The sequence below is a fragment of the Copadichromis virginalis genome, linkage group LG13 (genome assembly GCF_057382275.1).
Source record: "Copadichromis virginalis isolate Kocher_CV1m ecotype Utaka linkage group LG13, C_Virginalis_male_GT1.1, whole genome shotgun sequence".
NCBI classification, from domain to species: domain Eukaryota; kingdom Metazoa; phylum Chordata; class Actinopteri; order Cichliformes; family Cichlidae; genus Copadichromis; species Copadichromis virginalis.
In genome coordinates, this window is record NC_140630.1 from 13,703,650 (window position 1) to 13,832,115 (window position 128,466).

At 40.6% G+C, this 128,466-nt stretch overlaps 7 protein-coding genes and 1 long non-coding RNA gene across 13 annotated transcripts; 4 read left to right on the forward strand and 4 right to left on the reverse strand.

Moving 5' to 3' along the window:
- Positions 1–9,026: 9,026 nt before the first annotated feature.
- On the reverse strand, positions 9,027–18,273 carry ubac2 (UBA domain containing 2). Of its 2 annotated transcripts, none has more exons than XM_085477412.1 (10): positions 17,993–18,273; positions 17,479–17,603; positions 16,344–16,463; positions 15,478–15,584; positions 15,071–15,194; positions 14,931–14,978; positions 12,274–12,382; positions 11,381–11,523; positions 10,761–10,907; positions 9,027–10,681 (listed from the first exon to the last, which is right to left on the reverse strand). In XM_085477412.1, exons 1-10 carry the CDS (start codon positions 18,021–18,023, stop codon positions 10,574–10,576), a joined length of 1,062 nt encoding a protein of 353 aa, XP_085333538.1. In that variant the 5' UTR covers positions 18,024–18,273; the 3' UTR covers positions 9,027–10,573. The 2 variants fall into 2 exon arrangements, with proteins under 2 accessions (XP_085333538.1, XP_085333539.1); XM_085477413.1 differs by lacking the exon at positions 17,993–18,273 and adding an exon at positions 17,693–17,982.
- Positions 18,274–21,687: 3,414 nt separating this feature from the next.
- Positions 21,688–43,701, reverse strand: dachc (dachshund c). Of its 3 annotated transcripts, none has more exons than XM_085477415.1 (11): positions 42,919–43,701; positions 35,876–35,985; positions 32,776–32,886; positions 29,525–29,703; positions 28,745–28,865; positions 28,457–28,591; positions 25,170–25,366; positions 24,522–24,669; positions 23,635–23,763; positions 23,371–23,481; positions 21,688–22,274 (listed from the first exon to the last, which is right to left on the reverse strand). In XM_085477415.1, the coding sequence occupies exons 1-11, from the start codon at positions 43,500–43,502 to the stop codon at positions 22,237–22,239; spliced, it is 1,863 nt and encodes a 620-aa protein (XP_085333541.1). In that variant the 5' UTR covers positions 43,503–43,701; the 3' UTR covers positions 21,688–22,236. The 3 variants fall into 3 exon arrangements, with proteins under 3 accessions (XP_085333541.1, XP_085333542.1, XP_085333540.1); XM_085477416.1 differs by having other exon boundaries at positions 23,371–23,442; positions 24,522–24,672; XM_085477414.1 differs by having other exon boundaries at positions 24,522–24,672.
- LOC146695334 (uncharacterized) lies at positions 28,562–29,950 on the forward strand. Its single transcript, XR_014923568.1, has 2 exons — positions 28,562–28,619; positions 29,456–29,950. It is a non-coding gene; the product is annotated as an uncharacterized LOC146695334 (long non-coding RNA).
- A 7,284-nt stretch (positions 43,702–50,985) lies between the features above and the next one.
- Positions 50,986–56,236, reverse strand: mzt1 (mitotic spindle organizing protein 1). Its single transcript, XM_085477423.1, has 3 exons — positions 55,965–56,236; positions 55,674–55,819; positions 50,986–51,443 (listed from the first exon to the last, which is right to left on the reverse strand). The coding sequence occupies exons 1-3, from the start codon at positions 56,014–56,016 to the stop codon at positions 51,420–51,422; spliced, it is 222 nt and encodes a 73-aa protein (XP_085333549.1). The 5' UTR covers positions 56,017–56,236; the 3' UTR covers positions 50,986–51,419.
- Positions 56,237–56,277: 41 nt separating this feature from the next.
- On the forward strand, positions 56,278–60,671 carry bora (bora aurora kinase A activator). 3 transcript variants are annotated; one of them, XM_085477421.1, is made up of 13 exons: positions 56,278–56,393; positions 56,665–56,819; positions 56,916–57,022; positions 57,176–57,221; positions 57,320–57,398; positions 57,527–57,571; positions 57,670–57,726; positions 57,827–58,095; positions 58,407–58,569; positions 59,017–59,454; positions 59,545–59,579; positions 59,676–59,807; positions 60,117–60,671. In XM_085477421.1, the coding sequence occupies exons 2-13, from the start codon at positions 56,670–56,672 to the stop codon at positions 60,135–60,137; spliced, it is 1,542 nt and encodes a 513-aa protein (XP_085333547.1). In that variant the 5' UTR covers positions 56,278–56,393; positions 56,665–56,669; the 3' UTR covers positions 60,138–60,671. The 3 variants fall into 3 exon arrangements, with proteins under 3 accessions (XP_085333547.1, XP_085333545.1, XP_085333546.1); XM_085477419.1 differs by having other exon boundaries at positions 56,279–56,393; positions 59,017–59,579; XM_085477420.1 differs by lacking the exon at positions 56,278–56,393 and adding an exon at positions 56,410–56,565 and having other exon boundaries at positions 59,017–59,579.
- Positions 60,672–60,925: 254 nt separating this feature from the next.
- dis3 (DIS3 exosome endoribonuclease and 3'-5' exoribonuclease) lies at positions 60,926–68,514 on the reverse strand. Its single transcript, XM_085477417.1, has 21 exons — positions 67,985–68,514; positions 67,009–67,166; positions 66,606–66,802; positions 66,409–66,482; positions 66,108–66,275; positions 65,796–65,957; positions 65,499–65,612; positions 65,209–65,346; positions 64,884–65,030; positions 64,633–64,749; positions 64,442–64,543; positions 63,584–63,648; positions 63,393–63,477; positions 63,108–63,235; positions 62,923–63,009; positions 62,633–62,789; positions 62,148–62,362; positions 61,835–62,003; positions 61,601–61,759; positions 61,380–61,502; positions 60,926–61,238 (listed from the first exon to the last, which is right to left on the reverse strand). Exons 1-21 carry the CDS (start codon positions 68,201–68,203, stop codon positions 61,170–61,172), a joined length of 2,853 nt encoding a protein of 950 aa, XP_085333543.1. The 5' UTR covers positions 68,204–68,514; the 3' UTR covers positions 60,926–61,169.
- A 170-nt stretch (positions 68,515–68,684) lies between these two features.
- On the forward strand, positions 68,685–88,608 carry pibf1 (progesterone immunomodulatory binding factor 1). Its single transcript, XM_085477418.1, has 18 exons — positions 68,685–69,164; positions 69,316–69,416; positions 70,138–70,336; positions 70,432–70,551; positions 71,848–71,981; positions 72,593–72,701; positions 72,810–72,929; positions 73,020–73,081; positions 73,328–73,453; positions 74,155–74,253; positions 77,930–78,095; positions 81,619–81,769; positions 82,096–82,186; positions 82,721–82,823; positions 85,134–85,264; positions 86,180–86,264; positions 87,980–88,162; positions 88,431–88,608. Exons 1-18 carry the CDS (start codon positions 68,898–68,900, stop codon positions 88,482–88,484), a joined length of 2,301 nt encoding a protein of 766 aa, XP_085333544.1. The 5' UTR covers positions 68,685–68,897; the 3' UTR covers positions 88,485–88,608.
- Positions 88,609–90,521: 1,913 nt separating this feature from the next.
- On the forward strand, positions 90,522–98,626 carry klf5a (Kruppel like factor 5a). Its single transcript, XM_085477424.1, has 4 exons — positions 90,522–90,941; positions 92,023–93,148; positions 94,333–94,392; positions 97,029–98,626. The coding sequence occupies exons 1-4, from the start codon at positions 90,777–90,779 to the stop codon at positions 97,205–97,207; spliced, it is 1,530 nt and encodes a 509-aa protein (XP_085333550.1). The 5' UTR covers positions 90,522–90,776; the 3' UTR covers positions 97,208–98,626.
- Positions 98,627–128,466: the final 29,840 nt, after the last annotated feature.

The window sequence follows — 128,466 nt, forward strand, 5'->3', positions numbered from 1 at the left end:
CATGTTTTGCTTGAAAATTTTACTTCTATCATCTGATTTCCTGTAACATAGGTCAACAATATTTTTATGCCCTGAAGGTAGAGCTGCTGCAGGCTGCACTGACTTAAGCATGATGGTGGCAGCATGAATTTCCAATTAGCACTACTTAGAAAGACTGATGGAGCACAAACACAGGTAGGTTTAAGTAATGAGTAGGCAGAAAACACATGAGAGAGTAGAAGGAGAGAGGTTTGCTGAGATGGCCTCACTGATTGCTGTTCAGTCAAGAGAACATCTTCCTGCTGTTTATTAGTTGTGCAGAAAGAAACCAGGATCAGCTCTAAGCTTCCATGATAAATGAACTGACAGCTGAACGTTTCCACAGTCAGGACAATGTTGGAACTGTTTAGTGAAGTTGGTTTTAGACCGGATGTAATGGATCTGCTGTGTTTGTGTATGAGTTTACTGAGAGAAGCAGCGGAAAAGAAAGCTTTCATCAGCTTAACACCTTCACCTTAACTACAAGCATGAATGGGAACTTTGTGTTCATCATATTTATAGACACACACGCACACGTACACACAAGCATGCACTCATGCACAGATGCATAAAAATAAATGCACTCACGCAGGAAGCATGCCTTCATGCCATACCTTGTGTGTGTACAATTACAGAGGAAGTGAACCTAACTAAAGGTCAGAGGACACCAAGAGATTCCTGGGAGTGTATTCAGTGCTGTGCAGGGGCACTGAAAGAGCAAGGTATAGTTTATAAATTAGCAAGAGAGTACCACACAGTGTTTCCATGCTGGTCAACATCCAGCAAATGTTAGATTTATTGAGCGTGTCTGTGGTGTATTAGAAATTCATTGTGGGTAAAATTAGAGCTGGGCGATATGAGATTTTTTCATATCACGATATGTTTTTTTCATTTCAGGCGATAACGATATCTATCACGATATAAGCCAAATAACTATATTTGTAAGATTTAAATGTGCCGTTGCTCACAAGTAAAATGTGAAATAATCAGCAGCTTGTTTTTATTTAAATATTTATTCCCCATAATAAGTTCAACAGGGTAGATGTACTTAAGGAACATGAGACTTTTTCAGATAAATAAAGGCAAATATTGCAAACTACACAAAAGGCAGCCGCTAAAGCGTTTAAGTTTCAAAATAGAACAAACGAAACAGACTAAATTGTCAATTCCACTTAGAAACAAAATATTAATTCTAAAAATAAATCTTAGTTTGTTTTACAGAAGAACAGACAAAACTGACTAACTTTTGTCAATATCAAATAAACTGAGAACTAAAAGGAAATTCTCAATCTCTCCTTGTTGTATAGCTTAGCTTTTCAAACAGTTTTAACAGTTACTTTAGTCTGACAAAAGCCGAATGACGAATTAGCGCTTCCAGTCAGAGACTGAGGCTACGTACACGGGTATTTTTGAAAACGGAGATTTTCCGTTTTCGTTTTAAAAAATAATCCCGTCCACACATAAAGGCAGAAATGAAGGAAAACGCTGCTATGAACATGCCAAAGCAGCAGGTGGCGCTAGATTCCTAACCGTGCCGAAATGCTGGCCAATCAGAAGTCTAGAAGCCTCGGTGGGAAAAAGTAAACAAAGCTGGGGCATAGAAGCAGAACAGAGTCGTATGTGTGGAGGGACAGTAACTGTGTGTATATGTAAGCATTTAAACACTGCAGAGAGTAGAATTAACAGTAACAGTATTGTAGAAATTCATTTCACCGAAACAATAACGTGGCGCACAGTGTGACGCATGCACCAGTTTATTGTATTTCCAGACTTGCTTTCGGCACAATTTACAGTGCACGCTACTCTGTTTTTTGTCAGACTTGAAATAGCCGAAATACCTTCACACTACGGAACTTCTTTGGCTCTTCCGTTCAACAATCTCTCCGGCATTGGAACCATCATCTGTTTTCTCTTCGGTCACGCTCGGTTGATTTTTCTAGTCGGCACACTCATTTCCTCCATTACGCGCTGGCTCCATTACCCGCTGGCTGCTTCCCAAACAAACACACGTGCGGCTTGGCACTTGTGCTATACGGTAACAAGTCACGCGACGTGACGCTGCGGCTGTGATTGGTTCGGCTCTGCGCTACTTAATTTGGATTGGCTGACCTTTTTTTTTTTTTTTTTTTTTTTTTGAGGACAAGAGCGGCGAGGTCTATCGCGATAGCTTAATTTCTCTATCGAGTAAAAGTTATATCGCGATACATATCGTTATCGTTCTATCGCCCAGCTCTAGGTAAAATATAGTGAAAAGAAATAACAGAAAAAGCTCCGAATTTTTAGACGACACTGTGTAGGACAGTTGCATTTTCAGGTGGTGGGGGGAAAAAAACCTAAAAGCTAATTCTGATGCATCCATTTATTCTCGTAGCCACTCATCCAATTTATTGTAATGGGGAGTGAATCCCAGCAATCACTGGATGAGAGATGGTTTACACCTTGCATAGGCTGCCAGTCTATCATAGGGCCAACATAAAGACAGACAACCACTTATATTCACAGCTATGGCCAATATACAATCACCACTTAACCAAATGGTGGTGTAATCAAGGTTTGCATGTTCTCCCTGTGCCTGCATGTATTTTTCTCCACCAGTTTAAAAACACGCATGGTTGTAATATGAATTTTCCTGCACATGTTTATCTAGGTGTCACCTCAAATTAATCTCCTCCCTGTCACACTATAAAAAGGGGAGATGATCATGCCTTCAGCGAAACACAAATGCTGTTCATCTGCCCCAGAGGAAGGACGAAACTTGTAGACATGAATAAGAATAAGCTCGATTCAGTGAAAGCTGCTAGTCACATGTGACTGAAGACAGAGTAAATGGTGTAAATGGTGTTTTTTACTGGTTTTTTGTATCCCATGGTTGCAAATTACTGGATTTTGTGGGGTTTCTTATAATTGGGCTTGGTCAGGTCCAGGTGCAGCTGTACTGAGCGATGTCAACAAACCAAAGCAAAAGAAAAAAGGGGGGGAAAAAAGTTGCACAACAACAAGCTGTCATCATGGCTAGAAGATGAAAAACAGGTCGAACAAAACCACAGATTCCAATGTGAACCTAGCCGAGCCCTAATGATTAAAGAAGATTGCTTTTCTTTTGACGTAACCAAAACAAGCACAGACTAAACAGACCATAAGTGGCACACAGGACCAAGCACACAATGAAAGTGAAATGCCAAACCTCTGAATAGCCTGCAGGCAGGTACACAGTTGTGCCCCATTAACTATGAAGTTTCCAAAAAAAAAAAAAAAGACTAGAGCAGAACATCAGTGGCCTTTGCCGCTCACTCTCTGCCCTAGGAATGAGATGAGAACAATCTCACATGTGGTGCGCGGAGCACTCAAGTGCGTACATGCAGGCAGACATACACGAGTACGTGCAGTACTGCTGCAAAGACACATCAAGCAGCAAGTGCACAAGACATGGTCAGTGTTTTTTGTTAGAGGGAAACAAGCAAATAAATGATGTCATTATCTCAAAGCGCATAAGCTTGAATATTATTACCATATTAGTGGGAGACATTTGGCATTCTTGCCTTCCATAATGATGGACTGGCAAGTGGGAAAGAAAAAGAGACAGCATTGTTCTGTATAACATTACACTCATACAGCTGATATTTCATATTTTAGTTATGAGACATGCAAAGTCACAGTGAGACACTTCCATCCCCCCAACCTCCCTTTTTTTTTTTAGCTTCATCTTAAACAACGTCAGGGATACCTGGGCGTGTTTCTGCAGAAGGCGCTCCCTCAGGGCACTTCCCTGTGCATGTCTGTTAAAGCATTAGCCTACAGGAGGCATACAAATGATCGTGCAGAAACATGAAGAGAGCAGGCAGCGGGCTGTAATACGGGGTCCCCATGGCAACCACACAAAACGGCATGCACTCACCATGGCAACAGAACGGAGACATCGGTAGAGCTGGTGATGGCCTCTGGGTGTTTGAAGTGATACACGCGGGCCATCAGCAACCAATTCAGTCACGCCGAAACATAAACGCTAACACATTACGTTAGTGGGTAAACAATGCCCTTTCTCCCCATAAATAAATTAATTTGAACTGGATGAATCCAGTAATTAAAAAAATGGGTCAGGTTGCTCTCCTACACAGCTTTATTGCGTGTGTGTGTGTGTGTGTGTGTGTTTTATATTAATTTTTCACTTCTACAAGGTGACGTTAGCTATTTTCCTGCAGAAGCCTGGTCACTGTTTGTTTGTTGTTGTTTTTATTTTTTAACAAAAATAGGATTTATTAGGTCTAAAACTAGGCATTACTTTTACATTACTGTCAAACCCATTTTAGGTCATGGATCACATATAACATAACCTGATCTCCAGTGGGGCTGACCTGTGAAACTGCTGGATTATTAAGTAGCTCTGAATTGTTCATTGTTCAAGTGTGAATGAGAACAAGTGTATTCTGAATTAATTTAGACAACGTGACAAAATGCCTGAGGTGTCTTGAGGAAAAAGAAATAGTAAAGTATGTCTCAGTTTCAGTTTTACACATTCAATCTGTCTGTCATTACAGAACTATGCTGCTGTCCTAAATCAAAGAAACACATCAGCACAGCTTTGCCGAAGCAACCTGCTTCAGTGTGGTATGGCAGGCTTTGGGTAATGTCTTTGTCATGAAGACCCTAAATTGAATTGAATTATATTATCAGTTCGAACAACCATTTATATCTCTTGTAACCACATAATGCTTTCTGATGTAAAAATGTAGAAAAAAATAGACCCTCTATCTTTGCTTTTTACAGTTTCCAAAGCTATGTAGTGACACAAATTGGATCACTCTTCTTTCAATGACTCCCTTTAGGAGTCACCACACCAGATCTGCTGCCTCCATCTCACCCCATCCCTAGTGTCCTCCTCTCTCTCCTCATTCACTACCAGAGATGGGCAGTAACGCGTTACTTGTAACACGTTACTGTAATCTGATTACTTTTTCCAAGTAACGAGTAAAGTAAGGGATTACTATTGCAAAAACGGTAATTAGATTACCGTTACTTCCCGTAGGAACGCTGCGTTACTGCGTTACTAAAACCATGATTTTTTTGTAAGAACGTCTCACGACAGTGACGTAAGCGAGTGCGCCGTTAGTGACAACAGCTGTGTGCAGATCAACAATGGATCACATATCGATTGTGGGAGAGAGTATGAGCGTGCAGCGTTTAAAGCATGGAAGTACTGACCTTACTTTGAGTTTGATTCCATAAAAAGTGACAAAAACATTAGTGTCCGCTGTGCGTGGGAAGAAAACTTCTTTTTACAGCGAAAAAAACCCCCTAAACTTCCAAGCAAGCACCGAGTGCGCAACGACGTAATGCGCAACTGACCGCGGCACACCTGCACCAAGGTAAACCTCCGCCTACCGCAGTCCTGCTTTACAGGTGAAAATAGAGCAAAAGGACCGCTTAGTCTTTGACTTTATTTATTTTCTGCTGTGTTTTACTTGCATCTATTTGAAAGAGTGAGTGTAAACACAAAAAATATTTTATTTTATGTGCTGGAATGTGTAGAAAATAGGTTTAAATGTTAAACTAATTTATTCAAGTCAGAGAATGTTGCATATAATTAAATTTTTGCTTGATGCATAAAGTTAAAAGATTAAAACTGATAAAACAAGTTTTAAAAAGAGACTTTTCCATTTGATTACATTTTGTATGATGGATTATGCAGAAAAAGTAGAATTGGGCTGAAAGCTCTATCGCTTTATCACCTCTTCAGGTTGTAAATCGTGTTTTTAAAAAGTAACTAAGTAACTAAGTAATTAATTACTTTTGAAAATAAGTAATCAGTAAAGTAACGGGATTACTTTTTTGGGGGAAGTAATCAGTAATTAGTTACTGATTACTTTTTTCAAGTAACTTGACCAATACTGTTCACTACACCCATGAATATTGTCTGTGGTCTTCCTCTTCCTGTCTGGCAGCTCCATAGTCAAAATCCTTTCCCCAGTATATCTACTATCCTTCCTCTGCAAAACAAACAATCTTACTAACTTCATTTTTGAACAACTTAACCTGGCCATCCCTCTATACTTATTTCTAATCCCGTCCATTCTGGTTGATCACACTGAAAATCAACTCTGCCACCTCCAGCATGGCCTCCTGTTTCTTTGTTAATGCCATCGTCTCCAAATCATACATCCTAGCAGGTCTCACTACCATCTTGTGAACCTTTGCTTTAATTCTTGCTGCCATCCTTCTGTCACAAATCACCCCTGGCACTCATCTCCACCCACTCCACCCTGCCTTTCACCTCTCTCTAACACTGTCCATTGCTTTAAATGGTTTGCCCCCGGTATTTAAACTCATCTAACTTCACTACCTCTACCCCTTGCAGTTTCAATGATACACCTTTCTCCCTGTGTCGGACGATCGTGGCTCAAGAGTTGGGAGTTCGCCTTGTAATCGGAAGGTTGCTGGTTCGAGCCCCGGCTTGGACAGTCTCGGTCGTTGTGTCCTTGGGCAAGACACTTCACCCGTTGCCTACTGGTGGTGGTCAGAGGGCCCGGTGGCGCCAGTGTCCGGCAGCCTCGCCTCTGTCAGTGCGCCCCAGGGTGGCTGTGGCTACAATGTAGCTTGCTATCGCCTGTGTGTGAATGGGTGGATGACTGGATATGTAAAGCGCTTTGGGGTCCTTAGGGACTAGTAAGGCGCTATATAAATACAGGCCATTTACCATTTTACCATTCCCTCTCATTCACACATAAAACTGTATTCTGTTTTGCTTCAACAGACTTTCATTCCTTTTCTCTCCAGAGCATACCTCCACATTTCCAGGGTCTCTTCCACCTGCTCCATACTCTCATTTTAAGTCACAATGTCATCTTCAAACATCATTGTTTTTATTTACTCAGTGGAGGTGGCAGCACTTTCAGTCTTTCTTTGTTTTAGCTACTAAACCAACAGAGTAAAGAGTGGTATCAATGTTCTCATTCAACTCTAACAAGGCAATCAATGCATTTAACTCTATGTCTGTATCCCAATGCTTATTGCAATTTACCTGAAAAGCTAATCTGCACCAATAACCAACTAAAACTTGCAGCTGCAGTTGCAGTAACACAAGGACACAGCTGACTCTGCTCCTATTACAGCCTATCATAAAGTTAAAGTATATCATGATGTACAATAGAGTAGGCATTGTTTAACAGAGTCACAGGCAGCTTAACTGAAATGACAAATATCCCCACACAACTGCTGATGCTTCAAGGTCACAGTCAGCTGTACTATAAATGGTAGTGGTTTTCCTGCCAGACAAGGAGAAACCCCCTGAATGTAGCTATGATCTACGTCATCTTTCTGTTACTATTGCTGCTGATCTTCCTGGCTAAAAGCGGGGTTTTTAATATAAACATATGAGATCAAAGCAAAAAAAAATAATAATCTCCCAAAACTCCAGATTATAAACAATGCGTGATTAATGTTGTGCATTAAATGGGCATTTCACAAAAGGATCTCCATAATGAGGCTGGTTGTCCGTGAAGTTTTGTTTCTTATTAATCATTGTCTTTAATTAAACCTCAGTAGCACAAAGAGATCTCAATCACTGAGGTTTAAGCAGCTTTTCAATTCAGGAGCCATTAAAAGTCGCACCGCTTGACTGGTTTATATATCAGCTGAGGCTGAATAAAACTGTGTCACTGTGAGCTCAGGAGGTCTTTCGGGTTTTTTGTTTTGTTTTGTGGTTTTTTTAAATGGCATCTCTACAATATTTCTGATGGGATTTCAAGTCCAATAAACGTGTGGTGAGAAATTTAGGTGGCCCAAAGTATAATCTGTCCTTTATTTTTATTTATTTATTTTAGTTATTAGTTGATGAACTGTGTGATTTTAAAACTCTTTGGTGTGAAGACGTGCATATTTTCTCTGCATTGATATTCAGTCACCCTGGAGCGAGCCTGTCTGCTGGAGCTGTCTACTTAATGGGAGCGGGTGGGTGTGGCAGAGAACTAACTGGCAATAACAACACCACGGGTCTGACTCGATGTCTCCATCTAGTGATCAAATGAAGCTTATCATGGGGAGGTACATTAAAAAAAATCAATAACAGCAATTATGACCACCTTTAAAAAAGAATAAACGTTTTTGAATCGCGTATTGTTAGATTGCAGTTGAATGATTTTAAGTAATATCTGCTGCAGTCACTTTGGGGGTTTCCTATTGAGCATCTAGCTAAGTGATATATATTGATCTTCATTAAAAAAAAATAAAAGCTATGTACAGTTACAGCACAGTTGCTCTAATATGCACAAAAGGATAGAAATCTTAACCCTGAATTTTGATCTTTATAAATCACATTATTTCTGCTTTAGCTTGTAATGTATAATGGCTTATATTTTGCAAACCACTCATGCATGCCTCCCTTAATTCTCTTTTGTTCCTTTTGCTTTTTGTGCTACTAAAAAAAAGAAACTGATACCTCAAGAGGAAGTGAAATTACAAACTCAAAACAGTGAAAATAAATACGAGGTTTTGTTTTTTTTTAGCAGATAACTGAGCCCATGTATCATCTTGGCAAAAGGCTGCCATCATGTGTTAAAAAGTAGCATTATTACCTAATAGCAATCCACTGTTAAGCCCACAATAAATGCATAATGTATGCTTTCTGGCCACTTTGTCCACCTGTTCAGCTACTCATTGATGGAAATATGTAATCGGCCTTTTAGGGACATAGACATGTTCAGAAAAGCCTGATGAATGTGGCATACAGTTTCAGTTTCAATTTCACTCTATTTTAGAAACAACTGAGCCACTGGGATCATTCCACACAATCATGTCTAGGGATTACAGAGAATGGTGCGACAATTGTTACATAGATTAAATTGTTATAATGTGGGTTATATGGGTTAAAAATGGTTTAATGACTCCAACAAACCAAACTAAACACTTAAATGTCATTTTAGGATTAATGTTTCGTCAACTTATGACTCGTTTTAAACACAGGCTTGTTTTATTTTTATTTTTTAAAGGTAAATACTCATCACCATAACACATAATTCCATCATCAAGTTGATTTATTTGACAGACCAAACATGATTCATTACAGTCCATCAAAAAGTTGACCATGCAACAATTCTGTCATCACATCCATATATTTTTAAATCACTCTCCAAAAATACAAACACAAATGACTCTTCTCAGTGGTCATATATTATCAATATTATTATGCACAAAATATAAAACTAGCATCCATCTTTGAAATCGATATACTGCTGATGCAGTATTACTTCTCTTGCATGTATATTTATATACACAAAATTAGTGACTATGCAACACATAGTCGCCTTAAACCTCTCGCCATGATATTGCATAATAAATATGAACCGACTTCTAAGACTTAGTTTGAATTAGACAGATGTGCTGGCAGCGAGAAAAAAAAAGAAGACTCAGTTAAGACACAATAAATAACCCTTCAATGTGTTTGTGCATACAAGAGCATGAAATAAAGAAACAAAAATGGTCAAGGGCATGAAACATGACCTCCTTGAAGGCCTTCTGTGTGTCTGTGTAGGTGCACTCGCATGTGATTGAGATTATGTCATTAACAGAAAAGTCTCCTCAGGGACCCTGAGATAGCCCATGTAGCCAGCAAACAGCCCGTCTGTCCACAACACTGTACAGTACTTGTAGAGTTAAAATGGGCGAAACCAGCCAACCCCACAAGAGTTTGGCTCTTTAAGTATCTCTCAGTCAGGCTAACTGCTTTGTTAAAACATCTCAAGCAGGAAAGGGTTGCAATCTGTTACTTCCATGAAACACTGCCAAAGTAAAAAAGTAAAACCTGTGTAGTTAAATCATTGTTTAGTAGGTTATATTGTTCATGTAGTTTTTTCTCCAGAGTCCCCACTAATTTATTTTAATTTTGCCAGCATGAAAATAAAATAAAATGACAGCAGCACAGCTGATCATTTAGTGCACAAAAATCTTGCACTTTTTTCCCTTTTCACTTCTAACCAATTATCAACATCTAGAACTCTGGATACACCGGACAAAACATTGGGATACAAACTGTATTTTACATAGCTACTGTATATGTTGGCCTGTGAGATGGCAGCTGATTTGTCAACTCTGTTTGAAAGAAGTAGTCTACCTTTTATTTCCACCAATGGACTGGAGAATGTTATTTTTAAGATGTACTCTTAGAAAAGCTCTTGACTTGTTTGATTTTTGTGTTTTGTTTAGTTTTTTTTTCAGGCATCTTGTTAAGTTAGAGGCCTGACTCACCTTCCTTGAGCAATGACGTCTGTTTCACACTACAACAGCCATCAGAAAGCGATGACGCAAATGACATCCACTCTGTGCTTCACACTTCATTCATCAGCCTGCTATCAGGCTCAGCTCCTGTTGGGGCAGCCTAACACTGCTTCAGGGGAGCAGTGACACTGCCTTCATATAATCTGTACAAATTTTCTTTGTCGTCTCCTTTCCTTTATTTATTCTCTTCGACTCTGAATTATTTGCTTTCTGCTTAGCTTTTCGCTCGTCTGCTTTGGTTCCTGCTTTCTCTTTCTGTCACCTCTTTCCCCTCACTGAGCTGCTTCCCTCAGTGTTGCAAGAGGAAGTTTGTTGCCATATTAATGTCATTATTTGAAGCTCTGAGCGCCTCGAGGGCATCGATCCTGGAAAAGCCCATTTCCACTAAACGTGCAACCTGTAGGACACAAGATAAAACCAGCTCAAACTTAAGCACAGAAACACACACATACAGGAACACTGAAGTAAACGTCTACCTGTTCTTCTGCTACAGGGGAGTTGTCCAGAAAAGGTGGCTGTGTGGATTGGTGGGCTTGAGGCTGAGGACGGGGCTGCACCGGGACGCGGTTCTGTCCTCTGTGTCTCAGTGAAGGGAATAACCTTGTCCACTGTAGCAACCCGCTCTGCACAAATACACAGACAAAAGCAGTATCTAATACTTTGTAATACTAATCACTTCCATCTAGACAAGAACCAATTGAATACCAATATCAGATATCTGTCAGATACTCTGATAGCTCAGTGATTGTATAGCATACATCCTTAATGACTTAAAAAATGTTCCTCTTCTCATGTTTTCTGACTCTTTTTCACTAGCTCTGCATTTGGCTAAGTTCAGTGTCACTACTGGTAGCATGAGTTGATATCTGGACCCTACAGACGCTACACAGGAACTTTAATAACTTCAAATTTGTGCAACTACCTACCTAAATGATCATGGTTAAATGTCTGACTACAACCGTAACTGTAAGCATGCTTCCCTCTTTCTTTCATTGCTGTATCGCATACTGTCATGTGGCCTTAGAAGCAAAATCAATATCTGAGAAACTGGGTGGTCTATGCATAGGTTCAGTTTTAAGTCTTTGTGTGCATCTACCTGTGGCTGTTGTCTGGCATTCGTCCTGGCCTCGTTGTACTCGGCCAGTAGCAGCTGTTGGTCGAGCAGCTCCATCCTCTGCTGCCTCTGAACGTCAAGAGTGGCACCCATCCCCAGAGGTGTCTCGCTGGTAGGTTGGGAGCCTTGACAAACACAGATATAAACAACAGATTCGTCTTAAAAATATCATAACATATCTGTACACGAGTGGATAAGTGCTATGAAGGATCATTTAGCACAAATTCAGTTTTTCTAAGAGGTTTCAGGACCTCATATCCTATATAGTGGTGAACAAACTAGATTACTATTATCATGTTTCACTTCAGTCAGGGAACAATAGTTCAGTTAGGGAATTTGACATTGTTAAGCACTGACTATTTTGAGGCTGATAAGCACTCTAAAAGGCTTAAAAATCAGTGAGCGGGACATTAGGGATTAGAGAGGAAGAGCTACTTAAAACAGAACATTAAAAAGGTAAGTAATCTATCGAGGAAATGTTTTAAGAGGTAAAAGTAATCTGCACATTAACATAAAAAGCTCATTTTTGGTTTAACTCCATCTGTTCACACATTATTTAATAAAACTTAATCTATGAGTTCATAGATTGGTGAGCTGACGACAATATCCCATCAGCCTTTTATAGCTGAGAGGTAAAAATCTTTTTAACCAGCAGTTAAAAAGATTAGCCAACAGTGACAGCGGTACATCTTATCATTTTAAGTCACTCTGTGTCACAGCACTAGTCAAATGCCTAAAAGGTATGTATATTATTATTATCATTAAGTCAGGCAGAAAGAGACAACAACCCCACGTCAGGCTCTGCAACTCTCGTCCTTGTAAAAGGGATTTAGACAGGATTTGTGTTTGTTGTTATTACGAAAGGATGGACTCACTTGAAAAGACTGGCTCCAGAATATATTGTCCAATACGAGACACCCAGATGGGGACAAACAGGATCTTCTGTAACCGTAGGACACTGGAGTGGTATAGTCCACCTGAGATCTGAAAGGCATATTTATAAAAGCACATGTGGACATAATACAGAAATAGCAATCTTTACTGAATAAAGATTAAATTACACAGTAGAAAGTAAGGAACAATATTAAGTGCTTCCACAGATATAAACTAGTATAGGGCAGTAAGTAAAGCTCGAGTTAAAAATAAAAAAATAAAAAAAATGTGCCTCTCCAATAAATCCTTTGTTTATTTTCCTCAGTTGCTTTAGTGATAAGATGTCAAAGTCTATGATCATGTCTTCAAAAGCTTTGCTTGGTCTAATCAGCTTTCCAAATCTTAAAACCCTGTAATGTGAAAAAGACAGTCACCTCCCCTTTTTTTATTCCAAGGATTTAGGCATAAAGAAAATCATAATAATACAGCCTGAGATGAAGAACGTGTGTCATATTACACCTAATCATTATTTATTTAACAAAACTTAAGCCAAAATGGAGAACCAGTGTCTGAAAAAAAAAATCCCATATCATGATTCAATAGCTCAGGCTCTCACTTCCTTGCAGAGGATTTCTGGGAAGCTCTTCTTTACAATGATTCTTCAGTCCATCGAGGTTTGTGAGTATTCTCTCCAAGATCCTGCCACAGCATTTCAATTAAGTTGAGGTCTGGATTTTAACTGGACCATTGCGACCCCTTGATTTTTTTCTTTTTCAGCCAATTTGTTGGTGATTGCTGTACTTTGGGAACACGCTCTTGTTGCCTGACACAGTTAGCTAAGCTAAGTTTTAGCAGTTGGACAGATAGCTTCACACTTGACTCTAGAATACTTTGGTATACAGAAGACTTGATGGTCAACAAAACAAATCATCACCCCTCTACCACTGTATTTGAGAGTTGGAATGAGACGTGTATGCTGTGTTTGATACTTGCTTAATGTGGAACTGTGCATTATGGCCAAACATCTCCACTTTGCTCTTGTCTGTCCACAGAACATTGCTCCAGCAGTCTTTGTTTTAGATGCAACTTTGCAAACACAAGCTCTGCTAACATGTCTTTTTTTTTTTTTTATTCAAATCAGGCAACAAAGTATATATCTCATTTACATTGACATAGTTTTTTTTTCTTTTTTTCTATTTTCCCCTTTTCCCTTCCCCTCCCCTCTTTTCCCCCTTCCCTTCCTTCCTCTCCCCATCCTTTTTACATAAAATATAACTACCATTATATAAACAATCATATCTATGTCTATACACACACATTTATTATCCTAAATAAGTATATTCAAAGGAGGGAGAGAGGGGAAAAAAAAAAAAAAAAACCCAAAACAAACGACCCCCCCCCAAAAAAAAAAAAGAAAAAAAACAACACCTGCGTAGACCCATATATATAATCTTGGAGCAGATATGGGAGGAGGCCATACCTCCCAGTTTTACTTATTAAAGTAATCTATAAAGGGTTGCCAAATTAGGTAGAACTATTTAACATTATCTCTTAATGAAAATTTAATTTTTCCAACTGTAAATGATACATTGTGTCTCTTAATAAAGCAGAATGAGTTGGGGGGGGCTTTATTTTTCCAATTTAGAAGTATAAGGCGTCTTGCAAGCAATGTTATAAAACTCAGAGCACGAATTTGTTTATTATTTAAGTTTTTAACTGTAGCTACACCAAATAGTGCCATTACTGGGTCTGGGGGGAGTTGTTTTTAAAAAATATCAGACAGAGTTTTAAATATTTTAGACCAGTAGGTAGCGATATTAGGACATGTCCAAAACATATGTGACAATGAGGCAGAATTCTGGCCACATCGATCACATCTTGAGTCAGCCCCTGGAAACATCCTTGAAACCTTCAATTTAGACAGATGGAGCCTATGCAGGACCTTAAATTGTAGTAGTCCGTGCCTTTTTTTTTAAAGATGTGTTAGCAAACTCTTCCAAAGAAGCCATATTTTCTGAGTTTTTTAAACTGTACAGTTATAAACTTTAACATTTAATATGGTTATTAAGCCCTGAGATCTAGCTCTCGGGTGTTTTGTCATTTTTCTGAGCATTGTATCATGTGACCTTGGGTGAATTTGTTGTATGAAATTTTTTCCACTTGTGAATAATCTTTCATTAGAGAATGATGGACTTCAAATCGTTTTGCATTTGCCTTCCCATATTGATGTGCAGCAACATTCTCTATTCTAAGATCATTGCTGATGTCATTCTTCCATGGCATTGTATTAACAGACACCTGAATGCTCCACTGACAAACCTTCTGCCTTTATAGAGGTGCTCACACTTAGATTAGCATCTGTTACTACTTATAAATTATAGACTTACATTAAAACCTTGGAACTGAATGTAGGCAGACTTTTTTTCTCACACGACTATATATATTTTTTAATCAATCAATCAATCAATCAATCAACTGTTTGATTAATACTGAAATGCTTATATCCTTTGATTTTGATTTCCTTGATTCATACTGCACACAGAGTCCTTGATGATCACCATTATTTATCCCTCCTGGTCATGAATAGCTTATTATGTTTTAAATGCTGGTACACATGCTAGATATACATTCAAAAGACAAGAAGAATTTATTTACTCACCAATCCACTGAGTGCAAGGAGCCACATAAAAGGGCTGGAAGTCAGCAGCTGTATCACAAAGAACAGGATGATAAAACAGAGATTAGTAAGAATTCAAACTTAAAAGTGAAACAGACTTCCACGTGTCCATAGGGATTTACCTGTAAGCCTACTATGTAGACCAGGGACTTGTTGGTGATGTGGATGCGACCCAGTACCTGTGTGACTGGCATCCTGGGGATCGACAGGTAGAAAGGCACAAACAGAGAGAAGACTGGTGCAAGCCTGTGGGAGGCGAGAGGGAAAAATCAAGAGGATTGAGGTTTGGGCTCCCTTGTGAACTTATATTGATTTTTATGCATTTTGATCTTTTATGTTAAGTTTACATGTATGTAAATAAAACTGCCATTGTCTCTTTTGTGGAGGTGGATTGTAAACTGATTATCTAATACATCATGAATGATGAAACAAAATATGTCATGAAAACTGTTGTCGCAGGCCATAAAACTGAAAAAGTCTACTTTTATTTTAGTGATGCTGCACGTGCGTTATAATAAAGTCTACTTACAGTCCCGAAGGCAGTTCTTCCACCTCATAGTAAAACAGAAACTGGAAAGCCTCTGCCAGCAAGAAATCCATCAATGCAGAAAGACACCAAGTACCAAAAAGAAACGACTGGTAAAGGGAGAAAAGAGCACCATATAAGATTATCAGAGCAGTACATACCTATAAAAAAAAAGAAGAAGAAAAAAAACCCCTTCACACTGTATTACATAAGATGAGTTAAAAGTGACTGAGACCATAAACCTGGTCTCTATCTAAAGTCACAGCTGGGGAGTTTCACTTTTCCACAGACTTCTACAATCAGGCTTCTTTTTATTGGTGGCCATTACAAAGACTAGAGGTTTAAGGCACTTCTAATTTATCTTTACTGTTCATACAGAGATGTTAAATCACTCTTTTATATGCAGCCCATGAGTCTAAAAACATTTGCACAAACACAAAGCCACCTAAATGAGGAAGTTATGCATTTTCTTCCCTAAAAGGTGAATTCAAAACTGAGATGAAACTCATACTGATTCTGACTGATGATCACACCTATGAAATAATTCTAATTTGGAGAGTCAAAGGAGCTTGCAAAGAAAAGCGTCTGGACTTCTTTAAGTTGCTTGAAGACGTTTCACCTCTCATCCGAGAAGCTTCTTCAGTTCTAAGGTCAAATGGTGGAGAGTCCCAGATTTAAACCTAGTGGGCGTATCCCCCCACAGAGGGACAAAAGGACCCCCTGATAATCCTCTAATCGCCTGAGCCAATTTGGGGAATAATTTTTAATCGCTTTATACAGCACCATCCACTCTTCACTCTGGTTCAGCTAAATCTCTGGTTACACTCCTTCCTTAAATGTTTTTATCTATCAATAGTTTTTATACTTACAGCAAACTTCCTGGTGCCAAACCTCCTTTCAAAGATTCTAAAGTTGTAAATGAGCAAACTGCTGCAGAATGAGTCCTTGATATCGAGACACACCAGCCTGGCACACAATAATCTCCACACCTAAAACAGAAGGGACGGAAGAGTCATACACAGACACTTGCATCCAAAACATACGAAGAACAAATAAACCCCTGTATAATAATGCCTTTTATGTATATATTACACATATTATACATATGTGTCCCAAATTTGGCATACTATCTCACATTTCTGAACCAAATACTAGTACATTTTACCATAAATTCCAACAAAGGTTTTATTAAAAACAAAAAACAAACTCAAAATCCATTTAGCAACTTCTCTTAGCACAAATAACATCTCCCCAAGCTCAGACTCAGATGTAATCATGTGACCTAAATGGGGAATTTTAGTTTCGTGATAACAGGTCATTACATATGACGATAAGATAATTCCTGTCACACCACACACTTCTGCATGGTTGATGGTGTACTACTGAGCAACATAACCAGGGTTTGTGTAAGCAGGCTTGACAACAGTGTATATCACCTTTCTTTGTCAACCCATGCTTTCTGCTTCGGGATCTTACATGCTACTCAGTATATTCAGGTTTAACACTGTCCCACCCCCTGAAGCAGGAAGCATGGACATCTCTTTGTTAACTTTCAGTTAAGAAAGTAAAAGTAAGAAAGTAACTTTGTTGACTGATTATTCTTTGTGATAAATAACCTACAAACTTAATCTGTTTTAACCTGTGTTCTATTAGCTGTGTAAAACAAATATGGTGACAAATTAGGACAAGCATAAACAACATTTATGTATTTTCTGCATCGCCAGGATACATGCAAATTCTTGGAACAGGAAATTTACTCCACACGCTTTATTCTGCAGTTCAACAGGCAAAATGGATTTCTTCAGCAGACAGTCTATAAGCAAAACTTCAGAAAGACCAACAAAGCTGGTGTCTGTCCTCCGAGACAAGGTGTGTTTGTTCAGGGTCTTTAGTCCTGGATCCTTATTGTTTCACTGGTGTAAACTATCAGATAGCACTAGGTGTTGGTTTTAGCGTTCCCTCTATGTTTCACCCTCAAACACACTTGTAGATGCCGGGCCGTACCTGATGCTCCTGTGTGATAGCCTGGAGGTGGTAAACAAACAGGTCTTGGTACTGTGGCAGCAGGGTGAGCATCACAGTTAGCCCATTTAGAACCAGAAGAAGGCTTTTCGACAGAGGAGCCTTGTCTGTCAAAGACACACACACACAGTATAATTAACAGCAATGTACAGGGTCGCTTTGTTCATCGATTTATCTAATATTCTTTAAATATTACCAAGAGTCGTGAAGATGGAAGGGCTTATTTGTATACAGAGGCGGGGCACACATAGACACACAGCCACCTCAGTACTACGAAGTTAGCATAATATTCACTTTATTTGAACTTTGAGGCCTTAGCTGAACAAACTGAATACTTGGAAACGTGTAACATAAGGTTCTAATTAACAAACCGAAGCGTTAACTGATAGATACCGTTCAGAGTAAATGAATGACAGCGCAATGCTAACGTCAGGTAGCTAAGCTAGTAGTCCGTTGAGACTCGCTGTGGTTTTAACGGCAAATTCACGATACTTACAAAGGCCACGAGAACCGGTGGTTGTGAACATAACGTCCAGGTATGTTACGGTGTCCAGGCGACGGCTGTCGATCCAAATATAGCGCCAAAGTGACACTAAAACACCGAAATAAAGTTGGAGACAGGATCCATGCTGTAACCGTGGAAGGAAAGGCAGGGCAAAGGACTCCGCTACGGAAGCCCGACAACAGCTAAAAGGTTTCTCTCGCAGAAGCCCCAAATGTTAAAAGAAATTCGTCCTGTGGGGGTCGCTGTTGTTCTGTGTTGAGCCCGGGAGAAGTCTCGCTGCTCAGACATTTTTATGGATGAACTTCAGATTCAGGTTCAGCTTCAGGTTACTTTATTTGTACCCACAGGCAGGTTTGGTCTGTTGTAGTGAGTCATTCATCCTTACGTGTGCATTTTCAATACATACACAGATCACAGATAAATGGTAAATGGCCTGTATTTATATAGCGCTTTACTAGTCCCTAAGGACCCCAAAGCGCTTTACATATCCAGTCATCCACCCATCCACACACACATTCACACACTGGTGATGGCAAGCTACATTGTAGCCACAGCCACCCTGGGGCGCACTGACAGAGGCGAGGCTGCTGGACACTGGCGCCACCGGGCCCTCTGACCACCACCAGTAGGCAACGGGAGAAGTGTCTTGCCCAAGGACACAACGACCGAGACTGTCCAAGCCGGGGCTCGAACCGGCAACCTTCCGATTACAAGGCGAACTCCCAACTCTTGAGCCACGATCGCCCAGATAAACACATGCTTAGAGAATCCACATAGCATCGTGTAGGAAAGCTACAATATGTCTATCTGACTGATAGCTGATGGAAGAAAGCTGTTTTTAATATTTGATGTTGTGCACTTTGAGACCAAAAGCCTTCAACCAGTAGGAAGAAATTGAAACCTACTATGCAAACGGTGCAAATCATCAAGTAAAATCAAACCAACTGGTGTAACCATCTGGTGTATGCTGGGTTCAGTCTGTCAAACCATTTAACAATTTCATTAAGTGAGTTTGTGTTCTTTACATATATATATATCAATTACTATGAGACCAAGGAAAGGGATAAAACAGATTCAGTAAAAGCACAGTAAAATAATACCATCATGGTTTTATCAATCTGGAAACAGGAAAACCTTCTCATGCACGGCAGTCGCTGATGCCCTTTTTATAAGTGCAGCTTCACACTCATTCGTTTCTGTGAGCGTTTTCTGATTCGTTTTGCCATCAGTTCCTGAAGACATGCCACAGCTCACTGTTTTCTGTTGCTTCAAGTGCTTCGTAGATTAAAAAGTTTTAAATTAAATTTTATTTGCATCTACTATGATAAGAAAATGCTGTATGTTGCTCAAAAGAGCAATTTTATTTTAAGGCACTCATATACTATATTGATACTCAAATACCCATATCACACCATCTCTGAGAGCCGGGTCACCTCCATCAGCCAGCGACAACTATTAGGTCTGTATCCTCAGGTTAAAAGCTACTCCAATAACAACTGGGTTTTTGTATCCATGATGAAATATCAGGCATTTCAACAGTACAGATGCTGCAGCTGGATGACCCTCAGAAAGGCAGTATTTTCTACACAGTGCCCCCTTGCTGTTATCTTATAAACTAATCCAAGGGGATTATCAAGGCCTGAAGTCTGATCTTTAACCTTGTCACCTAGGTATGTAATAAGCATTTATGCAGCACAGCAGATGTTTATAACTTCAGCTTTCTCAAAGAGTGCTACCCATGTAAATTCTTCTGTGGCCTTTGAGCAGGATGTAACTACACAAGTCTAGCTTAATGACTTTTTCTTATGGTCATCTGGCGTCATGCACACAGTGTCATATCTTGTCAAGGTCCAGACTTCCTTTGCAGAGGCCCTGCTTTGTCTTATTGTCAAATTGCTGCCAGTTTTAGTGACATCAAAATGTATGTATTGCTTCTTGCCTGGGTGTGATAGCTCCAGAACCAGTCGATCCAAAGCGTAGTGCATTTGAAAAGATATGGCGAACAGCTGTCTAATAGTGTTGCACTTTCCCCATCATCAACAGATGCAGTTGTGTTAGTTCCCATTGGTTAGTTCCCACCCATTAGGTCTATTTGGCTGCCTGTGGTCAGATGTGACTGCAAAGCAGAGCTCAGTAACAGCTTGCTAATTGTGTTTCAGACCTTCTCTGTCACTGATGTAGGAGTGAGGTCTAAAAAGGTTGCTTTGCCCCTGTTCTCAATCAAAGATAATCAGATTAAACAGCACAGAGATGTGTGTATGTATATGTTTGTGTGTGCTTACCAATAAAGAGACTCCAGATTTGGAGACAGCCTTGACTCCTGCTGTTTGCTTTGTTCATTAAGAGGAGATGAGCAGATGGTTTGCTGGTCTGTTGTGCAGTGCACACATGCAGGCACACATACACACACACACACACACACACGCACATGCAAATACACATATACACATGCATGCTCGGTCCTGTCACCTTAGCTTTATCCTCCATTTATCTTTTCCATTACACATCTCTTGGCAGGACAATGCCACTCGGTGAATTGTGAGGGATGTGTGTGTGTGTGTCAGAGAGACAGAGAGAGATACAAGGGAGTGTGAAAGAGTAGTGCGCTGCTGAATGAAGTCACAAACCTTTTTAGTCAAGACAGCCTCTGAGGTGGTCATCTGAAAAGCTGATGACTCATTCATACATTCATTTATGTGAATCATTGCTATTCACTTGTCAGCCATTCTGTATTCAGGAAGAATTGCTTATAACAGAGGTATTGTTTTCGTCCTGCATCACAGCTTATCTGCCTGTGTCCAGGAAATGGCACACTGCACATTTAGACAAGGTTACATGAGCAAAGCCTGGCTGAGTGCAAAGATTCCTTTTCTTTTTGGCACAACAAATGGTTTCAGAGCAATGAGAAATGTATTGTTTGGGATTTTAGAAAACTTAATATTCCTCCTGAGCCGAGTTCCTGAGTATGTCTTCAAGGCAACTGCTTCTAAAGTCTCTAAACTGCCAGCACTTTTGATCTGTAATGCCTCTTAATATATTATATATCCATGCTTTTAACATCTGCATCAGTAAAACAACACTTCTTAAACCACACACACACACTTTGGTTTCACTGCTCTGACCTCATTTTATAAGCCAAATATATCTTATACCTGTAAGTAGGCACACACTTTTTTTGAAAGCTACACTGGATTTATCTTATAAGACTTTACAGGAGTTCAATTAAAAAAAATCCTTTTGATTAGTTTGATTTTGCAGGGTTCTGTCTCCTGCATAAATACTAAGACCATAAATAGCCACAAGTGTACTATTTTCTTCCACAAGTTGTTGTCAAGTTCTTAACAAAAAAAAGGTGCCAACTACTAATTGTTGACTCAAAATGATCCATTCTTAATGAGAACTATTGTGTCTTTTCAACATGTGTCATTAATCAGCCTGTCAGTTATGACCCTGCTCTTTGCCATCAATACTTGCGTGGAAGGTTTTAAGGATGGAGCAAGAATCAATGCCACGTCCCTCTCCATACCCTCACAATGCATAATACACATGGACCATCTCTTCCTCCACTCAGGCAACTTTTTACAAAAAGTTTAATATAAATCCATAAATTAGAAATGAAGACAAACAAAATGAAAAATGTCATCAGAGACTACACTAGTAAAATAAAGAAAGAAACAGTGACACAATTTAATAAAAAGGATTTGTATTGTTTGTATTGTCAAACTGCACTACTGCATAACATACACAATACAAGTCATTTCCTGACTGTACAACATGCCATTATGAGTTTTTTTTTTCTTCCTGATAGCGATAACAAAAATGATGACTATATATATGTACACAACTCTGTTACAAGTTATATCGATCACTTGTGTCGAGATAAACAGCACTGACAAAAAAACAACTATGGTCATTTTCGTCTAGGATCTAAAAACCTTGATTGAAAGAAACACAGTCAAACACAACATCAGTACTTTTCCCACTAGAATTTGGTGATAAATGCAATAAATTAAACAAGAGAACAATGAGAAAGTTCAAATGTCACTCTTGAAAATGTAGGAAGGGGTCCTCTTGGGGATGTGGAGATGCCACTGCGCGACTGAGCATGCCTGTCGATTGTATTTCCCATGAATGAAGAAATTTCATTACTCTGTCCATCCATCCATCCGTCCGTCCATCCATCCATCCATCCATCCATCCATCCATCCATCCATCCATCCATCCATCCATCCTCTTCAGTACATCCCAGTGGTTTGCAGAAACACTCTCCCCTCTGAAACAATAAAAACGATAATGAATAAAATTTCAGCACAATAACATTTGTCAATTTCAGGGGAGACAAGCATTATTCTAACAGTAAAAGGCACGGTGCTGGATCCAATTCATTCACTAATTTCAATATCGAGAAGGTCCTATAGAGCCACAAGCAAAGATCATTAACAAAAGAACATTATTAAGGCTCAGTTGAAAGTGTTTTTCTGCCGCTGATCTCCATTTTTGGCGATAAAACTTCCTGGCACAAAGGAAGCACATCCTGCCCTGCTGTCTGACAGACAATTCCCCTTTAAATGATTTATTACTGGGTGTTAATTATGCAAATGATGTCCAAACAAACTCGTCATGAGGACAATTAAGACAGCCATTAATTAGTGGCCAGTTCTCTTCTTGCTTCACTGACATTCAATTAAAAATTGCTTTTGAACAAGCACGCTGTTTGGTATGGCGGTCTTGGCACAGCGCGGAGCAGAGGTGGGCTGAAACCATGCACTCTTTTGATGAGGCCGAGCTAGAGATCATGGCCATTTCTTTTTCTGTCTGTTTAAGATGTTACATGTGGGATTTTCTCATTAATCTATGAAGACAATAAAGGTGGCAAAATAAATATATTAAATGCCTGTCTCCATTAAACCGGCAACCTCAGAAAACTGTCTCATGCTTCATTTCATTTTGTTCAATTTCTCAGGAGTGGTCTCCCTGTGAAATCTTTGAAAACTCTTCCAGTAGACCGGTCAGTTAAGCATCAAAAGCAGTGAGTAGGTGAAATAAAGAAATCTCCTTCCCCAGCTTGGTCGATAGCTGCTAAATAAATTCCTGCCACTACGTATATGTATTTTTTGGGAACATTACGTCAGTTTTTAGCCATTAATATTAAATCAATTAGTCCCCACTTGTTTAAAGTTTTAAGTTTAGTGCATTTCTGTTTGCATTTCCTGTATTAATCACATTTAAGTTGTCTTTTGGTGGCAGAACATTACAGCAGTGACAGCTTTTGTGCAGGATTTTTTCCACAATTTTTTTAATCACAATGTGACGCCTGTTTTCACCTCTACATACTGAGAAAGCTGCCTTCGTTATCTGGACACTTGTACCTTGTACTGTTGCCTTAGTGTCCACCCTGCTGTCATCGTGGTTGTTCCCATCCGAGTCCTGGGTCACAGGCTCTGTGTGGGGAGGGGCTGCTGATGATTGATGGCCTGTAGCTTGGCCATTAATTAATAAGGACACTTAATTAGAGGCTAATGAACAGTCAAGGCTACACTGTAGTGAAGGCTTGGGCAATATTAGATATGAAAAGAAGAATTACGAAGGATTTAGTCACTTAAATAAATTCTGAGTCAAAACCATTTCTGTACCTGTGTGTGTGTTGGCAGTGTGCAGGAGACTGTGCTCTGCCTGATCACGGAGTTTCACCTCCTCCTCCAGGGCCTCCTGTAGTCTCCTTTTACTCCTCTTTTCCTTCTTCAGGCGCTTCTGGATAAGAACTTAAAAAAGAAGAGGAAGAAAGGAACAAGCAGACGGCCAAGAGTGTGAAAGGATGTCAGAAAAGTTCAAACTTTGCAATCAAAATATTTAGGTGCTTTTTTTAATGCTTGACTTGCATGCAGTGTTGGATGCTTTCTGACCTTGGTGGATATTTGCAACAAAAGCTCTGATGGCACTTTGACCTTAGTAAGTGAGGTCAACATGCTATTAAAGTATAGCAAACTCTGCATTTGCTCAAAAACCCCTGCAACAGGTAAGCAACATCACGCGGCTCTTTCAGTTTTTGTGTTTTGTGGTCATTTTCCACCACAAGTTGCATGCTTCCCCACCTGGTGTGTCCTCATCAACCAAACTGTCCTTGATTGGAATTTTGTCTGACCGTGCCGTATACGACAGCTTTTGTAAACTTGCCAAACTTGATTTAGTTTGTAGCAGACTGCCAACTTTAGTCTAATTCACCTCTGCAGATGCCTTGAGGGGTAATATACAGTAGGGGTCCTCACTTCCTTATCTGATTTTCCCGATAATGGACGTCCTGTCAGCTTTACAAGTGGATTAGACCACTCTTGTTTAGCTGCACGGCCGATTTTGTCAGTGTTTCGACAGTAAAATCCACACCGTGCCAGAGTTAATAAATTCACGAGGGCCAAATGTAACACTCCAATCAACACTTGCCAACTAGAATAATTTCCAGAGACAAAATCTCGAGTTAGCACTGACATTTGTTTCTAACTCATCTGTATGTGGAGCAGCCTACCTCTGTTTTTCTGTTCCATGCTAAGCTGTCTCTCCAAGGTCTCTCTGAGCTCCCGCTCTCGGACCAGCTCCATCTTCAACTCTGTCCTCTCCAGCTGGTCCTGCTTCTCCTGCGCCCTGGCATTCTCTATGGCAACTCTCAGTAGACCCTGCTTGGAGACACACAGACACACAGCAACAGGTTACACCAACATTAAAAAAGTAAACCCTTTACCAGCTGAACCTTACTAATACAAATTGAAAAAGACGGTGTTTCTGAACATTTCATGTTAACATAAAAAGTCTCCTAATTGTAAAAGTATAACAATCACAATTAATCTTTTTTAGGGGCAAATCTTTGTCTGTCATCACATTCGGTTAGGATTACCGAGTGGGGAAAAAATGCTGGTCTTTTAACTGCCATCACTTCAGGGTCAGATGGGTTATTTATTTTCTCCCTGTGAAAACCCAACCAGAGAGGGCTTTCATTGTGACTATACTATAACAAAGATGTATAATCTGAGAAGCAGGTCAGCACACGCCCATCTGAATTACTGCATATCCTAAATGTCTACTATTTACCATTTCAGGAAATCCCAAAGAGTGGCTCATCTCTCTTCCTATTCATCTTGGGATATAATAATAACAATAAAGCCCGGCAGAGCCTCACCTGGATGTTCGTGAGCAGGGTCTCTATGGAGGACAAGCCTTCCGGGAAGATGAAGGGAGTGTGGTGAAGACCTGCTGGGAGCTTCTGTCCTGCCGGGTAAGAAACCCTCTCACAGCCCTCCCTGCTTGATGGGGGTTTCTGGTAGACTTGTCTATCACAGCTCTCCCTGGTCGTCTCAGCGGCCAAGGAGGTGTTATCTGGAGGCAAGAGAGACAGTTTGATGTCTAGTCTGTAAGGCTGATGCACATCTGACTGAATCAGTTTACCACAGTGAGCCCATGGCTTTCACCTTCACGCAGACTCTTAAGGAATCACACACAGGGGTGCCATCACTTCATTATGTGAAGTAAGGATCAATAACAAAATTATTAGAGCAAGAAAAGTAAATTACTGACCGTGGTAAATACCACTTTGAGAAAACAAAGATAAGGCTATAAGTGTATGAGACTTTCAATTTACACATTTATATTTATCATGATAACTGGTACGTCATTTACTCTAATATATTCTTCATCCACTAAGAGACAATAGAGAGCTCTGGAAAAAGCTAGAAAGTGGATCTTGATAGTTGATAATTTTAAATACAAGTTGACAAAGCGTATTTCATATAGATTATAAAAGCAAAACACTTCAGCTGAAAGCCTCCTGCAAAGAAGGAGTGATTTAAATAATGTACACGTATAAAAATCGATTCGATTTTCTTGAGCTTCCAAATGTATTTTGTGGTCTAGGCACTGTTTGTTTTTTTGTTTTTTTAACATCTATTCTCCTTCCAAAAGTGCAAACCTTTGAAAAGTGGTATGCATATTTGACAATACTTACTGTGTTAGTAATTTGTCTTACAACTGTCTCTTTTATCAAGTGTGTGCTTCAATCCTATTAGTATAGTATATCTTGGTTAATGTTTGTTTAAAATCAGCAAAAAAGATCTTCATTCTTGCGACAATATGTAATCAAAGCACAGAAATTTCTAGCTTACTAATATAATTTACTTAATTTCTTGTAAACACATCAAGCCCAACAGCAAATAGGTGTTTACACTAATTACTGCGTGCAAGTTCGTGCACACATGCACAAACGTCCTGGTTTGGGGTTTTAAAAATGTGGTTACCCTTTATTAGATGGCAGTCTGCCTATTGATAATGCACCACAGCTTGATATCTCCCATAAAACCAGCTAAGAACCTGCATTATGGATGACCATCTGTTTGTAAACCTGAGAACTGCGTGTACCCTATTCGTGACAGAGAGGGAGATGAAGATTAGCCATTTCCTGCATGTTTTTTTTCCCCCTTGCATCAGGCAGTTGCTCAGTTTATGCGTCTACTGTCTTCAGAGCCGCCGAGGACGAAGACGTCCTGGGAGTTCGGCAGTTATTGGAGCAGAGACGAGTGTGAACGTGCGATGTGATATCTGGCAGTTTTCTCTGTCTGTGACAAATGACAGTGTTTTCTCCACTTAGCTGACCACAGCATCTTCTGCTCCAAATCCACCCACCTTCCCCACACTGCCTCGGCCTCACGTCTTGGCAACTGTCACATTCAAGGTGTTTCACAGATGAGAAGCAATACCCCCCCCCCCCCCTCCCCTTTCTCCCTCTTTCTTGCTAAAAGCATTGCTCTGTAGAGAAAGGTAATTAGCAGGTGCTGGCGAGCTCAGCGGAGGGCATCCAACTACACTCCTGTGGCTCTCATACAGACGCACACACACACATATTCGAAGCTGCTGAAGTGCGCAGTCAGCAGCGTGGGCTCCCCAGGCTCCTTGGATGTGACTGATCCTTTATTGAGTTACAGTTTTACGCCTACTTTACCTCACACTCGCACACAGGTCTGGCATACACATACACACAGACACAGCTGCCAGCTTGTTTGATCATTTACCCATCTCTCTAACCAAGGTCACTGTCTGTTTTTCTCTTTTCTCCCAACTTCTTCCCCCCACCCCACCCTGTCTCTCTTACTCTTCTCCCACCCGTCCCCAGGGCTAATGAACTTCACCACGTGAAGACTGCCAGTCAGCGGAAGAGGGAAAAAAGGGGGAGTGGGGGGAGCGAAAGAGAGAGACAGTGAGAGAATAAAATTTTGCTGATGTTTGGTTAATGGGAGTGAGGTGTCAGGGATGGCCTCTGATCTTTGCTGCATGGATACGTTGTTCAAAGACCAGTAAAACAGCACACACAGCCAAAAACGGACTCGCATACACACACTCGCAGATTATCATACAATGGATTGACAGAATGACAGCGCTGAAGTGCTCTTTGAAACTCTGCTCAATCCACGATAAAGCCTATCCTGTGATGTTCTAGGTCAAGCACAAAAGTTTGCAATCCAGTAAATGCACATGCGTTTCATTTGCATGCAGGAAAATCAATTGAAAATCAATCACATAAATGCAACGTGTGATGCATGGCGCTCACGTTGTTGGTGCCCTCGCTGCTTTGTCAATACTGTCAGACACCTGACAGCATCAGAAACCGTACCTGGGAGGCCTTTGTGATTTTTAGATTCAATTACTGAATAATGCGATTCCGTATTAGAATACATTTACATGCACGCACACACGTACAAACTCGCATACAAACAGTCTCTCTCTCTTTTTCTCTCGCAGTAGATTTCTGCTGACTGTTTGTCCTTGAGCAGTCCTCATTAAGCTAATGCAAACCTCCCTGACAGAGAGAACCAAACAACTGACGTTGCAGCGCCGTGGCAACGCAGGCCCTAACGACAGGGAGGCAGTCGTTATGCAGATGAGGTCCAGCTGAGAGCGCGGGAGGCCGCCTGGCTCGTTAGACCGCGGCCTAGCAAATGGCTCGCTAATGTAACACCGCTTCCTGGTCTAATGGAGTCCTGTTTTGCAGAATTATTTGTCTTTGCTCCCCGCAGGGAGCCTGGGGGCCACTGACAGCAAGAAGGAGAGAAAGTGGAGAGAATGCTCATTGACCTGTTACTGATATACTGATTTCTTTCTTGTTGAACCCTCTTTCTTTAAAAATAAATAATTAATGAGAAACTCTCAGATAGGTGACGGAGGTGTTTAAATTGCCTTTAAATAACAATGTGCTGTGGATGAAGGTGAACTGCAAGGAAACTGAATGCTTGCTGTTCTGCATTGACAGACCTGTTTCAAAGGCAATTCATCTGTCTGAGAAATAATCAGTAAGCATTATTAAATGACTAATGACTAACTATACAATATATTCTCAGAAAGCAGTTATAAATTGACCTTTGCAGTGAGGTCAACACACACTCTTTAAGATTTTGGAACTTCAAGCGCTGACTGTCTTACCTCTGTCAGAGTGGCTCCTCTTGTTCTCCTTGTTGTATTCCACTGAAGTCCCATCTGTATCTCTGCCCCCCTGCACCAAACCAGGAGAATGACCCAACACACTGTGACTTGACGACAGGCCGTCATGGAGCGGATCTGGAGAGAAAACATACAACGCAAAAAGGTTATTAACGGACTTATAGCTCCTGTTATAGCTAAGAAAATAAAATATAAATAATATATATATGTATGTATTTTTGAACAGATTGAACCTGCCACAATACTATGCGTACACAAGTGAGTACATACGTGTAGTTTCTGCAGTGCGTTCTGTGTGAGATGGTGAACTTGACACACTGCTGCTGTGATTGGACGACAGCTGAGCTTCCTCCAGTGAGGGAGACGGGGAGGGGCTGTCACGCATTCGCTCCTAAGAAGCACCAAAGTGGCACACAATTTCAACTGAAATTATGGATAATAAAAAGACACACAAAGCTCACAAAAATCAAACTTTACAAAAACGAGAATCCAGAAATCTACTTTCAGGTCTTTTAAGCCATCCTAACCAATCATCAAAACCATACTTAATAACATTATGAGATGAGACACTGGGAAAACTGAGTGATTTGTTAATTTGATGTGTTTTATGTGTCTCTTCAAACTAATTTATTTTAACAGGTTCAATTTCTTTAATTATACATAGCGGTTTATTTTTAAGCAAAGTCATCAACTTGGCGAAGAGGATTGCATTTTCTGTTGGTATGCAGCACATCTGAAAAATGCATAAATAGATATTGGATTGACCTGAAGCCAAGAAACGACTAATTATATTCTGGTAGCGATCCATAACTTGATTCCTAATTTTGCACGTAAAGGATAGAGAGATTGAATCATTTAGAAGATGTAGAGATGAGAACTAGTTCTTTGGATGTTAAACGTTGGGAGAAATTTGTTTTAGCAAATGTTTTGTTTTGAAACAACATTTCGATGTAAATCTTAAACTCTGATTTCTTCCCTGAGCATCACGCGGACTCAGGCGATTACTGGCTCGTGGTCAGATCCACCGGGCTGATGGGCCTCTGAGTTCACCTTAATGACGGAGGTGGGAGCCCTGGCAGGGGGGTTGGCGTGGAGATGCGCCACGTTGGCCATGCTGGCCAGCATGCTCTGTCGGTTCATCTGGCCCATCGCCATGGAAACGGAGGCTGGCGCCAGGCTGGCAGGGATCAGAGGATGTGACATCATCATGAAGGGCAACTGCTCAAGAACTGGAGTAGAAAAGAATAAAAAAAGAAGGAGAACAAGATGGAGTAAGACAGTCAGTTGGTTTTCATAAGTCAGACCAGGCTGGCTCGTCATAAATGTGGGGCTTCTTTCGTTTTACCTTCAGCTGTGTTTGTTTTATTTTTTTTACCCATCACATCTTAAAAGGCTTTCCTCTGTTCGGCCCAATGTCATTTACTGAACTGAAAATGCACAGCATCTCTCATGACAAGAAATAAATCTGAAAACCAGCGTCATTCCTCTTTGTTGTATTACCTGGATGACTGCTCTGCTTCTAAATCACAACTTGAAAATGTGCGTGAAAAAAATGTCGAAAGGAAGAAAAGGCAACAGAGTAGAGGAAGACACGGCTGTTTCTCAAAGGCTTTGATGGCCTCGAGATTTTTTCTGAGCGCTAAGAAACCTACAAATTCAGCCCTGCTGGAGTCAAGGGAAGAACACATAACTTTTCTGTTAGCACCCCGGTGTTCTTTACCATAAATTAACACGTTTTCAGCAGTTGAAACTAAACTCCTATTATCTCGGCCAATCTGTCGTTCGCGCTCTTCTCTTTAAGACAAGCATCCACTATCTTTAAAGAAAATCCTTCCTCTCCACAGCACCCTAGTGGGTTGTTGCAGTCCTTCTATTCATGAAGCAAACAATCCTGTTGGGGGGGAGGGGTAGAAAATGACATAAATATTTATCATTTAATAAAAGGAAAAACAAAAACAAAAGAAACACAGGGAGGAAGTGGAACAAAAGAAGCTGATGGCAGTCCTGGTGCTGGGCCAGCAATGCACGCTGGGTAATTATAAACACAAAGGAAAAAATCTTGGACTCTATTCCGCACAATTGTCACAAATAATAGAACGAGTGCATGGAAACAAAAAAAAGGCTATCCAAAGAAGAGAGATGAAATAGAACAAATAAAGAGAGAAAAGGGAAGAAAGAAAAAGGGAGAGAATGAAAGAAGGGGAAAAGGCAAACTAAGAAATAAAGGGCGAGGTGTTGACTTTATGAGTTGGGCTCGCTGGACATATGTGCAGTGCTTTGTGCATTTGGCAGATTAGTCTCTCACTTGCCCAAAGCAGAAACCAATCCAAACAAAAGATCTTTCTGAATGGAGCTGAATAACCAGATGCTCCAACAATCAACTATGAGCCAACTCTAAATATTAAGCCTTGGTTTGAAACCAGCGCTCCACTTTTGTCACCCCCCTCAACCCCAACTCCAATCCCACCTGCCTCCATAAATTTCATTTTTCTATCCCTCATCCTAACTCTGTTTTATCCCCCCCTCTCCACTCTCTCTGCCCTCCCATCACTTTCTCTTATGTTTCATTAAAAACATCAAAAGTCAAAGTGCCTCTCTTGTTTATCCAAACAAACCATTACTGTAAACACACAGTTACTGTAAATTTCCCAGAAGATCTTGTTAAATGCAGAAATGGCTGCTCCCTGCTCTTCCCCAGCCCATAAGGTGTCACACTCAGCATTTGTGAGTGTGTGCGTGTGTGTAATCTGAGATTGCCTTTGTAGTGGTTAAAGCTCTGGTAGGGGCCTATCCTTCCCATAAGGCAGTGGGTGGCGGTATGGAAAAAACACATTGTGCTTATGTGTGTATGTATGCCTGTGCTGTTTGTGTGTGTGTGTGTGAGAGAGTGTGTGTGTTTCCACTTGACTCTATCATTAACAGTGATTAAGCTTTACAGGTTTATAATGGCTGGTGGTAACCATGCCATCTAACTGTGCACAGATGCAGGCAGTTGTAAGTGAGTGTATGCAATGGTAAACAATGCTTAATGTTGGGATTGTTTACAGACACAAGCACCGTACACACAAAGCAAAAAAAAAAAGAAAAAGGTAATAATGGGTTTAAACATACAGTGATTTAACTGTAAGGACATTTTTTAGGACATTTCTGTCCTAAAGCCTTGTGCTGTGCTCCACATGTTAAGTGTGTGTGTGTTTGTGTGTCTGGCTGATAGCATATTCCACACAGACCTCCATAAGCCCAGTCATCTGTCTAAACACACTGATGTCGCTTTAACCTGTCGATAACAGTGTGTGAGTGTGTGTGTGTGTGTGGGGGGGGGGGGGGGGTTGTGTGTGTGCGCACACGCGCGTGCTTGTGCCCGTCCCGCCATCGATTGTCCAGCGTTTGTCGTTTGCATTCAGGATAGTGAATTAGAGAGAAGACTATTGATTTGGCTTCAGCCTCTCATCTTATTCATCTCTCTATCATCCCCGTGTGCTTACTACCGTGCACCGATGCTCCAGATCTGCTGGCTGCTCTCCCTCGCTGCAAAGCCAGGGATGGGCACTGTGAAGGGAGCGGGTTTTTCTAACATATGACTAAAATAGGAGAATATCTGAACATGTAATGAGCAGCCAACAGGGATTCGATTAAAAAAAAAATGAGAAGGTGATTCTTTGCTTTCCAGGGGCAAACTGTAAATGAGAGCACACTCCTTTGTCAGCTCTGAAAGGCAAGACTTTTTCCAGAAAAATCCTGATTTAATTTCTCTCCTTATGGCAAACAAGTGTGACTAACAAAGCTGGTCTGAGTCGACACTCTCTCATTGGGATGACTAATAAGTACTAATGACTTGCCGGCAATGTTTTGAGGCCACAGAGCAGATGACCAACTGCGTTTTTCAGGAAATGATTCCTGAATCTTATTGAGTACCACAAATATGCAAACTAATCCAAGCTGGAGAAAATTCAGCCTTATAGTCAATTATTACAAGCTGGGAAAAAACACCACAGAAGCAGTAATTTATATAGATGTGTTTATATATTTGTTTGGATTACCTCACCCAGATATCCTTTTTTGCATTTCATCTCAAGATCTTGCTGCTGTTGTTTGTTTTTCTACTGTCTCTCAAAGGAAACATACAGGCTGCAGAGGTGATGTCACATCCTGGTTTTAATCAGCCTGGTTCATAAACACAGCTGCTCAAGTTGTATTGACTTGGCATCACAGATGTGTTCAACAGTGTTATGCGGGTCGTGATTAACATAACACTCACACACTCACATATGCACGTACCAAAAAAAAAGGATGAGACTCACCCAGTCCGGGGTTGTGGTCGCCGTTTTCTCCGTTTCGCCCGCCATGTTGTTGGTTGCTGTGGTAACCGGCCATCGCCTCCAGTTTGATCTTTTTGGCCAGGGCAGAGAGATCTAAGAGAGAGAGACAGAGACAGATGCAGAGATGAAGAAAAAGAGGGAAAGAAAGAAAGAAAAAGAATCAATAAGAGCCAGATCAATGGCCCCCGGTGGAGGATTAGAGCAGTAGGTAGGCAGGAGGTTGTCATAGGAGGACAGGGGCCAGACATTCATTCTGACTGCACCGCTGCACTGGCCATTTAGTCTGCCAGGGAATCAGCAGTGATAGGAACAAGCCAAGACATTCATCTCTCCCACACAGGGATATCACATCCCACAGCACAGAGCACAGGATAACACTCAGCAGCGGCAGCAGCAGCTCCACCTTTCATCCAGAGAGAACTTCGTTATCGGTACGAATTAGACGCACAAGGCAAAAAGTGAAGATACTTTCTAATGGGGGTTGTGCACTTTTGGATAATGTGTAATAGAGAGTGAGAAAATGCGAGCCATGTTTTAATTTGTGCGTTGAACCCCAGAAGGTAGTTTGACCCTCAGATCACCCTGTAAAATAGAAAATTAAATATGTCTTGTGCTAACACAGTCAAACACGTTGAATTATTAAAGTTCAGACAAACCACACAACTGTGCAAACACGGCAGAGGAAACACAAACAGACCGTAAGTCTTAATTTCCTGGTCTTCAATACGTCTAAACATTTGCAACAAACTGAACTGCTGAGTGGTTTTCTACGCTCCCATCAGACGGCGGGTGTCTGAGGTGAACAGCTGAAGACGTCGACAGCCACAACAAAATCGTTCCTTTTTCTTCTCGTCTCCTCTTCTTCTCTCTCCTGCCCTCTCCCCTTCTCTCCTCCCATCCCCTCTCCTTACGTTACCTTTTCAAATGTCAGCATCACAGCGGGACATAAGCCACTGTGCTGCATGTGTGTGTGCGCGAGTACACGAGGGCGAGAAAAAGAGACTAAGGAGGATCACATCAAAGATTTTCCCCTGCCTTTTACGCTCAAATGTCCTCCCTCTCTCTGTCTCCTTCTCCCCTCTCATGTGGCCAGTTCTAATCAGTAGCACTGACATTGCCGCCGTGCCCTCTCCTTTGGTGGAAAAAGACTCTTTTTTCCCACTGAGAAAGATGCTCTTGAACGCTCGCGCAGACACAACGCACACACACACACGCGCGCAAATACACATACACACTCAAGCACCTTTGAACAGTGAGAGGAAGCGGAGGCTAATAGAAAATGGCTTCTTTTGAGGCGGGGAATGAAAAGATCAGGTTGCAGTGAAGAGCACAAAGCCAAGGGCAACTTTGAGAGCGGTGAGGTGCCAACAATTACTTTTCTCCCTTTCTCTTTGCAACACACACACACACACAAACACACACAGACTACAAAAGGGACTCAAACACAAAACCGTGACTAAAACAAGCAGCGCCATGGCCTTTAGCAGACTGCTCATCGAAAGTCAGAATATAAATGTAACATGCAGCTTCAGATTGTAAAAGTTTAAGTGCCAGATGTGCAAACACTTCAAATTGATCATAAATTCTAACTCATACTGAAAAGCACAAATAACGATTTAAAGTCTCCTTTACACAATAAGAACTTAAAGGTTTACAGTACCAAGCTAAACACATCCTCACTTCAATTATAAAATGAATTTCAAAGAGGTTTCAGAGCTTTTAGAGATTATGATTCTAACCCAGTTCAACAGAGGGCTTAACAGGGAACGCTGTACTTATAATTCAAGAAAAAAAGACCAAGCTTGCAAGTTATGAGTTGTTTCTCATATGTCAGCAGTGCGTATGCTAATTTTATTAATCAACACAGCGGTCACCTCCCCGAACCCCACCTCCTCATACTATTGATGAGGGGTAAAATGTGCCATCACGGGGGTCTGCTTGGAAAAGCGGTGAAACCCGCCCCATTCTGCATAAGCAACCTGTTCTTTTTTTTTTTTTTAAACTGATGGGGTAACTCAGCTGGCTGCCAGATCACTGCTTTCACTCTGAAAGCTGAAGCAAGAACAGTTTTTGAACTTTGCTAACCGCTACTCTTGTCTGAAGCAACAACGTGTCACTAGGAGGGATTTGTCTGGTGAACCCTGACATCAGAAAAAATTGTGTAAAGGGGTGATTACACAGGCTTTCTCCTTTACTTCTTGAATATGGAATACAATCACAGATGTTTCCATTATTAAACTTTAATATTAGTTTTGTTTACTTAAATGTTAATGTCTTTATAAGTAACAGCTATACTAAAGTAATTTTCTCACCATATTAAATAGTTAATCTTGAAATACATGAAACTATGTGAACAAACCTTAAAAAAGCTGATTATAGATATTATTTGCATTAAAATCAAATTAATATATATACATTAAATAAAATATTATTTTGATAAGTGCATTTTCATTTATTCAAATTTTTTCCCCACATTTAAACATTGCACTGCAACTTCATACGTGTCAGTAATTACATTTTTTTTACTTTTTTAAATTAATAAATGTGCCTTCCTTTCTATTTCTGTTCTATTTCTGTTCCTGAAAGACCAGGTGGTTGGACCAACTGTTCATTCGTCTTTATTGACGATTATTTGACTGCACTACATATGTACTCCTCCTCTGATTGTCCTGCTTAAACAAATCATCTTTTTTCTACGTGCAGCAGCTTTTTTACATCAATATGCCGACTAAGGGCACACATCGGGATCGTTTGTGAGTCGCTTACTGTAGACAAAAAATTATTGAGAAAACACAAAATACCAGAACCTGAAAATATTGATTATTAAACTATCACAGCCAGTTAAACAAGGTGAAAGTCAAAATTTAATAAGAAATTTATTGTGATATGTGTAAAACAAAACTTGCTTCTTTCCTATACTCTTTTAAGAACATGCCCTGCACTACACATGATGCCATACTGGTAATTTAAGACACACACTGTCATAATAGTTTACTGTGCTCATGCACTGTTGTGATATTGTTTCTTCAGAAAATATGCTCGATTTATGTGTTTGTGTGTGTGTGTAGGTCTGGGTGGTCACCTGGAGGAGGTATAATCCCAGCATGCATCAGACCACTGTGAGACAGCATGTGGTGAGTCCCGCCCTCTGTCGCACTCTGCAGCCTCTTGGGCGGTCGTCCAGGCCTTGAACTGCAGGCGGAAAACACAAGCATGCATTAATAATTAGGCAGTTTAATACTTTACCCACTTAGTCACTTTTTCATGCCGAGACTGAGATGGGTGGCCCGGTTAAAGAAAGTGTCCTTCAGCCTGTAAACCTCTGATCCTGCTGAAGTGTCAACAAGCAAAACACTGAAACCCGACCGGTTCCAGGAAGGCTGCTGTACAGCAAATCTGACCTCCCTGTGGATACGAGCAAGCAAAAAACGAGTTTCCCTATGGCATCAATAAAGCACCTCATTACTGTTCAGCTTACTCATTCATTTGTTTGCTTATTAAATGTGTTTGCTCGCCTCCTCTTTCCTTCAATCCTTCCTTCATTCAGTCCTCTTTCCCCGCCATGCCACAATTTTTCCTCAATAAACACTGACTACAAGCAGATTCACATGGATTCTTGTCTTGTGTGCGCGGGTGTGCGGTTTGATTGAGCCGGGCATGCTCAATCAATCTTAGAGGAAGTATGTGAAAAGCTGTCAGGCATCACTTTGGCTCTGACTAAACGGTGTGAATGTCCTGACAGGGGAAATGACACGGGCCACATCAGGCTTAATGACAACCAGCGTACCTCATCTCCTTTCATAGCAACCTGACATAACATGAGTCTGTGGGCAAGTGCGAGACAGAGCGAGGGGAACAAGAGGAGATGAAGACGGAGTGACCGAGCGCTGAAGAAACAGAGAGAACAGTTGAAAAGTTGATGCAAGACAAGGAGTGTAAAGCGAGAGGAAAAGGTGAATAAAAGGGAGAGTTTGAAATTGTAAGAAAAGGTGGGAAAGAGTAAAAAAAAAAAAAGGGGGGGGGGGGGGGAGGAGAGAGATAGACTAGCAGCAGCAGCTTCCTAGCGTGGGGTGTCTTTGAGCAGATTTTAATTAGAATCTAATCCAGCCGTCATTAAGGCCCCATAAACGAAGCTGTCAGTCAGGAGATTAATGGCGCCTCATTTGCATATTGCATATAATTCATCAATTACACAGCAGAAAGGACCAATCCCCTGTTGACACACCCACTGGCTGAGAAGGGGGGAGACGGAGAGAGACAAAAAGACAGAGAGAAAGATTGTGTAGTCACTAACTGTGGGAGAAAAACAGGTAGATTGTGAGTGTGTGTGTGGGCGTGCGTGTGCGTGCACATCGGAATGTGAGTGTGTGCATGTGCGGGGTCATGTATGGGTTTGTGTGAGTGCGCGCGCGTGTGTATGAAGTGTTCAAAGGTTAATTTGATGAGCCGATGAGCTCCACAGTTCCTGCCCTCGGTTTTAATGAGTTGTTATTATTGTCTCTTATTATGGGCCCAGACCGACTGGGATGTGACAGCTGACATCAGATATCTCACACTATCTCACACACACACGCAGACAGTGAGACGCACACAAGCATGCAGACACACTCAGGTAGATTCGCATACCCACGCACACGACATGAAAGACATACAGCAGGGATGTGTGAGTGGGATAAAGTTGTAAGTATGTGTTTTGTGTGCGTGTGCGCATGCACGTGTGTTTGTGTGGGAGTATGTGCAGTTTTTGTGAAGGTGGGGGGCGCATTCAAATTACAAACAATATTCTTTTGCAGTCCTTATAGAGCAGCATACTGGGCTTAACAAAAGCAGGAAATGTATTTTTAGGTCTCAGGTTTGAAGGTAAAGTAACAGTTCCACCGCAACTGATGTTGAAACACCTTAAATGAAGACACACACACAAACAGATGCACGCAAACACACACAAACGCAGTAGTGAACATCAGTGGGGGGAAATAAAATACACAGAGACCAAAAGACCGTGGTTGGTTTTTACTGCAGCCGCTTCCCTTTCCCTTACAACTGTTTATTTGCACACACTAATTAATGGCCTCTGCGTGTCTGCGCTGATGGGTGGGTGTGTTTTGTATGTGTGTGTGTGTGTGTGTGTGTGTGCGCCTTTGTATATGTTGCATTTTAGGGGGCATAAAGAACTCAAACCTAATTTTGTGTTTAGTCTGCAAGTGCGTTGATACATCAAAGTGACCCATGGAGGGAGGTCTATGTGTGTGTTGTGCATGCAAGTGTGTTTGTGTGTGTGTACATGGTGTGTGTGTGTGTGTGTGTGTGTGTGTGTGTGTGTGTGTGGTTGGAGAGCACCGGTTCCCTGAGGTAGGATTAATGAAAAAGCCTTTCATGGAAAAGTCATCAAGCTGAGGGGATGGAATGAGAGAGAGGAGGGGGGAGAGAGAAAACAGTTCATTGTGTGTGTGTGTGTGTGTGTGTGTGTGTAAGGTGTGTGTGAGTGTGTGTGTGTGTGCAGAGGAGGGGGTGTATGGCTTATGACCTCTTTGTCTCAAACTTTAATTAAAATCTCACCCAGACGTCCTCCCTCATGCCAACGCTCTGGCCACACATGCACACACACACACACACTCACACACACAGTTTTTTTTAAATAAAGGTGCTCTGTACATTGAGTTCTGCCCTCCAAGCTTAGTGTGTGTGTGTTACCTGAAACATGAAACGCCAAACATGGCAGCTGGAGCTTAGTGCAGGTGGAACAGAAACAAAACACAACAAAGATGACAGATCTCTATCCTTGCTAACACACACACACACACACACACACACACACAGGGGAAAGAGAAAAGTAATGAAAGAAGAGGAAGTGTTACAGTCAAAACAGTGGAACAGTGGAACAGCTACTAGCTTGGAGGGACTGAGGTGGTGATAGGTAGCAGCTGTGTGTGTGTGTGTTTATATGAATGTGTGGGGAGAGAGAGCGAGGGAAAAAAAAAAAGAGAACTTGCTCAAACAAGATTTTGTTTTGAATATATTAGAGGCGCTTTACAGCTCCCATGCTCCCATCCTTTCAATCTGTGTTTATCACATGGGTTTGTATTCGCCGTCACGGTCCGGTTTGATAAATCATAATGTCGCTGCTGTACGCAGGAAGACTTATGTTGGTGGTTACAGAAGGCAGGGAAAGATTGATGTTGTGATCTTCCTCTCAAATCGAGGGCTGAAAAAGCTTTCTGCGCCATTGTTATTAGGAAAGCCTGCGTGATGATGTCATGAAAGAAGCAGGCAGGACAACACACACACACAGACAGACGTGCGCACGCACACACACAGTGGGGCTCGACTTTGAGGACGTTTGATCATGGCAAAAAAATCTGATCTCCTAAACTGATACCGCTTCACATTCCTGTCCCGCATTCCAGGGTCAAAGCTGTGTCAAGACTGAGTGTGTCTGTGCGTTTGAAAAGTATGTGTACTCCATTAAAACCTGTCACAGTGGAAGACATGGAGGCCCTCTCTATCTCATCGTGCTCGTCTCTATAAAACATCAAAAGAGCGATGAGGTTAAAGTTGAGCTAACCGCCCCAGCCTAACACAGACACTCGAACACACATGGGCATACACACAGCCCTCCGCCCCTTCATCCTAACACTGCTGACTTTGACAGTGAGTTATGGCATGGCAGTGGGGCTCAGCTCTGAGAAGTCCACCTTCCCATGCACACACACACACACACACAAAAACACTGGCTCGACACTGCCAAGTCGAGAAACACAAAGAGGGTGCTTTTGTTGTACTCTACATACCACTGTGTCTCATTCATCATTCGTCGTTTGATTTAAGTTCGAGTAACATTAACACCTGCTTCATATATTTGACTCTGCTTTTGTTGACGCCCCTGCTGCATGAGCTGCAAAGAAAAGCGTGTGAATGCCAGCTGAAAATTACCCAAAAAAAGGATTTCTGTTTCCACCCAAATATATTTGTGGTAAATGGAATTTTGCTCACGCTATTAGAAAAAAAAGGGGCCTCTTTCAGCAGTATCTCCCAAGAAAATGTGACCTTGGTACTGTGGTTCATCAAAAATAACACACTATCAGCAGTTTTAATAGGGACAATTTCTTTGGAAGAAATTAGGTCCTCTGAAAACTGCTATCTGTCCAGTTGTTATCTGTAACATGGACTTTTTTCTGGAAAAATTGCCATTAAGTTTCGTTTTTTTTTAAATGTCATTTTCCAATCCTTTGCACAATTACTTTTACCTCATTTTACAGGGTTGGAGGCAAGAATCTTAATGCAAATATGAGGGCAAACAAACCTATCTGCATGGTCCAAATCAGGTGCCAAGTTAAAAAAAATGCATATATAGAAATAATATAAAAATGCATTATAAGTTGCAAACCTTAAATACAATTACTTATAAATATATATCCTGTGTTACTATTCAAGTGTGTTGTTATTAACGTAATCAGTTTGCCATGTTACACTACTTTTATGTAACATTCAGGAGGGTAGGCATATATGGACACTGCATAATGAATACTTATAGGGCATCTGTAAACTATATGCACACACACACTTTGACCTGAGCGAGCTATTTGATGTGTGTTACTAACAGAGAATGAAACTGTTCCTTTGTCAGGGAGAAAGAAAAGGATGGAGGATCAGGTTGCCTCCTACACGCCATGTTCTCACTGTGGAACTAATGTCATTTAGCAGCAAAGCCAGCAAACACACAGGCGTGACCATGTGAGTTCTGTGTGTGCGTGTTAACAGAGAGTGTGTTTGTGTGTCACCTATGCATGAATTATAACTAGGCTTTGAGTGAGGGTGAAGTCGGCCCTTCTTCATGGTTTGATGAGTCAGTGGTCAGTGTGTGTGTGTGTGTGTGTGTGCACAGCAGGAGTTAACAGTGAGACAAAGAGGAGAAGGAAAGACAACGGTAAACAGAGGACACTGCTTCAAAAAACCACTTCATTTTAATCTAAAAAAAAAAGGACCAATGAATAAACAAACGGCCCAAAGAATAACTAGCAGGATGAAAGCCATGTAAAGCATTCTGTTAGTCATGTTAAACTATCAGACAAGGCTGGTATTTTTTTCAAGCCTGTCTCACTGTAGTGAACTGGAAAATAATAAGTGATGGCTGTCTTAATCAGTAACAGGAACCTCAGTCAGCCTTGACGTGGTCGGAAAGCTGCATCATCAAAATCTCTGAGATGTTCTTGAAACTTTTCGCTTTGGTCAGAAATCTTTAAACAAAAGCCATCGTGAGTTTCACTTTTTACCTGCTATTGTATGTCGATCCGTCCACGCTGGGGATTACTTAGAAACTTCTAATGCAGGTGGAGCTGATACTAATGGCTACCGCAGCACACTTGAAGCCTTCAGACAAAGAATCACAGAAGTCGTTTGAAGATTTCAGACGAGTGATGTTTTAAGATCTCATTAAGTAAAGGCTGTTTGAGTGTTGTGTGGATAATTAGAGACGGCAGAGGATGTGTATTTTTCGGGGGTTGTATAACATCGTTCCCATTAACACCAGACATAGAAGAAATCCCCAAGCAGCCAGAAGATGCATCTGGATTTTGTCTTGGTTGGAGGGCCGCAAATGCTTAAGTGCAGGTGTTAATCCACGCATGTAAAGCTGGAAGCTGATTCTCACAATAGTATGTTTCTTTTTGGAGTTTTTTTTCTGGGCTTGCTCAACAAGTCAAAGCTTGTCTTAAATCCCACACTTTGACTTAAAAACCAAAAACGGCTTAAAGATGAAATAAAATGAGGGCATATCAAAACACTGGAATGATCTTACCTACAAACAGTAAATCTAAAGAACTGGGGGGAAAAAAGTAATTTAAACATTGCAGAATCGGTATTTTGGCATTTATCAGCGCACATCTAGATGCATTCTCCATCTCCATTTAATGGCAGGTGTAAATTGGATCATTCATGCTCCAAGGAGCTAGGATTAACCATCAAACAATATAAATTCCCCAAACTAAGACTAATCCACACTGCTCTGGATTCAAACTCATGCTGTTATGAGCATGTGGTCTGCACAACAGCAGACTGAGGCACCAGGAAACCACAAATCCCAGCCAATTTAGCCCCTTTATCCAAACATATCTGCTGCACACTGGATTGATGACCCATGTAGCTGGTCACCATCAGAGTTCTGCAAAACAGGCTAATTTACATAATCGCATCATAAATACCGAGAATTCATTTAATCATCTCCTCTGTTCTGATGCTCAGGGCTAAAGAGTGTTGATATGATAAGACAGCAAGTTATTAAGAAGGGAGAGAGAGAGAGAGGGATGGAGCGAGGGAGGCAAAGAGAAGGAGGGAGAGAGTAAAGGGATCAGTGAGTGAGTGAGTGAGCTTGTTCTGATTTAAGCTGCCGCTTGGGGCCAAATGAAAATTAATTAATTTCTGTGAAGAATCAATTTCTCAGAATGACAGTGTCACATTCAATGTGTGCAAGTGTGAGTGTGTCAGAGAGAAAGGGAAGTAGTGCGTGCGTGCATGTCAGCGCCAGAGATCAGACTCCCAGATAACATGAGAAACTTTTAAGAGTGTTTTTCTCATAAGGATTACTAAAATTCATTATCGCCAACACCATAATCACCATCACAGTGTTTATCATCCATAAAAATGGTAATTAGTAACAGCCCCAGCAGCTGCAGTGCTGTGGCAAATGAAAAGGGGTTAACTGGACCCAAGTCAGTTATTATCAAATCAAACACGAACTCCAATAAAAGCTAAAATAAATAAATAAACATATGGAAAATGTATTTTTCCTCATGCAGCAGCTTTAAGGAAACTGAGTTTGCTTTTAAATTAGTGGAATCATTTGTAGGCAAGTTCTGAAACATAACAGACACACTGTGTAGAGATACCCTATTAGATATAAAATAACACAAGGTCATTAGTAATAATGGCGTTTATATTATTATGTAGATTTTTGTGATCCTTTTCATGACCTGCTGACTGTTTGATCCCCAAATTTGATATATTTGTAGCTATCTGCTAACCCCACCTGCTGCACTCCCCCTCCCTCAATAATGAGCTGGGTAACCCTCCATCACACTGCCACCCTCCCCACCTTCCCCTCGCTCTCCTCTCCCCGGACCCCTGCCTCACCTTGCATTGGTACAGTCGTTGTAAAGCGTCTCAAAGTCCTGCCTGGAGATAAGTTTGCACCGGTTCACCCCGGGCTGGATGGCCCCGAGCCCCCGAAGAACCCGGACCTGCTCCACGTTGCACACCACCGGGGTAATGTCCAGCCGTTTCAGCTTGGTGTAAACGGTGTGTAGCCCGCCGACCAGGTGTTTGAGAAACACGTCGAAAGCCTGAGGCAAACAGATGAGCTCCTTGTCTTTCACCGTGAACGACGCCAGTTTGGCACCTTTCACCTCCACCAGTTTGCACTCGTTGTTCTGCGGCGTGCTCTCTACGGGCGACGCAGTGGCGTACACGGGCTTAGCGCTGCTGGACACCGGAGCTCCTCCGCTCTTTAACGGGGTCCCGTTCGGCAGTAAGAGGTCCGCCCTGAACTGGTGAAGCAGCGCCGGGTGCGCCACCGGAGGAGCCGGGGAGGAAGCGGCGGAGGTGGCCGCAGGTGGCGGAGAGTTTGTGGCCGGAGACACGGAACTTGGCGCCGGGTGGTGCCCGAGTGGAGCTGCGGGCAGCAGAGCCGGAGGCGCAGGAGTTGCCATAGTGGTCATGACCAAGAACTGGAGAATAAGTAAACTTCAAAGTCAACTATTTAAGAAAGTAACTTGGCCGAACACACGCATACACTTTGGAGAGTGTGAACTGCGCATGGAGCGTGCCGAAGAGGAGAGAGGGGGATGAAAGAAGAGTAGACGGGGTCCGTGTGTGGAAAAACAGATCACATACTTGAATCAGAATGAGCGGAGGCTTGTCTCAGAGCTGGAGATGCTACTGTCACATTAACATAAAGAGGAGGAGCTTGGGCTTATTCTTAGAGAGTGAGAGACGCGATCAGAGAGAGGAGAGGGAGAGAGAGCAAAGATTAGCCCACATAAACTTTGGATAAGCCTATTTATGAACGCCTAACGAAACGACACCTAAATATTAACGCCTCTGATGTCTGTAGCAATGCAATCTCCAGCTTTATAACATTTAAATCTCCATATTAGGGTAATCTTCCTATAACATATTTGGGTATAATTATTTTATCCTCGGGGGGGAAAGAAGTAAATGACTGCAGTTCTTTTTCTGAGAGAAAATGTTTGTGTTATCCCCAAATACTAGTCTTTATGGATATCAGAGGGACTTTTAAAAATCTGATTATGACAAGCAGAGTGCTTTAAATAAAGTATTGAACGCCTTATTCTAATATATCAAATATTAGATATGTAGAAGTGGTAGTATTTTACTTTTATGGGCAGTCTATTTTTCTAATTGCGCTGATGAAAAAATACATATTTTAGATTTATGCAGATCTGTCAATGAAATTAAATATTTGGAAAAATACCACCCCGCCGGTGTAGAATCTGATAGTGTTATCACAGGTGGATTAAAAAAATTCATAAAATGTTTTAAAAATCAATTATTAATAATAATAATAATAATAATAATAATGGATACTTTATTGATCCCCATGGGGAAATTACTTGTTTTTCTCTGCATTTGACCCATTCACTCAGTGAAGCAGTGGGCAGCGCACTAAGCAGGCGCCCGGGGAGCAGTGTGTAGGGACGGTACCTTGCTCAGGGGTACCTCAGGGTAGCCTTAAAAAAAAAAGGCATAACTTTTTTTTAAAGGTAATTTGTGCTGCACCTCCTCTCTCTTATAAATGCAAAGCGGCTGTACAAGAGCTCGTACAGGGGACAGTAACCTTGGCTTGACAAATTGACCCCTTTACCCCAAACTGATTCCTTATACACACACACACACACACACACACACACACACACACACACACACACTTCCATCATTTACATATGGAGCTTGCAGTCCTTTCAAAGTGGCTTTCACGGAACATTGTGTTGATAATGATCTCGGTCGAGAGGGAGAGAGAGACACAGATCTCCAGAGACCATCTCACCATAAGACAAGGGGGAAGAGGATAAAACTCTGACTGTACTCCAACTCAAAGGACTTTAACACTTCTTTCCCTCCCAACCCCCCCACCTCTCTCGAATAAGCCCTCTTGTGTTTTTTAATTGGCAGAAATTAATCTTTAGGATGTAGATGGTAGATTTACATTCATTAAAAGTCAAGAGAGGAAGCCAGGCTTGATGCTAATCAAATCTGCTTAATTATGCTTAACATGAGTATCTCCAGGGGGAGAGAGAGAGAGAGAAAGAGAGAGAGAGATAGCTAACTCGAACTTTTTACTTTTTGCCTTTGATAACTCCTGCTGAGTATGGCCTTTTCCTTGGCAAAAAGAAATGTCACGACTCTCTTTCTCCATCTGTAGAAAATACACCGATAAAGCCATTAGTGTTGAGAAGAGCTGATTCATGTTGTAAATTCCCACCTTTAAGTGTTTAATAGGTAGTAAAATGTTCGGTTCTAACCTCCCAGGGCAGGGCTTTGCACGTTTTTAGCCATCATCTGATAGGCTTATAGATTCGTTGATCTATGATGAACTCAGTCAACTTTGCACAACGGTATAAACAAGGACCTGATGAGTAATATGCCAGCCTAGAGGAAAGCTTCGCACCTATAAACTGCACCGCTAGGTTACAGTTTAATTACATTTTTCATTTTACCAGAGAATACCACTGCAGGATGAACTGGTGGGAAGTGACTTTGTCTCGCAACAGGAAGGTCATGGGTTTAATTCATACAGCAGCTATTGTGCTTAAATTCCCCTGAAAAGAAAACAATGAAGTAGCCCAATACTCAAGTCACTCAAGTATAAAAACACAGTGTGGCACACACAGGAAAACTAATTCATACTTCACTCTAACGTTAATCAAAGCTTGCTCGCAGATCTTGAGAAGTACAGCGTGGTCCTCATTTATTTTGAAGTCTAAATTATCCATTATGAGCACAACACACCTGATTCTCCAACGTAATTATCTTTTTGGGTTATGCGAGCAGCATAGTTTTTAAACTCACTAGAATAAAATGCATGGAATAAAATACTTACATTTTTTAATTGTAAATCTGACAATATCATAGCAGTGAAATGCCAAATCAGTGGTATCCTTAGTCTTTGAAGTGCTTTAAGTTCCTCTTCCTCAGCCTATCTATCTTGACCGCCTGGGAAGATTTTCCCTTCACTGAATATTAGCCTACTGAGTTAATTAATGTTTAATATCTTCTTCAGGACCTCTAATTGTACCAGTAGTATTATAATTTAAGTTTTAACCTCCAACATTTCCCTCACTTTATTTTTATTGTATTATATAATCCTTATTAGTTTGTTTAAATGTTTGTTATGTTCGGCGGACTTATTGATTATATTAAAGATTTCCTAGGAAATAACAGTCAGATCCCAAGTGAGTTGCCCCCGCCAGAACAACGAGCTCGCCAGAGATTTAAATCCAGTTTAAGATGCTTTTTCCTTGCCGTTTCATTGCCTGAATCAAATACACGCAGCTTCCTTTAAGATCCCAATTCTGGCTGCAGTTTTCTTCTTTTAACAGTTCATATTTATCTTGCCACGCTGCCACCATGAGCCAAAGAGACAAAGATAATGTTCATGTTGTGTCGCTGTTTGAAAGCCAAGCTCTGGTCCTTTCCACATGTCTGTTTTGGCCAGTGAGCAGCAGAAGCATGAGGGAAATGTGTAGGTGGTTAGATCAGCCGATGAAGTGTAAATACCACTCAATCTGTTCTCATTAGAGGAGTAAAAACATACGAATCACTTCGCCTCTATTAAAAATGCCCCAGGGTCCTAGTTAAGTGTGTGTGTGTGTGGTCATATATGTGCTTGTGTGAAAGAGAAGGAGGGGGGTAATGACAGAATGATGTTTTGGCATTTGTGTCTGCAGTGGGGATCTGAAATGCCACCACCATCAATGCTGCTTAATTCTCAGAAACATACACTTAATCTGAACAGACAATCCGTTCCGACAGCCACTGTCATGATTCAAATCAACTTGGAGTGAAGAGTGTGCATGTGCTCTTGTGAGTGAGAGAGTATGTTATTGTGTTTTGGTATGTCATTAGGTGCCTGTGAGCGTGTGCGTGTGCATGACCAAGATATCACACATCCATTCCACATTCCCCTATGATAATGTGGATTGATTATGGATATGATAATGAGAGGCCGGCACGGCGTCGCGACCTTCACAAGGTCTAATTGAAACAAGCGTTGGTCCTCCGAAGCACTTATCAAGTCACACAGCACATCATTAATCACGTAGAATACAAGCTGTCACTGTAACACACATGCAAACACACACACACACGCGCGTGCACACATTCTCTAAATTTTTCTGTTTTTCTAATATACACACACACGCATACTCTCCATCTCCCTTCTCCTTTCTCTCCCTCTCTCTTACACACACACAAGCGCACACACAATGCAAGCTGTCACTACAATATGCCTGGCATTGTCTTCTTTTAAGGAGAGTGGACAGCTCGTCCACCCTCCATCTCTATTTTCTACAAGAAAAGTTGAAGAACAAACAAGCTGTTGGAGTTAAACCTTACAAATAAGAAAGAGGAGAGGGAGATTGTTGAAGCAATCCAGCAAACAGAAACAGCTGTTCACTCCAGAAAAACTCTCCTGAAATTGAATTAGCACAAGTTGTTTTACTACCTGCTTTTATTAGAAGACAATTTAACAACCAAATGTGATTCCAATGTCTGATTAAGGCAGCATATGGTGCCTACCTGTTAAACACAAAGTGTTCAGTACCAGCTTAACGCCTCAGTGAGTCACTCGAATAAACTAATAAGCTCAATATCATATTAGTCATTACATAGTCCAACACACAAAATTTCAATCTGATAAAAAGGTGGTTTCATTATCATCACAGGGAAAACACAAGGGAGTTTGCATGCGCTGCCGATACCATCATCAACTTTGTTAATTGTTATTCAATTAACTGCTTTTGTTAATGAAACCAATTAATACTTTAAAACAAGCAGGGAGATATACGATTATTATGCATCTATGCAGAGCACAGCTAATTACAACTGTAAATCAATCATTTCCAAATTAATCATCTTGGAAAATGTCCAAAAACAACAAAGTCACTAAAAGACTTTGGAAGTTTTTTGCTTTTTTTTTTTTTTTAAACATATTTTGATTGCCATGCTATTATCTTGTCTAATGATTGTTAACGATCCTTTAAAGAGTTTATGATCCAATTTCCTTGCTATGTAATTGAATTGGAACCTAAACAGTATAATCTTAAGGTTTAAAAATGTGCCCAGTATTTAATCAGCGGTGGAGCATTGGCGAAATCACTAACAAGGTCACAGAACTCCTCTTGGGGCAAATACAGTCAGTGGAGCTTCACCTTGCGGAAGGATGAGGGCCAAACAGGCTCAAACCGTTACAGAAATATTAATCAATCATTTCAATACAGACCTCCAGGATATGCTCCACTGCTTAGTAATGACATTTTTTTTAATCAGTGTTAGAAGAACCGTTTTAATTTCCTGCTTAAGTTATCCTTACTTAAGTAGGTACACCAATTACCAGTAAAGGATCTGCTCTACAAATATTACTTCAAACAATACTGGAGTGCTGCTATTGAGGCTAATGTACTACTGCGCAATCTGTACTGTTATGATCAATAGTTTGTGATAGCTGTGAGATGGAATGGATAAACATTTTTAAAACAATAACCAAACCCACCACCGTGTAAAAAAAAAACCCCCCACAAAAAACTGTTGCTTTCTGCTTATGGTCCCATGGCACTTGCTCTAAAACAAGTTGATGCCATTAAAGCAATAGTCTCGAGAGAATCTTTAAAAAATTTAAGTGCCATTATCCTGTACTAGAGACCATAGTGGCCACTGCACAGCAAAAGATAATACTTACTAGCAAAATTAACTTGAAACCTAAAAATATTCCCATACAGAAAAAAGGAGCCAAAATTACTGTACGTTAAGTGGATCCCAGTTGCTTATGCGTTCATGTAACACACATTTTAACGCAAGCTATGTGGATATTATAGGTTTTAAACCTAATCCTTGAAATATTGTAGCAGAAGTATAAAGTCGCATTTAAATTACTGAAAAAAAGGACTGAATACTTCTCTATTACTTCCCATCACTGTGTGGATTGTGCAAATGCAAGTATCTTAGTGGTGGTAAAACATTTGTTAGACATAGAATATTTCAAATAGTGAACTTTGTCTCTTCTTTTATAACTCAATTAAAAAATTTTTAATTCTTACCACTACCACACAATTTTAATAACTTGTCAAAAATGATGTTTTCTTTTAAACCAAAAATTCTAGCCTTCATGGACAAACAAAGCCACGTCTCTGTAGGGAACGCCTCACCCCAGCCTATTTATTGCTGAAGGTAATTAGTGACCTGAACACACAGAGATTTTTGACTTTTGTTTAAACTCTGCTTTAAATTAGTCTCTCCACTGTAGTTGTTTTCATACGCCAATATTGCTGTAATTTAGGTTTGGAAAAACATCAACAGACCATCTCTCCCTTTACTTAGAGACCTTCTAATCAGTCCAGTCTAATTATTTTCCTAATATCCACTGCACACACCTGAACTGTAATTGCTGCACATAGATCTTTCACTTTTAAATGAGACTGGCCTCATTTATCAGAAAAAATAATCCTCGCCCTGGATAATTATCAGACATACAAATATAAACACCTTTAGAAGTTTTTACGTGAGGACCCGCTCGCCTCTTAAGTTGATACAGTCATGTGACCTGACCAGTGCCCTAGTTGAACACCTCTTAGATGTTCATGCATATATGGACGCTAATCTCTGTTAGGACTGTGGGATTTGGGAATATTTTGTTTAACAGAGATCAAAGTAGCTGCTAGGATGAGGAGAAACCTTCAAACACATCAAACAGAGGGCAATACATCCCGAATCCCATGCCCATAGTAGCCAATCAAGCCGTGCATAACAATTTTCCTTTTGTAAAAGAAAAAGATTCCAGGTTTTGGTCTTCCTTCATCAGCATCTCCTGTGGCTCACCCCCCACCGAGACCTGGGGTTGTTTTGGCTTACGGACTATCAAGCAGAGCCACCGTATCGAGTCTGTATGTCTCTCATTCTTGGTTAAACACGGTGTTGGTAAAGAAGAACAGAGAGATACTGTGTTAGGAGATCAAAGCAGCAGTACAGAGATTTAGACTCGGAGCCTGTCAGTCAAGATGGCGAGACAAAGCAGAAGAAGACAGAAATGCTTACACACACACACACACGTGCTCTCCTGCTCAATCGCTGGCTTTCTCTGTGGCGTGCCTGTGAGCGGTGAGGTGTTACTGTCAGATGGCTTAGGGGCTACTCATTTGTAGACATCTACAGCACCGCATGAACACCTAAGCTCTCACACATAAGGGGACACAGACAAGCTACTGATAAAAGCCTGTGTGAATAAGAGGTCTCCTCTAGCCTATATATGGCCTGTGGAGGAATGTTCCCTGCTCTCAGCATTTTCTCTCGTCTCGAAGATGAATAGATCTATTTTAAAGACAGGACAAAAACAAAACAATGCATGTGCTTGTACGTGATTTAGGAGTTTTATTCCTTGTTGATCAAAGATGTGTTTTTTTTTTTTTTGGGGTGGGGGGGGGCAAGTTTGCAGTATTCTCCAATGATTTTTGAGAATAGAGCACAGACGTAAAGGAGGAAAGATTTCAGAGCAACAGTGCATCCTGCTGTAAAGAATGACCCTTGTTCAAGTCTTCGTTTTTGAAGTGCGTCCTGCACGGTCTGTTTTTGTATTACACTGTGCAATGTTCCGCCAGTATCTTTTCCTTTTCACCCAGTCTGACAGGAAAAATAATTTCCTTTGTAAAATCCTGCACAAAGATAACCTCCCAATAAAAGGTGAAGGGGTGCAACTATGAATTCATCGGGATGGATTTGGAAAACTGGCTCAACATAAAACAAAAATAAAGAAATAAAATGTGAAAAAAATGTGATTTTAAAAAGTATCTGATTAAAATCACAGAAATGGTGAGTCAGTAGGAAAAACTTGGTGGAATAAATTACAACTGTGCAAGCTTCCCAACAGCGATAAAGACCCCTGACTGTAATAAGAAAGACAACACCACCTGGTGGCCGCTCACTGTAACACTTTAATTTACACTTCATCTGCTACATGTAAAACAAAAATGGCAAATGTTGAGAAAAAACAGAAATGCAAAACTAAAACAATTCACAATATATTATAGATCTTAAAAAAACAAAACAAATTAATGATCAGAAATCGAGTCTGCACTCAAATTAAGGCAGGAAGTCAATTATAGCCTGAAGTAACAGGAAACACATGGAGTATGTCTATATTTGAGACAGAATGGTTGCGTATGAGCTCATTTCAGGAGAAGACTACATTAAAAACACAAAAGAGAAGCACATTAGTCACCAATTAGACACACAGTGCCAAAACGGAGACAAATCTGATTGGCTGGCGATCCCATGTATGTACACTTGCAGGTAGGAGGCACGATCCCATTAAAAGGTCCAAAAACTTAAGTCATCTGTTTTTATCTTCAGTTTGTACAGTTCTCGGAAGCCTGAAAGAGAAAATAAATAAAATGCTAGTTAGTCATCATCACGACTCATATTTTTACCAGTAAAAAGCATAGGACATCTTTGCCAAACAAAAAATGAATGGGTGGGAAAAGATGAGGAAAACACAAAGGCTGCCTCAAAATTAATATCACACATTACCTTTGATGTGGTTTTTCAGTCTCTGCGATGAGAATAGGGCTGAACGATATATCGCATTTGTGATAATATCGCGACATGATCAAGTGCAATTTTCTAACCGCAAAGGCTGCGATTATACTGCGATTATATTATACAATTCATGGGCTGCATCCTCCTGAGGCCGCATTTGTAGACCGATTACGTCACAGCGACGCGCCGAAGGCTGTCCAAATTACTACCATATCCCAGAATTCATAGCGCGGCCCAGCCAAACTCCAGTTTCCAGCAATGGCGGCCGCTACTAAGTTTTAAAATTACTCATACTAATCTTTCTGGGTCACAAAATAAACTTTTAACATATTTTCAGGCGAGAAAGTAGTTGTGTAAACATCAAATATCTGCTCGGTTTATCAAGATATCCCATATTTGCAAAAGTGCTTCGACGTTTTCAGAGGCGTCTGCTACCCACCAGCTCGACAGCTAGCCGGGAGCTCGAGGGTTACTGATGCGGCCGAGAACGGCACAACTCCCGGCACATCATTTTCAGATCACCGCGGAGTTTCGCTGCTCGGGTTAAACGTAATATATAAGTCATTTAGACAACCTAAAAATGTTATTGTTGGGCTTTTTTCAGTGTTTTGTTTGTTCGTGAGTAAATCGGTTTGGCTGAGATTAAAGTTATTAGATTAGATAAAATAAAACTTTATTAATCCCCCGGGTGGGTTCCTCCTTGGTTTTCACACAGCTGACTAAACGTCAAACAGAAAACTTATTAAACAGAAGTATGAGACAGTCGAGAATTTACACCAGTGTCTGGTTATATTTTAGATAGCAAGAAGCAGACGGCCGAGTTTATTAAACTCCACCGAGACAGCGGTGACGCTAATCAGAACTAGACCGTCCAATTTCACGCCTTTAAACTTTAAAGGCGTGTTTGTGTGTGTGTTTATACAATTGCTATTATGTTTGCACTTTATGTGTAATGTTACTGACTGCAGAGATCAGTAAGATGTGTGTATTTTTTATTTATTAGTTTTATTTATTTAATATTATTTTTTAATTGAATGACTGTCTAGTAGTTCACAGATGTCGAAAAACTGAGTGTGGTAAAGCCACTGATTTTTTTATGTATATTTCTGCAATCTGCACATTGTACTGACTTTCATTTTAATGTTTACACCAGGGTTCCTTGTCAGCACTTTATGCTCAGATGTTTGTAAGCTAAAAATAAACTATTGTGTATGTTCAAATATACTGTTGTGATTGAAGAAGTTAAATAAAAATGTCAGTCATCAATTCATGCATCACCTCATGTCATCATAACAGAGGTCTGTCTTCCAGGAAAGAACAGTTTAAAATTAATGTAATATAGTATTGGCCATACTATATGATGTATTGCTTGTCTTTGTTTAATAATACAGAAGACAAATACCTTAAAAAATAATCGCATATCGCATCGCAGTAGGTCGCTTTTAGATCAATGTTCCTGCCAGCGTCATACTCACAGTAGCCTGATGACACCGAAGGACACGTGTAGAATATTTATCATCAATACCAAAGATTAGTTTGCTTGTGGGCTTGAGCACTGACCACATTTGCTCTTCATGCTTTTTATTTTTGTTCTCCAAGCAAGGTGTGTGTGTGTGTGTGTGTGTGTGTGTGTGAGATTTTGAGTACTGGATGGTAATTCTAAGAACGCTGTATGTATCCTTTCATACACAGCTTGAGAGAAAAAGAGATCTCTCTTTGGAATTGGGGAATAGAGAAAATGCAACATACACAAGAAACGCCAAAAATTAGAAATGAGTGAATGGGACAAAATGCTTTTTGCATGTGCTATGACTGTTTATGGCATTTTCTATTTGTTAAGGAAACTGCATGCAGTAAGACTTCTGTTGAGAGATATGAAAAAAAAAAAAATGTTACAAAGGCTCACTTATAGTAATGACTTTTTTTGCAAGTTGACTGGGGTGGTCTTTTAGACAGGAAGCCAACAGATTATAGATGCAGCAGAGGATATCTGAAAGGGGCCAATAGCAGCAGGTTAGGAGAGAACTTTATATAAAAACCCCTTCTGTGAATCTGGTACTTCATATCCTGATATGCATTAAATGACCAGAGTTTATTTTCTGGACGACATGTTAAGCCTCTTTCAATGAGCAAAATAATCTTCGTTGGAAGTATGTGTTTAAGATTTGGTTATATTGATTCTTATATCTATGCAAATCTAATAATATGCCCATAATGCTTTAAAATCATGTGTTTTGCTTACTTTGTGTCGGCATATCTCAGTAAAACTGCAATGGAAAAAGAGGTTCTGTCACCCTACACCAGGCCGCATCTTTATAAACATTCTTAAATTTCAGATGTTATCTTCACACACACACCTGCTGCAGGCAGTTCACCTTTCAGCCTGTCACACTGCCATTGCTGGTGTTCGCTTTAGTATTGACATCAATTAAACATCTGAATAAGTCTGGAAAGACTCGGTTGGCTGGTGTGATGATAAAAAGAACAGGTATTACATATTTGAGGGATTACACACAACACTTTTCTTAAACATAATGGATTAAGTTGCTTAATTATTCCCAGGAGAAAGTTTTCTCCATAAAATGACCTGAAACTCATTGTTTCATAATTATAGAATTTTGTCTCATATTATATAACAGCATAAACCTATACAGTCCCACACACAGAAACAAATCCCTATCCTACTGAAGACACGCATATGATCTTTGCTCTAGTATTTTTCTTTAGTATTTAGGCATGAACACAAAGTATGCTGGGCTGGGGTCAGCATTCGCTCAGCTTTAACATCACTCTGGGTTCTTGGCTAGATTAGCGTTAGCATATCGTCTGTGCAGGTGCTTGTAAAGATCTGTAGTTAGGTTAGCAGCAAAATTCAGTTGTTTTTGTCCTGGACACAGTTTGCAATTTACCATCGCACTGGCTTTTAAAACTAAAGTATTGTTTAGATCCATGCTGTAGACTGTGTCACTATTTTCCTCCTCCAGCGCCATGAGAACTGATAAGCAAATCTGATAGGCAGGCAGGCTAACAATTCCAAAGAATTTAACTACTTGGACCGATTCACACAGACAAGTGACTGCCACTGTGAAAAGTATTAGTATTTTTCTAAACACATAGTTTCAAGCATATTTAACATATTTCAAACAAATGGTCTCGCAGAAATCACCTCTTCCTCGATGTCAAAAAGAGATGTTTGACTTTTAGAGGAAATTAAAAAAAAATAAAATAAAAATAATGCACCGAAGCCCATTAACGTTATAGGCAAGGATGGTAAAACGGTGGACAGGTACTTGAGTGTTCACTTGAATGAAAGACTGGTCTGGAGGATAAATAGTGATGCTATGTACAAGAAGGGTAAGAGCAGACCGGACTTTCTAAGCTCAAATTCAGTTAGCAGTGGGAGGCAGGATCAGTGCCAGAGATGCCAGCAGGATCAACAAACTAATCCACAAGTTTGGAACCATCATTGGCTGGAATCTGGAGTCATTTAAGTCAGTGAGGGACAGGAGGTCACTGAACAAACTGCTTACCATTATGGCCAACTCACTCCATTCCAAACTACAGAGGACTGACTCTGCGTACATAAAAAAAAAGCATTCCTACTGTTCTCTATAAAACTCTACAAGTCTCCTTTACATAACTGGTGAAAAAAGGTGAAACAAGATGGCAGAGATATTTCTGTATCAAACCTTCTTCCTGTGATTTCTCAGATTTATAGTGTACATGTTCTTTTGCCACTGCAAAATTAATGCAGACAGACCTGTGTTCAAATTGGAATCAAAATTAACCTAACCCCATGCATGTCTCTGGACTGTGGGTGGACTGTGAGTACCTGGAGACAATATGCAAAACGTCATACAGAAAGGACCCAGACTGGATTCATGTTGCACTACCTTTCCTAACAAGGAATCAAGTATAAGCCTGTGGTACCTTTAATAAAGCTGTAGATTATACCATTTTTATCCTTCTGCCGCTTTAACAATAATTTCCTTGTTGGCTCAGTAAATTATCTACATGTATATACAATGTGAGCTGATTAGCTTTAAGGGAGGCTGTGTCTGTACCTTGAGGGACTCGGAAGCTTTCCGCAGTTCTTTGATGACTGCAGAAAGGGCTTCTGGGTTGATTCCCTGCTCACACAGTCTCACGCATATGGACAGAGACTCCATATCCAAGCCAGTGTTGAGCAACCTGGAGATCTCCAGCAACACTGTTGGGGGAGGAAGTAAAAAGAGACACAGCTATGACACACATGCTAAAACGTACTAATAATATATATATATATATATATATAGATGAATTTTCAACTATTACACAAATACACAAAACACTACACGCAGAAATTTCATATTTACCGTCCATCGTCTCCCGTACTGCGTTTAGATTTGCGTTTGCTGCACTGGCCATAGTGATGGATGATTATAGCTAGCAAGTGGCTGACAAATTAAGATTTAGAGACACAACGCAAAAAAATCAGCCAGATTTCAGGCGTTTCGTATACATTTAGATTGAATCAGCAAAAACCAGGCTAGCACAATCACGTAAAGGTCAATATAAGATCCTAGCTAGCTGACAGCGCTCATTGCCGCTACTCGCGAAAGTGTGCTGAAGGAAGTGACGACATGAAATTCTTCATTGGTTACGCGAGCTTCCTGCGACGATTCTATTGGCTAGCCTGCCTTGTGGGCGAAATTAAAAAAACGTTTGAACTGGTCTCTCTGCTGATTGTTTGCTGCTGGCTTTTCAATGAATATTGCTGTTAGAGTTCCGGCTCGTTTACAATTGTAAGTACCAACAGTTGTAAGGCAAACGTTATCTAGTTCTTGCGTAAATGTATAAATAACTTAGGGGTGAAGTGAAATGTGTGAAGCTAAATCCTCTTTTTAAAAGCTGCTTCCTTCGAAGGTTTGTTAACGCTATAGAAACAGAGGAAGTAATGTAGCCAACGTACTAGAGGTAGAACAAAACGGAAAATCTTACAACGAAATAATTTTAGTGTCTTTTTGTATTTGGATTGTCATTTATCGTCATCCCGACTTGGATATTTCTTGTCAGCTAAAATGGGGGACCATGCTCAGATCCAGATCACTCCAGAGACTCCAGGCAGGCCCTCCATTAGAAACCCCTTTGAAAGTCCAAACGACTATCACCATCTTCGCGAACCGCTGGTGCCAAGTCCATCTGTATTTAAGTCCCTACCTTGTAAAGCTGTAAGTTTTAAATTTACTTCATATCATCTACTCAACTCATTTACTCATGAGTGGATGTAGTCTCTTAATAATTTTAGACTTGTTTAATTTACCCAGACTCCACCTAAGTTTAACTGGTCTATTGATGAAATGGCCAGTCTCCTACCAGTGCACATAGACCCAGAGGAAATTCAGCGGCAATCTTTTTACCTCAGTCAGACAAGGTAAGTGATGTAATACGGCTGACACTGTGACAAATGTGAAATTCTTTGAGGAAGATCTGTATTGTTTTATCTTGTGATTTTAATACCTCCTCTATGTATTAAACCTGGGGAGCTTATTAAAGACTCTATCAAAGTGAGTGGTCTTTCTTTTAGGACGGATTCGGACATTGAGGAAAAACGTCAGAATGCTATTGAGCAGGTAACCAAATGTCATCTTTGCTAATGATACAGACTTTAGTGTACCCAGAATTTATAGATTCCCTTTGTACTGATGTCATTATCCTGTCTCCAATAAAGTTTTTCACCAAAGGAATAATTGTCCCTTCCCCCTGGGCTGCACCAGAGACCCGTAAAGTCCCTCAGATTTCTAAGAATAGTAAGTTGTCTTATCGTTTATGTTACTTCTTAATTCTTGTAGGTTTTGTATTTGTATTTATTCTGTTTTTATCCATAGATTTCTGTTAAACTCTGGTTTTGTAAAAACTTTTATTTTTAATGTTGAAGGTTCAATGTCTGCAATGATTGCAGAGGAGCCAGAAAAAATTTCAGGTCGGTTACTTTTTTTTTTTTTTTAACCTGTTTTGCCTTTTTTTTTCTTTTACCTACTTTTTATATATATACATAACTTTGTGTGTTTTGATCTACAGTTGGATGTCAGACAACCCTTACATTGCCTTTGGCTTTTGATTTGGAGAAAGTTCTAGGTAAACCTTGACTAAACACCAACAGGATCATAGTGAGAAAAAGAAAATCAAACAATCTGCTGTCAAGTCACTGTTTTTTGTTTTTGTTTTTTCCTCACAGGGGAATATTACCGTTATGAAGAGGTGTGTGATCCAGTGCAGGAGAGTCTGAGCAGCTCCTCCTTGCGACGAAAACTATTCCTTGATGGCCAAAATAGTTATAGTGGCTCAGACAGCTCGAGCCCTCCAAGTCCAGAGAGAGGCAATGCCGGTCAGGAAAAGCCATCTCCCAAGAGAGGAGACTGCATTGAAGGTTCTGAGGGAGAAGCTGTATCTGCTATCTTTTCCTCCCCTTCGGCCTGTGGTGTGTCAGCTCCGACGCCTTCTACAGTGAGTAGAGGAGTGTAGAGATTTCATATACACAACCGTTACCCAAACGATTTATTTTAGGCATAAAATTCAAGAGAAAAAATGCATCTAGAGATCATATTTTGCTCAACGAATAATTTTAATAACAGGAAAATGAACATTGACACTGTTAGCCTTCACCCAGGCTTACATTAAATAGTTGCTGTTGATTTGTTTTTGTGTTTTTGCTGCCTTAAAGGATTGTGAGCCTACACAGGTTTTTATCTTCTTTGTTAAGCAGTTTACACGTAATGAAATGTGCTATATAAATAAAATTTCTATTGCTATTTTAGGGTCAGTTCTCTTCGAGTCCCATCCAGCACGGACGCTTCCGGGATTGTAGCCTTGGCAGCATCGACAGTCCTCTCTTCCGTGATAGGTCCTCTCCTGCTGGCCTCATCTCCCCCACAATTTCTCCTATTGTTGCACATGCAGAATGCACACCTGTTGGCTCAGGTACACAGTTGTAACTAAAACACTAGTTACACTTTGTAACTAAAATTTTAATATCCAAACAAATCAAAATTGGAGAAATATTGGCTAAGGCTACATCCACACTGACACGGTTTTGTATTTAGTGTGTCTGTGTGTGTCAACAGTTTTCATCCAGCTAGTAGTTTTAAATCTTCCTCTATAATACATAATCCTTTGAGTATGGTGGTGATGCCTCCATGTGTTTAGTTGGTGATATTATAAAATGCAGAATAAGTTGCATTGCAGCAAGAAGAACACCTATAATTTGGTCTTTACATTAAATTAGCAACTGGTAATCGAGGCAGATGTGTCTTTATCTTCTGAATGGGGTCGTGCTTCAGGAATGTTATGATCCAATAAAGAATATGTGACTGAGAAGACAAAATGTTGGTAAAAAGGCAAGTAATTGTTACTGTGTTCTTTCTTTAGCTGAGAGAAACCAGCCTAGCTGTTTGACCCCACGTGGTGCCCCCTTGGATATAGTCGCTTCCTGCAGTGAGAGTCCATTTGTTGAGGGTTGCTCTCCCATTCGTAGCTGCTCCCCACACCAGCTCCATTGCCACAATGAACCCCAGCGCATTTCTCGACCCAGGCCCAGACCTAGAGGCCGCTGCTGGGCTTCCCCTCCCCTCATCTCACCGATCCTCAACCCTAAGCTCCCAGACAATGAGGTGGCTGAAGAACACCTCCCCTCTGCCACTCGCTCTTCTTTCCCCTCTATGGAATTAGATTCATCATCACCCCTGACACAAGACTCTCACCCCACCAACACTGAGAGGGTTGGCGTGGACCCAATGGAACCTGTGAAAATGGAGGAAGGCAAGGAGACAGAAATTGAACCGAGGCTCGAGTATGAGGAGGACGAAGGTGTGGGGCCTTCCGAGCAGCTGACCAGCTCTCGCATGGTTAATGCATCAGCAACAGAAAACTCTCATATGTTTGTGTCTCTCCTGGCAGAGGGAAGCAGCATACGCTACGATTCTAGCATGCAGGTTCGTAAAAAGAGCTTAATCCCAGCAAGGATAATTTCATATTGATGTTTTGGGTAACAGAATATTTCTGATTGACTGCTTTTTGCACGTGTTCAGGTGGACAGCGGTTATAACACTACCTCAGCAGTCAGTCTTATTGATGGCACCAACAAAGACTGTGACAAAGAATTCTTCAGTTCACACATGGCAGAAGACGCCTTCCAAGTCACTCGACACACTAAAGTAAAGGTACTGACTTTACACACAATCACAAGAATGTGGATATTCGAGTTTGTGCCTTTAGATCTAATTGTTCCTAAAACTATTAGTTATTATCCGCATTAAGTTTTGATGCTTTAAAAAAAAAAAAAATTGCTTCTTTCATCCATTGTTTAATAAAATTTAAGCAACTCTTCACTAAGAAAAACTCAAGATTAGACACTTTAAACAATGACCACATGTTCGTGTAACAGAAAACCCTGAAGTGTGCTCTAGTGTGTACATTGTATATCCTTACTTTCTTTTTCTTTCATTAAAACTAAGTTTCTTCTCTTTCAGGTGTTTTTTCCTCACCACTGAGGCAACTGATAGATGGATTGAAAGGGATTCTTCTTCTAGTGAAAGCATGTGCTTAATATGTTGCAATCAAATATAACAAGGTTTACACTATGTCTAAAGCATTTATGGTAAATATGTTTGGTTAGACTGAATTGTGTTAACTGTTAAATGAGGTATGAATACAACCATGGGGTTTCACAAGTTACCTGACTGGAAGCAGTTTCTTTAATCACAGGTTATCAAAGGGAAGTCTAATCCACAGACAGGTGTACTTTTGAAACCAGCATAAAACTATCAAGTCTGCATTCAACTTGCACAACGATAACCTTCCTGAAAGCTGTATTGATCCTAGCACCATTTTTGTTGTTTGGGGAGGTTTGTTTTCTTTTCATTTGGTGTTGGATGTACGTTGACTTTCTGGCGACATCAGATCTGAGCTGTATTTATGATTTTTATAAAACTTTTTTTATCATGTTGTTTTGATACTGAGTTGTTTTATATCACAGTCTGATGCACTGAATAATGTCACTAATGAATTAAAAGCTGACTGAGCCATTTCTTCGCTCTGTTTCTAATAGTTAAATTCAGTTTCTGGATTATTGTCACATTAAGTTGCGTTCAAGTTTGGTTTTTTTGACTGGCTTCAGGACACGTTGTTTTACGGACCTCTGCACAGGGTGTTTATTTGCTAATAATTTAAATCAACCCAAGGAATAAAAGTAAAACAAAACTGTAAACGGTGAAATCTTCCAATATTTTGGCTTATGACTCCATTCAAATCATGTTTGAAAATAATTCTGAGAAGTACATCAAAAACAATTATTTTAATAAAAAAAAATTTTTTTTAATGACTATCATTAAAATACCTTTAATATATAAGACAGCTTACTCTTCCAACAAATGTTTTAAATCATAAGAGCAAAATTTTACTCATTAGAAAAGAGATTTTTTTTTTTAAAAGCAAAATAAAACAACTAAACTTTATCAATACATCAAACAGTCCAAGCTGGAACATCATGTGGTTTAGGTGAAAACCGAGAGCTCCTTCCTGGGTCAGTGGTCCAATTTTTGTTTCTTGGCTGGTCTTTCGGTATCTGGGGCTGGGACACTCACACCAGGGATCTAAAATAAAACAAACTTTTATTTCTAGGGAAAAAACGAGCACATTTTCTTATCATGGTTGACTGAAATCTGTATCTTAATAGTATTCAATTTATTCTGAATACTTTTAACTGTTAAAAGTTCAGTTTTGGTCTTTCTTACCACTGGTTCAATCAAAGCCATGCGGATCTTCTGGTGCTGAATATTGGAGTCATCTAGGCTGATGGTGACCTTCACCTTGTCGAATATGTGGAACTTGTGCTGTTCTACAGACAGAGTGGGACCCTACACACGTGCAAAAAAACAAAAACCATGTTAAACCTTACTGACTTTCTATGCATAGCTGACTGCTTTTAAATTTAAAAAGAGAAAGGTGTTTATACCTCTTCCTCAAACACAATGTTTGGGGAAACCTTGTCTTTTGAGTCAAAGAACACAGTTCCCTCCAAGCCAAACTTTGGGATGAGTACGATGATTGCGTTCTTCCTCACAAACAGAACGAATCCTTCTTCATTAAGTATTCCTCGGCTCTTAAAAAACAACTGCAGGAAAAAAGGGGTTTTAATATGAAGCAAAGACAGCCAGTTCACACAGTTCAGATGCTGATATGCGTTTACCTGTGTGTGGAAGGCCACAGAAGCCCGCTGTGCATACTGAGACATTTTGTGTCTGTAGTTGAGGTTATTGCAGAGAGCTGACTGTTTATGCTTGTCCATTAAATCTGGGTAGGTGGTGTCTGCACCTATAGCCACTGCCAGCAGTCGGTGCACGATGATATCAGCGTACCTGAGCACAAGATAAAAACCATGAAACCGGATGACAAAAGAGTATATTAACAACTGATCCATAATCAATTGTGAACATCTCTTTGTTAGAAAAGCCTGACGTACACATATTTTGCCAAGATGTGTAGAACATCTGTTTTCATACCTCCTGATAGGGGACGTGAAGTGCGTATAAATGGGCGAGGCGAGACCATAATGATGGAAATCGCTGTCCATGCCAGAACAAAAATAGACGGCTTGCATCATGCAGCGAGTGGCCAGGATGCGCAGCAGCGTGTTAAAGTATGGCAATCCATCCACTTTGGCTGCATCAAGCGAGTCAGCCAGTGCCTTTGCTGAATCTGTGTGGATCTTGACCTCCTGATGGGAGTTGGAAACAAAAATGTTGACACATTAAAATATTTTTCCTATTAAAAACGTAACCATATTTACTAGTTTTTCTACTTAATGTACTGCTGTGATTCAACTAGAAGCAGAGACTTATGCAGTTGCTTTCCAATGTGAGAGAAACCCACAAAACTATTTCAAATTAAAAATGCTCTTAGTCAGGATCTTGAATTAAAGCTGCTTTACTGACACAATGTTCTTCTTTCATAGCAGGAACTCACATGACTGTTTTCCTTTGCTCACCTTAGACTTTGCAGCTTTGATTAGGATGTCATAGTTAGACGGAGGTGGTGCTGGGTGTTTCCTCAGCAGAGCGCACTCTGAGAATTCATCGTAAATCTTCTGAGCAACTGAAATATTGGCCAGCAACATGAACTCTTCGACCATTGAGTTTGTCTCCCTAATGAACAGGAGATGATTTTATTTACACTCATTAAAAACACAGCATGACTCATACGCTGAAAAATATGAAGACAAAGAGGCTTCTGCAGAGAAATGGATTCTGCAGAGTGCTCCTTTTCAAAGTTACCTACATGAGTTCTTTGGTCTGAAGATCAATGGGGTCGTGAGTTTCACTGTCCATGTGAAAACGGACCTCTAAAGAGGACAGTGTCAGTGCCCTAAATGATATCAAAATGAGATTCATGTGAATTACAACAAGTCTAAATATCCAGCTTTTTGCCTTTGTTTTTTACTATTCTTTCACTTTGGTCTTTACCCTTTCTCTATCCTCTGCCTCTTGAGGATTTTAGCTAGTTTGTTCAGACCCCGTAGGCTTTTTGTTATATCGTCATTCTTGTTGGTGTCATCAATCCTCATCTGGGCCTCAGCATAGGTCAAAGATGCCTGGACCAAAACAAAGAAAATCATCAATAATAGTAATAATAAACCTTACTCAGAAACAAAATTATTGCATAAAATCTAACACAAAATGGTAACATTAAAAAAAAGGTATAAATTTAAAAAACAAAATGCTAACTGTCCGTGTGTGTTGGCACGATACCTTGGAGTTAATAACACTTTTTGTGAATCGAGTCTTTAGAATTTCAGCCTTGTGGTTTATTTCCCAGATACACGAAAAGGCGAGTCTGGTGAAAGCAAATAAAAGAACCAGAATTAGACACAAACAGTCTAAGTACATTCATTTTATTCATTTAATGGGAAAAGGCCGCGTGTATGTGTTTGTGTCACTACCTGTCCACATTGGACCGCAGAGAACAAAGATTGGAGCTGAGCAGTTCAGGAACCATGTCTATCCTCTGCGAGATAAAAAATTAAACACACTGTTAAAAATCAAACATGATCAGATGATTTCAATAAAATACAAATAAGAAGAAATTTGCTCATTTGCTTCTACTATTAGAGCCATTTCTAAGTGAAAGGGCCCTAATAAGCTTGTTTTCACAGTTTCCTGCAGTGTTGAGAAAAACACAGCACAGTGCAATGCAAGCATGAAGACCGGAGAGCAATCGCACAATCAAACTTTGAAATCAGCACGGTATTACGTACATTCGGTGTGACACATATTTATGTGACCAATAAAAATAGACCAAAAATGCAGAGTGACAGGGAGCAGGAGCTACATTCGACTTGGTAAAACAAAATCTGTGCACATGGAACGGATGAATGGAGGTCTGCAGGGATTTGGACTGGATTTTATGGATGAAAAAGGTGATGTATTATGGCATGTTCTGTGAGAAGTTCCAGTTGCACTACTAAATGTTATAAAATACTGACAAAAGCCAGCCCAGTCCCTTTGAGATCAACGCACTCTAAGATTTCTCCTGCACTGATAAAACTGCATCGCATTAGCTGACTTTTGTGACAAAACATTGAGATCGAAGAGGTTAAGGTGCTACAGAGAAAGTATATTTCACTTCTACTTCCTCCCAAAGTAAAAGAGTTTAACTTCAGTCCTAAATTGTTTCACCTGACTAATTAAAATAGTTGTCAGCAGAGTGCTTCCTTTTTCTCTTCTGTGGTACTGCTGTTGATATCGTGGTTTAAAACGCATCAATGAAGGATGCGAACATGCGAGGTGGACTTTCTTACTTTGCCACACAGGTACACTGTGGTGCCACGGTTGGCTGCCTCTTTGTCTAGAGCGTTGCCAGGTCTGATGAAGTGGCTGACATCAGCAATGTGGACGCCCACCTGTTGCAAACGAACATGGATAGTACATCAAAAGACTCGCATATACAGTTTTACAGACACAAGTACTTTTACTAATAGTGTATTTGTACCTCGAGGTTTCCATTTTCCAGCTCTCTACAGTGCAGAGCATCGTCTATATCTGTGCATCCTGGAGGGTCCACACTGCAAACTGTCAGAGGCCTCAGGTCCTCCCTTTTCATCATGTCCTGCACCACATACATTTACATTCATTTATGCACAATTGTATATGTGCATGCTGTCAAATTATAGGTTGATGGACCAACTGATGACTTAAATAATATACCTGTGCTCCATTTATCTTAAGGAAAAAAAATGTTACCTCTGGTGTGATGGCCCACGGCATCTTAGGGAGGAAACTGAGTACTGCCTGGGAGAAAGCCTGATGAGGGACATCATGCTCCAGTAGCAGCACCTCCTCTTCTGTGTCCTTCTCCCCTGCACCTCCCAAACTGCGTACAAAATGACCCTAAATAACAAAAATAACAATAATAAAATAGAATGTTTCCATGGACAAATTGGTATTCCTTGAACTTTATATTTTCCTGTAAATGTTGTGCTAATTTTTTATATTAAACTTAACATAGAAATGGTAAGTAGATATGCAGGTTCCAATTATTTGACAGTCTGAAGAGATTCCAACTCACATTTGGATATCTGGAGTCTTTGGGCCAGCCATCAATGGCCACCATGATCCTCTGGCCTGACAGTGTGGATGCCTGCCGCGTTTCAATGCGGATGCGTGGGATACGGCGGTCTGCTGGGGTGAAAAGATGCCGAGTGGACTGAAAGAACAGGAAAAGAATAGGGATTGTCAGTGCTGACAATAAGAGGAAGCACAAAACTATCTGTAACTACTAAGTTGTATTAATTTACGTCAAAGACGCATATCAATTTTGAGGAATGTTCCATATATTATTGAGCAGCTTTAACGTACCTCTTTGATTTGGGAAACATTCAGCATGCCACAGAATGGCCTCCAGTTTCTTTTGATGATCCCCACCACCTTGCCAGTGGGCTTCCTCGCTGCCTCGACTGCAGCTGTTCTCAACTGCTCAAACAACAAGGAGATTATTAATAACACTCTAAGACACCTTTATACATTCAAACATCTACACCAATACTTATTTTAAATTATATTCCAACTAAATTATAAGAAATAAAAAAAGCAAACAACTCAACTATAAGCAAATATACAGATTTATCTAATACCATCTTCTTCCATAAAACTTACTTTCCCCTCCTCTTCTTCAGCATCCTCATCATCCTTTGCGGTGCCTTCATCCTGAAGGACAACTGAGGACGGTGCCACCCACTCACTTCGCGGCAAAAGCTGCACAGCAACCACATCCTGATGCACTGCTCTGTTGAGGTTCTGAAGACCCTGGATGAGAACCTGTGAACAAATAAAAGGACCGTAGAGAGCTTTCAGCATGCTTTCACGATTATTTGCACAGAAAATTACAAACTTAGACTGTTCGACATGATCAACAGAACTATATATTCACAGACAGATGTACATGCACACAAACACACACACACACACCTCTGTGCTGTCTTCTCCCTCTCCCTGGACAAACACAGTTGCCTCCAAATAGTTGTCTCTGCTGGCCCTAAAGGTGCCTTGGAGGAAGGAGCTACTTTTAATTCCTGTTTGGATTCTGGATAGGGGAAGGTGCTCTGGAAATAACACTTTACTGCTAGTAATTTCATTCTGATGGAGGAGAGACAAAGAATACCAAAAAAAAGAGGTTAGGTTAAAAAGAAAATGAGATATGTAAACAGGAGAAACAGATTCAAGTTCAGGTACAGACACCTGACTTTTGTATGTAACAATTTTAGCTTACCTTGTCATCACTGGACAAGGCCAGGCGATCCACAAGCTCAGGGTTTGCTATCAGACTCTTGACATATTCTTCACCTATAAAAAAATTTAAAAAGTATTCTTATTACAAACTGTTAAAGCTGATGTCATTTAAAATTAGATTAAATTTAAAAGAACATAGTTAGAAGGTCTTTTCTTGCTGAAAATGTGATACATTACATTTGTACACCAGCAGGCCGTTGTCCTGTGCTTTCTGCTTGTTCCCTTGATCATTGGTGAGGAGGACCACCTTGAGACCATCTGTGTCAGACTCAAATGTCTTCAGGTGCTGGCTGTACCATTTGACTGCTACACGAATTGCCCGGTCATTTCGGTCATTGGCACTCTCCCCTGGTTCACGTTCAATGAATGTATCTCTGGAAGAGCAGGAATTATAAGGATGGATAAAATAAGGTATCGAGCTTCAAAGTAAAATACAGTTTCATGCCTTTTTAAAGTGATCTGATACCATGAAGAAGAAAAAGATCTTTCTACTTATTACTTTTGTGTGTGTTTATTTTTGACAATACTGTGAAATTTGGATGTCATTATGATGTTAAAAATGCCAACAGTGTTTCTCTACCTGTGGTGTTCATTGGTAAAAGTGTAGAAGCGTTTTTCTTTCTCGTGTATAATGTCCTTCAGGCGTTTGTAGACGGGTGCACTGCGGTGGCGCACCTCCTGCAGTACAGTTTGAAGGATAATCACATTGCAAATCACAGGATCTTCCAGTATATCGATCTGCAGGACAAAGTGTACACAAAGTGTTAGGGAATCAGGTGCAATGCTTAAAAGGAATCTTTCACCTAAATTGATGTCAGATATCTGTTCCAACTGGTTAATAAGAACTGGCCAAAAAACACTTTCTGAATATGGTCAGTCTTTTTTCTTGAATAATAGGCAAACAGTCACTACTGATCACTACTCAAGTCAGTAAAAACAAAAACAAAAAACCCCAACTTTTATTAAATGTGTATTGAATCTGTAATTGTTACTATATCTGCTGATCTCTCTGTTAGGTCACTTTTGAAAAAGATATATAGGTGTGTAAAAAGGAAAATATTGACATTGGCCAGAAAAAGTGTTATTTGTCAATAACATAAGTTTAATGGCCCCAGTTTGTGCTTTTTGTGTCTTCTTCTTGTGACTACTCCCCTTTAGGGCCCCCCAAAGCAGATCATCTCACCCTATCCTAGAACTGTCTGTTACATCCTTTGCAAGTCTTCCTTAATTCAATCCATGAAACTGCTCTGGCATATTCTCTTTTGTTGCTGCCTCGCCTCTCTAACTTTGTATGCAAACTGCTTAACCTGAACTGTCCTACTAATGTACTCGTTTCTAATCCTGTCCATTCTGGTCACTCGCATCTTCTACTATCTACTACCTCGAGCACAGCCATGATTTGTGCTTCTTCTATAGTATACTGTACTTTTAGGGGCATCATCGCAGTACTTGAGTCACAAACTTGCACTATGTGCCTAGGGAAGAGAAGTCAAAGCTTACACGTTTAGAATACCATATTCAATTGTTTGAAGAAATTTGATGTCACTTTTTACTACCTGATGAAGCACCACATTGGTGTCAGGGACCAGATAATGTGGATAGGAGCAGAGACTGCTCTCCATACACGCGTCTTTCTGCAGCACCGTGGACTCCTGTTTGCATTCAGTGCAAACTTCACTCCCGCACCAAATATCATCCCTCAGATAATGCTCACGCACTACCTTCATCACCCCACCCGACCGGGTCTTCTTAACGAAGGTTTTAGACTTCAACATAATGACGATAATAAACCGAAAACAGATAAAATTCAGATGTTTTCTGCTACCAACTGATGGTAAGCCTTCAACTCCCCATGTGTAAACTACCTCTTTGGCCCGACAAAACTTTCCAAAGGTTTTGAGAAAAACGCTGCGTCTAACTTTACGCGTTTTTGATCGTTTATATTCCCATTTATAATCTTCTGCATTTAGAAATCATGTCGAATAAGAAGCATGTTATGTCGAAAAACACAAAAGTATTTTTCAGCATTGTGTAAAATATTATACATGTTAAAAGTTAGTTTTGGCTGGCCATCTAATTGTTTGTTGAAAACAAATTCTTAAAGGAAACAGTTGAATTATTTGTCGCTGTTGTTATTATAGCGACCCCCGTGTTAGGAGGGGGTACTGCACGACGGTATATCGTTATCACGTACAGAGAACTATATGGCGATTGCACTTCACGGTTATTACTACAGAGGGCGCTGTAGCTGAACCCACATAGAAGTCGAGCCGGTGGCGGCTAGCAGGCAGCTCAGAGCGGGACCCTTGAAAACAAAAACAATTCTGTGGCTTCTCTTTTTGAGTCCGGGGTGTCACTGCAATTCAGCATGAAGTTCATGTCCTCTTTGTTTAACGCTGGTTGCCAGTGTTTAGCTGTTTAGCCAGAGAGGTACCGAGGAGTCAGAATCAGGATTCAAAACGATACAAAATGCCTCCGAAGAAGCAGCATCTCAAGCCGACTGCAGCCAACGTCTCCAGCTCTTTGGACCTAGAGTCTGAGGACATCAGCTTGGAGACTACCGTGCCCACCACCGAGGATGTCTCCTCGTCCGACGAGCAGCGGAACGGCTCCCAGAAGGTGACCCGCCAGCTGATCGAGAGGAAGGAGCTGCTGCACAACATCCAGCTGCTTAAAATCGAGCTATCTCAGAAGAATCTCATCATAGACAACATGAAGGCCGATCATATGTCAAAGGTAGACTTGGGGTGGGAAATGGAGACAGTGTTTCTGCAGATAACTTTTCCCCTGGTTAGGAGAAAAACGACCTGGTACTGCAGCATCATTGTTGCAGTAATAGTTTTGTGATTGAATTAAAGCGTCTATAATAAAATATCTGGTGTTTCAGATTGAGGAGTTGGAGGAGAGGCTGAATGACGCCCTGCATCAGAAACAAGTGTTGGTCCTAAGACTGGATAACCAGCTGAAACTTACTCAGGAGGAGAACAGGTGAGAAAGGACACAACCAGAGCAGGGGTTTCATGACTAGTTATATTTTCCGAGACATAAAGACTTAAATTGAAGTCTTTATGTGTGCATATAAAGCAGCACTCTTATAGACGTGGCCCCTGCCCCCATATCTCATTGTATTACATCACACAAGGATGTTGTGTCTGCCCTGTGCCCTTTGTAGCATCAGTGTCATGTTTGGGAGCAAGAAATGCATATACAGCTCAGGCTATTGAGCAGTATTTCCAACAAGGCAAGGTTGACATGGTTTTGACACGTACAGTGCGTGAATAATTGATACAGTATGTCCAGTGATTGATAATTTATATATCGGACAATTATATCAGATATATCAGTTATCCGTGCACTGCACGTGTCTAAACCATGTTAACCTTGCCTTTCTAACTTTGTATACAAACTGCTTAATCTGCACCATTTCTAATCCTGTTGGATCTGGGATTGGAGGTCAAGGTCTTATGGCGATGCCAGGCAGGAGGAAAACAGGAATACCACAGAGAAGATTGATGGATGCAGTGAAAGAGGACCTGCGTGTTATGCATGTTAAAGTACACAATTATGTGTGCTTTAACGTGCATAAGCAGAGCTTCTATAGTGCATTGTAATGTAATTTCTAACTAATACAACTACATATACCCTCCGTCCCATCATTTAGCTGCTGAGGTCAAATGTCAACTTTGTTAAAAAAGGCTGTCATCACCAGGAAGCAGCAGGCTCTGCGTAAGCAGGAGATGGAGGCCATCCTGCTCAGGCAGCAGCAGCTGGAGGAGACTAACCGACAGCTGTGTGAGAAGGCTGGAGAACTGAGGAGATCTCTCAGGGATCTGGACCTCTCCCAGGACAGATACCAGGAGCTTCGTGGTCTTCCTGAGGACAAAATATCTATACAGGAATATGTAGCTGTGAGTATGAGGTGGTCTTCTATTGGTCATTAGAAAGGACAACATATAAAGAAATCAAGAAACAAGGTGACGTTTTCTTTGTGCTGTGTCCCTAGATGCGTTTCTATGAGGTAGTGACTCCTCTGCGGGCCCAGCTGGTTGAGCTTAGTCTGAAGGACAGCAGTGTAACAGAAGAGCTGGGTATGCACAGAACCAAGATGAAGACACTGATTGAGGTAAAACACACAAACCCAACCTAGCAGCACTTGTGCAAAGTGTTCACATAATTGTTTACGTAGCATATCAAACACTTGTTCTTTTTTGTCTTTATTTTCTTTTGTTATGTTTAAAGCAACATACTTGAAACACTCAGACTTTGAGTCACTTGTTTAGGAAATGTAAAAACAAAGATCGCAGATGGTCAAGATGTGCTAAAAGCGTCAATCGTAGCGACTTTTCAGTGGTCATGTTAAAAACTGCAGTGTTGAGAATGATATTGGTGTGAGTTAAACAAAAACAGTACAGTCAATACAACTACCAGACACCCCGTAGGCATGCATGACACAATGATGAGAAAATGCTGTGTCATGCTGACAGCAGGGTTATAATATGCCAAAAAAAATGTCATGAATTCAGACTCGGGCTGCTGGAGGGATGTTGGCTAAGCAGTTTTCACCCTAAGGAGGTGAATGTGAGAACGCAAATGTCTGACACAGTCGGACCAGACATGCTGGTATTTAACTTGACGGTTCCATAGTAAAAAGTAGGCATGCTGTTGCTTTGTTACAGATAGTAAATAGCACAGGTAATATTCCTGTACTGCATTACTGAGTGGATATCATGTGTGCTTCCACATGTGCACTATCCAAACAGCATGCTTGTATTACCCACACAGTAGTTTGGATGTCTTAAAAGCAGACTATTTCCTTGTGTTCGGAACATCTGAGAATGGGAAAACTGTGGAAAATATCCTGTCCTAATTCTCTTCTTGGCAAGAGATGCTTTAAGATGAAAATGCCACAGGGCATCTAAACATTGCTGTGTGACAGGTGATTTTACTTTTTTTTTTTTCTTTTTTTTTTTAAACGTAGACGTCCCGCACCCTGAAGAACACACAAGCCAATACATGCTAGTGTACATATTCTAATTCCTCTAGCTCACTAAAAACAAAGGCCTTTTTATCAGTTGCTCCTACATTGAGTGCCTGGACTGGATTCTTCCTGAAATCCTAATCTTTCAGTTTTACGTTATTATTCCTTCCAGTGTCCAAGGAATACTAGTAGCAGAATTCCTAGTATTTCTTTCGGATGCCTTATTTTCTTGGCAAGGTTTCGGTTTGTGATTTGGAGACGTCTGGCTGTAAAATTGCGCATCACCTCGTGCTGAATGCGGGAATGTGTCTTATCACATCTAATAATAATAATGCTAATGCTAATAATGATGATGATAATGCTAATAATAATAATAGTCGTAGTAGATAAGGTGCTTCTTGTATTATCAGTATTGTCTTTTCTGTGCATGTGTCCTCAAAGAGCTACGAGGAAGAGCGGCGGTTGCGTACAGAGCTGGAGATGAGGAGTCAGAGATTGACCTTAGAACTGGCTGACACCAAACAGCAGATCCAAGATGGCGACTACCGCAGAGAAAACTACCCAAACATCAAACGGTGTGTTTGCTTATGTGACATTTGCTAATCAGAGGTCAGCTTATGAGCTTTCTATATTTCCCACGAAGGCCACAGTACATATTTTAGGCTCTGTCCTTGTCCCAGAAACACAATTTTTAAACAGTACATGGGGAAAAAATGCAGAACTGTATTGTAGATTTAAGAGCAGCCCGCTGCTTTTTCTTCTATAACAGTAATGAAAGAACACATTATAAATTTGACTACTGTGAGTCAGATCCTTTGAAAACAGTGCATTGTAACATTTGATACTGGCGTTGAAACACTTAATGGATCGTCTGGCGTAACAGCATGTCTGTAATAGATGTGGTGGAAAAGTAGGACGCCAGGAGCCTTTGTGTTTTATTTAAAAAAGGAAAACCAGCCGTCAGTTTTTGTTTGCTATCATTTTAATTACTTTAATATTATGTAATGTTTCAAAGAGCAGCATTTCACTATGATATTATCTAATAAACTGGAAACAACAAGCTCCAAACCCCTTTTCCCCTCAGAAAACAACAAGTAGGAGATGATGAATTTAAACTTACCTTTATATTTAAATTTTGAACTTGTAAGTTTAAATTTGTGTCCACTCCTGATGTTGTGTTTTATAGAGAGCGCGACAACTTTGAAGCAGAGCTGAAGGAGTTAAAGAGGAGATATGAGGCCGTAGACTTGTCTCACGCTGCAGTGACCAGAGAAAGGGACACACTCAGCAAAGAGGTGCATCACACAGATGCTTTCCTCGTAATACCCTCTAAATCTTTCTTTCATGGTTCTGTGTTAATAGTTTTTTGTTTTTTAAATGTATTCTTCCTTCGTGTCCTCCAGGTGGCAACATTGCAACAATCAGTGACACTCCTGCAGAAGGACAAGGAGTACCTGCACAGGCAGAATGTGGAACTCAGTGTTCGCTGTGCACATGAAGAAGACCGCCTGGAGAGATTGCAGGTTCAGACAGTTCTTTGGCAAAATGCTTATAGTAACACAAGAAGTCCCCGTGTGGTTTGCTTTCACCTTTGTTTCTGTTTTTTTGACCAGGTACAATTAGAAGACACTAAAAAAGCCAGGGAAGACGCCTATGAAAAATATGTAGCATCCAGGTTCGGCTTTGCTGTTTTTGTTCTTTTATGCTTCTCATAAGAAGCCACTATTCTAGTGCTTTGATATGGAAGAAGTAAGCTGTGCAAGTATTATAATAGTCAATAAAAATTAGATGATGATACGCAGTATCTGCCAGCTGTATTCTGATCTCAGTTCTTATGACCTCACCCACATGAAGAAAGCTTCTGCGTATAATGCTCTGTTCATTTAAAAAAAACATTTTTTTTATCTTCTTTTCTCTACAGAGACCACTACAAGTCAGAATATGAGAGCAAATTAAGAGAGGAGTTGGAGAACATCAGGCTGAAAACAAGTCAGGAGATAGACAACCTGCAGAGAACCTCCAGGGAGATGTATGAGAGGGAAAACAGGTATCAGCGTCTTTTAGTATAACTGCTGAAAAACTGAATATCAGGGGTGCTGTTTAAACCAAGTAAAGTCAAACATTATTCATTACTCATTAAGAGTCAGTGAGTGGTTTATAATTACAAATTGAAGCATTGCATTAGGGAAGAGGCTGGTGACTCAATGATGTTGTGGTTTGCAAATTCACCTAAAAAGCAAAAGATCCCCGGGAGGAGGAGAAGAAACAAGACATCAAACATAAATATTTGCATTGTTAAAATATGTAGAGCTACTTGTGGTGAATTAGAGAACAGCAAAAAGTAGAATAATTGTGCACACACTACACTTGGTCTTTTTATTTTTCATCTTATCTAACATAGAGTAAAGCAAATTTCGCAGTAAACTTCACCCTGATCCTTTGTGAGTGTGTAAGTTGTGTGATTATATACTTATTCGTGTCAACTTAATGTTTCTTTTCTTTTCTTTTTTTTCTTTATATATACATGTTCAAAAAAAGGTCAGTAAAATAACATAACATTTGTCTGTTACTGTATTTACTTGTGCCTACACAGATATTTAAGAGAAGAAAGAGCTGTTACAATGTTACAATGTAACAGTACCTCAAAAACTAAGAAAATAGCAGCATATCTTCGAATGATTAAAATCATTGCTCTCCACAGGAATGAGAGTGTCTTTCAACTGTGTGTGTGTGTGTGTGTTTGATCAGGAACTTGCGCGAGGCCAGAGACGGCGCGGTGCTGGAGAGAGACCGAGCAGTGGCTGCTGAGAGAGATGCCCAGTCCAGATATGACCAACTGCTGGAGCAGTGAGTTTTATCATCTGTCACATGCTTAAAGCGCAACACTGACATGTTTTTTCCCCTGTCACTCCATGTCATGCACAGAAGTCAGAAAAAATGACCTAAAGGGAGACTTCTGACTCAGAAGTCTGTCACAGAAGTCTCCCTTTAGGTCATTTTTGTAGTCAAGAAGATAAGTGGAAGTTATTTTATTGATTATTAATAAAATTCTCTCAGTCTTAATTTGATTAAAAAACAAAGAGAGAGAGTGCTAAAAAAAGTAAGTGGGAAAATGGGACCGTCTGTGCACCTTGTTAAATGCATGTTAGGGGTAACTTCTTTTATTTTTTCTTGTATAAACTAGATTTTTAATGCGGTTCAAAATGGGAGGTTTTAAATAACATGAAAACTGGTAGTTTTAGAATAAATATCAACATTTTTATCCGTGCAAGCAGCGATATAATGAGTACAAATTCTTAGTTACAATTGAAAATACCACACATGAAAGTGGAAAAAAGTGCTTGGTCACATGATTACATACTTTAGACCAGCGGTCCCCAACCCCCGGGCCTCGGACCGGTACCGGTCCGTGAGTCGTTTGGTACCGGGCCGCGAGAGTTGAGGCTCGGGTGTGAAATGTATAGTTTTCAGGGTTTTTATCTCTTTTCAGCGTTATTTTGTTATCGTTTTTATCGTTTACTCGGTTCCTTGGTCTTTTCACGTGTGTTATGAATAAATTTTCTTTTTTTCAGTACCGGTACTAGTTTTATTTTGTTGTATTTATCCGCGACACCTTAAAGGCCGGTCCATGAAAATATTGTCAGGCATAAACCGGTCCGTGGCGCAAAAAATGGTTGGGGACCTCTGCTTTAGACTACTAAAATCTGTTTTTGTTTCCAGCTGCGTGAGAAAGATTTGTTAATGTGACAGGTAGCGTCGTGGTTAGTTAACACCTTCCAATGTTGGCTACTTAAGAAACTCTACCTGAGGGTAACTGAGGGCATCTGGAACGACTCTTTGTTGTCGTTGTTAACCATGAAATATTTGGAACCCATTTGCATAATTCATTGTATTTTGTGTTTGCCAGCCAAAGAAGCCAAAGAAGCCAAACTAGTTTGATTAATAAAGCCAGCTTGATTGCTGTGCTTTTTATAAAGATTAAGTTCTCACCGTGTTTCTTCTGTTTCTTTTAAAGCTGTGAGCTTGTACTTGCTTTGACGCTGACATGCGAGCCACTGGCCGCCTGTCATTAGCAAATGTTGTGGGCGCGGCAGGACTTTGGTGGCTGTGGTTTACCATCTCTTACTAAAGATCACATGAAGGCTTTGCTGTAGCAGAGAGATCAAAAGGTTGCTCGGAAGTCAGTTTACTTTATAAAAAGAGGTCCTAAGCAGCCAGTGTCTTGGCCTGTAAAAGCAGAAACAGCACAGGTAAAAAGCAAAATGAGGCACCGATTATTTGGTGGCACTGACGATATTTGCTGAGGAAATAAGATGAGATTTTGAAATTGCTATTAAGAGAAAGTGAGTTTAGTAATCAAGTTTTGTTGCCTTTTAATGCTTAAACTATGTGGGGTTTTTTCAGATTTTGTAGGTTTAAAAAAAAAAAAAAATGAAGTTGTTTTTCTAGTATATTTTTTCCTTTTCCACCCTCCTTCTGAGTGATTAGTGTCTGACCAGCTAGTCTCTATCTCTGCTCCAGGCCACAGAGGCCATCTCAGTATAGCCTGGAAAGGTGCCTCTGGGCCACAGCCTTGTAAGAAGTTTTAAAAATTGCATGAAAATTGCTACAGAAATATTGTGAGCCCTGATGAACACGCCAGCACATAAATACTTAAGGTGTAAGATTTCTTTTTTATTGGAGGTAGCATTTCAGCCGTGTCATTAGTCACATGGTATGTGTCTTTGCACCTGATTTCTCAAGACTCCCTTTTGAAACCACATTTTAAAACTAACAATTATTTACGTGGAGAAATTTCTTTCTGCACCATCAAGAATTCTCATTTCTCATGTCATAAATCTTTATTTTTTTCACTTTAAGTGTCTCTGCAACACACAAACAGAGCCACTTACACAGCAGCAGCAGCAGCAGCAGCAGCAGCAGTAGTAGTAGTAGTGTCCCAGTCCTGGGTTACTACTACATGCCATGCATTTCTCTACATCCAAACCACCAGCTGTTAGTCTTTCCATACACACACACACACATACACACACATGCACAAAGTCACTTCACTCTCCCTTGGACTCTCTCTACAGCGATCACATTCCCTCTCTACATCACATCGCAAGCCAGCAATGACAGATGCTAGCCTCAAGCCCTTAACCCCTAACCCCACGCATGCCCCTATTTCTGGGGCAAAGAATGAGGGTGAGAAGCCTGAAATGGCGTCAGTTAATTTAAGCCTAAAGGGCCAGCTTGAACCTTAGCGATCCGATTGTCCAAAACAAAGGCAAAGTGTTGAGCACAGTTTTCCGTTTTCACCTTCCTGACAGACTTTGCTGCAGCAATGCTGCCTTGGGTAGCTTGAGTGTCACGTACTCTTATTTGCCACTGTCATAAATTTGCCATTTAAAAGCACAAGAATAAATGCAGCTAATGAGCCTTCCGGAAGGGTAGCATTGTTTTCCAAAGAAATTTTTACTTCTTTGCTTCCATATTGCGGCCACGATGAATAATAGAAGGCATAAAATGTCCACCATGTGTACACGTCTATCACTGTGAGCACATAGCTCAGGCCTGCGCACTATGGATGATGAAATCTTATCAGGTCAGCTGTAATCGAGAGTTATTAATATTATCCAACCAACCTCCACGACTTGATGGGGTCTGTGTGTGCATGCTCGAACACTGCCTAGGGAGGAGAAGTGAGCTTGAAACTGTTGTCTGCTCGTGTTGTACTTTAAAGGCTGCAGAAAAATCGTTGCCCTTTTTTAATTAGTCACGAAAAAATTGAGTTTATAATTTCTCTCGAGCGGGAAGTGATATCTTCAAGTTATTTTTCTTACTCATCTAACAGTCTTACACATGCTGCTCGATTCATCAGGATCCATTTGCTGTTTCAGCCTGATAAATGACTGGAAAGATTAAAATAACCAACCAGTTTGTTATGTCTTTGCATTTACATGCATAGAAAATTGGATCAAAATGAAAATAAAAGCACCTCTGTCTTTATATTCTATATCCGACATTAACTGCAGGTCCCTTTGTTCTTGTCTAATTGGTTAGGTTATATGGAAAAACCTTTTACTGGTGCCAACTTAATCACTGTAGATGGAACAAAATCAAAAACTGCTGCAAGCACAACTGAAGAAATGGTGCACTGTAACAAGCAAACTTCCTGCTAAATGACTTTGTGTAGCGGTGGAGGCGCAAATTGAACTTCATTTCACAATAGTGTACAATGGGGAATTAAAGTATACCAACAGGAGCATGCTTTTAAGACATTTACCGCAAAATGTAATTGAGTCCCTGTTACGGAAGAAGTTGCAGCGTTTGTTTAAAACCACCGGGCATGCCTGAGCTCAACCACCAGCCTACAGCTGAGTTTACCTTTTGTGTGAGAAGCACACTGTGCTCCTTTATTATCTAGTCCACATAGTCTCTTTGTACCAAAACATGTTGTAGCATTTAAAAAAAAAATACAAAAATTATCTTTAATATCTAGTGAGGTGTGTGACTTTATCTCCATCTTTTCTTACTCTAGGTTCCGTCAGCTGCAGCTGGGTACAGACAGCCGGGTGGCAGAACTATCCAACCAGGCCAAGCTGCACTCTTTTGAAGCTGAGCGTGCTAATATGGTCAAGGATGAGACGGCTAAAGCCCTAGCTCAGTGTCAGCTGGAGTGTGAGAAACAGCAGAAGAAACTAGAGGTACTCAGACATAAAATGATGGGATACCCGATTACTAGTGTGTTTGTTTTACTTTCTGCTTGAGTTAATGTTACAGGTTGTTTATTCGTATTAGTAATTGGATTTCTCCTAGAATTTTTAAAAGCAGGTTCAGTGCATCCTGCTGAGGTCTGTGGAGCATTCATTACAGAGAGTAGCACACAACTTAAAAATTCTCTCAGTCTTCTTATTTAATTCAAGATTACCTCAGTCTGATTGTCACCTTGAACACTTCTTTGATAACAAAGTTGGTGCTTCTAGTCTACTCCTAATTATCAGTCAGTCAAAAATGATCTGTTTGGCACAGACGGGAGAAACGTTGCCCACAAACATACGATGTTGTTATTACAACCGAATATGCACAACTGAAGCCTAAAATCAAGTCCGTCCATAGTACTTAAAAATTAACACGGCTATCCGTCTTCATAAATCGCTCCAGTGGCTTCATTTTTATTTGTGTCCAATGAATCAAGCGTACTTATGAAAGAAGTACACTAAGTGCAATTAGTCCTTGATGTCTGGATGCACCTCTCATCGCATCACGTGTTCTTAAAAGGAGAAAAATGCTTTATTTATTTATTTATTTATTTATTTATTTTTAAATTAACGCTGTGATTGCAAGGCTTGCTTTTTGTCTCCGTCTGATCTTTCTTTTCTCCTGATCTATTTTTCGAGTAAATGTTGAAAAGGAAAAATGGTAAAAGGAAACAATTTCTAACAAGTTAATCCAAAAACAAAGTTTATGTAATCATGTATGTAATGGGAACAAAAATATACCCTACGTCTCAAGATATTACTCCATTATCCATCATTTGATTACGATGGTGGAACATTCATTCTGATTAAAAGTCCGTGTAATGCTTTGTAGTTCACCGTTGATTAAATCAAATGGGAAAAATCAGTTAAAATTTTTCATTATCCCTTTAACGTATTTATCAGTGCTGTAATTACGCCATCTTCTCTTTTTAGTTAATTACTATCTAGCCATTATCTTATTTATCTTGTCATTATCTTATAAGCTGTATTTGAGCATGTGTTTCATTATGCATCTGCACATGAACTGAGGCATGGTGGAGAGACACACTCAGAGGGGTATGTAAGTGAAGGAACTCTGTTTAATCTGAACGATAACAATATTGACCTGTGGCTTCAGTACATAAATAATGTTTAGGTACTTCTCCACAACTTCCCAGTATAGTGTACTGTGATTAAAAAGACAAGCGTCAAATAGTTCCTAGCTTCCTCTTTTTGCATTGGACATTGCATCTTTGTTACACTTACATGTTTCAGATCCTCAAATAAATTTTCTTTTAAACAAAGATAACCCAAGTAAATACAAAATGTAGTTTTTAAATTGTGATTTCATTTAGTCGGGGGGAAAAGAGTTAAACCCACCTGGCCCTGTCTGAAAAAATTATTGTCCTGCCTTTTTAAGTTGTTAATTAACTGTGAGAAAATTAACCACATTTATTTTGGAAAGCTAAGTTTAATTTCACTAACCACACCCAGGCCTGATTCCTGCCAGACCTCTTGAATCAAGAAATCACATGCCACCATCTAAAAAAGCTCAAGAAGAGATGAGAAACAATGTCATTGTCACTCAGTCTGGAAAAGATTAAAAAGCAATTTCCAAGGCAAGGCTTTGGAACTTCAGTGAACCATCGTGAGATCTATTAATTACAAACAGAGAACCTTCCCAGGAGTGGCCGTCCTACCAAATACTCTAAGAGTGCATCAATGACTCATCCAGGAGGACACAAAAGAACTGCAGACCTCATGTGTTTCAGTTAGGGTCAGCGTTCGTGATTCAACAGTAAGAAAGAGACTGGGAAAAATGGCCATGGGAGACTTCCGAGGAGAAAACTACTGTCGACCAAAAAGAACACAAAGGCTCATTTCATATTTGCCTAAAAACATCTTGATGATCTGTTGATGAAGACTTTTAGGAAAATTCTATGGACTTATGAGGGAAAACTTTCTGGAAGATTTGTGTCTCATAACACAAGCAACACAGCATTTCATAAAAGGAACATCATACAAACCGTCAAACGTGGTGCGGTGGTGGTGTAGTGTGATGGCCAACTGGTGGAACCGTGAAGCTCTCTACCACCTCTGAATGGCTACAAAACAAAGAAAAATGAAGGTTTTTGGAGTGACCTAGTCAAAAGCCCACATTTAAATCCAATTAAGATGCCTTGGAATGACCTTAAGCAGGCCATTCATGCATGAAAACCCACCTGTTTGGCTGAATTAAAATTTCTGAAAGTGCGGGCCAAAATTCCTGCACAGCAATGTGTAAGACTATTTCCAAGTTACTGCAATTCTTGCTTCCAAGGAAGGCACAGCCAGTTATTAGGTTAGGTTTAGATAGCTGTTTTTCTGTAACAAATGACATTGTCATTTAAAACCTGGCTGTCTTTTTCAAATACTAAAATTTGTTTCATAGTCTGAAACATGTAAGTGTGTCAAATATGTAAATGTACTTGTTCCCTACAAGCCTGTTGTTACGATGAATTTCTGCCTGCATCAAACTGAGTTTGGCAAAACAGCATAGGCAAGAAGCAAAATAAGCAAAAGCAAAAAAGCACTCATCCAATCCAGGAAATTCTTGCCCCTCAGCTGTAAAAGTTTGATGGGGTATTGTCGTAACCTTGCTGGCTGGGCGGGCGGTTTAGACACTCAAGTTAACTTAGAAACGAGGTGACTTCTCATCTCAATGAACTTGAACTCAGGGTCAAGATCAGAGGTCAACCTTTTGGAAAATCGCCTCAAATTTATACGATAGGTGTCTTTACTAGCAGGCTGAGGCACAGCATTTTACATTTTCTTTCAGTCTCTATAAACTTGGCAGTATCAAAAGATTTCAAAGCCTTGTGTGTGTCCAGGGTTACCTTAACATTTATTAACCATTTTATCTTTGTATAGCGAAAGGTTTTTTGCTACTATGTTAGTTTGGGGTGGTGGGGAAAAATAAATCAATCAATAAAAAGTATTGGGATATTTTGCATGGTGATTTTTGTAGCTATACAGAGAGACCAAATATCAATATTATATTAAAATATTTTAAATACTCTGGGAATTCTAGAAGCAAGAGGGCTCATATCATGAGTTTTAATGCAGAGATTAGAATTTATATTAAATCGCCTCCATCAACAAACCATCCCACACTGGGATAGCTTGACATGGCAATGTTGCCATCAGTGCAAATGACTCTCTGTCAGTAAGCACAACTCATGGGGACTCAAGTCAACTCTTGTGGCAGTTGCACAGGTCATACGCGGCAGGTTTATGACAGGATTTACTGATAGCGTTGGCATGTTTGACAACCTCATTTTACAGCAAAACATAACTGAAGTGAGATAACTTTTATCATTTTGGAAAAAGCTGATCTTGATAAACTATAACTCTGCGGACATAATTTGGAAACAAAGGTGTTAAAGTGCAACTAAGAACAATAGTTTTGAACATTATTGTCTGTCTCTCTGTCTCTCCTCCTGCTGCTAAGCTCCTCACTCAGGAGTTTTACAGGCTACAAACTTCCTCAGAGAGGCGGGTAGCAGAGCTGCAGACTCAGAACGCTGAGCAGGCGTCTCGCCTGGAAACGTATGAAAAGCTCGAGCAAGAGCTGGACCAGGTCACCATGCAAGCCGCCGAAAGTAAGAGTATTGCATTATCTCTGTGGAAACAGCCACTTTAAACACATATCTGTGAAATCAGACAGACAAAAGCAAACAAGTGCACTCAACTGGAACCTAACATTGGAAAAATGTGTGTAATACAAATTACATAATAATCTTATTTGGGTAAGATGGGAGATTGACATAGAAAGATGGCAACAAAATCTTAATACAGTTTTATCTTTTGATCTTTTTAAATGCCTGAGCTTTGCAGGAAAAGAAAACAAACCACATGTTTGTACCTGTTTATCTTAATAGCCCCGCAGACATACTCTAATTCCAGTTGTACCATTATCTCTTATCAGTTGAGAATGAAGAAGAGGCAGAGAGGGTTTTGTTCTCATATGGCTATGGGGCAAATGTTCCTACAACGGCCAAAAGAAGACTAAAACAGAGGTATAGTACATGAAGCACTTCACTGCATTTCAAGCAAAAGATGCAACACAAATGTTGGTCTTTTAAGGTTTTGCATCCTGCATAAGATTTGCAAAACATATTTTGAGTGTTTAAAGAAATGCATCATTTATATTGTCATATATTCTTTTCCTTTGTATTTGATTTTGAATTTTGCCCTTTATGTTGCAATACTGGTAAACAATTTGCTGTTTATGCTTTAAATGTGACACATATCGTGCATCTTTGTGGCTTTCTTCTTTGGCGGTCACCCACACGGTGTCTTTTGCCTTGTGAACTAAACAGTTGTTTAACAGTAATTCCTTAGAAATACCAAACTAGAACATCTGGACATGTTTCCACTTAGTCTTTTATTTGATTTTTATCTCCAGCATGTGCAGCCAAAAGGCTAAATTAATCTCATTGCCTAGCAGCAGACTCTAGAAGATGCATTGTGTAAATACACACTAGTGTAATCTTGTTGATTTTTGTCTTGTTGATTGAAATTCCCATAACTTTTATGTGGCTGTTGTGCAGCGTTCACTTGGCCCGCAGGGTGCTGCAGCTCGAGAGGCAGAATACATCACTGAGGAGAGAGTTGGAAAGTCACAAGTCGCAGACGGGGCAGATATCTGAACAGGTAAACACCTGAAACAATATCAAGTTCCCTGGAGAACATCATTAATATGAGAGTTTTCTAAGGAAAACAAACTTGAAAGCATTTCAAGTCAGTACCTGCAAACACTTGTTTTCCCGCCGTGACAAAACTCCTACAGCGACTCTGCTTAATTTTATTCCACTTTTTCTGTCAAAGTCACAATGATTTACGTATTCCCTCTTGTAACAAAAGAAAGTCATTACAAAGCCCAACCTTGATGGCTCCTCTCTCATCTCTATTTACCTCCTCACATTGTCACGACTGTGGTATAATCACTTCTCTTTGAAAGGCTGCCATTGGAGCCGTGACATTAGGTCACATCTTGAAGAATGGAAAAAATGATTTTGGCAGAGTGTGCATGTGTGCTGTACTAAGCCAAAGTTTTAGGTACTTCACAAGGGTAAGCATGACAGTGACCACAAATATATCCATAACGGTGAATCCTGATCTCAACGGCGCTGAATTTGCGTAAAGAGAAAGAAGCACCTGCCACAGGTTAAGTCCTCAGAAGTGGCATGGCGAGTTCTCCTGGAAGACGTGCCAGGTGTCTTTAAAAATTATGCGCAAGTGAGCTTAGGAGGATTTTTATTTTTATTTTATTCTTAACTACTGCGTAGTTGTGTAAGACTTTATTTGTGGTATTATTTCTTTCATATCATCCTCAGGGCCAAACTTTTGCACAGTAGTGAGTATCATCCAACCCACTTAGGGACACATTGTGATGGTCCCCTGCTTTTTTTCTGAATCTTCTGTCAACATTTAACAATGAAACTGTCAGATTCCACGTTTGAAGTCAAATGACGAAAATGGCAGGTTGTTTAAAAACAAACAGCATGCATTGCAGACTTTGTATGAGAAGAATGTGAAGTTAGTCATAATACCTGTCAAACGTTGTTGATACAGTGGGAAGTATTGCCAAAAACCATGACAGCCATTGAGCTTTTGTTGCGTTTGGCAGTATGTTGCGTTTGTGTATGAGTGTGCAACACTGAAGCTTAAAGTTTGGGTGTGTGAATTCTCTCTGTATACAAATGTGTATGTAAAGTCACGTGTCTGCCACTCGTGCACTAATGGGAAATTTTATCCAGGAAGACTTGGAATTATAAGCCTGATAGCTCTGTCAGCCAAATGTGCTTGTGTTTTCCTTTCTTTTCTTCTTCTTTCTCCTCACTCATTATTATAAACTCAATGAGAGGAGAGGTTGTGCAAGCCAGAATGGGCAGGATTTAAATAAGCCAACCATTCAACTGTCAGCTGTGATCAACTGGCATTCATCTGGAATAACTCATGATTCACTGACTATACAAGAAAAGAAAAAATTATACTTCCTTTTCACTAGAAAGGCTCAGGGTGTTAACTGCTAAACCACCCACACGAATGCCCTGACTAACTAACGATTGTCCTTAGCCTCCACCCAGTTCTACTCACTATCGGCCAGTTGTAAAAGCCGTTTAATGTTTAACACCCATACTTTATCTAGTGTTCAGCAGATTTTAAGAACAATACCAACTGATGGATATGTTTTGTTTTGTTTTTTTCATAAAAAGCTTGAAGTTTAGATATGCCTTCATAAAAACTCACTTTTATGCAAGTTTCTCCTGATGAGATCAGAGATGCCATGACTGTAGATCTTGCATCATTCAGAAATATTTGCTAATATTTTAGTTGATATAATTTTATAATATGAACTAAAACCAGTTTCTAAAGAGAATTACTTAACTGGTGTGACATTAGTTTATCAATTACTGTGCACTGTACTGAGCCACCGCTGATTTCTTTATATTTTGCTTCTAAGCTGTCAGACGTTCTTGTAATATATTTTGGTTTTTTTTATAAATTGATTTTCACTACTAGTTTTCTAAAGGTCTTTTAAAGGTTTTTTTTCTCATTTTTGTGGAAATTGGCTGCTTTTTCACTCTTTTTCCATCAAGTTATCGTACCTGACCATTTCCAGGGGAATGTTTTTGTTTAAGCCACTTAACACTGACCTATGAATCATTCAAGCATAATAAAGGCACCTAACTTAAGGAATGAGGTAGTGTTGTGTCTACACATAGCAGACAACTTTGCAAAGAACCTGTTTTAAATTGCATCTTTGAGCACTTTGTTACTAGCCGTGTGTTGTGAAAAACACATTTTTTTCTAATTTCTTTAGTTGAATCTTTGAAAAATGCCGGAGATAACAGTTTGACAGACCCATGAAAAATTTACACAAGTCAAACGAAACATTACATACGTGAAGTAATTGCTCTCTAACTGCTCAGGTTAACACATACTTTGTTTTTTCCACAGTTGTTGGCCGCCAACCAGCTGTTACAGCAGACGCAGCAACCTTATAGTTACTTGATTGAGACGGTGAGACAAAGGGATGCACAGATCAGCATACTGAAGGAGCGTGTCACCTCACTTGAGGGCAATGTCAGGTACAAATGCTGCATACTACATTTAAAAAAAAAAAAAAAAAAAAAAAACATTCATTCACGACCTTTTCATCTGAAGGTTGTTCAGCCTTCTCTCCTTCTTGGAAAGCGTCCTTTGCTAATTTGTTTGGTTAAACTTTGTATCTTGTAAATCACTTGATACAATAGGGAGCCCATACCTCCCCACCCTTTGGTTTATCTCTTCCTTATCATTATCTCCCAGTCTCATCTTTTGTCCCTTTCACACCTAGCCCATTATGTCTGTGCAAACCTGCATGCGTGCATGTAAGTCCCCACATGAGTGCATTTACAGGTTCTTGGCAATGACCTAAATTGCTGTTGTGCCCTCTCTATTTTAGCCTGTCAAAAATGCAAATTGACAGACTGCAGGTTTTCTCTTGCTGTGTGCTACCACGGAGCGCTCACCAGGTGCAGGAACAAGAAGGGTTAAAAAAAAAAGAAAAAGGTTAAGAAAAATGCTGTCAGACTTTCCCTGTCGGAAACATTTAAGTTTTCTCTGTGGGTCTGCAAGGTTAACCTGTTTGGCTGCAGATGCACAGCTCAGGAGAATTTTACGTGATGCACTGAAGTCCTGTTGCTTTTATCTATATGAACGTTTTTGTTTATTTTTGCATACACAAATGAATGAACATTCAAATTACGATGCATGCCACACCTTCACATCTGATCCTGTGTGTCCCATCTCCTGACCTGACGCTAAAGAGCAATAAAAAAAACTAAAACCCACTAAATCTGCTTCATGAAGGACATTAATATTACCGTTTCTGCAGTCTTTAAATATTTTTGTTCAAGACATGTTAATATTTTACTACATATACTTACTGAATAAATATTAAGTGTACTTTTTGTATTAACTAGAGATCTGATCTCTCTGTCTGTGTTTGAATATGACCTCAGTTCTCTGAGGAAAGAGCGGACCGCTCTGGAACAGGTGAAAAATAACATGGCCGCTGATCTGGAGCGACTTCTCAACCATCAAGAGGTACACAAAGGGACAGTGTTGGTTACTGGTTGTGTTTTGTTTAGTGTTTATGTGATTGTTAGCAATCAATTTGCTGAATGCTTTCTGATGATATCAAGATATAAAATATTCGTAAACTGAGTGGGTGGTACATTTATTCGAAAAGCTACATTGCTATTTATATTATCAGTGGTTGTATGGAGTTTTTGTTGGAGCTTTTTTTTTTTTCAAACCCCACACAAATAGACTCCAGGGGGCTTAATTATAAGCTGCAGTGATATTTCAATAGCACATCACTGTAAACATAAAAAAGCCAGAGTATTCTCTGAAAGTAAGGTCACAAAATGAAAAGTGAGAAACCTGGAAAAAAGAAAGAAAGAAAGACTGGTTGGTTGGTTGGTTGGTTGGTTTCTTAGTTTCAAAGTGTTGGATCAACTTCATCACACAACTGACGTAAACAGTAAAACCCTCAAACAGCAGTCACCTCTTCCAGCTCAGCATGTTGTTTTCTTCTGAAGTGCAGACAGAAATGTGGCAATTCTGAGCTCAAATCACAAGAGTTTACTTGTAGCTAAACCAGATTGTAAAGCAAGCTGTAATTTGATCACATCATCCGCTGCAGGGATGAGACACAATTTCTTTTTTTCTTTCTCCTACAAGCTCATGACTTAAACCTCAGAGTTTTTTATTGTTTTTTTGGCAATGTATGAGTTTAAAACCTAAAGAGATTACATTTATTTTTTGTTATAGTACTCCCCAGTTTGCATGAATTTAATGACTAATGATTGCAGATCTAGTTTTCGGTGATGAGGTTTTGCAGCTGTTACCTGCGACATCCACTGTATTGTCTGAGTGTATCTTGCTCCAGGTGGGTACCGTACCTGTTAATCCATGCTTCAGTGGAACAACACATATAAAGATTTAATATCTCTCTTTAATTATGGCCCCAACAGTCTTTGGTAAATATTTAGGAATTTTCCTTTATAATATCCTAGAGCTCAAGTCTTCTTTAAATAAATAAATAAATGAACACAAACCTAATTATAATTTAATCAGATAATTCACACAATTTTTTTTTCTTAAAAACAAAACATTTGGTATTTTTGTCTGAAATTTAACGGTATTAATCAATTATAAGTAATAGCTGCTGATTAATTTAATGTTGATCTTTACACCGGAGAATTTAGTGCAGCGTCTTAATGATCGTAGGCACGCGTGCGCGTACACGCAGGAGTATGTTCCCAAGCAGGCCGTTTGCTGTATGAAGTATGTGCCCTGTCATAGACAGCTGTTCCTCAGCTTGGCTATTTGGGATGCCACTAGCGTGTGTGTGTGCTCTAGTGTGTGCGTGTGTGCTCGTGCGTGTGTGCGAGATGCCAGGGCTCATGTCCTCAGAGGTGATAAATAGAACCGTGAAATGGCCGAGAGTCCCCCTCTCTGCCCTGCTGCTGTTGCCGCTGCTGCCATCCCTGCAGACCCTTAGTGCAAGTCGTCCCATCGCTGGACTGTGTTTGGTTTCTTCGACCTGAATTCTTGAAAGCAAATGTTTCACAAAACATTAATAAAGATAAAAGAGAAGAATTACTTTTTTTTTTTTTTGTTAAATCAAACGATTATATAGTTGAAATCTGTGGCCTTTTGGACTCTACACTCCCAGTAATTTCTCATACACTCCTTCATTTATTGTTTTACTCTTGTTTCCTCTTTTTTCTTTTATGAACTGTGCGGTTTTCCAGGAGTTAGCCATGATGAAGCAGGTCCTGATCAGCATGCGGTCCAGACAGGCAGACGCTCTAAACCTGTTGGAAACAGATAAAACTGGTATCAGGACTTCTGGATTGGGGAAAAAACAGCAGTCCAAACGTATCAACAGGACAGCAGAAGAAGAATCACCAAACAAACCCAAACCCACTGTGTTTGTAAGTGACTGTTGTAGCACCACCCTTTTTATGAGTCACACCATGTGAACGTGCTTAGACACATGTTAGGACAAAGCAATAGAAATGAAAGGATGAACAGTTTTTTAAAAAATCATTTAGTGAAATAGAAGTTTTTCAGTGAAGTTGGCTAACTGAGCATATGTTCTAGTATGTAGCCATGAGTCATGAGAAAGTCAAATAGATGAGAGTATATTAACAAATCTCTTTCACTTTTCATATTATTTCTTTCTCTTATTTTCATTTACAGACAAATAAAGAAGTTCCCGATTGGTACCAAAAGCAGAAGCGGAAATCCAAGTGACCGTTTGTGTCATGACTGGAGCTCAGGACCTTTGTTTTTAAATTTTAGGTTTTGTCTAGACCTTTGTAAGTTACAGTTCATTTCATTGCTTGATTGCTTTTCAAATACAAAGGCACAAACAGTTTGAACTGTCTAAGTGTTTTGTTTTTCTCATCCTTTGTTAAATATTGTTCATGGGATAAATTATCTGTGTGCTGGTCCAGAGATATTACCTTCCACAGGGTACACATTCCAAGCTAACTGAAGGCCCAAAAATTCCTCTTTTTTGGCAGTGGCCTGTTTTATTAGGTCTGTCTATCATTATTTTCTCATCTTTTCCAAGTTTGCAGATACTGCTCGCTACAAACAACACTGCAGGAACCTTAGCCTTTGATTTGCACAAGCTGAGGTTCCTTAAATAGAGACATAGTAGGCATACCTTTATTATTTCTGACCATGTTCTTATCGGTGTCATATTAAATTTGGGCGGGCGGCTAATGCGAAACTGGTTTGTCCCTTTTCAGGAGTTTTGTTATCCTACATGTGATGTTAAAACTCGCATAAGAAGTAGTAGTAGATCTGTGGAAAAGGTTTCATAAACCTCAAGAGTAGAAAGGCTACAATACACTCAACTAAGAAAATATCAGAAAATCAGTTTTGGAAGAGAAAATGTCAGCCAGATGAACTTGAGATTAATCTTGATGGGTGTGAGGTAGGGTGAGGAAAAAATGAAAGGAGAAGGTTTGGACTGGATGTTAACCCGGCGAATACATTCTCCTCAAAACACAGTGGAGACGAGTGATGGCATGGGTAGGCATAGCTTCTCAATTCACTAAGGTAGTAGTGATCATTGATAATGCAACAGAAACAGCTGGATTAATCGTGAAGTGTATGATTTTTGCTCATATTCAGCTAAATGCAGCTGTTGATTGGAAGCTGCTACACAGCACAGATGTTGAGGGAGCCAAAGCATGTTGCACAAGGCCCAGGTGATTCTGAATAAAGTGTAAAGAAATAGGATATTCAGTAGTGGCCGTGTAAATCTTCTAATCTCACCCTGATTGAGCATCAAGTTTTGAAGGCGAAAGGCAGAAAGACTCAAGAGCAAACCATAATTGATGGCAGCTGCAGTGAAGCATTTGCTTTACTGCATTTGGTTAAATCCATGGATTTCAGACTGTCATTGTTTTGGCAAAGGTTTCTTAACAAAGTACTACAACTGAACATTATAATTATTCCTCTATTTGTCCAATTACACTTGGGTAGATAAAGATGGCTCATATATTTTTTGCGTTCAGCCCTCTGGATTACAGATGAGCCTGGGCTTCACCTGATTCTTGATTGTTTAACTTCAAATCTACTGAGGTGGAAGCAAAAGGCAAAAATATAAACGTTGTGTTCAATTCAATTTTATTTATATAGCGCCAAATCGCAACAACAGTCGCATCAAGGCGCTTTATATTGTAACCTATTATTGTTATTGTAATTGTTTGGTAATTTACTAATTTGGAGTCAAAAACCCCCCCACAATATTTTAATAATAGTTTGATGACAACACATATTTCCTGTAACAGATGGTCTCATTTTACTCAAGTACAGTTTTAAAATACTTTCAAGTATTTCCATCGAATTCCACTTTATTCTTCTGCTCTGTCCAATAGTTTCCTTGATTCCTTACTAGACTAACCATTAATGCAACATCGAAACAGTTTATAGATTATAGACACAGCATTACACAAGAGTCCACACCTGTAACCACACCTGTACCTGCTGTAACTATATTAAGTAACACGCGTGTGTCATATGCAGTCATGTGCATCATACCCACTATTTGACCAATTTCGCGGTGCCTTTCCACGTTTTATCTGTTTTTATCATCTCAAAACACTTTACAAAAACTCTGTCGGTTAACGTGGCTGCGATGAGTTTAACTTTCACCACTTTAATGCGGTTTGACCGGTCTCGTGGACTTTTTTACGGCGCTGTTGTCGGTGTGTATGGATGGCAAACGTAGGGCGGTGGCCGGTGAATGAATGATCAAAGCGTTTTTAAAGGTTTGGTGGGCGGTGCGCGGTCTGTATTTACACTGGGGCCGCTCCGCCCTGCGAACGCCAGATAGAAAACTGTCTGTGGGCCGGAGCAGAGGGATGAAACAAGTGGAAGGAGATGTAGCCGACAGGCACACATTAATTACTCTAACGCACGCACTACACCTCGTCGGCTCCACTCGTTTCTCTGTACGCTGTAGCATCCTCCGCTTTGCATAATAACACACGGCAAGCGATCGTTTTTGCGGCGCTGCGTCGGAGCTTCATGGCCGCAACACTCACGATGAGCGGCGGCGTGCAGGAGGATCCCTTCTACCCGCTGCAGAAGGCGACTCTGCCCGCTGGGTTCCCCTTGGAGGACTCGGCGTTGTTCGGCTTGGATTGCAAGATCACCGAAGCAGACAAGGCTGGACAAAATGATTACGCACAGGTAAACCGGTTGGAAATCAAACCGACTTTATACATTAGTGATGCATTTCACTGAATGGGCGTGGCAGTCTGGCTTTAAATCCAGCTTGTTTTTTTGTTTGCTTGTTTATTTGTTTATTTATTTGAGTCTAAATTTCAGTCGTCCCCCTCTGCGCGATCGTAACCGTCACTTTATTCAGCTCTATTTTCGGTAATAAGCGACCAGCTGGACGCGTAGTCGAGCACCTCCGCCTGCAAAACGCATTCACCGCATGTTTTCTATGCCAGCCAGCCAGTTGGTCACCAGTTGTTGGTCTCTCCTTGGCGTCCCTTCTCACCATCATACCACGCTGACAGCAACTGACTCCAGCTTCGGACAGAAACGTCCCGGCAACTCTGTCCCCAGTTAGAAAGAAACTTGTGCAACATAGCAGGGAGATCTATAACAGCTGGTAGGATCAGGACCCTCAAATAGCAGCCCATCCCCAGACTACTACTGCTGCTGCTGTTTCTGCTGCTGCTGCTGCAGGGAGACATGGGTGTTTCCCTATTCCCTTTCATGTTACTGTTTCATCCTCTGGTGCTCTGCTTCTTTAACTTTTATACCGATTAGATCCCCCCAGAGCCACAGGAGCTGGACCAAAAAGAGCAGTACGAATGAAGCATTTTTTTTATGCCAAGTTGTTCACCTGTGGTGTGCAGTTTGACCGGCGATTGGCTGCTCTGTTATGCTTGTAATAGCTGCACATGTTCAAATAAGAGGCGTTAGATCAGGTTCTTTATTGACATAACATCGTTTAATCCTCAAATGTGGGCCTCACCACCGTCAGGTTTCTGAGTTCAGCCTTGCAGGCCGCGAGGGAATGTGGCAACTGCCTTTTGATGACTACTTGATAAATGCTTTAGCAGTGACTGTCCTATCAAACCTTTTGTCTTCTCATAATAGTGGTTCAGAATAGAAGCACTGAGAAGGACTTAGTGAAGTCAGGCTTTGGTACTTTTCATTCAACAGAAAGTTTATTTTTATGTTAACTGCTTGTTTTTTGTTTGTTTTTTTTCTTAAATTTTTCTTTTTAATGTGTGTTTTCCCTTTTAATCCTCAGGCAAAGTGTGAGATGGACAGATATCTCTCCCCTCAGCCTCTTCCACTTCCAAACCCTGCAGACAACCAGCAGAAGTCACTCAGAGACAGCTCGTCAGCAGTGGATCAGTTCTTCACTGACGCTGGGGCTCCCTATACCCTCAACATGAATCTTTATCTCCCTGACGTCGGCTACCTGAGGATGGGCTTGTGCCAGCAGGTGCGGTCCCCTCAACACCAGAACCACCCGAGTCTCACTCACATTAAAACAGAATCTCCCTCCTCGTGTTTTTCCTCTAACCTGCAGCCCCACTGCCCCGGCACTACGCCCACAAGTAGCTGCAGCACATCCGGCCACGGCCCTGGCAGTATGGCCATGGAAAACTCCGCCACAAACATGACATTAACTGGGTTACCAGAATTCACCAGTGTTTTCAATCAGCTGGGAGGCAGCCGCGGTGGTGATTCACTGCCAGAAGTGTATGTCAAACAGGAAATGTCACCACAGTTTGAGCAGCACGCTCTCCACCACCACCATGACAACAGCGGCTCGCTGTTTCAGCTCCTAAACTCTGGCTTGGATCATCGCCATAGCAATGGGATGGAGGCTCAGCATCATCATCACCATCAGCAGCAGCAACCGATCCAACACACTACCACGATGCACACACCTTTTCATGATTTGCCAGTAGCTACTTCTGCTTCTCAACAAGAGCAAACTGTCAAGCCTGCCTACCGCTGTCTAGGTGGTGGGGTATACACACATCCTCATTCTCAGGCACATCCCCAATTCCTCCAGCAGCAGGTGCCCTACCTGCCACCCTCTCCGCCAAACTCAGAGCCCGGCAGCCCTGACAGGCAGAAGGAGCTGCTCCACAACATGTCACCACCTCCGTCGTATGCTGCCACCATTGCCTCCAAGCTTGCAGGTAGCACACCCGGACTTGGACCTGGCCCGGGACCAGGTGGCTTAGCTCTGCCCCACCCTACAGGCCCCACACCAGTCCCAGGCCCAGCCACAGTCCTTCCTCAAGCCCACACGACAACACCAACCCCAAATCCAGCACAGAACGCAGTGGCTGTCCGCTACAACCGAAGGAACAACCCCGACTTAGAGAAGCGACGGATCCACCACTGTGATTACCCAGGTTAGAAGAACGACACACACACACACCACTGAATGTGCACTGTGAATGTAATCACCGTTGTGTGTTTAGTTTATCACTGCATTGTAGTGAATGTTTCTGTTCATGTTTTGAATGATTTGCCTATGCCTTTGGGTCGTGGAGGCAGAGTACACTCTGTCCTGCCAGCCAGACTGTTACTACCTTTCAGTCAACTATCTGGTTCAAACACTGCTTTGCATATATTAGCACACCTCAAATGACTGTGGCACTTTCAGCTATGAGCTCTCAAACAGTGTGGTGGCTTTAGAGTAATCACTGGTATGATTGTGGAATGAACCTGTTTTTGTGTGTGTGAGAGAGAGTGCACGTTTTTGTATGCAGGGGCTGTGTTAATTAAAAAGATGTTCTCCTTGAATCATTTGATCTTTTTTCCCACACACATATCTTCATACTGTTACACTTGAGAGATTGCATGCTGAGATTAAAGTATTTATTTTCTTTAGCTGGCGCACAGACACATACACACACACACATACAGACTGTATGATATGTAGCTACTTGTAGGACATGTAATGTCAGCTAGCCTGTGGCGGCATGTAAAATAGGCTTAAGCAGAGCCTACCGCAGCACGTTAGCACACGTCTTACTTCTTAAAAAGCCAGATGAAGCAGATCCATCATATTCACAGAGCCACACTTCATCCAAGTGTATGTATATTAGTCACACTGTTGCAGCTGCTCACAGTTTAATCATAGCAATACACGAAATTCTATCGTTTCCTAACTTAAAGTCATAAGATATCTGACGAATATCTTTCTAAATCGTTCAAAATCCTTAATGACCTTTCTGACATTGTAGAAACAAACTGTAGCGTGCGCAGAAGGAGAAAACAGAGGTTTTCAGGTCGCATTGTTGGTGATTCGAGGCTTGTAATCAAATGCCTTTTAATACCAAATGAGGCTATGAGGGCTGCTTTTAACAGAGCCTGTTTTGTTCATTTTGGAAAGCAGCAGATGAGATGGAGCAGGATTTGAGGCTCTACGAAACACACTTTACTATATTTGATTCCAAAACGGCTTCTGTTCTTCATTAGTTTGGATTTTTTGAATTCCACAGCTCAGTTTATTGGGTAAATGCATATTTGCCACGTGTGAATTACTTGGATTAAGCCGTCTGTTTGTGTTTATCTCCATGTCTGTCGTCAGGCTGCAAGAAGGTCTACACCAAGTCGTCCCATTTGAAAGCACACCTCAGGACTCACACTGGTAAGAGATTCCTCTAATTAATGCAGCTTTTTAAAAAGACCCATCAAAAAAAATGACGCTGACCACAGGACTCGTATTTCAGTATCTGCACTGGCACTATGTTGCTAGGCAGAGTGTTGTGTTCTTGGCATGTGTGTGTAAATGTATCCTAGCCCATTCCCCATCCTCTGCCCAATATACTATTCCATCAAAACAGGTGGAAGTGACACACTTCTGCCAGGGGATGACTCTCAGACTATGTGGTCAGTGCTAAACGTGTGGTGCCATGTTTTTTTTGAATCCCATCGCCCGTTCAGGAATTGTTCAAATGCTTTAATGCACTTTTCCACTTTGATTCCGTTCTCTCTGCATTTCATTTTATTCCCTTTCTTCCTGTCAGGTTTAGATTTGAGCTTGGATTTGGACAAGCAAAGTCAATAAACAAATGCTTAGGTGTTGGGCCCCACCTCACTCCAGCTAACAAAACAAAGCTTCTGTTGATATCTACACATTCCTCGCTCATCTGGATACACACACAAAAGCCAGAATGTGTCCTAATTATGGATCTAAACTACTTGTTCGGAACATCGTTGCGGGTGCGCGTGCTTTGCATTTTCGTATCAGGAACATGACGCGACAATTATATATGGCGTCACTCATGCTGCAGGCTGATTGTGGTGATTGCACTTATTACAGACCGCAAGATGAGAACTAGACACGTAAATGTTATCTAGCAGCAACTACATGTCCTTTATGCCTCTGTCGGCCTCGCTTAGTTATTTTCTCCCCCCCCCCTTTTTTTTCCCCCTCTCCAATCCTGTTCTCCTCTGTTTTTGTGCTCTCATACTTTCATCTTCAACCCTGCCCTCCTCCTTTACTTCTATCTTCGTCTATAACTCGTTCTCCGTCTCTTATTTAGCTGCTCGAATGCACACTTATGTACTCGTACACACACGTGCACACCCACACACGGACACTTCCACACACACCTGTCAGTAATCTCTATGAGATGATTCCTAATGCGTTTGGGTCCCACTGGGAGTTCCCACTCTAATCTCCATCAACATCCATTACCCTGATTGTTAGTGTGTCTGTGTGTGTGCATGTGTGGGTGGGTGTATTGTGAGAAATATCCTCTTTCTGTATTGGAAATCATTTCTGATTTTTCCCCCTTAAACAGCGCCTTCTCATGGTCTCTCTTCCTTGTGTTCGGTTTAAGGTGTGTGTCTTTAAGTTTGGTGACACTGTGGTTCTAACAGGTTTACTCTGGGTTTTTTTTTTTTTTTTAAAAAGCAATGCTGCAGAGCTTGATGTGCTTGTTTGAAGAGTTGGTCACCTAAATGACAAAAGGGGGGAAAAAAATTCTTGGATGTCCCCAGCGGCGTTTATCATGCGGAAATAGTTCTGTTTTTATTTGTCCAGATTATAAAACAAGCCATCTCTGTGATTTATGCTGCCACTTCAGTTTAATGGGATTATGTTTATAGTGCAAAGAGCTTTGAAAAATGATTCTCAAATAGTTGTTTTTTCCACTATCATCATCATTATTATTATTATTAACTTTAGCCTTGGTGGCCTGAATAAGCCACAGAAAAGGCTCAAAACATTTTCACTGTTTTCTCATTACAATGGAATGGGGGGTATTTAGAGTAATGGGGACACTGATTCTGGACTCTGTTTTTGATATGTAAATAGAGGTTAAAAGCGATGAGGAGTGGAAGAAGGAAAACAACCACACAGCTTGATTTATTCCATTTGATTTTGCACCACAGTGGCTCATATTCATGAATCTTAAAAAGCCAAAAAATGTGTTTGCTGAAATGAGATGCTATTCCACTTAACCTTCAAAATCTGGATGAAAGGGTACAAAAAGAAGGAAAAGGGAGGAATATAGCTCAGCAAAAATCAAGTTCCTTCCAATCCTTTCATATTTTTTAAGCATCCACTGTTATCAGACACACGCTAAATACAAAGAAGCAGTAGACGCGTCAACATGTACAAGTTATAATTCTAAGTTTTTCTGTTCTGGTCTTTTGCATGTACTGTAGTTACTGTAGGTTTGTCAGGTTGAATTTAAGTTGCAGAAAAATGAATTATACTTGCATACTAAATATTTAGCAAGTGCTTTACATTTAGTAGACCTGAGTATACACTGGTCAACTTGTGGGCCTAAGACAAAACTCTCCCAGAGGGACAACGAGCAGAGCAGACTGGTTTTTCAGAAAGTGCCTGAAGCTGCAGGTGAATTTTGCTGGAATGACTGACAGAAAGACATATGTGCTGCAGTCATTAAAGAAAAATACCTGGAGGGAAAAGTTGACAATACAGACCAGGCACTGTGGGAAAATTATGAAGCACTGGTTGCTGCATTGGCGTGTGAATGCTTGATGAATGCTTTTGAGTGACAGTGTTATGACTGTATATCTAGTTAGACAACTGGCGTTTTCGGTGAAGCCTGTTTTCCCAGTTCCTCCACCCAACTGTATGAATCGCTTTAGTTAGAGAATTGGCTTGTGTCACAATAATTGTTGTTCTTAGTACCTGAATATTGACAGTCCTGCTCTGGTTCGTATCGTGTGATCAAGCGATAGCTCAGAATAGATCACCAGACGGCACGGCGGTTTGCACTCACTCAAACTCTTTCTCCTGTCCTGCAGGCGAGAAGCCGTACAGGTGTACGTGGGACAGCTGCGACTGGCGTTTTGCTCGTTCGGATGAGCTGACGCGTCACTACAGGAAACACACGGGCGCCAAACCCTTCCAGTGTGGCGTCTGCTCACGCTCCTTCTCCCGATCGGATCACCTTGCCCTGCACATGAAGAGACACCAGAACTAGCAACGTTTTGCACACATGCTCAAAAATACAAGCACTATCTTGACAAAACATAAAGCATTCACTCCGTGTCCCGCAGCTACACGAGCTGCCTGATGCAGAGTGACTTTCAGTGACATCACAGCTCTTCCTGGTGCTGCTGTCGTGGGCTAAAACACTTCGATAGCCTAACAAACATGTTGCTCTTAACGCCAAGTGGAACAATTTGGAGGTTTTAAAGTAGGAAGATGGTGGCCAGATGATCTTCTGGTCCCTTAACCACCAGATACACATATTATAGATGTGTTTGGGCAAATGAAAAGATGAGATGGGGTGTGACTGGAATGAATTAAAACAGCATCTTTTTTGTCTTTATTGTAACATAGAACTGGCTTAATTTTCTTTTATAAAAGAGAAGCTTTTGTTTGCAAAACTAGTCAAGCCAAATCTTTGTTTACTCATTGATTTGTTAGTTTCTCTCTAGAACTGGAATGTCCAGGTTTTTATTCTTTACCAAATCCTTAGATTTGCACTAGAATTGGTAATCTAAGCCTCAGCCTTTTTGGCCCAAGTATCTCATTCACCACTGGAACGATCATTATCACTACTGGACTACATCTCTGTGTGCACCACACAAATCATTGCTGTTCAGATATTAAAAATTTAAGGCATTTGTACTCTGGAGAGAGGGAAGAGAGAGCAGGGAAAAAGTGAGAGTGTGGGGGTGGAGATGGAGATGGAGAGAAAGACCGAGAGGGAGAAATTTTTGATTTTAGAGAGAGGAGATTGGAAGATGATTGAGAAACAGAGGGAGGTGGATGGATGCTAAAGAGCAGCAATTAGATGATGAATTATTCAGGTCGTCTTTTGATGGATTTCCATCCAGAGAAATGTAAGCAGAACCCATAGACGTGTTCTAGGACTCATTCAGTTAATACAGAATCGACAGTATTTGATGCACAAACTTGAATGTGCACTGAAGTGTCTTCAAAATGCAGCATGCTATTAGTGTAGATCAGTCTCACCCAGCGTTTTACTTCTGTTAATTGTTTTAACCAAAGCATCATGTTCAACACATCGCCAACACCTTATTAAGTGCCTCTTTCTCTCATTTATGTGTTTTTGTTCTCTAGTAGCAGAGCTGTGATGAGTGTAGTCAATCGTTTTAAAAACATGGTGCTTTTTAAGAAAAGAAAAACTAAATCTGTTAAATCTCTAGGTTTAGCTTTGAAAAGGTAAATCTCTTGAATTATAAGGTAGCCACCCTTGTGGTAATGTAACAACACAGCTCTGGCCACTTCGCGGACATCCTGGGATGCTCTGGCTCTACGGAGCTATCTTGGCTCTAACTACTCCTGGACACGTTTTGTTAAAGGACGGGTTCACTTTGGTTCAGCTTCTAAAGTTGAAGATTAGTTTGCCCCCCCCCCCCCCCCCCCCCCCCCCCCACAGAATATTGAATTTGCCCAATTGCTTGCATTGAAATCGCTCCCCAAACGGATCTCGTCAATCACCAACTCTTTTAATGTACATATGGATATGGAGTATTGTTTAAAACAAAAAAAGCATAACAAAAAAGTGTGAACCTATCCTTTAATGTACGCCTGAATGTCCATTTGATGGGGAGATTTAGCCTGCACTTATAACTGTATTTGTTCATTCACTGCAGGTAGCATATCGATAATATAGCACTGTAATGTATAATGGTAAATCTGACTATTTATTTGATTGTGTAGAAGCAGGGGTTGTATCTGCTCAACCGTCTTTTTTCCCCCAGCAAAAATGCCTTAATGTAAATATATGCACTGTAAATACATTTTTTTGTTTGTTTTCCTCTTTTGTTATTTTTTGTAAACAACAGGGCAAACAGAGGAAAAATGCCCCGCATCCAAAAATATTTGAGCCTTTTTTCTTTGTTTTTTTTCTTCTTGTCAAACCTATTTTGATGCCATTGTTTTATATATTGTCCTTCCAGCAACTTATTTTATAGATGCTTTTTTTTTTTTTCTTCCATGGTTAAACGTTCCAAAGACAAAAGTTGTTTTTCTTCAACTGAGTGAAGCTGATGCTAATAAAGTCAACTGACACTTTTACAGATGTGCTTGTTGTGCTGAAGTTAATGGGAATATTTCTTCTTTCTTCTTGCTAACAACATGCTGCAGTGGTGGAGTTGGTAATCTGTCTGTGAACTTCGTATAAAATCAAATCCGTTGCAGTACAAATAGAAAGTCAGGTACCTTTGGAACAATAAACATGCCTGACCAAACAAGACATAACCGCGCTTAATCTTTTATAATCTTAACAACATTTCTGTGGAAGTGCTGATCCTTTGTTTCTTGGCTTTTCTGCGGTAGGGCCAGCATACTTAAAAAGTAAAAATAGAAGGAGATAAGAAGGGAAGATGTGGAAGAAAGGCAAAGCACTTTTGTCCAGGACCTGCAAGTAACCTGAGGAACCCTTGCTGATCAACAAACAATAGTCCTTTGATATCCCAGCAAGAGACAATGGACAAGAAAATAAATCTGACCACCACTCAAGGACCGTAGGGGAATCCCACTGTACTGAAATGGATGTTCAAACACGCATACACACCATATGTTCTTGGTTTAAGTCATAAATGTGACCCAGGGTCTCTGTTGTAATCTACCTCAGATGTCAAAAAGTGGGAGGTGGAGGGGAGAGAGTGAAAGAAGTGAAATGCAGAACAATCTAAACAAAAGAATCTCTGGGGGAACCCAATCAACCACTTCCGTCCTCCTACATCTTGTCTCCTTCTCCTCCTCCGCTCTTCCTATTTAATTTCATTTTCTGTCTCTTTGTCTTTCCATGCACCGTATCCCCCTCTCCTCCCCGGTGGAATGTATTGTATGAAAGTCCAGGGGCGCTGCTCCACAGGTCAGAGTGGAGGCTGTTCTCATAACCTGCTCCACTCCTAATCTTTCCCCCCTTTTTAATCATGTACCTCTCCTCTCTCTAGCCCGCTCTGCTCTGTAGTTTCCTCCACCTGAAACTCATGAATTTGAGTCAGTCTTGATTTCTATCTCTTACTTAGGGTTCAAATTAATAGACTTTATCCCAATAAAAACTTACAGGTGTTTTATGGGTCTGAAAATATTAAAAAATTAGGTCGAGTGCTGCGACACCACCAGCAGCAGACACACACACACACACATGCTAAACGGTGATGACTGAGTGGGAGCTACCGGTTCATGTTTTGGATCAACTAAATTAATATCACACATCTGGAAGAAGACTCCTGCCGGCTCCACCCTCTGCTGTGCTGCGTTGGTGTGATTCCCAGTTTCCCTTTGTGCATGTGTAAAAGTGTGCGTGTGTGTACGCTGGTATAATGTTTCCAGTACTCCTCTCTTGGAACAGACCACCCACCCAGAAGACCAATAGAATGACCACGGGGAGCCCAGCTAGACACAAACATCTACGCACACACACACACATATGCAGCTCCCTCCAAAATCAACCCTTCCCAATATTCTCAGAATAGAACACGTTGTTATCAAAGATTGAAGAGATACCGCAACAACTGACACGCTGACACAAAGCTAAAGATAATATCAGAAATTGAGGAGGTTTTCATATCACGACGTTACGTTCATTTTTAAAAATGTTGCCTGAGGTGAACCGCTCAGCAGTTAGAAAATATTAGAAGGCTGAAATCAGATACCAGAGCCTCATCATGCCTGCTGATAGATGGTTCTCTATATGACAACCGCCACGGGGGACTTCGTGGGCCGTGCAGCCGAGCACTGTAGGCCAAAGAAATTCCAAAAGTACCAGAACACTCCTCAATCTACAGGTGCATCCTGAGTCAAGACCCAAATTGCTCCTGGTAGTTTAGATGACACTTTGTGTGACAATCAGTGTTTATCTCTGTGTCACTATTATAGCTTTAGCATTTAAGTTAAGCCAAGATTGGCCTCAAGTAAAGAGGAATTATTAACTGGGGAAAATGGCATTTTCTCTGGCCGTTCCCCTGAATTTTTGGTTTTGGTAGTTTTTGCATGATCTTGATAAGCAAACAGCACTTATGGTTGAAATATACCAACAGGACAAGGCCTCAAAGGTGTCTCTTACATTTTTACCTAAATTTTGAGAGGGCCTTTGTGTCTAAATCTGATTTTACTCAAAATAAATACAATTGCATACTGATCAGTCATTACAACTGCTTTTGGTTGATAACTTTGGTTACTACCTACTGGGATTAAAAACAAAAAATGTAATAAAAAATGGCAATGGGTTAATGTTTGAATTGAAATGAGATTATGCTTTTTGAGATTTCTTATGTGCAAGACAGTTCCCAATCTTGCACATAATGAAGTGATCATTCAGTTGCACAGAAATTCAAGTTTGAGTCATGGGCTTAAAGCACATACAGTCACAGCAAGGCAATGAAGAGTGAAGAAATTTTCAATATGGGGGAGGACAAAATTCACAGCGAAGATATGAACCTTATCTGAGGCTTCAGACATTTTTGGACTAAATGTTCTCATTGTTATTTTTTCAGACAGTGCTCTCTGGAAACACATTATAGCAAATGAGAAAGGACTGGACCTCTATGTTGCAACCTTTCACATATCTTGAGGGAGTTTCAGGGATTCAGTTTCTTCTAATGCTGAGTGACAATTGCGTCCCTAGTTTAAAAAAAATAAAATAGCCGCAACTGGGTGACAAGCATGGATGAAAAATTCACAAACTGCTACTCGCAACTGAGAGCAAATGGTGTCATTGCTAGGACTGACACCAGAACTACTGATTGATTAAGAGAAAATAGCAACCCTAAAATTTTAAATTGAAAAAAGCTCATTATCCCGTTGGATGGCTGATGATCAACAATGAATTTCTAACCCTTCGACAATCAAACAACAGATACAAGAGATTGGCAAACAGAAGCATGACTGAAATACACACATAGTTGTTGAAATTTAGTGACCTTACGTTCTGAGAATGAAATAAGTGGACCACAAAAATACTATTATGAAGTTTTAGCCGCTGTTCTGAAGGTTGAAGTCTTGTGTTATTTTGTCTTTTATTGACTTCATTTTTCAAGTTCACGCTTTTGTCACCGCCTCACTGAAACATAGCAGTGTTTCAAACAATCGGTTGTCAAGGAGTTTCAACACGACTTGACAAATGACAAATGAGAAAAACATGACATTGTAAACCCAAATAACAGTCATAGTTCCTGTTGAAGGAGCATTTTCTAGTAATAATTGATGGTCAGAAATCTGTTGCAACAGCTATGAGTCATCTTAGGTTAAATAACTTTATTCTCATGCTTCCATTGAATGTAAAATAAGCTCAGAGTTTAAACCTGTGACGTTTCCCTGCATATCAGACAAATATCTTTCCACCTACTGAACACTCAGGGCCCACTCAGAGTCACACTTTAAGTGGGGATACAACAAAAACCTTTTCCCTTCACATTTGAGGTGTGACTCTGAGTGGTTCTTATCATGTTTTTTTTTTTTAAAGAAACACTCCACAGGTTATATATCATCCACATACGTGCTCTTAATCATAGCTGTTTGCTTACTGAAAACTCCTAGGCTGTTGGATTGGACTGAAGGCCTCGCTGACCAAACAGCTAATCGTTTCTCCACGTTTTCTCGCAATCTTTATCGCTTTATAGGTTCAGATTAGAGGTGATGAGCACATGTGGTCACCATTTGGTTACTTGTACAGTCTTACTCGTATAACTGGAACCTCACGGTTCAGTCCAACATGTCAGTCAGCTGCAGAGGTGGAATGTACCTAACGACATTTACACAAGTGCAATACTTAAATATGCACTTTGCTGCACTTTACCTGAGTATTTTCAGTTGCTGCTTTATTATACTTCTTCTCCAATACATTTGAGAGGAAATATTATGTAGTGATCCTACTACTTTGAGTTTACCTAGTTACTATGAAGAATGAAAAATAAAACAAAATACAATATATATAAAATAGATTTTAAAATTGCTACTTTAACCTTTATCTTGATTCTAATATTTTAATACTTTTGTCATTTTACTGTATTGTAATTTGGAATGCCCAGTTTTTCTACACTGTAATGCTCCTACGCTTCATTAAATTAGATTAGATAAAAGATTAGATGAAACTTTATAAATCCCTTAGGTGGGTTCCTCCGGGAAATTCGGTAAATGTAATTAATGTAATTTTCTTGACACTTTTGAGGTGTTTGTGTGAACTCCTCAGTCAAACAAAAGCAATACATGACACAAATAGAAGTAAATGTGTTTCACTTTGTTGTTTTTGGCTCTTCCTATAATGGAAACAATCAACAGACAGACTAAAATAACTGGATTACAACATTTTGTAAAAAATACCACACAGTCAACATTCTTTAAAGTATCTTATATGTCCCTTCTTGTTGTGAAACTGATCAAAACAAAACAGCTATGATGTATTTCTATTTTAAAACAATGTTTTCTTGCATGCCTTCTTGAAAATGTGTTATTCCCAATCACAATAGTGAGTTAAAAAAAAAAAATCCTACCCCTCATAAATAAAAAATGTTGGACACAGTCATTGTTTAACATATTAATCTCCACTTCTGTGCACACTGCATTGTGTTACCAGTTAGTAAGCCAAACTCATCTCCAACTTTTTGACACGAGTGGCTGCGAAACACAATACCAACTTCAGCTTTAAGCATGTGACTAATCAGAAACGTGTAATTACACGTGTAAAGCTTCAAATATCCATAAATGGAAGGGCGTGAGGGAAATGATACGCAGCAGTTGGTCAGTGGCCTTTCATATGAGTGTACAGTAGACAATGACTTGAACCTGTGGCTTAAGAATGTTTTGTGCTTTTGTTGTTACTGTTTCTGTTTGAGGAACTGATTTATTCTGTTTGAGAGGAATCAGTTGGGGAACTCTGAGGTCTTGTCATCGCAAAAAAACCAAACAGGATTCTTTAAAAAAGAGAAAAAAGTACCATTGTTGAGTCTTTTGTTTTGAATGGCAAACACTCATCTTTGGTAGGCAAACTCATTGCAAAATGTGACCTCCCAGTGAAGCAGGAGACAACCTAACATTCATATCTTCTGGTTTTAGTTGAAATATACGCTCAGGAAGAGTGCAAATGAGATTATTTACAAGCAAAGCCCTACCAGTAAGAAAACCAAGGTAATTTCTAGGAGGGATTAAAAAATAAATAAATAAAGAGAAGAAAATAAAATAAATGTGGAAATCATCCAATGCATTTTCATATACAACGTACACAGAAATAAAAAAAAAATTTGAAAGGGTTTATAATTAAATAAATGTATGTTTTTTAGAAAGTGTAAAAGTATGACAATTCTGAGAACCATTAGCATGACATATTTTATAGCATATTTAATTCTTCTTCTTCTTTTCTTTTTTACAATACCATGCCTGTATTTTCAACCTCAACTTATTTTTATTTCAATTTTTTTTGTTAACATAATTTCATCTGTTTACATATATATATATATATATATATATATAAATATATATTACCGTTATTATGGCGGTGGTTAAAAAGGCCCAGCAGCGTCTCCACTTTCTGAGAGTGCTCAGGAGGAACAACCTGGAGGAGAGGCTGCTGGTGACATTTTACAGAGCCACCATAGAGAGCATCCTAACGTACGGCATAACAACATGGTATGCAGGGTGCTCAGCTGCGGACAGGAAAGTACTGCAGAGGGTCATCAACACAGCCCAGAAGATCACTGGCTGCTCTCTGCCCAGCCTGGAGGTCACTGCAAACTCTCGGTACCTCAGCAGAGCTGGCAATATCATCAAGGACCACTCTCACCCCAGCAACCAACTGTTTGAACTATTACCGTCAGGCCGACGGTACAGGTCACATAAAACCAGGACAAACAGATTCAGGGATAGCTTCTTTCCCAGAGCTACCACCGTAGTAAATAAGCACAAAAACAATTGAACCTATTCCATACCGTCACTGTCATCGGGTGGCTGTAGCTCAGGTGGCAGAGCAGGTCAGCCACTAATCAGAAGGTCGGTGGTTCGATCCCAGGCTGCATCCTGGCTGCATGCCAAATATCCTTGGGCAAGATACTAACCCCGTGTTTGCCTACTGGTGGTGGTCAGAGGGCCTGGTGGCGCCTGTGTCCGGCAGCCTCGCCTCTGTCAGTGCGCCCCAGGGCAGCTGTGGCTACAATGTAGCTTGCTATCGCCAGTGTGTGAATGTGTGTGTGAATGGGTGGATGACTGAATGTAGTGTAAAGCGCTTTGGGGTCCTATGGACTAGAAAAGCGCTATACAAATGCAGGCCATTTACCATTATATTCTGCTGCTATTCATACTGTCATTATATTAATGCTGCTATCCTGTATATATTGTACATACTATTGTTTTTTGTACTTTTTATATTTTACATTTATATTTATTATTGAAACTTGCACCAAGGGAGTGGCACTCCAATTTTGTTGTACTCTGTACAATGACAATAAAAGCTATTCTATTCTATTCTATTCTATTCTATTCTATTCTATTCTATTCTATTCTATATATAACAACACCCAGCACGCCCCTGCGGGCGGTTTATCCTTCAAGCTCGGGTCCTCTACCAGAGGCCTGGGAGCTTGAGGGTCCTGCGCAGTATCTTAGCTGTTCCCAGGACTGCGCTCTTCTGGACAGAGATCTCCGATGTTGTTCCCGGGATCTGCTGGAGCCACTCGCCTAGCTTGGGAGTCACCGCACCTAGTGCTCCGATTACCACGGGGACCACCGTTACCTTCACCCTCCACATCCTCTCGAGCTCTTCTCTGAGCCCTTGGTATTTCTCCAGCTTCTCGTGTTCCTTCTTCCTGATATTGCTGTCATTCGGAACCGCTACATTGATCACTACGGCTGTCTTCTTCTGTTTGTCTACCACCACTATGTCCGGTTGGTTAGCCACCACCATTTTGTCCGTCTGTATCTGGAAGTCCCACAGGATCTTAGCTCGGTCATTCTCCACCACCCTTGGGGGCATCTCCCATTTTGACCTCGGGACTTCCAGGTTATACTCGGCACAGATGTTCCTGTACACTATGCCGGCCACTTGGTTATGGCGTTCCATGTATGCCTTGCCTGCTAGCATCTTGCACCCTGCTGTTATGTGCTGGATTGTCTCTGGGGCATCTTTACACAGCCTGCACCTGGGGTCTTGCCTGGTGTGATAGACCCCAGCCTCTATGGATCTTGTGCTCAGAGCTTGTTCTTGTGCTGCCATGATTAGTGCCTCTGTGCTGTCTTTCAGTCCAGCTTTGTCCAGCTACTGGTAGGATTTCTGGATATCAGCCACCTCCTCTATCTGCCGGTGGTACATACCGTGCAGGGGCCTGTCCTTCCATGATGGTTCCTCGTCTCCCTCCTCTTTCTTGGGTTTCTGCTGCCTGAGGTATTCACTGAGCACTCGGTCAGTTGGGGCCATCTTCCCAATGTATTCTTGGATGTTCGTTGTCTCATCCTGGACTGTGGTGCTGACACTCACCAGTCCCCGGCCCCCTTCCTTCCGCTTAGCGTACAGCCTCAGGGTGCTGGACTTGTGGTGAAACCCTCCATGCATGGTAAGGAGCTTTCTTGTCTTTATGTCAGTGGCTTCTATCTCCTCCTTTGGCCAGCCTATTACCCCAGCAGGGTACCTGATCACGGGCAGGGCGTACGTGTTGATGGCCCGGATCTTGTTCTTACCATTCAGCTGACTCCTCAGGACTTGCCTGACCCTCTGCAGGTACTTGGTGGTTGCAGCTTTTCTAGCGGCCTCTTCATGGTTCCCATTCGCCTGCGGGATCCCCAGGTACTTGTAACTGTCCTCTATGTCTGCAATGTTGCCTTCTGGTAGTTCAATCCCCTCAGTTCTGACTACCTTCCCTCTCTTTGTTACCATCCGACTACACTTCTCCAGTCCGAACGACATTCCAATGTCATTGCTGTATTGCCTGGTAGTGTGGATCAGTGAATCGATGTCTCGTTCACTCTTGGCATACAGCTTGATGTCATCCATGTACAGGAGGTGGCTGACAACTGCTCCGTTCCGTAGTCGGTATCCGTAGCCAGTCTTGTTAATGATCTCACTGAGGGGGTTCAGGCCTATGCAGAACAGCAGTGGGGACAGAGCATCTCCTTGGTAGATCCCGCACTTGATGGTGACTTGTGCTATGGGCTTGGAGTTGGCCTCTAGTGTTGTACGCCACATCCCCATTGAGTTCCTGATGAAGGCTCTTAGGGTCCCATTGATCTTGTACAATTCTAGGCATTCCAGTATCCAGCTGTGGGGCATTGAGTCATAGGCCTTCTTGTAATCAATCCAGGCAGTGCACAGGTTGGTCAGTCTGGTCTTGCAGTCTCGGCTGACTGTTCTGTCTACCAGTAGCTGGTGTTTTGCGCCTCTGGTATTCTTGCCAATTCCTTTCTGTGTCCCGCTCATGTATTGACCCATGTGCCTGTTCATCTTAGCCGATATGATGCCTGACAGGAGCTTCCATGTAGTACTGAGGCAGGTTATTGGTCAGTAGTTGGAGGGGACCGGTCCCTTCTTGGGGTCCTTAGGGATCAGGACCGTCCGGCCTTCGGTTAGCCATTCCGGGTGTCTCTCGTTAACTAGCAGCTGGTTCATTTGTGCTGCCAGACGCTCGTGGAGTGCAGTCAGCTTCTTCAGCCAGTAGGCGTGAACCATGTCGGGCCCTGGTGCTGTCCAACTCTTCATAATGGAGACCCTTTCTTGGATATCTGCCACTGTGATCGTTACTGGACCCTGTTCAGGGAGGTCGCTGTGGTCTGCCCTCAGATCCACTAGCCACTGAGCATTGCCGTTATGGGTTGCGTCCTTCTCCCATATGCTCTTCCAGTATTGCTCCGTCTCCAGCCTTGGTGGTGCTGTTCTCTTATTGTTCCCTTGCCACTGAGAGTACACCTTTGCTGGTTCTGTGGAGAACAGATGGTTTATTCTCCTGCCTTCTATCTCTCTGGTGTACCTCCTCAAGCGGCTGGCCAAGGCTGTGAGTCTTTGCTTGGCAGTTTCCAAGGCCTCAGGTATGGACAGCTTGCTGTATTTCTTAGGCACCTTATTTGTCGCACCTTTCTGCAACTCCGTTAGTTGGCTAACCTCCCTCCGTGCTACTTTGATCTTGCCCTCTAGCCTCCTTCTCCATGGAGGGTACTGCCCCTTGTCGCTGTTCAACTTGTAGCCAAGCATCTCACTGATCACTGCTGCCGTATTGTAGATCAGCTTGTTAGTGTCGGTAATCGTGGTTGTAGGTATTGCCCGTAATGCTGCATTAACATCATCTAGCAGACCTTCTGAGGGTACTTCACGTAATCTTGGTAACCGGGGGATCCCTATGGGGGATCCAGGTTTCAAGCTTGGCCATGATCCTATTTTTCAGGTCAGTTCCTCTCGCACTCAACGATCCTTCTCCTATCGCACTTGGGGCTATGTACCCAATCTCGGGTGGGGGTGATGATATCTCCCCCCTGACCTGGCGTCCTGACTCCTCCTTGCCGTAGCATTTGTGTTGTACCTCGTCAATCTCTAGCTGTGAGAGCAGTCCCTTCTTTCGAATGTTGGAACACTGAGCTACTAGTTGTTTCGCCGTCATTGTGGATGTTGGGTATCGAAGAATCCATAGGTCCCTCATCCTATTCATGTAGCCCCTTCCGCCGGGGTTACTTGCGTAGTAGCATTCCAACAACGCCCTGTTTTCGTCTCTTGCCCACCGATGCCTTCTTGTTCCAGTAGCCCACTTTTCTTCAGGGTGCCCTGGTTCCTCAACACCTGACGCGGACCTTGTTGATCCGGGCGACGTCCGAGCCGGCTCTGTTAGCTGCTGTTAGCCTCTGTGAGCTGTTAGGCTCTGTGAGTTGTTAGCGTCTGTTAGCCTCTGTGAGCTGTTAGCCTCTGTTAGCTGCTGTTAACCTCTGTGAGCTGTTAGCCTCTGTTAGCTGCTGTTAGCCTCTGTGAGCTGTTAGGCTCTGTGAGTTGTTAGCCTCTGTGAACTGTTAGGCTCTGTTAGCTGCTGTTAGCCTCTGTGAGCTGTTAGGCTCGTTGTTAGCCTCTGTTAGCCTGTTGTTGTTTATTAACTGGCTTGTCAGCTATCTGAGGATGGGAGGGTTGCATATCTAATCTGCTAATAATAATTAATCGCGACAATAATTGGAATAAATAAACATTTTTAAAGCCTTGACCTCAGTTCAGGAGATGAGGCTTAAGGTGAGGAGGAAGAGGATGGCTATTTAATAGGATGGTGTTGTGTTGTCTCTTTCTTTTGCGTTTAGGCTTCTTTAGTGAAGGGACTCTTCAGATGAGGTATGACTCTTCGTATCTTGATTCTGAAGGTGCAGGCATGAATTAAAATTTACCCCCATTGAACATGAATGCCTGGTCCTCCACCTTTAGTGTACTACATATGTGACCAGTCCCTAGCTATATGCATAAAATGTGATTACACAGAACGGTAATGCCCGGTGAGGCAACATGGCAGCTTCCACAATCAGGTGCATGCTTCTGTGTATTTTTAATCCATCAATTCTACGCTTATGTGATATATCACTTTATTGAAAGATGTAATATGTAGTAAACAATGTATATTTATGATTACAATCATTTTTTATATTAAAGAAACTTTGTAGACTTTAATTTATTTGGGGTTTTTTTTGTTTACTCCTTGTTTTGTGTTATTTTAAGTTTGTCAGTCATCTTTGAAACTCTTTAAACTGCACTAACCGACATGAAATCTGATATATAAAAGTAAAGTGATTGATTTGTTCACTGACTAACAAAATTGATTGCATTAAACAGAAAACGACATACCTGAGTTGCTTTTCAGTTTACTTAACATGTTACTCTGGTTTATGGTCTATGATTCAAAGTTTAACCTCTTTTCAGTCATGCATTACTGCAAATGCATAAATCACCGAATTGAAAAGAAAATATGACATCATGTTAAGCCTGAGAAATCATGTGAGGTTTGAGTACATTCTCCCAGTTTCAGGAAGAATGTTTATGAGAAACAGAAACATCATCACCTGTAGGAGGTTCTGTCATTTATATGCTTAAATAAGCTCTGGGATAAGCTGTCTGAAAATAGTGCCTGCTGCTGAACATGTATGCAGATGAAACTGTACTGATACTCCAATGAAGTCATTTTCAGACTAATTATCAGTTGTTCATTCATTTATCTATGACATAGAATACTTAAGCCCGTATAAAAAGCGGTTTGGTAACCTTACTGAAACCACACATGTTCAGTAATTATGATCAAAATTAAGATTACACATTATTTCTTTCATAACTAAAATATTTTCCATATTTGTCTTTTTGTAAGATGTTAGGTGGGGTGGTGTTAGATTAACTGGTAAATCTAAATTGCCCATAGGTGTAAATGATAGTGCAAATGATTATATGTCTCTTTGTGTTAGCCCTGCGGCAGACTGGCAGACTGTCCAGGGTGTTTCCTGCTTCTCACCCCATGGCAGCTGTTCCAGCCTCCCCGACCCTGAATTGGATAAGTGGCAAAACATGGATGGATAGATGGAGCACTGACATATTACATGTCACAAACTGACTAAAATCTGTGAGTAATCTTGTGTTGGTTTGACAGCTAGTGTGGGAGTCCAGTGTGACCAGAAATGTTAGGAAAACGTTCATCCAGTGAATAGACGAAGAGGTCAGAAACGAATAAATTCCCATCACACCAACCTCATACTTTTAAGTTTAGCTTATATTTAACTCTGACCTGGAGGTGTATTTGCAGTGGGAGGCAGAGTCCAGTATACCACTGAGGTCATTCAACCAGTAAGATGTTATATTGATATACACTGGTAGTTGATATTCAACTAAGTGATTTAAAAAGGCAGTTAAACAAGCTATTTTTACTGGTTTCCATTAAAAAGGAAGAAAGCTATGGGAAGAACTCTCTAACTGGCAGCAAGTACACTCACAAACATGCAGACTCTTGTATCTAAAGGATAAGCACATAATTCTGTTTGAATAGATGTTACATAATGAAAAGATGTTCCTAGAACCTGTCCTAACTTGTCTGACTACCCCGTGCACATATTCTTAATGTGTGTGTTTGTGCACGTGAGCGATGGATGCATCAGGCAGGTTATAAAGATTCGTAGGAGGACAACCATGACATGTGCTGTATGAAAATAATCAACCCCTTCCACTGCTTCTCATTACCCCTCTTTCCTCCCCCTGTCTTCCGATGAGATAAAACATTATCCTATTATACGATGAAGGCCTCTATCATGCCTGAATCCCCCTGCTGCTGCCAAAATATCCCCAAACACCTACACACAGTCACTGAACACATGGCTCAGGCACACACACACATAGAATCACACATCCCCTACCTCTCAACCCCCCCTTCTCCCTTCTTTCTTCTTTGGCAGCTGTGTGTCATTTAAACTATTTTCTATGAAAACTGGTATTCATAACTGCTGGTCATGATTCCACCCTTGAGTACTACAAACATTATAATGGTAACAGTTAATCTGTATGGTCCTGACCCTGTCCTGTTGTTTAGCTGTGACCTGAGTGGGAGAAAAGAGGCTCCCTCAGCTCGGAGACATACAGCTGGGAGCCATTGTTTCCATGAGAAAAGAGTTGGTCTGAATTCTATCTATCTATCTATCTATCTATCTATCTATCTATCTATCTATCTATCTATCTATCTATCTATCTATCTATCTATCTATCTATCTATCTATCTAACTAACTAACTAAACAAACTAGTTATGTAGAAACCTAACTCACGAAGTGAGTAGTGATTCATGAAGGAGCAACCACAAGGAAATATGGCAGATAAGTGTTAGATCCCCTTTCACACACTCCTCCACCCTTCTGGAAAAAGAATACATGCAACTTGCAGAGAGTTTCTCCACACCTTTGTGCAAAGAAGAACACAATATTATGAAGTACTCCTAATTCGCATCATCCCTGCCTGTGTCAATAGTCCACCAGCAGCCTTATCTACCCAGGCTCCTTGAAACCCAAAGGCTGTGTGTGCGAAATCATTTTTCATGTCAAAATAAGACCATGACATTTACCAAACAGTTCTCTTCCAGGCACATGTAAGAGTGTTGCAATAGGCCAGCAGCTGGAGTATAAAAAGAGTGTGGTTAATCATTGTGTATCACCCAGAATCAGCTTCTTTCTTTGACAAATAACTATATAACCAACCGACCAAAAGAAAAACAAAAAGCTTTCTGATGACAGTGTCTCTGCGTGCAGTTACTCTATCCAAAAATAGCTGCACAACGATGGTGCGTCCATCGACAGGTGAGACCTCACGAAGCAGGATATGAATTGAAAACCATAAATATAACCATTAGAGCACTGATTACAACATAATGACATACATTAAAGGTGTGGGTGAGTGTGTGCAGGGTTAAGAGCTTGATTAAAAGAGGGTGGATTGAGAATGTCATAACTTTGCACACACAGGGTGGGTGGAGACTGCAGACATTGTGGAGACAGAGGTTATATACTTGGTAGAGCAGTCTCTTGTGAAACTCCATTGTGTGCCTGCTTTTATATTTTAGTTGGAAGTTTAGGAAGAGATGTTCTTATAGGTGATATCTATGCAAGGACACAAGAGACTACAAAACATTTAAAATACATTTAAAACACATTTAAAACAAATTTTTAATCCTGAAGTGTTGTGTTTTTCCTCTTTTTTTTTATATCTTATCTGATTTTTATAGTTTTTTTTTTAAGTTATATTTTTCTCCTGTCTTTGTGCAGGTTAAACAGATGAGCTTTACTGAGGCCACGAGCTGGTCTCATAAGACACTGAAAGTGTTCTTTACAAGTTAGCTGAAATTTTGATTCTGGATACTGAGCCTAGTTTCATTTCTAATACCTTGGTAGTTGGAAAATACCAACCTTTATATTAATATATCACTTATTTCTTAATGAAAATTAGTAGAACATTTTTATTAGTATTGTGCAAATTTAGTTTTGATCTGATACCAGGTAAACACAGGGCCAGCATTACCAATACTTAAATAGACTAACCTATAAAGACTGCTTGTATGGGGGAGATCAGCATATCATATGAGATCAATCATTATCATTATCAAATATCAAATAATGATATTTGAATTGATCTGCCTGCCTTCCATTTGAATACACATTAAATATGAAAAGCACGTGTTTATACATAAACTGTGCTTTACAAATCAAAGTAAATATTCTTTTGGGATTTTTTCCAGACATCACTGCCAATAATTCATATTTACATTATAACATTTGCTGTAGAAACATTTAAAATGACACCTATACCCTAATTACATGCACTCAAGTGGTGTTAAGGACCATCTTGAGATGGTTCTCCGTGGTTATCTATTTTTTGAAAGCAAACATTGTGCATATTTAGACCACATCATTTATCTTGAAGCTTCAGTGACAGGTTAATCTGCAGATTCTTGTTATTAATATGACATAATATTAGGGTTAAGCCATTGAAGGGTCACGGGAGGTCACGAGAGAGGTGCAACAGTCAGTGTGATCGTGGTTTGGCGCATTTCAGCCAGTGGTGCTGGGGATCTTGTCACAATTGATGGAATCATGAACACAGAAAAATACTGTCACATTTTATTTCACGATGCAATACCATGTGGAAAACATCTGTTGGTAGTTGCTTCATTTTTTAGCACGTCAATGATCCCAAACATGCGGATGCAGTTGGAGCATATATGGGCAGAAGAGCATGCACAGTATGAGTCATGGATTGGTCTCCCCAGAGCCTGGACCACCACACTACTGAAGCAGTGTGAGATCATCTTGACAGAGAATGAAACAGAAGTTAGCCAGCATCCAAAAAAAAGCTTTGATTGTCCCTTTAAGGACTGTTCCTGTAGACTTCCTAAAGAATTTACAAGAAAGCTTGTCTAAGAGATTTCAGGCTGCATTGAAGAACAAAGGAGGTCAAAGTTTTAACTTTCACGTTAGAATTGTAAAAAATGAGTTTTGGCCTCATATTCTGTTTGTTCATATATGCTTGCAGATGTTTCAGTAAATCCCCACATTTTTCGTTCCAATTTTCCTTGCAAAATAAAAAATTGAAATGAAGGCTGTGTCACGACTTTTGCACAGTAATGTAGATACTCTGGGATATTTTATACACAGGAATAATCAGAGTAATTTCGAGAATGCAAACAATAACATGGATAAGAAAACTGAAAATAACTGTAGTGCTACACGGAGAACAGTAAAATCTACAAGATTAGCTTTAAACTCATGGAGCTTTGAAAAAGATTAAAAAAAAGAAGTACACACAAACAATGGCAAACAAATATATCTTCAAATTTAATGTCAGTGTTGACTCTAGTCTTAGATTTGAGTAATTTAGAACAAACTAACACATCATAAACAGATACAGTTCCAAATGTGTGATTCTGAATAGTGAGAATGTGTACTTTTGGTTTTATTGATGTATTTTGTAATCTATAGTAACTAAAACATGAATTCAGGACTTTAATTTATATCCAGTTCTTCTAAATTATGGTTTTGGTACATTTACTGTAATAAAAGACTTCCACTGCTATTTATTGCCATTGTTAATAAGAGACATCATTACCGACTGTTTTCTGGAAAAGAATTATAGACTTTAAGCAAACTCTAAATTCTGCTAACAGTATGGAGATAAAGATTTAGCAGGCATTGCTGCTATTTTTCCCCATTGTGTGACCCTTTATCTGTTTGCGTCTTCACAGCTCTCTCCTGTGTTTGTCCACCCCTGGGAGCTGTTCGCGGTTGTGTGAACCCCCAGAGACAAGCTGCTGCTCAGCGCTCAACTCAATTGATCTCCCTATTGTGTAACTGCTTCCCCACAGGCTTCTCAGTCTGTATAAATTATTATGATTCATTCCTTCAGGCATGGGAGAAAGTCATGCCTGATTCATTCTCCACCAAACTGTATGTTATTTCCACTTTCTCTCTCTCTGTTTCCCCTCATACACACTCATACTCACAGTAAGGGGTAGAAATAATATTTTTCTTGAAAACTTCTTGATCTCAGCAGATGAGAAAACATTACACTATTTTTGCCAAACTGTTTCTTCCTGAAGGTTAAGTTACCTCCAGCCTCAGGAGGTCAGCCAGACAGTCTGTTATTGAGCATGTCATCAATAAGGCGCAAAAATAATTCAATTATATAGTCTCACTTTGGTTCTCAGTCCAGTTATAATGCATTTAACTTCAGTGCTGATCAATAGGCCGATGGTGAGAGTCGCTATGGAAATTGAGATCTGCTGCCCTCTACTGGATTTGTCTCACATCACACCGTCATTTATATATTTTGTTGTTCCCGTTTTTCTCAGTCGCTTTGGTGCTTTCCTCACATCACTATTAACATTTGCACAGCAGTTAGAGTATTTCTCAAAACAATTGGCGCAAACTGCAAAACCTAGTGGATAACCTGCAAAAGGAGGTCACTCGCTCAAAATCGATAATCCAGTCCTCAAAAGCAAGTATTCATGTCAATGAAACTGCTAATGTCATCAAAATGAGAAGTCCTGACACCATCTTTATGAACAGGATAGTCAAATGGCTTTGTCATTGTGGTATCGCAAGAAATAAGTGGTTATATAAATATATGAGTATACATAATAGTTATTATTCATAGATACCTACATCCTAAGTTCCTGTTAATCTTCTGAAAGAAACAGAATGAATGTGTTGTTACAATGGTAATGCCAGGAGAGGCAGTATTAGTTCTGTGTTACATTAATGTGTAAGGAAGTGGAAGAAGAGTGTGTCCTGTAGGAGGCAGTAGAAAATGGATGCTCATGTTCTGTACATGGCCTGAAAGTAGAGCTGGGCGATAGAACGATAACGATATGTATCGCGATATAACTTTTACTCGATAGAGAAATTAAGCTATCGCGATAGACCTCGCCGCTCTTGTCCTCTTAAAAAAAAAAAAAAAGGTCAGCCAATCCAAATTAAGCAGCGCAGAGCCGAACCAATCACAGCCGCAGCGTCCGCACGTGTGTTTGTTTGGGAAGCAGCCAGCGGGTAATGGAGGAAATGAGTGTGCCGACTAGAAAAATCAACCGAGCGTGACCGAAGAGAAAACAGATGATGGTTCCAATGCCGGAGAGATTGTCGAACGGAAGAGCCATAGAAGTTCCGTAGTGTGAAGGTATTTCGGCTATTTCAAGTCTGACAAAAACAGAGTAGCGTGCACTGTAAATGTGCCGAAAGCAAGTCTGGAAATACAATAAACTGGTGCATGCGTCACACTGTGCGCCACGTTATTGTTTCGGTGAAATGAATTTCTACAATACTGTTACTGTTAATTCTACTCTCTGCAGTGTTTAAATGCTTACATATACACACAGTTACTGTCCCTCCACACATACGACTCTGTTCTGCTTCTATGCCCCAGCTTTGTTTACTTTTTCCCACCGAGGCTTCTAGACTTCTGATTGGCCAACATTTCTGCACGGTTAGGAATCTAGCGCCACCTGCTGCTTTGGCATGTTCATAGCAGCGTTTTCCTTCATTTCTGCCTTTATGTGTGGACGGGATTATTTTTTAAAACGAAAACGGAAAATCTCCGTTTTCAAAAATACCCGTGTACGTGTGGACGTAGCCTCAGTCTCTGACTGGAAGCGCTAATTCGTCATTCGGCTTTTGTCAGACTAAAGTAACTGTTAAAACTGTTTGAAAAGCTAAGCTATACAACAAGGAGAGATTGAGAATTTCCTTTTAGTTCTCAGTTTATTTGATATTGACAAAAGTTAGTCAGTTTTGTCTGTTCTTCTGTAAAACAAACTAAGATTTATTTTTAGAATTAATATTTTGTTTCTAAGTGGAATTGACAATTTAGTCTGTTTCATTTGTTCTATTTTGAAACTTAAACGCTTTAGCGGCTGCCTTTTGTGTAGTTTGCAATATTTGCCTTTATTTATCTGAAAAAGTCTCATGTTCCTTAAGTACATCTACCCTGTTGAACTTATTATGGGAAATAAATATTTAAATAAAAACAAGCTGCTGATTATTTCACATTTTACTTGTGAGCAACGGCACATTTAAATCTTACAAATATAGTTATTTGGCTTATATCGTGATAGATATCTTTATCGCCTGAAATGAAAAAAACATATCGTGATATGAAAAAATCTCATATCGCCCAGCTCTACCTGAAAGTAAGGTTCAGTAAACCAGTGCAACGATACCCCGGTGTAAGGCTCAGTTATTGTATTTTTATTTTTTGAAGATGCAACATCTTTTTGGCGACGAGGACGTTTAGGGGGAAGGAGTTTGGGCGATCGGACTGAAAGAAAAGAGAAGAAAATAAAGTGATGGAGTCGGCTACAGGTTTGGCTAGCTTTTCAAAGAATGCAAAAGTTTTTGGCTGGAAATAGAAGGCAGTGACCTCGAAGCGGAAATGGTTACAATTGGTACGCTAGTAGCGTTCGATCCAAAGAATCAGACTTGGGATGAGTACACGGAAATACTCGAGCAGTTTTTCGCAGCTAACGGGATCGACGATGCAGAGAAACAAAGAGCGATATTAATAAGTGTCGTCGGAGCAGCGACGTACAGCTTGATGCAAAACCTTCTCAGCCCGGCCAAGCCCAAAGACAAAACCTTCCAAGAGCTGGTGCTTCTGATGAAAAATCACTTCGATCCGAAGCCCAGTGAAATTGTGCAAAGGTATAAGTTCGACTCTCGCTCCCGCAAGCCGAATGAAACCGTCATGGAATATGTAGCGGAGCTGCATCGCCTGGCACAGGATTGTAACTATGGCAACACGTTACAACAGATGTTGAGAGATAGGATCGTCTGCGGAATTAAGGATGACCGAATTCAGAGACGTCTCTTGTCAGAAATAGATCTCACTTTTGACAAGGCTCTGTCAATTGCAGTAGCCATGGAGACTGCAAATAAAAATGCACAGGATCTGCAGACCTCAGGGGCGTCAGCAAAATGTTTCAGTCTCGCTAGAGGACAACAGGAGAGTCGTACCTTTAAAGCAGAAAATAAAGAGTGTTATCGTTGCAAAGGAACCAAGCACACAGCAGCAGACTGTAAGTACAAACAAGAAAAATGTCATGCTTGTGGTAAAATGGGACACATAGCTAGAGCTTGTAAAAGCAAGACTAAACTGAACCAGAAAAAGTATGGATCGACATATGTAACGAAAGAAAAAAAGCAGAGTTCACACTACAGTACTCACAATGTGGGCGAGAAAGCAGATAACAACAAAACTGATAGCTCTGAAGATGACTCTTTTATGTTGAACTGTGTCAAGTGCAGTCAAGGGCACAAAAGAAAACTGTTCAAGTTAGGGCGTGGCAGTGCGGTACACTTAAGAAGAGTAGACCCCTACACTGTGGATATGCAAATTGATGGAAAAAAGGTGAACTTTGAAATAGACACTGGATGTTGCCTAACAGTCATGAACGAAGCAACATTCAGAGAAACAGGGAAAGACAGCAAGCCCCCCAGCCTGCAGCCCATCAAAATCAAGCTCGAAACTTATACAGGGGATCCTGTTAAGGTGATTGGTGCAACACGAGTCAGCGTCAAATACAAGCAGCAGAAAAAACATCTGCCCCTGGTGGTGGTCGAAGGCGACGGCCCCAGCTTGCTAGGTCGAGCTTGGCTCGAGGAAATTAAATTGGACTGGGGTGAAGTGAAAAACAGTCCTAACAACAGAAAGCTGCACCAAGTCAAAACAACAGAGAAAACACTTCAGCAAGTGTTAAGTAAACATGAAAATGTGTTCAAAGAGGAGTTGGGCACCCTGAAAGGAATGAAAGCTGCTATTCATGTGAAAAGTGATGCCACCCCACGCTTCTTCCGTCCGCGTTCTGTCCCCTTTGCTATGCGAGCAAAAGTCGACGAGGAAATAGACCGACTGTTGAAAGAAGGCATCATCTCGCCAGTGAAATATGCTGAATGGGCGGCACCAGTAGTGCCACTCCTGGAGCCCACAGGGACAATAAGACTGTGTGGGGATTACAAGCTTACTGTAAATACCGTGGCTTCACTGGAGCAGTACCCCATACCCAGGATGGAGGACTTGTTTGCCACACTGTCCGGGGGTAAGCAGTTCTCAAAATTAGACATGAGCCACGCTTACCAGCAAATCCTCTTGGATGACGAATCGAAAAAGTACGTGACAGTAAACACATCTCGGGGGCTGTTCACGTATAACAGATTGCCTTTTGGAGTGGCCTCTGCTCCAGCAATATTCCAGAGGACCATGGAAAGTCTTTTGAAGGGGATACCTCATGTAGCAGTGTATTTAGATGACATCTTAGTGACTGGAGTGGATGAAGTAAGCCATCTACAGAACCTGGATGAGGGGGTCGGTTGGAGGAAGCTGGGTTGAGGTTAAAGAGGTGCAAGTGTGCCTTCATGCAAGAGAAAGTGGAGTACTTGGGGCACATAGTGGACGCCCAGGGGCTCCACCCAGTGGAAAAGAAAGTTAAAGCAATCATGGACGCACCTACCCCCACAAATGTCACTGAACTGAAAGCATACTTAGGTTTGCTAAATTACTAAAACAAATTCCTTCCAAACCTGGCAACCCGGTTGGCACCCTTACATGAACTTTTGAGACACGAGGTACGGTGGACATGGCAAAAGAGACAAGAGGAAGCATTCCAGAAATCTAAGAACCTGTTGAACTCAGCAGAGGTGTTAGTTCATTATTCTGCTGACCGTGAGTTGGTTCTCTCATGTGATGCATCCCCATATGGCGTAGGCGCCGTATTGTCACATAAGATGGAGGATGGAAGCGAGAGACCTTTGGGGTTCATGTCACGCACACTCTCTCCTGCTGAGAAAAAGTATTCTCAGCTTGACAAAGAAGGTCTAGCTGTGATATTTGGCATCAAGAAATTTCACAAATACTTGTATGGCCGAGTTTTCACGATTTACACAGATCATAAACCCCTAATCTCACTGTTCAATGAAAAGAAGCCTATACCTCAGATGGGCTCACCAAGAGTACAAAGATGGGCCGTGACATTGAGTGCTTACGAGTACAACATCAGGTACAAGCCAGGAAAACATCATGAAAACGCGGATGCGCTCAGCCGGTTGCCGGTACCAGACTCAGCACCTGAGCGAGAGATGGCTGAGCAGGTTTTGATGATGGATGTACTGGATGACACATTAGTGGACACTGCACAGATCAAACGATGGACAGCTAAGGATGTCTTGTTGTCGCAAGTCCACGAGTACACCTTAAAAGGCTGGCCAACTGAGACCGACACCTGTTTAAAGCCGTATCGACAGAGAAAGCTGGAACTGAGTGTGAGGGATGGTTGCGTGCTCTGGGGAGCCCGAGTAATTATTCCCACCAAAGGCCGAGACAAAATATTGAAACTCCTGCACCAGACTCATACAGGCATGTCGAAGATGAAAGGCTTGGCAAGGTCGTATGTATGGTGGCCAGGGATGGATGAGAACATTGAAAGAGAAGTGCAGGCATGTGAGGAGTGTCAGAAACACTCCAAGTCACCACCTACTGCACCATTACACCCTTGGGAGTGGCCGGAGTCACCATGGTCCAGAATCCATGTGGACTATGCAGGGCCTTTCCTCGGGGAGATGTTTCTAATCATTGTGGATGCTCATTCCAAGTGGATGGACATTTACCCTGTGAAATCCTCTACATCACAGGTAACTATAGAGAAACTGCGCCAGAGTTTCAGTGTGTTTGGACTACCTAAAATGTTAGTTTCAGACAACGGAACATGTTTCACAAGTGCTGAATTTGAGTCATTCATGAAGCAGAATGGAATTGACCATGTAAGATCAGCACCTTTCCACCCTTCTTCAAATGGGCTGGCTGAGAGGGCGGTCCAGACCTTTAAGGAGGGGATGAAGAAAGTCAAAGGTGATACCTTGCAAACCAGACTGTCCCGATTTCTGTTCAGTTATCGCATCACACCGCATGCCACTACTGGTTTATCACCTGCAGAGTTGATGATGTCACGGAGACTCAGATCAGTTTTGGACTTGCTCATGCCTGATGTGAAAACAAAAGTGCAGCACAAACAATCGAAACAGAAAGAAAATCATGACACCAAGAAAAGACTGAGAAGTTTCACACCAGGAGACAAGGTCTTCATCAGAAACTACTCCTATGGCCCGAAGTGGATTCCCGCAGTCATTGTGAGAGCATCGGGTCCAGTGTCTTACATTGTTACCATTGGATCAGGTCAAACTGTGAAGCGGCATGTGGATCAGGTGAGAGCAAGAGTGGCTGACACTGTTCCCAGTACACTAGACAGGGAGGTGGAGCCATTGCTTGACAAAGAATCAGTGCCTGAGTGCTGCTTGCCATCAGAGTTGGACACATCGCCACAACCTCCGGCAATGGAGTTGCCTTATGCTCCGGAGACTCCAGCTCCCGGAGACTCCTCAGGGACACCTGTGTTGCGACGTTCCCAGAGAGAGAGACGTCCACCAGAGACTTTAAAGGACTTTGTTAGGTAGTGTGAGATCTTCCAGAAATAGAGCAACAATGCGCTCTGATCTCACAGGAAGGACGTACCTTCCTAGTTAGAAAAAAAAAAAAAGAGAAACATGGAAACCTATGTACAGTTGTATGGTTGTATGGTTACCTTAATTACATGTTGATTGTTTGTTAAGCATTCTTTAGATAAACAGTTATTTTGTAAGTCAAGGGAGTTGTTGACTTAAGGGGGGAGGAGATGTGGTATCGCAAGAAATAAGTGGTTATATAAATATATGAGTATACATAATAGTTATTATTCATAGATACCTACATCCTAAGTTCCTGTTAATCTTCTGAAAGAAACAGAATGAATGTGTTGTTACAATGGTAATGCCAGGAGAGGCAGTATTAGTTCTGTGTTACATTAATGTGTAAGGAAGTGGAAGAAGAGTGTGTCCTGTAGGAGGCAGTAGAAAATGGATGCTCATGTTCTGTACATGGCCTGAAAGTAAGGTTCAGTAAACCAGTGCAACGATACCCCGGTGTAAGGCTCAGTTATTGTATTTTTATTTTTTGAAGATGCAACAGTCATGTTTTCATTATTACAGTTTACAGTATTCTCTCAGTGTTTCCCAATGCAAAAAAAAGGTCAGAACTCGACACTACCTGAAAATGCTCAAGGCAGCACTATACACTTTTTGTACAGCCATTTACAGTAAAATCTACAGTAAAGTTGGACATTCCTGTAGTTAGGCAAGTAAGGGAGTACAAGACACTGAATACGTATGTTTCATATTTTTACTGTTTAGGCTGTTTGTAATTCTACAACATTGTGTAAAAGAAAAATACCCTACAGCCACTTATTTAGAATAAACATAAGAAACACTCTTTTGTTGGAGCTGTGCACAAATGTGAACAATATAACAGTACATATTGTAACTGAATATACGTAAATCATTCTGGCACATCCAGACGTTCCTGTCTGTCTTGCCACATATTTTCATCTACATCCCTTGCAATGCAGTGAGGAAAGTATCTCTTGGAGACGACATCACTGCATGACTCTGCTGTGATGTCGTCACATGCTGCATCCATGGCTGCTAGCAGGGCCATTTGCGCATGTGAATGCCGGTCATAAAGCTTCCACCTCCAGGCAGAGAAAAAAATCCTCTATTGGATTAAGGAACGGGAAGTAGGGAGGGAGATATTCAACCAGCATTGTGTCGTGTGCTGCAAACCAATGTCTGACCAGATGTGAGCGGTGAAAACGGACATTGTCCCACACAACAACATACTTGTTGAGTTGGCCTCCACCCCTCTCATTCTCAGGGACTATGTCCCTGTAAAGAGTGTCTAAAAACGTCAGGAGCCGTTGTGTATTGTATGGACCAAGAAGGGGAATATGGGTGAGAATGCCATTGTCTCTCTGTCCAATGCCATTTCTTCCACGCCTTCTGCCTTTGGCAAGATTGAAACCCACCTCATCAACGTATATGAACGTGTGCAGTGGTTCCCTGGCTTCCAGCTCCAGTACACGCTTTAGAGAGAGAGAGAGAGAGAGATGTGTAGCATAATGCGTTCTGTATGTTCTGTGAATATATATACAGAATTGCTAGTCCACTACATAAAACTACACAAAGTAAAACAGTTTACAGTGCTGTACATTAAAGTATACATAGAAGACATGTTTTACCTGTACATACTGGTGATGGATCTCCTCCACTCTTTCACTGTACCGTTCAAATGGCACTTTGTACAATTGTTTCATGCACATTTCTTTCCTCTGGAGCACTCTGTCAATTGTTGCAATTGACGCAGATCCATTATTGTCACCGTTATCCTCTAAGACAGCACTTTGGATATCTTTCAACTTTATTGCATTCTTTGCAATCACCATTGCACAAATGGCTTCCTCTTGCTGCGGGGTAAAAAGGGGCCCTCTTCCACCTCTGCGAGGTTGTCTTTCAATCCTTTGTGGTGCAGATTACAGTAAAAATTACAGTGATGTACACTAAACATAAGATATTATGAGATGTTGGATTACTGTCCAATACTATACATACCTGTTCTCCCTACGAAATGTTTGAATGATTGAATTCACAGTGGTTCTTCCAACATTTGGTTGCACCCTCCGACCAGCCTCATCCATTGTGAGGCCGTGATTGACAACATGGCCAACAAGTGTTGCCCTAAGTTCATTAGGAATCTGCCTGTGTATTTGGCGTCTTTTCCTTCTTCCCCTGTTTTGTCCCCACCGCATCCTCACCCCTCTTCCACGATGACCTTCCATTTCTGTGTTGAGGGTTCATGGGATTGATCCATGAGTGACTGTGAGCAAGTGGCTTGTCATTGGTTACAACTAATACTTCACACACCTCCTCGTCAGTGAAAGCTGAAGTTCACCTGAGAGAAATTGTTCAATTTAGGAGACATTTCCAGGAAAAAATAATAACAAAAGGTATAAAATTTGCTTGACAGAATTTGATAACTAATTCAACAATTTTGTATGTAATGACTCAAGCAATCAAATGAAGACTATTAGTTTGATTAGGAACGACTATTCAGCATCCAAAAGTATAGTTCATTTTGACTGACATGACATAAGCAAATGATAATGTTATAAAATGGCAGAGAATTGTATGAAAGCAACTGATACATGTCCAGGAGCATTTGCAATTTGTTCAGAGGAAGGAGAAATTGCTACTATGATGTGCACAAATGACTAAATGTTGCGGAGGTTGCACTAATGGTTTTGAGAATTTTCATTCTGATCTGAGAAAAGCACCAAAGGAACTGTGAAAAACTGTAACAGCACAGTTCTCGTGCAGGGTATTCAGCTTTGCATTTGAACCTTCAAATCGGCCTGGCCTCTAGTAGTGACTTTCCTAACTCATATTATTTTATGTGGTCTCAACAACGATGTGAAAAGATGAAGATGAATATATATTTACAAGGACCATTATTTTCTGGCAACTTTGAAAAGTTTGAAAAGTAAAATTCATAAACTTTACGTTTATATCTTGTTAAAAGAAAAGAAAAGCTTCTATTATAAAATGTCTTACAATTCAAACCACAGTGTCTATAATATTAATGCTGCTTGTCAGGCATGTCCTATTTTCCTCTCCTTAATTCCAGCAACACTGAGGTTATTGTACTTGGTCCTAAAAATGTTATAAATGTGATGTACTCTCGATGGCATTGCCCTGACCTCCAGTAAAACTGTGAGAAAACATTTCTGACAAGGATATATCCTTCAATGTGCACATTAAGTAAAAATGGTAAATAAACTGGTACTTACATACCGGTAGTACTTTTCTACTCAGATGAAGACATTTACACTCACATTCAAACTCCGACGGTGACAATGCAGCCAACTGAGGTTTCAGTACTTTGCCCAAGCATACTCTGACATCCCAAAAGTCAGGGATCAATCCCCCAACCTTCAGACTGGTACACCTGCTCTACCACCTGAGCCACAGCTAATCCAACCATGCATTATGTTAATGCTGAAATATTGCAATTCTTTATTATCAGGCTATTCTCAAGACTCCCTGAAAAGCTTTCAGTTGATCCAAAAAAGGCTGCAATTAGAGTACTAACAGCAATTAGAAAGACAGATCATATTTCTCCCATGCAAGCTTCTCTTCACTGGGTCCCAAAATCTTAAGTAATCAGCCTCCCTTGAGCTTATAAGTAGGGATGAATCAGGTGACCCTGAACCCTGTGTTAGTTATGCTACTTATAGGCTCAGGGTGCAGGGGGACAACCCATGATACACTGAGCACTTCTTGTCCACTCTCCTATAGTGAATGTTTGGTCCCCTTCTCGTTCCTCTCATCCCTCAACTACTTTTAGGCTCTTTAACCTTGCAATTCTAAAGCACTTTGTGTCATCTGTTGTTGTGAATTGGTGCTAAATGCATAAAACAGAATATAAAATTGAATTGAATTTAGTTTCTTTTTGATTGATGTAGCTGCTCTTTTGTCACACCGAGTTCTGTTTTGCTGGTATTGTGGAACTGCAGTGCACTCAAACCTCTTTTCAGACATCAACCCTTTGCTTTCGTATTCTTCATGTCATGCTCTGCACAATGAAAATTATTTTTTATTGACATCATGGCCAAACTCTTAAAAGTGCCTCAGATTGATGTAGGGATGGAAGTCTTGCATTTAAATCTGGTGCAAGGGCAGTTTTTCCATACACTCTTCCCTCCCAGTTTCTTCACTTTCGCCTTGTCAATCCAATCAGAACTTAATATGTGAAATGTTGCTGTGGGGGCTTTAGCACTCTGCAAACCTCCTCTGAGTACTTTATGGAAGAATTCGTGTCAGGTTTTGCCACCTAATCTGCAGAGAAAAGCAGGAATGGGAAATGAGTCTGAGTCTGCTCAAATGTTTTTGAAAGCCTGAGGGCTGAAGGTGAATTTATTGTGTTTCAAATGACTTAACAAAATCATTATTTTTGGAGGGAAAACGGGAATATTTCATTTTTTACACGACTGAGTAAGACCGGATGAGATTATCACAGTTTGCCTTTAAGTAATCCCCTTTACCATGGCTCTTCTTTCAAAATCTTATTACATTGTCATGGCATTTAATTTCAATAACTAAATACTACTAAATCACAGCAGATACGAAACCATTTCTATGACATATAAGACCCATTAGTTATTCCCATGTTGTATGTAATTATGTAAAAACAGTTCCCATCACATACCTTCCATAAAAACAAGTCTCCTGACAGGACATGTTTGCCAAACCAGAAACATTTATTACATATTTCGTGTGGAGCTTTCAGCCCTGCCCTTCTTGAATTAAAACTTTGGAATAAAGGATATGTTTATCACGAGTGATGCCTACTGCTCGTAGTATAGATCTCCTACCATCATTGTGGGATAATTGGATTCAAACAGTGGCACTCTAAAGGAAGCATAATAGTATAATAAACCAGTTCTTTGACAGTAGGGGAATAAAATCATTTGTTCAATTACAAAACCAATTTGCACTTTCCCCAAATTACTTTCTTTTGCTACCTACAACTAAGGCACTATATCCCAAGGCTGAAGAGAGCAGTGGGTATTGAACAATGTTTTATTACTGGAACTGGAAAATATCTGCTAAGAACCATATTCTCGCACATATAGAGGATGCTAGTAAATAAGATTGCAGAAAACACTCTCAACAACAACAACAAAAAAATAGTGGGAACTTTAATTAAATTTGGACTCTGAGGACACATGTATGAATAATCACAAACCCATTAGTAGCAATATATCGAAGGAATTTAATTGAAGGATCAAAATGTGTGTTTTTTAAAAATCTGAACATTTTGTAAAGCTTCTCCATCGCCCTTGTTTTGGAAAAACTGCCGACTCATAGGTGATCTTTATGCATGTCTTGTGGAACAGTGCTCCAGAGGTATTGGAAGGATATAAAAGAAGAGATTGAAGAAATGTTGAATGTTATTCCTGTGGATCCTATAGTGTTTGCACTTGGAGTTCTTCCTCAGCAAAATAGTTGCGGTCTGTACTCTGTATAATAAAACTGATTGCCAAGAAAATCACAACTGTTAGTTGGAGGAACACTAATCCAGTTGACACAAAGACTGAAACAAATAGACATAATGAGGTACATGATGGATACAATTCTCTCAAAACAGTCATAATGCACTTGAATGTATAATTCCTTTAATGTGACTCTGCGCAGATATAGTCAGCTAATATATATTCAGTGTCCACTGTTCTGTACAAGATTTAAATAAAGCAAAAATGAAGATGGCATGCGGATTAAATGGGGGGTATTTATATTTATGCGGATACGATGAGACAGAACAATAAACAGGTGAAATGTTGCTAAGTGTTGCACATAATTTGTTTTGTTCTTTTGGCTGCTTGAAGCGTTGGCAGCTTTTCAAACTGAAAGAAAGATACTCACGGTGAGGCTGACAGTGTGTATATGAACGAGTACTTGGCAGGAACAGTAGGAGCTGAGTAAATCCACAAAGCGACAAAGGGAGCAATGCATGGGTGAGTCTGTATTTTACAATTCAAACAGGAGATCAGACAAAGTGAGAAATGGCATGAATATGCATCCCATCGAAACCAAAAAAAAAAGTGTAGTGAGCTGGCTGTGTAGCTTGCAGTTCTCACATTGCAAACGTCATGCTCTCTAGTCTTAATGCAGTTCTCATGTTAGCATTATCACAGTGTTTTTTGTGCATGCTGTTGTGGTTTCTGCTTTAGCATTAAAGATATTTGTTATTGTGTTGACACACTTCTCATTTGAATCTCACAACTCATCAAAACAGGTGTTACGTGTGTGTGTGTGTGTGTGTGTGTGTGCGCCTCTGTCAGTGCGCCCCAGGGCAGCTGTGGCTACAATGTAGCTTGCCATCACCAGTGTGTGAATGTGTGTGTGAATGGGTGAATGACTGAATGTAGTGTGACTAGAAAAGCGCTATACAAATGCAGGCCATTTATATATATGTATATGTTATTACATTATTACATTATCCTGGGTATTGCAAGGTTAGACCCCCTTTTTCTTCAGTGGTGCAGGGAGGTGCTGGAAACATTCCTCAGATAATTAGTTCCTTATTGACATCATAGCATCCCATAGTTGCTGCAGTTTTTGTTATCTATTTATTCCAAAGGTGCTCTACTGGACTGAGCTCTGTGGAGGCCACTGTAGTGTAGTGTTTTTCCAATCTTCTGTTGTGCAGTTTGTTGAGTCAGTGGGAAATGTAGCCTCAATTTCCTGTTGGTAGGTGATAGGAGTGGCCCCCGGTGTAGTCTTCCGCTGCTGCCCATCTACATCAAGGGCCAGTGTGTTGTGTGTTCACAGATGCTCTT

Excerpts from the sequence above, each read along its gene's own strand:
- ubac2 (XM_085477412.1), bottom strand. The coding sequence starts at position 18,023 with ATGTTCACAACCACCGGTTCTCGTGGCCTTT. Across the intron at positions 15,195-15,477 it reads GAAGAACTGCCTTCGGGACT|GCTTGCACCAGTCTTCTCTC; the intron begins GTAAGTAGACTT and ends CGCCTCCCACAG. Across the intron at positions 10,908-11,380 it reads ATGCCAGACAACAGCCACAG|AGCGGGTTGCTACAGTGGAC; the intron begins GTAGATGCACAC and ends GTATTTGTGCAG.
- dachc (XM_085477414.1), bottom strand. The coding sequence starts at position 43,502 with ATGACCACTATGGCAACTCCTGCGCCTCCGGCTCTGCTGCCCGCAGCT. Across the intron at positions 29,704-32,775 it reads CGACCACAACCCCGGACTGG|TTCTTGAGCAGTTGCCCTTC; the intron begins GTGAGTCTCATC and ends TTTCTACTCCAG. Across the intron at positions 24,673-25,169 it reads CCCTGCTCACGAACATCCAG|CAGGGTCTACTGAGAGTTGC; the intron begins GTGAGGCTCTGC and ends TGTGTCTCCAAG.
- mzt1 (XM_085477423.1), bottom strand. The coding sequence starts at position 56,016 with ATGGCCAGTGCAGCAAACGCAAATCTAAACGCAGTACGGGAGACGATG. Across the intron at positions 55,820-55,964 it reads AGTACGGGAGACGATGGACG|TGTTGCTGGAGATCTCCAGG; the intron begins GTAAATATGAAA and ends CTCCCCCAACAG. Across the intron at positions 51,444-55,673 it reads AAGCTTCCGAGTCCCTCAAG|GCTTCCGAGAACTGTACAAA; the intron begins GTACAGACACAG and ends TTTCTCTTTCAG.
- bora (XM_085477419.1), top strand. The coding sequence starts at position 56,670 with ATGGGGGACCATGCTCAGATCCAGATCACTCCAGAGACTCCAGGCAGG. Across the intron at positions 56,820-56,915 it reads AGTCCCTACCTTGTAAAGCT|ACTCCACCTAAGTTTAACTG; the intron begins GTAAGTTTTAAA and ends TAATTTACCCAG. Across the intron at positions 57,727-57,826 it reads TGATTTGGAGAAAGTTCTAG|GGGAATATTACCGTTATGAA; the intron begins GTAAACCTTGAC and ends TTTTCCTCACAG.
- dis3 (XM_085477417.1), bottom strand. The coding sequence starts at position 68,203 with ATGTTGAAGTCTAAAACCTTCGTTAAGAAGACCCGGTCGGGTGGGGTG. Across the intron at positions 65,031-65,208 it reads AAGACTCCAGATATCCAAAT|GGTCATTTTGTACGCAGTTT; the intron begins GTGAGTTGGAAT and ends TTTGTTATTTAG. Across the intron at positions 63,478-63,583 it reads CTGCGGTCCAATGTGGACAG|ACTCGCCTTTTCGTGTATCT; the intron begins GTAGTGACACAA and ends TGCTTTCACCAG.
- pibf1 (XM_085477418.1), top strand. The coding sequence starts at position 68,898 with ATGCCTCCGAAGAAGCAGCATCTCAAGCCGACTGCAGCCAACGTCTCC. Across the intron at positions 82,824-85,133 it reads CGGGGCAGATATCTGAACAG|TTGTTGGCCGCCAACCAGCT; the intron begins GTAAACACCTGA and ends TTTTTTCCACAG. Across the intron at positions 85,265-86,179 it reads TCACTTGAGGGCAATGTCAG|TTCTCTGAGGAAAGAGCGGA; the intron begins GTACAAATGCTG and ends ATATGACCTCAG.
- klf5a (XM_085477424.1), top strand. The coding sequence starts at position 90,777 with ATGGCCGCAACACTCACGATGAGCGGCGGCGTGCAGGAGGATCCCTTC. Across the intron at positions 93,149-94,332 it reads CCACCACTGTGATTACCCAG|GCTGCAAGAAGGTCTACACC; the intron begins GTTAGAAGAACG and ends GTCTGTCGTCAG. Across the intron at positions 94,393-97,028 it reads ACACCTCAGGACTCACACTG|GCGAGAAGCCGTACAGGTGT; the intron begins GTAAGAGATTCC and ends CCTGTCCTGCAG.